Here is a 142,953-nt window from a genome sequence, read left to right on the forward strand (position 1 = left end):
TCCTGTTCTCTGGTGGGAAATACAGAACCAAGAGAGGGCTGATTCTGTTCAAGTCCAAGCGATGACCTCCATAGAGCCATCAGAAACATGTTCCTTCTTAGGGCATTCAGTTGATCCCATCACAGAACGCACAACACAGTGAATGTAGTTTGGAGTTTTCTCCCCAGTGCATGCATCACTTCAGGGAAAATAAATTCTCAGTAGGGCTGAAGGGTGTTCTGTGAGTGCCTTGGTGCCATCTCCTGGGTGGAAGGGGAAATTCTCTCTTTAGGGATGAATGTGTGTCCAGACACCCACTTGGTGCTGGCTGTGCAGGCTGTCTCCTGGTAATGGGGTGTGTGAGTGTGGCATTGGAGTATCAAACTGTGCCCCATCCACTTTGTTGCTCAATACTTTTCTTCCTTAAGGTGCACAGTGAGGATGTCTGCTCTGGGAAAAGCGTGTTCCATTCACTGTCATCACCACAGAGTAGCATTTCCCTCTTTTAATTTTGTCTTTTGTGTTTCCAAGCATGGAAGAACAAACTGAATTCTGAACTTACTCCACGCATCCTTTATGGGAGAACTCATTCAAAGTGATTGGGCATTAGTGCAGTAATGACTATAAGAAGTAAACTGAACACTGCAGAGCTACAACAGTATAATGTGTCATTTGTAAAAGAAAAGAGCCAGGTCCCTCCTCAGCTCAGCCACCAACCCTGCAGAAATTATAAGCAAAGCTAAAGAGCCCAACTTAGGAAACGATGTATTTCAGCAAAACTATTTTCATTTATTAGGGGATGTCAATCAGAGCTTTGGGAGTAGTATATCTTTAATGTAACTTTGCCAACGACAGGGTTCAGAAGAGACAGAGAGAAAGGACAAGAAGAGAGTAAAGTTTGTTACAAAGCAGCGGACGGCTTGGTAGATGGAAATAAAGCCACTCCTCCCAATTTTCATCATATGGCCTTTGGAAGACACAAGCACTGCCCTGCTCCCAGGGAAAAATGGTGCCATCCAGCCATGCTTTCCTCCTCAGGAGTCAGTTTTATATCAAACCAAGCCTATAAGCATCATTTCCTTCCTTTTATTTTTTAACAGTGTCTAATTGAAACACACTATCATATTTGCTGTGTCAGTTTTAATTCTTCCACATCCAGCTGGAAACAGACAGATGTTATGTGCTACTCAGTGGTAGAATAGGATGCCAAAACAATAGGAAAAAGAAATAGATTTTATTTCTCTACAGGCTATTCCAGCAGATGAGACAAGGCTCCTGGCCAAGTTGCTAATAATAAGCCAATTAATTTAGTATGTTTGCAGAGCAAATGGTCACATCAGAAAGTTTCTGATCTAATCAACACTGGAGAGTCTCCCAGCCTGGCTGTGCTAAATGTTAGCACTGTCAATCTCAGTTTGCAGTATGAGATTGCTCTGCATTTACCCAAGGAATGTGCAAGGATGTCTGGGTCCAGGGAGTGGTGGTGAATGGGGTTAAATCCAGCTGGTGGTGTTCCTCAGGGGTCAGTATTGGGGCCAGTCTTGTTTAATGTCTTTAGAAATTGTTTGGATGAGGGGATTGAGTGCACCCTCAGCAACTTTGCAGATGACACCAAACTGGGAGAAAGTGTTGATCTGCCTGAGGGGAGGTCCTACCAAGGGATCTGGACAGGCTGGGTCAAGGGGCTGAGGCCAACTGTGTGAAGTTCAACAAGAGCAAGTGCTGGGTCCTACAGACATAAAAATAAAAATAACAGTTGGTGAACTAAAGGAAAAACTGATGAACAGCAGCTGATGGGCCTGGGGAATATGATGATGTGGTATGTGGGGATGGGGCAGAGGTCCTGTGCAAAGAAACTTGGGCATCTTACAAAAATCAAGACCATGAGGTTGGCAGGAGGACCTCAGCAGGGAAGGTCCTTGTGCTGTCCATGGAGCAGAGAGCACACTGCCAGCCAATGGCCGTGGCATTTCAAGGACATTAAGATGTGCAGGAAGGTGACTGAGAGCTCTGTAGGGTGGGATGTGTGCCTGAGCCAGATGCTGGCGATGAAACTCTTGGTTCTATCTATATTTGTGCCTGCTCAGTGCTGCCTTGAAACCCAGCCAGCAAGCATGTGAGAAATGGTAGGCATTTAGCACTTCTGTTTCTTGCATCAGTTTTCTGGTTGTTTAATAGGAAGCAAGTGGTTTGTATTCCAAATGGAGCTGTGCAGCCAGTGTGAGAAATACCAGCTATTAGCTCTGGTGCTTTGGCTTTAAATACAGTTCTTCCTCAAGCCAGCCACGGGCACGATGCTGTGTTTGCAGGAAAAAATGTCAGTGTGCCATTTCTGCTACAGTTTAGAGTAGTTTGGGAGTGGGCTTTGAACTGGAATCAGGTCATCTTCTTTCACTGACACACTTTTAGCTTTCTAGGTAGAGGTCAGGAAAGCAGAAGGACTTAAGAAAAGACAATATTTGATCTTTTGGAAAATTATTATCATAGAATCATAGAATCATAAAATAGCCTAGGTTGAAAACGACCACAATGATCATCCAGTTTCAACCCCCTGCTATGTGCAGGGTCACCAACCACCAGACCAGGCTGCCCAGAGCCACATCCAGCCTAGCCTTGAATGCCTGCAGGGATGGGGCATCCACAACGTCCTTAGGCAACCTGTTGCAGTGCATCACCACTCTCTGTGTGAAAAACTTCCTCCTAATGTGAAAAACTTCCTCCTAAAATTATGATATTATTCCATTTGTTTTTGACCTAATCTAACCTCTCATCTATTTCAGAGCAGAGTCAGCTGTCGCTACAGTCACTGTATTTCCAGCAATGCCAGAACAAGGTGACATCCATCTCCATTTTTAAATGGCTTTGTGGCCAGAAAAGAATTGGGTTTGTGGTTTTTTTTTTTTTTTTTTTGTGAACAAATATAGCTTTGAAGGAATCCCTCTTTCCCCCAGTTTCATCCCCAGAAAGGAGAGGAAAAGTGCCTGAATGTGAGCTCCAGCTTCCTGGGGAGAGGCAGAAACCAGAGGCTGGAGATGACAGTCACCCACTAAGCCACTTCAGTGCTGCAGAATAGACACCATCCTACATTTCAGAGATGGCTCTTCTGGGACAAGCAGTGCCTGAGTCACCGCCTCATAAAGCTGCTCCAGATTCACGTTTTCCATAATTACTTCACATCGTATAATAGAGGTTTTACTATTCAAATACTGTTGTGTTTTCTTTTTTTTTAATTCCCTTGGAGATGGGAGGGACCCATTCCTTTCTTCCTTTCTCAACAAAGATTTTCTTCAAAAACCTCAACGCTATGAATAATTAATAGCCAGATTAGAGGTTGATAGTGTGAAAAGACTTTTTTTTGTGTGTGTTACCATATTGAAACAAATCTTGGAGAAAAGGGAATCCTGAGGGCACATCTATGCTGCTACATCAAAGGGCCAGGCACTCAGCTGAATCACCAAAGCAGCACCTTAACTCCCCAAGACAAGCTGCTACAGAGGGCTAGCCCTGATTAGTGTGGATGAAAGCTAGTTTAGGATGCTCAGCTTTACGGCTAGGGTTTGGTCTTGATCATTTTCTGTCTAACATGAGTGTGTATTCATGTGTATGGATGAACATTTCTACGTGTGTGTGCTTCAACCCAATGATAGGCACAATACTGTATTTGTAGGAAAAATAGTATCCAGATGTCAAGCATTGCTAGAGATCTCACTGGGTGGGAAGAGGGGTGCTTTTGCTTATTTCAGGAATCCCAGGAGCATCTGAGCATCTTCAGAACAAGCAAGAACACTTTGTTTAAGTTTAAACCCTTCATGAATTCCAATTGAGAGCCATGGCTCAGCAGTGGAAATCTGTGCATCCCTGTGGTGTGGGGAGTAAGGGTCTCCAGGGAGTTGTCTAACTAAGGAATAGGATCCCAGTTCCTCTTTGGGGATGGTCTAAGCCCAGCTGTAATTCATATTGATGGTATCACCTTGGTTTGGGACTGACGCACAAAATAAAAACTCAAGTCAGAGCACTAAGGTTAAAACAGGCTGTTTTTCACACATCAAAGTTGGAAATGAAAAAATACAGATTGGCTTCAGTTCTGGATTTTTTATCCCACCTTTATCAGGGATGGTGATGAGGACAAACCACAGGAGGACAGTGAGAGTGGCTGTGTTTCCAACAACCCACAAATTATTACACCTGGATAACTGTGGCTTCTTTACACCTCCACTCAAAGTAAATCAGTGCATTTGGTAGTCTACACCTCTGGAAGCTCGTAGGCTCTCCTGGGTATCTCAGGAGCATTTTCTGGGTTAAAATGTTCTACTCATATGGCTTCTGGCATTAGCAATCTTCCTGCAAATGACTGTATGAAGATTCAGAAATGTTTCCCTTTCCCTGTTATCAAGCACAAAAGGCTGGGGTCCATTCCTGCTAACAGAAATGCTGTCTGCAACCTGCTATCCAGTTGGTATGGGATTTTTGTGCATTAAGGAGACTGAAGCTTTTTTTTTTTAACATCAGTCTCATCAACTATCTCTTCTGGATAACAAGTATTTAAATATCTTCTCCGTACCATCTGTTTAACCAGAGAGGTGGTGGATGCTCCATCCCTGGAGACACTCAAGGTGAGGCTGAACGGGGCTCTGAGCACCTGATGGAGCTGTAGGTATCCCTGCTCACTGCAGGGGGGTTGGACCAGATGGCTTTTAGGGTCCCTTCCAACTCAAACCATTCTACGAAGGTCTCTTCTAACTGAAGCCATTCTAAGATACGATACTGCCCAGAAGAGCCTTTATAAAACATGTTCTTAGCACATCTTTCTGTTTTGAATCACTTCAGATACTTTCTAGTTTTCCAGACCAATCTTTTAAAAATATCTGTTATCATTCAAATGGTTGGATGGAAGGATGCTGGTGCAGGTCAATTATTCAACACCCTCTTGCTTTAACAGCTGAGCTGTAGAATTGCATAGATTGGCCTTACAAATCCACAGAGGCACAGTGCCCACAAATGAAGTGCTGTCTGCTTTTAAAATGACAAACTTGCTATCGGAGGAACCTGGGGAATACGATCAATACATAAATCAACACCCTGGGGAAAAGAAATGGAATTGCAGGGTTTCTGCTCTGAAAGAACCAATTTTGTGAGTCATGCAGTTCACAAGTGAATGTTAGAGGAGTTCTTGGGCTTTAACTTTTTGCAGTGCAGAAGTTGCCAAACTCAACTGATTGCTCTGCCTATGAAAAAAGAAATAATTTCATATGCAAGGTTCCCCTCCTAATGCGTGTTTAATTAAAAACTTAATTGACTTGAGCTAAGTATTTTTGGACCCTGGTAAAGTAAATGAACATCTAAAACTCCCTTGAGGCCATTATAACAAGCACTACCCAGAAAAAAAGGCTTTACCATGACACAGAGCAAAACCAAGAGGTATGAAACAGCCAAGATGGTGGTGGGTGGATCTGAAGTGGGCAGTGGGGACCCCACACTAGGACAGGGTTTTGTTCTGTTGCTGGAAACTGTTCTGGTTTCTGCTCTCCAAGAGATTTTCTTGTCTGTATTTCTATTATGTATAATACATATATTTAATGGAGGAGAATTTTGCAAGTAGTCATCTCACTGGAAAAGAGCTTGAACTGTTCTAATTAGTGCAGCCTTTGAGGACATCTTGTGATCTCACTGAAAAGGGAACAGCAGACAGTACTCTCCATTAATGGTCCGTGTAACAGGAGCTTTAAGAAAGAAAAGGGAAAAAAACCCACAAGATCAACGATTAGAAATGCCATCTTGATATCTCTGGGCTGAAATAATCTGGTAAAATTACCAGGTAGGCTAACACCTGAAGATCCTTTGAGAGGACCCAATTCCCAGGATGCAGCTTTGGGAATTGCAGCTTTCTGTATCTGTGGGTTTGGTTTCCAGCTGAGTCTCAGCCAACCATCTCTGCTGGGGTGGCACGCAAGCCTTAGAGACCACCTAGCAAAGAGCAGAACACAGGGACATCCACAGAGACTCAGCCCCAGAGCCACATGCAGCTATTTCTATATTCAACCGTTACTTATCAAAATTAATTAAAACTGATTGAGCAAATCTGCTAATATTAAGAGTCTGGTTACAAATTCTTTGAATCCAACCTGCATTCACCCGGTATCAATTATATTTATCTAGCAGAAGTTAACAGCAGAATTTAGGCCTAAAATCCAAGCAGCCAAAGCACAGATTGGGCTGAGAACTTTGGGTAAGCACCTAGACTGATGCTGCTGGGAATTCATAAATAGTCCAGGTCTGTGGTTAATACCTTTAACGACCATAAGCAGCGTGTTTAGGATGCAGAGATGGGAGCAGCTGACACTTGGTTAACAGTCTAACACGAAAGATATCTACAGGAAGAATCATAGAACCACTGAGGTTGAAAAGATCACTAAAGATCACCAAGTCCAACCCCAACCCATCCCACCATTCCCACTAACCCATGTCCCTCAGTGCCACATCTCCATGGTTCTTGAACACCTCCCAGGACTCCACCACTTCCCTGGGCACCCTGTGCCAATCCATCACCAATCTTTCTGAGAACAGATCCTTCCTAACATTGAACCAGAAGCAATCAGGCTTATGGTGCTGCCTCACAGGACTGCTCAGGTTCCTCTTCATCTGAGCTGTGCTGTAGAAAGGCAAATTTCACAGGATCAGGAAGAAACAAGGCAAGAAGCAGCTTGTCTAATGGGATACCTAGGGAACTCAGTTTTTAATGAGGAAAGCCCTAGGGACTGGTATTTTAGTATGGCTATACAGATTATCTATACAGATAATCACTGGATAAAATACAGAACGTTTGCAAAAGGCTCAGAGCTGGACTCTCTTCACTTCCAGAAGCTGCTCTGGTCATGATGGAGAACTGTCTTTCCAAAGACGCCTCTGTCTGCATGATGAGAGCCATTCTCAGAGCTGGATGCCTTCTTTTTCAGCCTGAGAATTATGCATTTATGAGAATTTCAGCTTTTGCTCTCTGTGTTTTATCTGGTGAGAAGCTTTCTGCTGTGTGCAGAAAATGGGATTTGAGAGCAGTGCCACCACAGGTCTGACAGACTCTAAATCATACAGACTTCATTCCAGCACTCCGCTCTCCCACGGATGGGAGTAAAATTCAAGGAAGAAAGCAGAGGAGGAAGAATATTGCTCCATTTATTATAGAAACAGTAGCTTTGTAATGGTGAAGCCTGACTTCCTCTGAAAGCAGTCTTTTGATTGGAAAGCAGAATGTAGCCACCCTCTGTTATTATGTACAGAGACTTTTTTTTTAGTACATGCACACATACATTTATACATAGATATATAGTACATCTTCCCCTTCTTAGTGTTAGTCCTTCTTAGATGTGTGGCAGAATTCTTGTGTGACAGAAGCTCAAACAGCAAAAGCACATAGGATGGAAGTGGGAGCAAAGTGCATATTCTCTCACTGAGATGAGAAAGGCGTTCAGCAGAATTAAATGTTTCCAAATTTCATTAAGATCAGGTTGCCAGAGCCAGAGCTGGAGCCAGTCATGAAAAACAGTATAAGTAAAAAGAAGGTAATTTCATGTTTTCCTATTCCAGGTCAGGCAGTGGAAAGCAAGAAGATCACTACTGTGAAAGTAGGTCTTCTGGGATCCTTAGGACTCAGCCTGACCAGCAATACATTTCTGGGCTTTGTTCATGAGCTCTTGACTAGATAAAGCGATTCATGTTTTTCATTCATTTCTCCACTTGCTTTACGTTTGCTCCTGGAAAGGATAAGATTTTGATATGACGGATTTTTGTTCTGTTCCTAAAAAGACGTGTATTCCATCACACAGTAGTTCATCTTAGTGAACTACTAGGTGCCCAATCCATTTTAAGCCTCTTTCATGGTTAACAGATTGATTTTCCCTCTCTGCTGCTCCTTCTGAGCCCAGCAGCCATGCGTGGGGCACAGCTGGGCAGCACAGCAGGGGTGCCAGCATGCACACCCTTAGTATCTGACCAGCACGAGTTATGGTGCTGGCTGGCTCCCTCAGCAGCTCCATCTCTTGCATTCCTGTGCTGACCTTGCATTTACATCCCTGCCCTTCTCCTGTCATCCAGATTTTATGACCTAGTAAGATTCACACATTGAATAATAAAACAAACCCTTGGAGTCTAATGCCTGATTTCCGCCACGTGTTCCTTCCATCTCCCCAGAGCTTGCTTACTTCTGAAGCAAAGCACCACAGCCAGAGTTTGATTTCCCATCCAAGTGAAGCAGCGTGTTTCTCATTCTGCTAGTTTAAATTCATCCTCATTTCACCTGACACTTTTGTGAGCATTCAGATCAGGTGTGTATTCTCAGCAACATCTGTGGGCAATTATCCCACACAGATCCTGCATTGCTCCATTCAGTTTTCCACCCGTGGAGCTGCAAGACGTGGCATGGCATTAGTTAAGCTAAAGACAAGTGATGCTGATTTTGAGATCCTCAAACATATCCTAAAGTGTGGAATGCCACCAGACAACTTCTAGTTCTTCATCTATGAATCACATCGGTAAAAAGACCCTGGTCTATCCTGAATTTGGGAATGCCTTGGAAAAAAATATGATCAATTTGCTGTTGCTTCATTCTTCGCTATAGCGTAGTCTCTGTTACATTTGTGCTTGATGTCTAACCCGTTTGATGTGGGTGGGCAGCGATAAGATTTGAAAGGAGATAATTACAGCCAAAAATAAACCACAATTACATTTATTGATTGTTAAAAATATAATTCAGCTGTTTGCAAAGGAGAATGTGATATGTCATCGTAGCATGGGAAGGTCTGAGATTTAATGTTCCGGCCCCCAAAAATCATCCTGTTCAATTATTTTGCTTTCTGCAATGTTCCTGTCTATCTGAGTGCTTCTTAGCTCATGATTTCCTACCCTGAATCCTCCCTGAAGGTGAGGCACCTCCACTTGGTCATCACCAAGAGATGAAGTCTTTGTTAAGGAGCTCCAACCACACCAGAATCATAATGTGTGTGAATGGGGCTGGGTGCTGGGCTCTGCTGATCAGAATTAAGCAGCAAGAGGATGCATTTTCAATTAAGACTGTAGAACAGGAACAGTGATGTTCTTTGGAGCAGACTGGTGGCACAAGAGCTGTCAGCAAATTTGTGCCATTCAGGAAAAATTGTGCTTTGGAAATACTCTGCCCACCTTGCTATGGTAGGATGCACTTCTTCGAAGTCTTTTAGGGCTTTCCGAGGTACCTATGATTTTTGGGGTATAGCTTGCCTTTAGGAGACCACTGGATCTGTTGGCTCTGTCTTCAGTTCAGCCCAATGTGGCTTCCCGGGCTAGAGCTGCATGGCCCGATGAAGGCAGGAAAGTCTCAGAGAAGAGCTCAGCTTGTGTCTGTGATACAAGAGAAGCTTGTGGTCCTTTCCAACATGCTTCCCATGTCCAAGCAAGAAGTTCAATCTATGGCAGCAGAGGCTTGGTAGGAGCAGGTCTGGGTTTGGTCTCTGGGATGTGCAATGGTGTATGGAAGAAAACAAAACAAGGGAATGGTTGCATTCATGTCACTGTTGCTCCGAGGTGTTGCCAATACGGATGTCTCCTTTTCCACTTGGACAATGCTCTGTTTGTTCAAGTTTAATGGGTTGCAGAAACCATAACACCTTGCTACGGGAGTTGCCATTGAAGGCATTGGTTTGTCTTTCAGTGGTTTCCCTTCTGCAATATCTGTAGCACAGTGCCAGGTGTCCACTGGAAACCTTCCTCCCATCTCCTCCCAATTACTCAGCCTCATCCTTGTCAGCCTGCCATCAAGCCAAGCAGCCTTGTGAGGCATTAATGTGTTTCGTGGTTGTAGTTAGCTTGCCAGCATCAGTGACATTTGGAAAGACAGTGATGAGTCATACAAGAGAAATGGTTACTGCCTTCTGCTTTTTTATGTATGTATATAATTAGATCTTTGCAGCACAAGAGAAAGCAGCCCTTGTCCAGCTTGTCAGGACAATAATAGAAAGGGAAAAGAAAATCTTCTTTGGCAACTTACTTCAGCCTGAGAAGTGGTTTTCATGATAAGTGTCAGACATGATATTTTTTTTTTCCCTCAGAGATTTATGATACAATTTCATTGCTGTTGCCAGAAATACAGTAGAGTCATGAAACACAACTGTTGGAAGTAAGTAAAAATTCTGCAGCTATTTAAATAGGCACCGGACTGTGGCACTCTGTGGGATAAATTGCCTTTTTCCTCTAGTGGTTTTGTGCTCTCCTCCCACTCAGAACACCACGTATCACTCTGGCACTGCTGCTCTTTCCTTCCGAGGTAAGCATTTGCAACACCCCTCCCTCACATTAGACACTAAACATTATCACACAGAACCCAGACCTTGATGCTGATTCATTGAGCAGTTTTTGGCAAGTAATGGAAGCTGACAGAAACGTCCACCCATTTCTGATGACACAGCTTGAGAGTTGTGGTACCTCTTGGGCTTGAATTTCTCGAAGGGCTTTGAGAGCCCAAATTGCCCACTGAGTTACACAATGCTGCTGCAAACCCAGCCTTGGTATCCCAGTCTGGGCACTTATGGGGAATGTTAGCCTTACTCACTGAGTCTTGGTTTATGGCTCATTAACACATAGGGGAAATACCGAGGCTCCTTCTGGACAATAAGCTTTTGTTTGCAAAACAGGGTGATCCATAGGAGAAAGTGCAGTGGTGTAAGCAGGGAAAGCAGGGTTCCCATGTTACAAACCTGACCATCTGATAATCAGGACGTGCCCTTTCACAGGCAGAAACATTTTGCTGAGAAGTACTACCAAATTTCTGTTGGATTATCAGTCAGTGTGCAAGGATTGTGATCTGACAGCATTAGAACTTTTTCCAGGGGATAAATTGCCCAAGGTCCCCTCAAGGTGTCAGATGAAGATTCAGATGGTGCTGCTTGCTGCCATAGAGAGAAATGACAGTCCCACAGTCTGTGTTCCAGAGATTCCCATAAAATCACCCTTGTCTTTTTCCTGCTCTCTGTTGTGGGTGCCCCGTCCTGCTCTTTGTTTGCATTCCCAACACCAGTGAAGACTGGAGTGGATCAGCACTGGAATGGAAGGTTTTTATTCTGTTTTCAGGTTTGGTCTTGGAAGTTTTGAAGGACATGTCCTTTCTCCTCTCCAAGTGGAATCCATTCGGTGAGCCCAAATTTGAAGAGAGTGTATAAACAGGAGGGGGAACGGCTGTTTATGAGGGTGGATAGAGATAGGACAAGGAGGAATGATTTTAAACTGAGACAGGGGAGGTTTAGGTCAGATATTAGGAGGAAGTTTTTCAACCAGAGGGTGGTGAAGCACTGTAACAGGTTGCCCAAGGAGGCTGTGGATGCCCCATCCCTGGAGGCATTCAAGGCCAGGCTGGATGTGGCTCTGGGCAGCCTGGTCTGCTGGTTGGCGACCCTGCACATAGCAGGGGGTTGGAACTGGATGATCATTGTGGTCCTTTTCAACCCAGGCCATTCTATGATTCTATGAAAATTGCCCATAGGATGAAAAATGTTGGGCACTTCATAAAAGCACCCCAGTACTTACAAACGCTTGCTGCTATTTTCTTTTACTCCATCTGTAATCCCACAACTGTATAAATCTTCTCTTTGCCTTCAAATAATGATTGCTGTGATAATAAATGCCTGATGAACTCTGTTCTAGGCTCCAGCAATTCCCATCGATTTCACAGGGTATATTTTGGGAGGATCCTGATTTTTCAGCAGAACAATATAGGGCTACATGTCATTCCATGCTCTTTACTTCAACTATGTAAATTAGACAACTGGGACTGGCAAAATGAGGAGCATGTATCCCCTCCACAGCCTTTGGAGAAGGGAGCAGAGCAGCAATGCAGAGCAGCTGAGCTGCTGAGATGACGGCAGAGCTTCACACCTGGCTGAATCAAGATTGACAGGAAGGCAAATGCTCACTTCTTCCTTCTACTCTCCATGCAGTTGCCCTGCATAAACAACGCTGAACAAGGGGCCTTCACACGAGGCTCCTCCTGAAAAGAAAAAGAGAAAATAAAACACATCTGACATTACTCAGGGCCTATTTATCCAGTCCCATGTAGATAGAATCTATAATCATAGAATCACAGAATCATGGACTGGCCTAGGTTGGAAGGAACATCAAGCATCATGAAGCTCCAACCCCCTGCCACATGCAGGGCCACCAACCTCCACATTTAATACCAGACCAGGCTGCCCAGGGCCCCATCCAACCTGGCCTTGAACACCTCCAGGAATGGGGCATCCACAGCCTTTCTGGGCAGCTGTTCCAGCACCTCACCACTCTCTGTGTAAAAAACTTCCCCCTGACATCCAACCTAAATCTCCCCTCCCTCAACTTAAAACCATTTCCCCTTGTCCTGCAGTTATCAATCCTTTCAAAGAGTCGGCTCCCCTCCTATTTATAGGCTCCCATTAGGTACTGAAAGGCCGCAATGAGGTCACCCCACAGTCTTCTTTCCTCCAGGCTGAACAAACCTCCCTCAGCCTGACTTCATCTGTCTTCTGCAGCCCTCTGATCATCTTTGTGGCCCTCTTCTGGACCCTCTCCAACAGCTCCCTAAAGAGGAGGTAGGTAGGTAGATAGATGGATGGATGGATGGATAGTTGTGATATCAATTTTTTTTCCCTTTCTTTTTCCTGTTTAATTTCACTGCTGGAGTTGAAAAGCACCACTTAAAGTAGATTGTATTACTTTCAAAAGGTGATCTGCTATTTCTGAAGAAACAAACCCGACGTAAAACACTCCAGACTCGCTCATCCAAAAAACAAAAAAACCAAAAAACAACAACAAAAAAACCCCACTCGTTTTGCAGACGAGGGACCCGAAGGGAGGTGGCTCCGGGAGGCGGGGCGGGGCGGGGCGGCAGCACCGCGGTCTCCCGGGGGATTGGGGCCGGGGTACCGCCTGCTGCCGGTAAGTGCAGCCCGGCTGGGGGCACCGGGAGACGCCCGGCACTGAGCCGGGAGTGCTGGCTGTGCCTCCCCGAGCTCTCTTTGCAGGGGGTTTTCTACGCGGGTTGGGGCTTTGCGTGCTCGGGGGTGGGGGTTTTGTACCCCCAGGGATGCGCAGTTCGCCCGTGGGGATTCCGCACCCCTCAGGATATGGGGTTTTGAATCCCGGGTGATGGCGTTTTGAACTCCCGCGTCACGGGGTTTTGCATCCCGGGGGGTGCGGGTTTGCATCTCGGATGCTGGTAGCCGCAGGGTTGGGGATCTGCAGCCCCCACGGTTGGGGTTTTGCACCCCCACCACATGGGGTTTTGCATCCTGGGGGCTGCGGGTTTGCATCTTGGGTGCTGGTTGTCCCGGGGCAGCAGTTGCCCCAGCAGTTGCGGTTTTGCAGCCCTCGGGTTGTGAGCTTGCATCCTGCAGATTGAGGTTCACACCTTGGCTTTTGAGGTTTTGCAACCCCGACACCTGTGGGCCCTCTGGCCCTCACACTGCAGGTTTAACTTTGCCCTGAGTTTTACTGCTTCCTGCCAGCTCCTTGGAGAAGAGCAGCAGACTCACTTCTTCAGGGTTTGATGCACGGCGGTGGAGCAGACGATGCTCACATGCAGCCCAACTCCAAGCAGTGAGTGGGAATGGACTGAGTGGGGTCCTGCATGCTGCACCCCACTGCTGCTCTATGATGCTGCTGTGATGCTTCACCTGGCTGTGGCCATGGTCAGGTCTGAAGGTAAGGATCGTGCTTGCTGCTGGTGTGTTTCCAGACCTGGTCTAGAATTATTCTGCTCTGATTTGGAGGTGGGAAGAAATCATGTTTTGTACTAAAAATGCTACTCTGCAGATGGAAAAGGCAGAGAGAGAAGTGCTGGGGAGTGCTTGCTGGTGCAGCCTCCTTTTAGGCATGCTTTACATGCCTGAAGAGCTTTGTGGGTCCCTTCCAACTCAGGATATTCTATGGTTCACTGCTTTGCAGGTGGGAGCACAGTGGGGAGGCATAGCTGTGTGTTGTCCTGTGCTTTTACTTCGTTAGCAGGGTCTGGCAGCAAAGTACATCCCTTGAAGGATGGCCCATCCTGTTTTGTCCCAGAAGTTTTAAGATTACTGCTTTTCTGTGTTAACAAGGCTCCAGGTGACTCAGGAGAAGCATTCCTTAGCAAGCAAGCAAGAAGTTGCTGGCTTATCTGTAGAACACAGTGTGCAGACGTACTTCCAGAGACTCGATGTGGGGATGCTTGAAATGCAGCCAGGAGCAGCAGGACCCTGTTGCTTGCACCCTGACCCAGACCTGAAGTTTCAAGCATCCACCAACCCTTCTTTTTGCTGAGTATTTCTTGCTGGAGAAATGCATAGATGGCCAGATGAGGAGCGCCTGATTTCCAGCTGCTCAGTGTGCCTTTGTGTCATAACCAAACAACAATACGAGTGTTTCTTTGATGCTTTGTGAGCGTGCACACGTTTGTCACCTCTGCTTGAGCACTGTTGTGTCCTTCTCCTAGACGTATCCTGCATTATAAGCAGCTTGCTGTTAGATTCTCACTAGGAAAGACCTTCTAAGCCAGCCTGTACCAGTAACTAAGGTGGTACTCGAGCATCATAGAGAGACTGCAAAGACACTCTGAGAGCTGAGTTCTCCTTGAAGTTTTAGAGCAGCGTGTGCTCACGGATCATCACCAGAGCAGCTGTGTGTAAGTAATGATCTGCTTTGTTTGCACAGATGCTTACACATATCAAAGAATCACGTGGGCACGTGTGATGGGCAGATGTGACTGCTAAGCTCGTGTTTCAGTGTCGCATCTAAAAACCTCAGGCAGCAAACACTGAGCTCCCATCTATAATTATTCAGGTGCAGAGGAAAAACAGGAGAAAAACTTGAAATTGAGTGAAATCTGAGTTTTCTATGTCTTGGGAGCCCATCTTAATGCTGTGAGGCCTGACCCGAAAAATTGCAGAAAAGCTTTTATGAGGCTCAGTGATGGAGCATTAAATGGAAGGAGAAATTTAGCTATGAAGTGGCGGACTTCAGTGATGATGCAAGGGGAGGAACCTGATTGCTTCCTACCTTTGTGTGTGCAGCAGTGGGCTCAGAGCTGAGCACTGCTGTTCAGGAAGGAGATCTTTAGATCATGAAAAGGTCATCTTAGTGCTAAGTGCCAATCAAAAGCAGCAAACAGCATTAGGAATTGCAGCAAGAAGGAATCAGAGACAGAACAGGGAACATCATTATGTCATTATATAAATCCACAGTGCTTTTACTTCTTGGAAATTGTTTGCAGGTTTGGTTTATCACAGTGTTAGAGGAGCTGCAGGGGTGTCCAGGAGCCTGAAATTGCTTCTGTATGAGGAATAAGCAAGTTGTTGAGGGCTCTTCGTGCTGACCAAGTGGTTATGAGGATGCTGGGGAGTGTGACAGACATTAAAGGGCCCATCACTGGTATGGGAACATTTATCCTGACCCACTGAGGAGCTGGGAGCATCCCTGCTGTCCCTCAGAAGGGAACACAAGTCTGCTGCACCCAAGACCCTAAATTACTTGCTTGCCATAAGGTCCCTATGGGATTACTGGCAGCTCTGGTTGCAATTCAGAGCATGGGATGGAGCTGCCCACTGTCCTCCACCTGCAGGAGAAAAATCATACATTCAGAGCCTAAAAAACAAACAGGACCATCCAGGCTATATATAAACTATGGATTATAAAAGCACCCAGCCTAGGTTAGCAGTCTGTGGATAGCATGAGTTGATCTCAAGAATGTATTTTGTGGCTATGGCTTGCTGCTATGTGGGACTTAGCAGAGCTGCTTTAATTTGGCTTACAGTTGCTTGCTTGAGCTCCCTCCGTTCTCAGCACTCTTCACTTGTCCTTCACAGGAGAGCTTTTAATTGCCAGGGAGAACTTCAGCCAGCGTGGCACATTGTATCAGACACTTCTGAGCTGATGACCATGGGATGGTGATGGCAGAGGCACAACAGGGTGTGTGGATTTTTTCTTGAAGCCAACAGAACATAAATGTTTTCCGTACTTCCTTTCACCATGCATTGAAGTGTTAATATTTTCCCCTTTTTCTCTCTTGCAGCTCTTAACGGTGGGAAGATGCTGATGGACAAAAATGAGTCGTGGCCCTCTAATTTCTCTTCTACATCATCCTTTGTGGAAGGAGCTGGCAAATGGGCAAGGATTGGCCTCCAGGAGGTGGCCATCGGGCTCGTACTCACCCTCATTGACTTGGTCACACTCCTGGGAAATACAGTAGTCTTTATTTGCCCAGTGGTGGAAAAGAGGCTACGGACTGTCACCTACATGTTTATCATGTCTTTGGCCATGGCAGACTTCCTTGTCGCTTGCCTCGTCATGCCATTCAGGTAAGAAGTGCTCTCCCAAGATCTGAATACTGGGTCAGTGATTACAGATGTTTTTGTGCCTCAGTTTCCCGACCCAAACCTGTTGGTGAGGTTTCCTTTGTCATGATTGGAGTTTTCTCTTGCTAGGTATGGAGGGGCTGAATGGAGCCAGTCTGAATGTTGCTGAATGTTTTGGCAGCATTTGGAGGATGGGAGGTGGGGACAGCCCCTGGTGTGTCATCATTAATTGCAATGACTGCGTGGGTGCTGCTAATGTTTCAAAGGTAGAGCAAATCACGGAGGGTATTTTCCCCTCATCTCTCCCAGTCTATTGAAATCAGCAGAGTGAAATTACGTGCAGTTGGTTTTATACTGCTTTAACCTTCTCTTTTATCTTCTGGTAGTGGGAGGGAGAAGTAAAAATAATCCTTACATCTTTACTTGTGTAAGAGAACTAATGATTTCAGATTAATGGACTTGATAGGCTATTGCAATGGTGTTATTCTTCATATTCATGGCAGAACACTGAATTTTTATTGTTCCTTCTGGCTCAGCCAATGCAACAGTGGGGTTTGTTGGGAAGATTGGTGACCTTTCAAGACAGATCATTTGCTTACATCAACAGACAAGAAACACTGCAGCGTTCAGCAGGAAATCAAATGTGATTCACTGCGTCTGGGGAATTGTTTTACATATATTACCATTGCAAATTGGTAACTGTCACTGTTATCAAAACAAAGGCCATCTCCTCCTCACTCTGTACAAAAGTAAGGATTTTGCTTTAGTAGAAGTAGGGTAATTTATGTTCACCCTATATTTAATGTAGGAAGTGGTAGAGTCCCATCCCTGGAAGTATTAAAGATGTGTGGATGTGGCTTGAGGGACCTGATTTGGTGCTGGGACTTGATAATCTCAAAGATCTTTTCCAACCTGGAAGATCCTATGGTTCTATGAAACCAAAGCAGCTTGCTTGTGGGCTCTGCTGTCTCATGCTGCCAAGTGGCCATAAGTCTGCGTACGGCAGGTGGCTGCGCTGCATTCAGTGCTCTTGGAGCTGTATAAAGCAGCTGAAGTCTGTTACCCCAGGGACTTGGTTACAGCTCAGCTGTAGGATGGCTTAACCTGCTCGTACCCCATTGAAGTCACTGGGAATGAGGCAGAGACCTCACCAGGAGATTCATTTTGCTGATGGTTCTCAGCTGCACATCCACGTAGCTCTTCCAAATTGCAGTTTGCTCCTCAGCGGGCATGGCAGCACATGTCAAAGGGAAGGAAAAGAGCTGGAGCCCTTCAACAGCACTGTACTCTGCTAATGCACTCAGAGCAGTTATCGTGCTTTAAAACAACCTTTCCCAGTAGTTTTAATGAACTGCTGCTAATTAAATGCAGAGCAGGCGTTGATTCCTAGCTCCTGACATCATGTTGGCTGTTTCTGCCAACCTAAAAGCCCACCTAAGGGCACTGCAGTGCTGTTGCTCTGCTTCCACTGTACTTGACCGTAAAGCTGTGAAGTTAGAGGATAATTAAAGCTCTGCAGGAACAGATTGTTACTCAGCTCTCCACATCAAATCCACACAATGGTTGTTTCAGCAGCGCTCCAGGAGCTACAGAGAGGGGAAGCAAACTGCATCTAGCTGAATGCTATAGGAACAGGCATCAGCTTTCCTACAGCTGCCATATGTTCCTTCCATCGCTGCTCACTTCTTATAGGCCCCTCTGACTTTGCTGGGAATAATTTTGGCATAAGGCCTGCTTTTTGCTGGTGTGTTTCCTTGGTTGAGGCGTTTCTGAGCTATTTAAGGTACAAACTGCATAGGCTTCCTACTAACCTCTATTCTTTTAACCCGAGAGTTGAAAAGTGGGCACCTTCCACACCTTAGGAACTGAGGAGGATTGATAAAGGTCAGGGCTTCAAAGGGCACTGGAAAAAGCTGTGATAAACAAAGCTGTGCAGATGTAAACGCGAGGGACTCTGGGAACAGAGCACTTCTTACAACACAAGCAGGAAGGATGGGTTTGATCTTCTTCAGCCTCGTACTACGCACGGGTTAATGGCTTGGATTGCACTTGGAGGGCTAATCTCTGGTGTCCAACTGATCTTAGCTTTGCTGTGCTCCTCTTGAGCACCTCCATGTGAAAAATATTATTTCAGTGCAATCCTGATATATGTTAAATCAGCCTTTCTAGCTTTGGTTTCTACCCATTTCTCTTGCAGCATCATTTACGAGGTGACGGGGATGTGGTTGTTTGGGAAGCTGTTCTGCAAGGTCTGGATTTCCTTTGATGTCATGTTCTGCACCGCTTCCATTGTCACTCTGTGCTTTATCAGCTTGGACAGATACTGCTCTGTGGTGACCCCATCTCACTATTCCAGAAGGATGTCCCGTGGCAGGTGAGTGCAGTTGCTCCTCATTCCAGCTCCCTCCAAATTTTCACTTGGCCACAGCCCGTAACAAGTACGGACCAAATAAGCTGTTGGCATTTTCTGCCCCAAATCAGAACTATGTGACAAAAGAAACTTTGCTCCATTTAAAGTTTTGTAGAATGTTCCTCCTGTCAAGGTTTCATGTGAAGCACTGAAGTGAGGACTGCAGGGTGGAAAAGGTTGACTGAGGGTAATGGCTGGATGCTAATACTGAAACCAATCAGAGAAATCTACCTGCTCTAACTTTAAATATTAATAATAAATCCTTTGTCAAACCTTTCTTCCTGATTTTTTTTTTTTTAATTTTATTTTTATTTTTCCACCTGGCTCAGAGCACCTCTTACACTGACCCCAATTCTGCAAGCCACAGATCCTAGTACTCAATTATCAGAGTTGTTCATGTATGGACTTATTGTACTCCAGCTTTTTCTATGCTCGGTGGCTTCTCAAAGCCCTCTGGGACTACTGAACAGTGATATCCCACAAAGGTTACCATGGGGATTGAATTGTACTGGATGTTCTCAACTCAAAGTAACTCAGACCCTCTGTCCCCTCCCCGTCTCTTTCCTTTGGCAGATGCGTTGTGATGACCTGCACAGTCTGGGTATATTCCTCCCTTATCTCCTTTCTTCCCGTCATGAAGGGCTGGAATGAGATCCCCGGGGTGGATTTCGATGCAGGCAGAGAATGCATCTTCGTCACCAACTGGATTTTTGCCATCGTAGCATCTGCTCTTGCGTTTTTCGTCCCCTTCATGGTCATGTGCAGTATGTACTTCTTCATCTATCGAGCTTCCCGGCTCAAGGCCACTCGTATCATGTCTCAGACCCTGGAGATCCACTACCACCCTAACAGCAAGCGGCAGAACCACCTGCAGCTGGAGAACAAGGCCACACGGACCATCAGCATCATCATTTCTGTCTTTGTGCTGTGTTGGCTGCCGTACTTTGTCCTGAACGTGTGGCTTGCTGCCAGGGGCAGCAACTCCGCAAGCACAGTCCTGGTTGAAACCTTCAAGATCATCACTTGGCTAGGGTACTGCAATTCCACTATCAACCCCGTGCTCTACGCTTTCCTCAACAGGGACTTCCAGCGGGCCCTGAGGAAGCTGCTCATCTGCAGGCACAGGTCTCAGGTGGACACTGGAGAAGACATGGTTTCCATAGCCACCTTCACCAAAACTGCTCCAGACTTGGACTACAGCATTACAGTGCCAGTGCCCAGTGATGCTCAGAAGGGCAAGCCCAAGCAATAGGGTCCGGAACCAGTTGCTGGAGGAGGTGGTACAGAACATGCAAGAGCGTGTCCTAATGGGAAAATAAATGTCTTGAAAATAGGGGAAGAAGGGACTGGAATGTGACAGCTGGGGGCATATGGTTAAAATGCAATTATACCGCAGTTCTATGAACAAGAACCACGTTGTTACAGCAAATGGAGCAAATTCCCTCCTGGGTAATTATTTTTTAAAATGAGTGCTTCCTAAGACAAATTCAATCTTCATGCTGGAGAAATATTTCAGTATGATAACATCAACTTGACTTACTCTGTATACATTGTGGTCACTTCCTACAGCTTAAGTTGGAACAATCTTTCTGATCCAGCAACTATAGCTCTTATCTTGCACTTCACATTATAAATTTAACCAGTTTTAGCAGTGCACCTGTGTCATTCTGTGAACGGGAGATGAGGGGAAGGATGTGGCCAAAGAGCAAAGCTGGTGTTCAATGAAGGCAGCACGGGGCTCAGCTGCAGGCTCTCTGCAGTCTGAGCTGCAGGTTACAGGGACCCAACACCAGCAAAGTTACTTGCCTGTAATGCACTGTGATGTCTGTGCAGCTATGCCACGAGCTGAGCTATGCAGTACTGATGGACCCCACGCCTGTAAAAATGTTGAAGTACCTCATGCCTTGCTTCCTGCTTTGTCTGTATCTCCTTTCCTTGCAGCACTGGGCAAGTACAGGTCAGGAAAGTAAACCAGTTACAGATACAGACTAGCTGCCAGACTAGATGCCAGTTCTAGCTGCATGAGGCTGCCACCTGCAGCACACAGATGCAGGTTTTGAACAGAAGCGACTACTACTGTTTTAAATAAAAAAAAGTTTATTAAATCATTTAGACTTTAAATAAGTCACAATAATTAATGCACTCAGCAATTATAGCGAGTGCATTCTGTACACCACCAACCCAAATGGATTGATTCTGTATTTTATAAATAAAAACATATTTACAATGAGAAATAAAAGCACGGCATTAGGCAGTTAAATTAGCAGATTACACAAATGCCTACCAGTTGATTTTTCTTTTTGAAGTACAAATCTACAAGATTACATACGACACGTATGACTTCATTAGGTTTAAATTGTCAGAATCACAACATTTTTGTACATAATTTTTATTATGGCTCTTCCAACCATTGCCTATAAGCCCTCTTTTAATGGCAAAAAGCTTCTTTCCCTTCCCTACAGGTTTATCTGTATAAAATGCATTCCCTAAGATCTACTACAGTGTAGAAATATGAAAAAATTTCCTTTAAAGATTGGCTATGAAGAGTGACAGTATGTACAGCTGTGGTAATTTTTTTGCTTTAAAAATAGTGCAGATTCCCAGTTTACCTACCAGAGACAAAAAATGGAGTCATCAATTTGTGGTTTTTCTTCTGTTTTTCTTTTCCAAAATCATCTTCATTTCACCGAAGAGCAAGTGATTCAGATATACACTCACTAGGCTTAGAGACTGTAATTTGCTCTATAAAAATACAGTATTTTAATTCTATTTACACGTTACAGATCTCTCACTTACCCAGCAAGCAGACATATACAAGCTTCAGGAAAAAAAAAAAAAAAGTATTAAAAAAAATCTTCCAGAAATCCCAAGCCCCCAAAAAGAGATAATGGAGCACACCATTGGTAAGCACAGTAGCTGAACCCACCTGCCAAGGAGAGTTAAGATAAAAAAAATGGAATGTGGAAAGCGTGGCTTTTGTTGGCTGTCAAAGTAAACAAAAATCCGTCCAACATCTTAAACATTAGCTATGGCAAAAGAAAGTTTAAGTAAACATTCCCAAGATAGACATTCTGCATCACAGGATCCTTCTGATGAACAATCCCTTGAAAACCTGCTGAGTGGAAGAAGTGATCCTGAGGATAATTATTTGCTTGGTTGTCTTGAATGCTTATTTCCTGATAAACTCATTGTCCGTGACCTCTGCCTAAGCACTGGTTTGGCTGGGAGTTCCAGGTCCTCAAATACAGGATTTTCTATGATTGCAGCCGCCTCTGGTCTTTCAGTGGGACTTGGAGAGAGCATGTCCTTCACCATGATGTACTGAAAGAAAACATGAGACGTGCTACACAAACCAATTCATAAATTCATTCTTATTATTTAATGCTCTGACTTCGTGTCAGTATAAACAATTGCCTCCTTAGTAATTTGGGAATTACTACTTTGGCACACAAGTCAGGAGTGATTTAAATGTTGGAAAATACATCACTGTAATTTATTCCTGAAATTGTTTTTACTATCAAGGACAACAATCAATTTGGCAAACCAAAACTGGCCCAAGATTCAATGGAGTTATAAAACATTTATAAGATTTGAAATCATAAGAATTTTAAAATATAGTAAGTGTAATTCATGAGTAATTTTTAGCTTCACATTTAACCACCATGTAGTAATTTCTGATGGTGATGGCTTTCCTGTAAGTATGAGAATAGTCTGAAGGTTTATCTCAGTTACTTAACAGAACATCTTTATTAGTGAAAAACAACGTCCTGTTCCAACTGAGCACAGCACATCCCATTGGCCCTGTCACCTGGCAGCTGTGAAACCAGAAAGGAAGCTCTCATTTAGCTACTGGTCTGAATCTACCATGAAAACCCAAAAGGGTCTCAGCTTTTTACAGGAGGGCTTTTGTACATCACCTCCTCCTTATCTGAATGTGTATAGCTCTAAGGCTGACTAATTCAGTATATGGTTTTCTACTTGAGAGATGCAATTCTTGGAGCTAGATCCCATGCAGCCACAATCCTACACCATGCTACCACATTGTCTCCACTTCTACCTGTCTACAACTCTGCATGTTCTCTTTGTGACTATGGATTTGCTGCAAGAACTCATGGCAAGATGTATGCAACATAAATGACATCAAGTGGCAAAGGGAAGCTGAGTTAACACTGTATAGTTACTGGAGATAAACCCTGTGACAGGAATATCAATGTCCACAATATTATAACTTTGAGATACAGTAATGTATATCATGGACAGAGAAATGTGTCTTAATAGCAAACTTGGTGTGTTTGTTACTTTGTTAGTTTTTGTTTGTTTTCTTTTTTACTTGCAAAGCAATTGGAAAGCAAAGAAAAATGCTACAGTTATTAGCAGGAGATACACTTACCTCTTGTGCATATTTCTGAGTGAATAATGTTGGAAAGTTCAGATTTCTAACATCGCTCAGGGTCTGCAGAAACGTTAAGAAAAAGATGAAAAAGTGTTTTCCAAAACACCACTTAACCCTATTATTCTTATTTTTCAACCTATGCAAACAAATCAGCCTAATGAAGAAAAGCTTTAAGTTCTGTTTTAGAGGTTAAGATCACAACATACTTTAATGATTAAGTTGCTTTTTTTCCCTAGGCACGCAGCTCAGTCTGTCACTGTTCCCTCTATAAAGAGCAATTGGCTCCACCTAGTGACAGCTTTTTCCCCCCACACAAAACTACAGTACTGCAAAACTTTGAGCACAAAGTGCATGAATTCTGAAGTTAAAACGAATGCAACATTACTCCACTGAAAGTACAAACTAACCAGTTAATAGCGATGGGCAACAGTCAAACCCCAGTTCATGAGAACTGAAGTTTATTACAGTAAACTGCATCAAACAGTGCTTTTCTCTACCAAGTCAGGCTGCATTTAGTGATCCGTTTTCAAACATCTAATTTGGAAATGAAGGGTACTGTCACAGAGTAACTGCCAACAGCCTGTGACAGTGGCAGGTCTCATATTCCCCTTATGGGTATTCTTCAGTCCTTGGTCTCAGACTCCTAGAATTTACTGGGCTCATAGATCAGACAGAGCATTCTTTGCTTCAGCACACAGCAGTAAAGACTGGCCAATGAAAACATCAGTGTAACAAGCTGGAAGCAAGTATTACAGAAGCTAAGCTCCAGAATAGACAATAAGTGGCTGGAAGTTCTTTTTGATTTTATCAAAAAGAGTTAAAAAAAAAATCAGGGAAAGTTAGGGCAACCTTCTTACCCTCTTTCTAAGAATCAAAATTCCAGAGGTATTGAGTTAGATAGAATTTAGGATTCACTCTGATTATCTGCTTTGCCTCTGTACTCAGAATAGAAACAGGAAGGGCAAAGCTTGTAATCAGTCCTGCAGGAGATCTAAAAACCAAGGAGAGTTATTAGGTATAGGTATGTTATTAGGTAAGTGTCAGTAAAACTAATTTCATTTAGGGAATCTCAAATTGGTTTTAGTGCAAGCAGTTCAGATTAAGCACTGTAATTCCTCCTCTAGACTGTGCCCTTATTCATTAAAAAAAAAACAAAAACACACAACAGAAAATAGAAAATGTTAAGGCAGATGAAGCAAGACCAGAATAACCAAAGTATCTGGCCAGCCTGCACTCACAGCATGATTTTAACTTCTCTGCTAAGCAATCCAGCTTCACATGAGCATTTCAAAGCACTAAACATACTGATTTGATGAACACAGGTTATGATAACTCTCATTCCTGTGTAGGTCATTGGTCATCATGTATAAGAGAAAAACCTTTCTGGCTGTAGCTCTTGCTCTTCTCTACGAACTTTTTCCTGATTTCATGCATTTAACGATAAGGAAGGTACATCAAAACTTCATTGGATTCAATGAAAGTCACCTATTACAGGGAACATGGTGCTTTACACTGAGCGGGACTTACTGCTAAGATATTATTATTAGAAAATTAACAACAATTTTTCACTTTTTTCATTAAAGAAATGCACTGGAAATGCAAAAAGAAGAAATAGTGAAAATGGAGCATGGCTCCAATTCCTGAATGAAGAACGAGTTGGTAGGCTTGTAGTTGCAACACTTATTTTTTGCTTAAGATCTTGGATATCTCAGTTCAGTATTTCCTCTTACTTGGCACCACAAAAGAGAAGCTTTGTAAAGAAACTGCAGCCTCAATTCAACTGCACACATAAGGAAGGCCGCAATTCATTTCCAGTGATTCAGGGAATCTGGACAAGGCTGATAAAGATTCCATATTCCTAATTCCAACACTTTTTTAAAGCTGAGAAGAACCTCTTGCAAGTGTCTTATGAAGCAAACAATTCTTTTGAAGAAGTGATCAAACAGAGGCTAACCCTCGGTGCTGCACCATACCTACCTTGACTCTCTCCATCTGTGTGCTGAAAGGGTAAAGCAGCTCGAAGAGAATCAGTCCCAAAGAAAATATATCCACTTTGTGAGAATAGGTGTTCCCACAGATCTGAAAATTCAGAATTCAGGTTAGGTCAGCCAGTCTAGTCACTGGAATTACATACAGTGTAATCAAACAACTTCCCACGTGGAAGTGATTAGCTCTGTGCAGAGCAGAAAAGCACAGAACAGGTGCTAACTGTAACACCCTTCTGACACATCAAACTTCAGCAAGTTGTTATGAGTAAACAGGCTGCTATCATCAGCTCCCCTTTGCAGACCTAACCACGTTTCAACTTAAACCTCCTGTACAATACCACGTTCTTTATTGACTTGAATATTACACAGCCTGATACATTAAGAGCAAGATAAATCAATGCACCAAAAGTACAGGTCACCAGCCCTTTTTTGTGTTTGTTTTTGCTATTTTATGTTTAAAATATTTATTTTGGAATTCAGTTTAGCTCAAAACTCTACTTTGATGAGAAAGAATGTAAACTTGATTGTAACAGTTTACTAGAAAGACTATTTGATCCTTGAACTCCCAGGAATTCAAGTGTCTTCAAGGTGGTGCTGGAAATAGTTTTAGAGAACACAAACCTGTTCTGGGCTCATGTAGAGTTTGGTCCCTACTTGTCCTGTGTGTCTGGCATAAGCTGGCATTGGGGTAAGTACCAGTTCCTCCTCCTCATCTTGGTCCATAGCAGTTACCAGTCCAAAATCCCCAACCTTTACTACATCATCCATTGTGAAAAATATATTGGAAGGCTGAGAAAACAAACAGGTGGAAAGAAAAAAACATGTTATAAACAAGTCTGTGTTTTGGCAGATACAATACATTGTGGGGAATGGCATAGGTAAGTTATCTTAACTCTCCAAACATATGGCACACTCACATCATGTGTTACACATCCAACTGAAGTTTTCTCATTGTTTTTTAATTCCAATCTCTAAGTATTACACTCATTCACAGTATTATTAACCAGTATGTGGCACAACACCTTATCTTATCAATAAAAGTAGACCTTGTTCCTAGATTTCCAGTCTGCAGTTGGCATTGCATAGTTTAACTGTGGAAATAACCATTTCTGTAACAGTGCTTAAGAACTTCACAATTCCCAAGGATTCCTATTTTAAAGTCCATCCAATTTCCTCAGTTAAAAGCAAACCCACTCTGTGCCAGAAAAGACAGAAGAAAAGGAGACTAGTTTTCATAAGCATGTAAAAACACAACTATTTGCTACTGCTGAGCTATTGAGGTATCTAACTTGTTAGTTTCACATTACCCATAGCCTGCCTGTAAAACCAGGTCTTATCACCCACTGTACTTTTCAGGACTGAATGTCCTTTGGAGTCACAGCTCATTTAGTGCACAAAAGTTACTATCCTGTTAAGCCTGTTTAGGGAAAGCCTTCTCAAGTTGTTCAACTAAGTAAATAAAATATAACCTCACGTTCAAACAGTTGCTAACTCTGACCTTAAGATGTTCCAACAAAACTCCATGCAAATGGTAAGAGTGAATCAGCTTCAAGACTATCTATCTAAGCTTTACTGAACAGCAACCTAAGAGTCTGCAGAGGGTTACAACAGAAAGTACTGTTAAGAAATGTTATTAATTAACACATCTAGCAACATATTGACATAATGATTAAATTACTTCTCCGGTCATTTCCTTGAGCACTAAAGATTTTTCAGATAATGGCTCAAAGTAATATCTTAGTGCTGGACCTTTTCTAACTTTGGTTATCTTTTTGTGTGTTATTGAACTTGAATCCCCTTTAACTGCCACGTCCAAGATGGTATTTTCATGTTCTGCTTCTACTGCTACCATATGATCACCATCTGAGGAGCTACAAGAATGGTTGTAAGCATTTCAGTGCTTACTGCACTGAGGTAGGCAACAATGGCTCCTCAAGTAACAGGTACTGCATCTCCATTTGACAAAAGCAAAGGAGTCAATTCCTCACAGTTTAGAAGACTAAGACTAACTTCAGTTGGGCCCTTTAACTAAATTCTGGTACTGTGTAACCAATACAAACACCCCCAGAGCTAAGACTTCCATCAAGATGAGGCACAAACTAGCATAGGTTCAAAAGCAAAATGAAAGGAAGACACAAAAGTTATGCTTGTCTTCAGTTATCTTCAAAAATAACCACAGCCTTTCCCATGCTGTACAGCACTCACTTCCAGTCTTAACAGCCTGGATGTTATCAGACATTAAAACGTCATGAATCCCTCAGAAATTTGCTTTTGGAGAGTCAGCACTGACTCAAAATTCAACTCCAGAACAGTTTAAATTTCAATCCTAGAGCAGTAATATATAACTTACTTTCTCCCAAACCAGGAGTAACACTGCTGCTGTCCACCAGTACTTCTATGGAAAGCAGAAGATATATACTAGAATTATCTGCTTCACTTGAAAGGACAGAACAGGTTTCAAAATAGCTTTCTTTGCCATACAGCTCAGCAATAAACAAACCTGTATAAAGTTCCTGAACCAAAAATGCCATAAAATAAAAGCAGCTGATCTGTACGGGGTACAAAAAGTCTTGCTGTAAAAAAAACAAACCTGCAGTAATGAATAATTAATTTTTACTTCCTGGAGCACTACATCTCCAAATTGTTATACAGACATGAATTCAGCTTTTTTAACATCTATCCTGAGGTCAGTGATAGGTAGTCATCTATCTTAGTGAGACTCTCCTACTGGGGCTGCTCAGCCTACAGCAGAGGAGGCTCAGAAGGATCTCATCAGCGTCCACAAATCCCTGTAGGAAAGTGCAAGAGGACAGAGACAGGCTTTGTTCAGTTGTGTTTAGGCATAACCCAGAGCCCTGGAGCTCTCCCAGCTCATCAGGCAGCACTGCGGTGCTAGGCTGGAGCATTGGCACAGGGACCAGAGAGTGTGAGTTTAGCCCAAATCTGGGTTTTTCTTCAAAATTTGCCTGGATGTGGGCCTGGGCACCCTGCTCTGAGTGTTCCTGCTAGGGCATGGCTGGGCCAGAAGGACTCAGAGGTCCCTGCAAGCCTCATCCGTTCTGTGGTTTCTCTCCCATGCTGTACTACTTTCACATAAAAAACACCCCAAACCAAACCAAAACAACAACAATTAAAAAAAACCCCACCACCCTACCTGTAGCAGGGCATGATCTGTCAATTTAAAGCAGAACTTGACACAGCTGAAGACTCTGGCACTGCTGTTAGGAGCAGTCAAATGTGTAACTGCTAACACTCAAGCTAGCAAGATTATTTCAGTCAGTCCATGTGTTTCAGGAATTTTACAATAGCAGAGCATAGGCAGTTCAAGTTACAACAACTCCAAAGAAAATCTCATGATAGTAAATGAGAAAAATGTTTCCCATACTGCCAGTATGGGAAATAAAGTAATGTAAGCCACAATTTGGAAACTTCAGACATTTGGTCATGACCATGCCAACAGATAAAAACATTTCCAATAGTATCCTAGGAATACAAACCTTAAGATCCCTGTGCATTAATCCTTTACTATGCAGAAAATCAACTGCTTCAGCTATCTGCAGAAATATCTGCAGACACTCTGTCCTTTCCCTCTCCTCTATTATGCATCGTCTGCTCATCCAGTCTTTTAGGTTCTCTTTCCTGCAGAGCTGCATTTGGATGTAAAGATACACCTTTGGAGAGGTGGGCTTGACTTTTTCTGTAGTATTTTTAGAAAGGTCAAGGCTTAAACTTGTTGGCCTTGGTGGAGAAACAGATAGGGGACTTCCTGAAGATTTCTTGTTACCAGGTTCCTTTGTACTCGTTGGCTTGTCCTCAGAAAGACTTTCATCACATGAAGCATCAATTTTATCTTCCTTACTAGAAGCATTTCCACAACCAGAATCCTCGAACACAATAGAGGAGGAGGTCCCTTCCCTCAGCTGTACCACAGGAACAGCTGGAAGATGGACTTCCAGGGAGTGATCCAATTCGGAGTGACCCAACTCATTACTGTTGATAGTACTGTCTTCTACATCACAGCCTGTAAGAACGCTGTCCTGAAGGTTCAGCAGTGGATCTTCTGACTGGTGCAAGTCCCTGTTGTCTGAAGCAAAAAATTCCAGAGGAGAGAACTCACTTTCAGATGAATCAGACTGACCATGTGGTATTCCCACAGAGAAAGACCTTCCCTTCTCTGATGAAGCAGCAATAACTTCAATGTGGTCCTTCGTAGAAAACGGCTCTGTTCTGATCTTAAATGATGGGACGTCCATTGGACTGGGAGAACTGAGTGGCCAATCGGTGCTAGGAAAGCAAAATGAAGAGGTCAGTACTACAGAATTTCATCCCACTAGAATGCATTTTCAGAAGACTTTTTCTGAAAACAAAGTACCACGGCAAAACAGGAAATAACTACGCATGTCTGGGAACCATTAATAAGCAGGATTTGTCACCTATTTTTCTTAGCAAGTATAATATCTCCTAATTGAGACAAGAATGTTTGGATAGCATCTCCCAAATAGAAAAGAAAAACAGCAAGCTCTACTGCCAAGTTCCCAATGTGCAATCAGGCTCAACTTCAGCTCAAACAAACCTCATTCCTTTAGAGCAAGCATTGACAAAACTATTTAAAGTGCCTTAGAAGAATTACAGCTGTGAAATGTTGGTTTAGTGCCTAAAATACAAAATCCGCTGTATTCTAAGAATTAGAATAGGCATGTTAAGATGTTATTATGAGACTACTAAATAGTGGATCAGAAGAATATTAGGTCTCGTTCTCCCTTGCCACTTTTAAATGTTGTTAACATACACCCACCTTTTCTGTACACCTAACGCCTACCTCCCTTATCTAATTTTTCATTTTTAACCTAACTCTACCAAGCTTTATAACACATCAGATTGATAATTCCTCACACATTTATGCTGAAATAAATTAACTGAAGTACTGAATCAGAGCTATCAAAACTAAGATAGACATTAAAAAAAGGACAGTTGTGGAAAGGAACAGAGAGAACAGAGCTGTCGAAAGTTAAAACCAAATCACAGTAGTAAACAGTGCTCTGATCTTCCTCAAGATTCCCAGTTAGGAAAGTGATATTAAGAATTTCAAGATGTTTCTGAAGCTTAAAGAAGGGCCTTAAAGAGGACCCAGAAATTAAGAAATGCCATGCATGAATGTGACACATTTGTATCTTGTTGAACTGACAATTTGATGGTCAATAACTATTTATTTCCTACTCTTTCCTAGTTCATCTTCCACTTGCCCAGTTCTGTTGGCATACAACCTCAAATTCAACTGATTAAAGACACACAAGTTACCTTTCATCTTTTAACCATTGTTCATCCATCTTTTCCTGCCATCCCTCAGGTGGAGCTTCCAGCCATGCGTTGAAGTACCGAACAATACCTGGATGCTCAAGTTTAGCTAATGCCTTGACCTCCCGCATCACTTTCTCACGTGCCAGTTCCCTAGGATTTGGGGTGAGAAGAAAAACAGTGACATGGTTACCAAAAGCAATAGCATAGCACAGAAAATTCTGCAAAAGAATTTAACCAATGTTAGCCATGTGTAAGCCAGGCTTGCAGTATCACTCTTCACCCAACAGCCAGACCTTTTTCAAATTCCCCAGTAATTCCTTTATGTTAGAAGCATGGAGGAACAGTGTGCTCCTAACAGCTAAGCATTTATTCACCTCTTTTCAAATAATTACAGGCAGAAAACTGAAAAGAAAGGTTCATCTTGTTCTCAACTGCTTACAAGGAGAGAAAACAGAAACCCACTAGACAGCAATATTCTACAGGGATGTAGAAGACACTGGCACAACAGACAGATAGAAATACCTTCGTGTTTCTTTTTTAACTGGCACAACATAAAGACTATCTTCATTCTACGGACCTCTTGTTAAGACCATAAGACTCCATCAAATGAAGTTTAATGGTTTTATTCAAATGATTTGGATATGCTTGGAAAAGGCTACCTTAAATTTCTGAACAAAATCTTTTATCTTAAGTAATCACGTTTATTTAACACATTCAAAAAATAGTAATTCTAGATTTCACAGCTTTACCCCCCTCCCACTACTGGCCTGCCTGTTGCTGTTCTAACTTGAGATTTCCAGAAGCAGTGTCTCCCATCTCCCACTAAAAGGAAGTTCTGTGTAGGATAATTCAGCATCAAGGCTTGACCACCTATGACTGAAAGAAAAGGTAGGGGTTGTGGGACCGGAGAATGAAACACATGGATAAATGGAGTCAAAAAAGCAGGAGAGGAAAGGGGATGAGAAAGAAAGGGTGGAATAGGAAAGGTAAGGAAAGAAAGGAGAGAAGCAAATTAACAGTGCTACAAATAACTAGTGCTGTTACTAAAGGCTCAATTCATCAAGGAAATCAATGGAGTTCCCATGTAGCTGCAACATCCTCATAAGGGTCCTGCTATGTTAGCAGCTTAGCCAAACAGGTCACCCTTCTGCTGTGAATACATATGCCAAATTCTTGATGCCAAAATTAAGTCAGCCCGCCCATTAAAAAGTATGTCATCCATCCTAATGCAGAATGTGGGAAATCAGTTCAGGAACTGTGTAAGATCCTGCCAGTCACTAATTTTTCTAGTTCTCAGTAAACTTAGTCAGTACCTGTTAGGCAAACGGATCCTTTTGATAGCATAGTTGCAGTCATCCACTTTATTTTTGGCTTCAAAAACGACTCCAAAACCTCCACGGCCCAGACACTGAATTGGTTCAAAATCTGTTAGATATCTGGAGGAGAGGGATGTGAATAAGGGACAGAAGAATGGATGGAGAAAAATGCGTTAGCAAGGATAGACATAAATGAATGCTGTGTTGTTTTTTTTCTTTTTCTCTTTTTTTTTTTGTGAGGAAAAGGGGTTTAAGTGTTAAATAATTCTGTACAGGCAAAACGTGCTGAATGACTTAAAGCATTTCTCCTCTTCCTCCTCTGCTCACCCACCCACTGAGGTAATCAGATGGTTACCTACTTAGGAAACCGACAGGTGCTGATTATGCATTTATTCAGTGTCTATCACATCCTCAGCAAGACTCCTTACACGTGCATCTGAGTGCATCTGACAAACTGAAGAAGCCTTGCAGAGTGCCAGGTTTTATGACTACAGGATCACGGACCATAGATATTTCAGTTAAACTCCCATGCCCAATTTAGGTGGTGATAGATGAGTATTTTCCAAATTACAATGTGCTTTTAACCCCACCACAAATAAGTATTTTTGCTACTAGTCCTGAGCACATCTTCTGAAATATCACTTCTTAAACTTCACTATCTTTCTTCTTCATTTTAAATAGTCCATTTCCTACTTTTGGCAAATTAGGAATGGTCACATTTTCTCCTATTACTGACATGCCCCTATAGACCCATTTTAAACTACTCTTTCCAAATAAGCAACAAAGGTTTCTTCCATATATACTCTGCTTGTTCTGTAGCATACATAAAACGTGTTTCCATCTGCAATTCCCATGTTCTAATCCAGAAGCACAGGAACAGACAGAACAAGAACATTAAGAATCAATCCTTCATTTCACCTATCAGCAGGAAGTATTTGAGCAACATTCCCAAGCAGAGGTCCTGTGCTGGCTCTGAGGGACTGCTTAGACCAATCATAACAGCAATCTCCCATTGATAATGGGGCAAAAGGGTTCTTTTTCATTGTTCTGTGGAGTAGGGGGACTACAGGTAGTAAGAACTAATGACCACCAACTCTTTTTTCCAGACAGCATTAGTTTTCACACTGACTAAAAACTTTGTATGAGCTGTATTGAACTGAATTCACCTTGATACGTATCCAGAGTTCTTGACATCACTCCAGCTGGTGTCCTTAACATCTCCACATGCAGGCTCATATTTGCTATCAGTCTGACACTGCGTTTCAGATTCCTTCCGCAGCTAATATGGTGACCAAAACAAGAACAAAAACAAAAATTCAAGTCCTAACTACTTGAGATCAGTTTGTACCTGTAGATAAGGCATTCCATTATTTCAGTGTAAGCCTCTCCAAAGTAATCAGACATGGTTGAAGCAATGTAATCTGCTTGCTGAAGCAGATAAGCAAATTGTGCGTGGCAGCTGACAGCCTTCACAGATAGATTAAGTAATAAATTTAGGCTACGTTATCTCATAAATTATTAACACCACACAGAGCAGAATCAAACCCAAAAGAAAAAGGCCAGAATAACACTTCCTGTATTTGGGATTGAGGAAAAAAAAATAAAATACTTACTCTGCTGTAGGGATGGGGATGGAAAAGTTTGCGTACAATAAAGGTTGTGGCCACGATGCAAAATATAATGGTGCCAACGATTTCTTTCCACCAGTGAAGCAGAAGAACAGGATCTTTTTTGCGAATGTTTTTGTAATTCATATCATCAAAAAATCTAACAGTGATCTGGGTGCTACGTTTATTTCTCTCTCTTTTATAGTAGGGTAAATAATAACCATTATCTGCATAGAAAAGACATATAAAGGGCACAGATTTGTTTGTACACAACTACAAAGCAAATGTTTCTCATAAATAAGCTTTCTCAATAGACACTGGGTGTGTGTGAGCACACTTTGTTTTTGTTGTGTAACACTTCAAAATTCAGAAGGTCCACCTACCATATGGATACTGTAGGACTGAAAGTGCTCCATTGCTGTATTCCTCATGAGAATACTTGTCATTGCTGAGACACTTATCAAATTCATCCGACCCCACCAACACTGGAGTCCTGGAAGGAGAATCTAAGCAAAGAAGAGACAACTTTCTGAGATGGATGATTATTAACAAGATTCTGCCCTTGGATGACTTTCATGAGAACTCCAATTGCATTATCTTAGAAAACATGAGGTTGCCAGATCAGGCCGTAAGGACCAAAATTAATGCAAGGAAACACAAAGGAGGTAAAAATCAAGAGAGGTAACCACCACTGAATACTACTTTCCAACCTAAATACACTTTTCAGTCTAAATACTATTTTGGACAAATCAACTAACTCATATTCACATCATGCAAAAAAATTCTTCTTCTGGTAAAACAATTGTTTTAGAAGACCAACATTCCATCGCTTTAGAAGACTCCATCAAATCCATAGAGTTACTTACAATTCAAATACCTCATTAAAAAAAAAAGAATTAATAGAGCACAGATGTTCCCAACCGTAAACTCATTCAGGAACTAGTAGACTAGCTTGAAAATTATCAGAAAGATGCTTTTAGGTCTAAGACAATAAATGACACTGTGAGTTGTTACTTACGGATTAAGGGCTTCCATTTAATTTTGGGGAGGGGAATAATTGCATTATCATTCCTGGATTCCAGAGCCTTTGGGTTGGTTGGGAATTTTTCAGAAATTCTGACTGATGATTGAAGATACAGCTGGCCCCTGTACATACCTGAGAAACAAAACAGAGAGCATATTATTAAGACTATCCTTCATTCCTATGAAGGTATCCTTCATTCTCAGACTCAAATTATCCAGTTAAGATGTACGGTTTAGAATACTTTTGAAAGCATTTCTCTATATTCTGAGAATCTGAGATACTGACTGATTGAATTCAAGTAGAACATACTGCCTTTGCTCTAGAAAAGCATGAGTTCAGAACATCTTCAAAAAATTGCCACCAGTTCTGAAGAGTTACCAAGCATCTTGGGCTTAGCCTAAGTAAGACTTCCTTCAAACTTCCTACCCTTGTTAATGCTGGTGAACACAACTCTTCAACAGCTGTTAAAAGGAAGGCTGAAAATATCTGTGTGACCACTAATAAGAAAGGCTTCAAGATAGAGGCTAAGACAAAAAAAAGAGTCCTTGAAAACCAAAGCACATCTTCCATGCAGAGACAGATAGACAGCTGAGAAGAAGGGCCTGGAGCCATTATTTCAAACTGTCACAAATCACATCAAATTAATTCTAATAGCTGGATAAAAACTCAATCAGATATGAGCTTAACTGAAATATCTTCATGGGAAGTTACTGCAGTCAGTGCAGAGGAAAAAAAATAATGTGGAAAATTAGAGGGCTAGAGGGAGATATTTCTTACAGCTCTCTGAGCAATAAGACTGCATTGTTAACTATAAACCTATCTCTAAAAGTTTCAAGATTTGCAATCATGTGCAAAGCACTGCACTTATAAAGCAGTAAATGGAATAGAATACGTTGTTTTAATACCTACTTTTTCTTTGTTAAAACACAACATCATCTATGTACCACTTTAGGCCAAATAGTCATAGAAATTAATTCTACCAGTATGGAAAGATCTGCTTTACTAAAAGCTCACAGAAAACGATGATGTTTACAACAGCTGGTGACTCACCCAAATAGACACTGGATTCTGTGGCCCCTCTGGCAGCTTCCACAAGATCCTCCTCATCTTCTAACACTTCATTGTTTGTGGTGTAACTTGTGTCATCAAACAGACTGATTGGAATTACCTTGCCATCCTTAACCAGCCATGCAGAAGCAATTGGAGTGCAAAACTGAAGAAGATAGAGATAACAAGGAAATGAATGTCATATTAATTAGATGTTATGTAAGACATAAATGCCTCAGTTTGGTTTGTGTAGCAGATGTAGCAGCTCAAAAACACAACATCAGTAAAATAAGCTCCAAAAAGATGTGTGCTTCTTTTTTTTCTTTCTTTTTTTTTTTTTTTTAAACACAGAGACAGCATCTAAAACTCAGGATGAAAGACATCAACTATGAAGCTGCATAGCTTCTACAACTGTAACATTTATCATTGTTTCTTCCCACACCTGGTATTCCCATTCGAGATGTCCTCCTCGTCTGTTAAAAGCCATAACCTTCCAGTCAGCCACTGAGACTTTGATCACTGTATCTTTCATCATTGCCTCCTGCTCATCCACATCTGAAATTATTTTTGTTTCTTCTTTGTTCACATGTAATTTAAAATTGCTCTCAATGTATCCTGCTCTATTTTCTATGTCTGGGACATAGTGCAGCTCAAAGTGACCAACACTGAAATTCCACCTAAAAGAAAAAGAGGAAAAAAAGAATTTGTAAAAGTTAGTTATATATTCTAAGCAAGTACCATACCCTCAATTCAAAGATTCTTAAACTGAATTACTTATATTTGACCCAGTCAGTCAAATTAACACAGCTGTACCAGGAGAGGGAGTGCTAATCCTATAACTGTATCCAGAGTACAAACCAAACAAGAAAGAAATCTTGTTGTCTAGCATGATATCCAAGGTTAGAAGCTGATGAAGTAGTGCCAATGACATTAAAGGGATAGCATATGGAGAGGGCAATTAAAAATCATCAAATAATAATAAAGCTAGGTCTGTTTAGGAAAAAAGATGTTACATAGTTGATAAAAGCATAAAGCATTTAGGAAGCAGCATTCTGCAGAAGACATAATTCACTAACAAAGGATATTTTATTTTAAATGTAAAGCTTTCAGGCAAGAGAAGGGATGGTGCTTTCTTTTTTGTTTGTTTCTTTTAAGCCCACACAGAAAACATAACACAGGATCTCTTTGATGGGCAATTCAATGAAGCCAGGACAGCTCATGTTACAGGTTAACATACTCTGAGACAAATATGGCTATATAAGGAACACAGAGCTGTCTTGCACAGCCTAAAACTCTTCAACTTTTGTAAACCAATAAACTGGGACAAAATCAAAATTATTCTCAGAAAAATAAAGAGTTCTTATTTCCACCACATAGAGCTGTAATTATGTTGTAGACAAATACAGAGGGGAAAGAATGGCAAGTTTGTGTCTGAAAGAGCAAAAAGAGGGAAAACACTCCTTTAACAACATGTTTGGGTACCCAGAGCATCTCTATTTCTGGCTACAACAACTGAAGAATTCATGTACCAAAGGTACCATGCTATTTTTCTGAAAGACATGTGCAAACGACAAACACGCTTTCATGACTTACCTCTCTCCGGCAGTATCAGTCTCTAAGAATCAAGATTTCTCTTAAGACTTCTCATTTGCTAATCTATTCAAGTTTTAATTAGCTTCTTTCTGACAGACTGCAGACACACTACCTGTCAAATCCTGCTGCAAACAGAAGAGGGAGCAGGTGAACAGAGAATGACTAGCTCCCCATTGAACTGGTGGGCAGTTACTGTACCTTTGTATAGCAATCAGCCTTGTAAACTTGTATTTAAGGAAGATGTTTTGGTTTTTTTTTCAGTTGTCGTTGGGTTGGGTTTTATTGTTTGTTTTGGGTGTGTGCTATTTTTTTATTTTTTATTTTTAGAAATCTCAGTGTACTGAAAACTTCAAAGTGAGAGCATGAGGGAAGTCACAGACCAAAGCAATTTTTACAGCTTGTGAAGAAAAGAACACCTATATCATGAAACAAAAAGAGAAGTAAGAGTGAGGCTTTTTGAAATGTCTTCAGTCTTAATGTGTTCATTTTTTGTCAACTTAAAATGAAAGCTAAAACATCAAGTATTAAAAAAGGGACAATTACCATTAGTAGGCCAGATTGGATGGGGCCCTGGGCAGCCTGGTCTAGTATTAAATGTGAAGGTTGGTGGCCCTGCATGTGGCAGGGGGTTGAAGATTCATGATCCTTGAGGTCCCTTCCAACCCTGGCCATTCTGTGATTCTGTGATTCTGTAAAGAACTTAAGAAGAGAATCAAAAAATCACAGAAGGCTTTCAGGCTATCTCCTGCTATACAAAATGATCAGTTGAAACAAACTATAGAGACATTTATCTTGTGCAGTAGAGAAATGACAGACTTTTGAGATATACAGGGACAAGAAAAGTCACTGTCATTTGACTTAAGGGAAATAAGTATGGACTAGTATTTTTTCTAATGGTCTAAAACTGAAAATAGAGATATTTTTTTTCCAGAAACATTGAAGACCAGAAGAGATAGGTGCTAAATAACAAGTCTGTGACATTCCTTTGGTACAAACTCCCTCATTCCTTTTCTACCGAGAGTAAAAAGGTCATATTCTTAAAGTGTTACGAATTAAAAGCTCAAATCTAAAAGCTGTAATTATAATACTCACTTCTCATTACCACTGCGTGGTCCAACAGCACGGACTGTTTTCTGAGTTCGTCGTAACAGCAGTGTGTCCTCCTGCTCTGCCTCATCGTCATCCCACCGGCGACAGCCCACAGCTGAGCAGATGTACTTCACCTAAGGGACAAGACAAGAGACTCACAGCTTGGAAATGTGAACAGTTTCAAGAGCAAAAAAAAAGTGCATCCAACACGAATGTTCAAAACTAACAATTGTTACAGTGCATTTTTGGCTCACGGGGGATACAGAGCTCCTTCCAGTACTTGAAGGGAGCATATAAACAGGAGAGGGTACGTCTGTTTACAAGGGTGGATAGTGATAGGGCAAGGGGGAATGGTTTTAAACTGAGACAGGGAGGTTTAAGTCAGATATTAGGAGGAAGTTTTTCACACAGAGGGTGGTGACACACTGGAACAGGTTGCCCAAGGAGGCTGTGGATGCCCCATCCCTGGAGGTATTCAAGGCCAGGCTGGATGTGGCTCTGGGCAGCCTGGTCTGCTGGTTGGTGACCCTGCACATAGCAGGGGGTTGGAATTGGATGATCATTGTGGTCCTTTTCAACCCAGGTCGTTTTGTGATTCTATCATTCTATGATTTTAGATGTTCAACTAGATGGATGTTGAAAAGCATGGTTTAAGAGAATTGCTTTTGCAAAATGTTCTAGGAATTCTACAGCATGGAACATCCTTGACTTACTGACTCTTTGCAAAGATTTCTATTCTAACAGAAAGAAATCATAGTTCCTCTTTTTCCTATGATACCTATTGACAGAAAGATAATTTCTAGTAGGTTCATAGTATAATTCTGTTTTTGTGCCGTATCTGCCTCAGCATAACTCTATTAACTTCAAATTAAGTACTACTGATCTATATAAAATACTGCAGAGCCATCCTACTTGGTCTTTTCAGCCATTAAAATGGGATGGGGACCTCAAATTAATGCTGTCACACAGACTTTGCAACAGTCCAATTCTCAAACTGTATTTGGAATATATACAGCCATTTGTGTTTTGAAAGTAAGTTGGACACACTTTCAGGAAGTGTGAATTGACATTTCAGTGCCAAAGACAACACACAGAATCACAGAATGGCCCGGGTTGGAAATGACCTCAAGGATCATGAATCTCCAACCCTCCCACCACAGGCAGGGCCACCAACCACCCCACTTAATATCAGCCCAGGACTCCATCCAACCTGGAAGGGATGGGGCACCAACAATCTCTCTGGGCAGCTGTTCCACACTGCCAGAACTCTTAACATGGAAGAGTAAAGCATTATTTCCTGTGTGCAGCACCTTTGTTACTGCAAGTCTGGGCCTGAATTAAAGCAGGAACTGAAATTACCACTTCCTCAACAGTTGGTACAAGTGCCCTTTGCCATCAACGAGAAAATCTACTAAACTAAAACTACTGCTTTGGACCTTTATCATGAGTGATCATTATAGAAACTGCAACAGCATTCTACATGAAAACACCTGGTTACAATGGAAAAAACTGTTATGGTTTTGTTTTGCTTTGAAAACCAAATATTATCATTTTTCTTTTTACCTGTTTTAAAATCAAACCAACATTTCTGATTTTAGCAAATATCTGCTATTCACTACACAAAATATCTGTGATCACTTAAATAATGCAGGACGTGGAAAGGGGAGGATAAGAAAGTCTAGAACTCAAAAGAATGCAATCAATTCCTGTGTTTTAATCCTTTTTTCCTTCTGTTTTTTAAAAACATACACCATTTAACCAGAAGATTTCAGAAAGAAAGAAAAAACAAAATGCTTTCTGAACCAGTCAGATAGAAAGTAGTTTTCAGCTTAACTTCTGCATGAGTTTAAAATTTAAGAACTCCTAAGGTAGAGTAAACTTATTGACAACAAGAACAAATCTCAGAAGTTCATGTACCTTGAATGCTTTTCTTGTTTTCAACCAGATACTCTTTGCTAGTTGAGAAAAAAATTAAAATCTTTAAGTGTGAAAAACGCATCATCTAAAACTTTATTTGATGTTCAGTAAGCTGAACTGTGAAGGCTGTTCCAGGCAGAGCACATAATAAAGCTGAACTCATCTTCCAATTCTGCAGAAAGGGGTCATTTCTTCCCCTTGATCTGAATTTGCTAACTCAGCACAAAAGTAATCCAATAGAAGCAAAGAGTTTTCTCCTAGGTTAGCAAATTGATTCTGCTTAGCAAATGGCAAGTGACAGAGGCAGCACTAGGGAGAGAGCAGAAGCTCACACACAAGAAGACACTGCAGTGATGCTCTCAGCAGTGTCATCTAACTGCACCAGCTGCTATGTCTTACTTCAGCCTGCTTCATTTGTTTCCCAAGAAATCTGTATTCTGCTCTTTGGTGCTGTGCAATCATACACCAGAACTGTAGTGCAGCTTAAATCTTAAGAGCAATCTACTTGCAAGATAATACTAGAAAAGAAGATACACAAATCTGAGACACATAAGACAACTTTTGAGGCTCTTACCTTCCCTGAGTAGGAGCTCAGCCCATAGCTTGTTAAAGACTTCCCCCCAACTAAGACAACATCCTCGCCCAGTTTGTAGGATGACTCAAGAAGAGATTCAACTGTGAAAGGAACTGCTTCCATGCTCTCTCGGTCCCGATCCCACTGGAAAAGGTCTCCATCCAAGGAAGGAATTATCATCTTATTTCCAAATACCTAAAACAAGCCAACAGAACATAAGCTACTACTTCTAGCAAAACATACCGAGATGCAAAATGAAGCATAGCGTGAGCAAGTATAGTGATTTATACTCCAGCACCTTATTTTATGGTTTTGTATCCCAGAATCTTATTTTTCAAAATTACAAAGAACACTTTCAGGCATCATGTTAAAAAACAGTTCAGTGTGTAACACTTCTTCCATTTTAAGCATAACATTTCAAAGCTCAATCAGTTGATTTCTATAATCCAGAGAAATAAGGGTAGAAGCAGTCTTGAAGAGATTGAACAGTGGCTGAAAACTAAGCACGTTACTGTGATTGTTTCAAGACAGTGGCATTCTAGGCAAAGCTCTAAATTTCTACACCTTCCTAGAGTGAATTTAGTAGTAAATACAGAACTGAACATTCCCTTCAGATCAGACAACTAAATTCTGTTCTAAAAGAAAAGCTGAGGCTGTACGTGTGCTCTTTTGCAATTGATGACTACACCAGAAAAGCCACCCTCCTTTAAAGCAGACAGAGCAATTACCACTGACAGACCTTACATTACATTTGTGGCTTTTCAAACAGTTAAATCCAACTCCTCCTCCCCAGATCGTCTTACGTTTATATACAGTTCCCTTCAAATTCTGATTTTTCTTAAAACACACAATAGGTCAAACATTCTTCACTGGGATCCAGTTTCATCCATTACACGGATATTCAAGGAGATCCTCATTCGGAAGCATGAGTCATTGTCAATGAGTACTAAGGGACTTATTAAGAAACTCATTATCAGCATGATAGACCATAACTAATACTGTGGAGCCACGGTGGCTGCGCCCATCAAGAAGAGAGAAACTGTAATCCCTCTAATCTTAGCTTTTGAGGATATGGATTAATGTGGAAGATTTTAATGCTTCTGCAGACCTTCTGTCCATTTGGGCAGTACCCTACAACATAATTACATTATATTCAGACCCCTTACACATTCTAAGGACTACTTCTGGTATGTATATATTAGTTACTTCAAAGGAAACATGCACACATGATCCAGGAGTTTTCTGCTTGGAATCAATGTAAGTTCTGATGTTACATCTTCTGCATGATTGAAATGCTCTCTAATGTGAAACTTCTTATTTTAACTGGGTTGCACAAGAGCAAATAGCATGAGCAAAATTGAGATTCACATAAAGAGGAAGGGAAAGAAAGATCTTGTCAATGTGCACGTGTCATGACTGACCTCTCTTCTTGCAGTGCTTGGATATACCTCATTCAGAGAAGAAGTTTAGGGGAATTACCTGATAATGCTGGTGACTGCACCTAAGATCCCTAAGGGATCAAAGACCAATGTTTCCCGGCTTTGAAACGCTGCATGATGACTGACAATTAAAAATTCTTCTCAGGAATACAACATGTAATTGAAGAGATGATAAAAATAACCCCATGAACAGCAGTGATCTTTTTTTTTTTTTTTAACAAAGCAAAATGAAGTATGTATTTTCCTCCTGAATATTTACATTATGACTAAAAAAGGCCAAAATATACCAGAGGAGACACTGTAAGAGCTGTGATCCACAAAACATGCTGCAGTATGGCTTTCCAAGGAGGGGAGGACACATACACATATATATGACTGCATAGAAATAAAACTATAAAAAGCAAACATTTGTTCAGGGGGTCATTTGCAGAAATCACATGATTAGTGGAAAAATAAAGCAAACAAAAGGTTTATATAAACATTCATACGCAAGAGAAGCCTTGTGATCTTTAGAAACAAAGACATGCAGACTGTGGAAAACACTTTTTAACAACAAAAGAAGCCTGTGTCAAACTTATAGCCTTAACCAAGCTTGAGTATTTTGTTACAATATTCAGCACAGAAAAGTAGTATCAAAAAATGTTTTTGTAATGCAGTCCTTCAGAAGCACATAATAACGATCAAAACTTTTAGCCTGTGCAGCACTGCATTAATAAATTATCCATAAGGCTTCCTCCCACACCCGGTTCAGTTACCTGCATGTAATTTGGAGAGCTGTGCTTTATCTCCAGCAATACAGATATTCCATATGAAAGAAAAAAGAACAAACAACAGACATTGGTCTTTTCACAGGCAACTTTCCAAGCAACCAAAAGCTAAAGCAGCTCCTGTAGCACTGTTTCAGCACACAGAGCCCCAGTCAGGCAAACCCTGTTATGCCATCGAGGTGTCACAGCTCTGTCTGTGAGCCACATACATGTGAGCAGTCCCATTCTGTCTTCTGGACCAGCAGCACTGTGCTACTACACTGTGCTACTCCTGCAGAACAGCTACACACACCCTCACCTCTCAAGATATGCCAAACACCAGCAAGGACCTGAGGCTGACTTCAAGCTGGAGCCAGAAAAAATTCAGCCAGGCCACCAGCCAGCTAAATTCATATAGCCTGGCCAAGCTACACGCATGCTGCTGGCAGCCAGACAGCTATTTGTGGGTTCAGATTTCCAGATATGCTCCCTGGAAGTCACAGCAGCGGGGGCTGTGTGGTTGGTATACTCAGAGCACCTTGCCATCACTTTGCAAAGTGAGGAATCTTTTCTGAGCAAGGGAGGCTCTCAATTAACTCTGTGAGCTCTGGGCACAACATGACACATGGCACTCTGGGCATTTCTCTCATCTTGAAGCTCTCTCTCCAAGGCCTCAGCAGTAATTTTGGGAAATTTTTCCTCAAATTGGCAAAAAATGTTGGCCATTTCTGGGAACAACACACCCAAATTCCCAGTACAGAATAAGCTCGCTTAGCAGCACCTGTCTGTACACTCCCAAGATATGAGTCAAATCAGGTCATGCCTTGTATGCCTTCAGAAATTTTCCAATGGTAGCTGCTTATCTGTTACAGCCTTGGTCCTCAGCAGCCACAGAACAAGAGATGAGACTGCTCTGGTTAGCTCTGCTGATCACCTGCCCATGCTCCCAACCTTGGGAATGTGCCCACGGGAGCAGCGTGTCCTGTGTGACATTGGAAATAAAGGCTGAGAAAAGCCACAGCTGCTGCTGGTGAACACATCAGAGCAGCAAGTACAGGCAGCAGAAAGTCACAGCACTGAAGGACAAAGAGAGGAGGAACGGATGGGGTTAAACTGACCATGGATAAGTGTAAATAGATATTTTGGTTAACATCCATCACAAACAAGGTATTTCATAGAAAGCTCCAACTGGATTAACAGAAGCAAAAAACAACTTCACCTTCTAAGATGAATCTTTCTATTAATGGGAACGTGTGACAAGGCAGGAGTGGGGGATTGTACCTGATTACACAAAGCTCCTTAATCACTAAAACAGCTTTATTTGAGTAAAGGAACTGGTATGTGAACGTGTATACTTGCAGGTGCAGATATATAACAGAAGGGCATATATCATATAACACTTGTGGGCACACAAATGTGGTTTTACATGCAGGGGCTTTAGGAGCACAGAAACAATATCAATTCCTCAGAGTTGTACAGCTCTAGTAAATCAGAATCAGCAAAGGGACTTTCCTTGAAAGTATAGCAACTAGCATCGGCATGCAGCTCAGGTAAAGGAATGACATCACCCTGTATCTCAAAAGCATTACCTCATCTCCTAATCCAAAGAGTGAGTCACCCAGGCAGTCAGCTGCAAATCTCTTGGCACAGAAAATGTAGGTTACCACGATGCACTTACACATTCCTCTGATCTGTCAATGTAAATAGCTATTTGTTCAGCTTCACTGGTCAGCAATATGGCACATAATTGTTAAGTAGCTTGTCTTTCACAAGTAACACTTTAAAACACAACAAAACAAAACAAAAAACCCTACATTAACTATAGAGCCCTAAACCAGACGCTGCTCTTTTTGCTCATTAAGAGTTTGAAGCTGAAGTTGTCCATTGGCTCGGCGCAGGGTGCTGCAGGCCTATCAGCAACGCGGGCTGCTCAATCTCCAGGCCGACGGGTGAGGTAATGCAGTTTCTAAAAAGCCTTCACAAAAAGCAAAAAGGCATAACGATCCGAAATGGCATACGCTACCAGGGAATTTGCTGTCTAGACTTTTTACTGGAAAGGAGGGCGCTGCATGAGAGCTCCCATGCCAGGTTGAACCGGCGCAGGGAGAAAGCTGCTGATTTATTGTAAGGAGGAAAAAAAAAAAAAAAAAAGTCATGTAAACAGAGATCAAAAAGCTTCCGTGAGCTGTTTAACAGCAAGCGTAACATTCATTTCCATACCTAACCATCCTTACCATATAAAATGCAGACATCTGAAATAACATGATGCTAAAACAGTCAATACTGCTATCAGATGTGCTAGACTTCCCAGCAGCTCCGAGGGAATAACTCATCAGAGGTAAAATACCTTCCTTAGAATAAAAAGCAGACTGCACTTGTTTTTCTAACACTTCAGCTTGTGGATTTCAAACCTTACTCTAATCATAAACTATCATTGCTGTAAGAGCTTCAGTACAGTTACTAATTAACTAAGCTAAATGATCTTAAATAAAGATACCAATTCTTTGTCTCTGTGATTGCATCTACAGTAAGATTACTGTAACAAACAAGATCAAAGCCAACATCAGGTGTGCTCTTAGAGCTACTTCAGTGAGAACTGTGTCTTTTAAACTCCTTTAAAATTCATCTAGGGAACATATTTAGAGAGAATATTAGCATTTTCATTATAAAGGCTGGAAAGAAGCAGCTACACAAATCAGGGAAAGAAAAAGCAATAGCCTCACATTCCACATATAAAAAGAAATTGCAGGCACCTACAGTAGGGTTACCTCTATACTAAGCTTCTACAGATTTTTAGGTCACACACAGGGCATGGCCTTACAACGCACCTAGCTCAGGTTTGTCTGGAACTGATTTATTGTCTGTCTTTTCAATAGGCATGCTGGGAGGTATCTGCACAGATACACTGGTTTACTTCTTTCTTCTAATAGGAAAGCTCAGTTCTGCTCCTCAGCTTGGATTTCAGGATGGCTGATGCACATCTTCCCTTCAGAATCTCTGCTACACAAAGACAACAGCATTACTAACAGGCAAACTCTATTCAAACAGAAATACACTGTTGTGAAGGGACCAGCCAGAATCAGGACACACTTTTCTTTAAACTTTCTTATAAAAATTACCTATTTCTGCATAGCAGCTGTTTGCAAAGCATGTACCTGCTCCTAACAGCCATCCTATTTCTGCTAAATAGCATACACACTGAAAACATCTTTAAGACCAGTGCACTGAGAAAGGTTGCACCTGAATTCTGATACATCAGTATTTGTTGCTGCAGTCTGGGGAGGCATTATTTTTTTGCTCTAAAGAAGGCAGCCTATGCCCAAGTAGCACATCAGAGTAGTTGAGGAAGTAGGTTTCATCTCAGTCAGATTGTGATACAGTGAAAAGGCACACCAGCTTTGCATAGGGTTAATGAGCATATGTGATTTTAAAACTTCAGGATGACTTTTGTAATTGTGGCTCACCCAGAAACAGGAGTTCACAGGATTCACGAAGTGTCCAAATCTGCTCCTCTGCTCCTGCCCATATTAAGTTCTATCTGAAAGTAGTTTTAATACATTTTTTTCTTCTTTCTCCACCATGTCTTATACTCCACTACCTGATACTGTCTGTTTCATCTTCCATTGGTTAGAAAAGATTGGACCAAGACATGGACTTAACTTTCAAGGTCCTGTGTTTCATGTATGATTAGTGCAGAATCCAGCCAGAGAGCAGAAGCAATGCTATAATCCCGTGCCTGGATGAACAGTAGGGAAGCTGTCTGGAAACTCCTTTTTGGAAACTCCTTGCTCCCCTCTTTCCTCAAAGCAGCATCTACAACACACTTCCAACAGCTTTATTAAGCGACTGTACTTGGTATCTCCAGCATAATTCTACACTTCAGATCTTAAAGCCTGATTGAGTGTCAGGACCCTCGCAGCTTACAAAACTGCTTTTTACACTGGAGCAGTGCTAACAGTAATATATGACAGCAGCAGAGCAGCTTGAGAATTAAAACACTCCTTGCCAGCACCAGGGGCATAGTATTGTGTTTGGCTCAAGTTGGCCATTAAAAGAATTAGTGCTACTCTGTCCTCTGGCCTCCCTTGAGCAGCCATGCAGTGAAACAGGAACTGCAGCATGTTAACTAGACTGCCTTGGCTTCAAAAGAGATCAGTTCTCCAACACTGTGTTGTGCAATCAGATCCCTCTTCTGAAGAGCAGCAAACTAAAATACCACTGTTACTTTAGTCACAGTCAAACAAGGCTTGGGATTTTGACTGCAGAGATGCCAGCCTGCTTTGCTGCCATGGTAACAGACTTTTAAAAACTGTTCTCCTTAATAATAATAAAAAAAAAACGCACAGTACTTTAAGAAAGATTTTATTTTGACATTATTCCATCCCCCTCTTTAACACTAAGTTTTATTATAAAAAAAAAAAAAAGAAGACTTCAATAGTGTTCTGGAAGTTCAGAGTGGTCCTTTCTAAAGCACTCTGGAGCGGTTGCTACTGAGTCCACATCTGAGGTCACTGAAACCAACAGCATGTAAAGGAAAAGATCAGCAAGGAAAATGAAGATTATGCCAAACCTTTCACCTACAGAAGCAGGCACTGTACAGAAGGTCATTAGTCATTATGTCAAAATTGGTATTGTTCCAATACTAGGATGTCTGAAGATGTTTTAACTCCCCTTCAGCATGCAGGACTATCATAGAATGACCTGGGTTGAAAAGGACCACAATGATCATCCAGTTTCAACCCCTTGCTATGTGGAGGGTCGCCAACCAGCAGACCAGGCTGCCCAGAGCCACATCCAGCCTGGCCTTGAATGCCTCCAGGGATGGGGCATCCACAGCCTCCTTGGGCAATCTGTTCCAGTATCACTATCCCCTGTGTGCAAAACTTTCCCCTAATATCTAACCTAAACCTCCCCTGTCTCAGTTTAAAACCATTCTCCCTTGTCCTATCACTATATGGGCTCCTACAGCATCAGCAGGAAGCTAAGCAAGATACTTCACTTAAGAGATGGGACACATGAGCAGTAACACCAACCCACATCACTTCAGCAGTCCAGGATTTAAGCTGATCTCTGCCAGGCTGGCTGTGCTTCTTCCCTGGCCCTGCCTGGGCAGGGTGGTCTTTTAGATAAGGACACAAAGTCCCAGGAGTAGGGGAAGACTGATTCACAGAGCGATTCCTATGAGAAGAGATCCCAGTAAAGGAGAACAACAGAAAATTGCAAATGCATCCTCGTTCTTCAAGAACACACAGGTTGTAGCAAAGTTAGAGGACAGAAAGCATGAAACATGCAGCAAACTTGAGAGAAAGATTAACAAAGTTACCTGTGCACGGAGGGTAAAGTCCAGATTAAATTTTGGAAATGGGATAGCAGCAGCTGTGTTAAAGGAATGATTTGCTGAACTGTCTGGAGTGTTTAACGCTTGAAACAAACACTTCCTTTTACAGATAAAGTTACAGGCCAGAAGTTCAAAAGTGGTGTAGGGCAGAATAAACCACTTTGTTGCATTTTGGGCAGCTAGGTTCCAAGTACCCAAGTCATTCATGCTGTTCTGAAATGAGTATTTGCCTAGGCATCACTAGAGCCAACCCATTTCAGAACAGAAAACACTGGAGCTGCTTAACAACCAATACAAAACATGCAGTGTACCATATGTAATTAAATTACAGGCTACTATAAAGATAACTAAACAGAGACAGCAAGATGATGATAAATGACCTTTCCAAGATTTGCTGCAATACATTTTGACCACGTCTGTCAGCATAACAGATGAAAGCTGGCCATAACCATTAACCCTGAGTGACTGCCAGGGAAAACTTTGCTTGCAGTGCTCAAGGAAGAGCATCACTTGTGAGAATTAGGGCTGAGTGCTCTGATATCACACCAGCCATAATATCTCGTTATTTCAGCTCCCCACATGCCCTGGAACAGAAACTGTTGCACCCCCCCCCCTTCAGACATTGCTACAGCACAAGTTAGAGACACATGTCAGCACTTTATCAGAGCTTCATCAGTGCTAACTACTTTAAGTGTCAGCAAGAAAGCCACCAAGCTGCTGCTATAGGAAGCCTTTTTTTTTTTTTTTTAATTGCACAAATCATTAAACTTAGATTATTGTCTTTGAGGATGTATTTATCAAAACAGCACAAGGCCACTCTTCTAAGCAAGAGAACTACTTGTCACCCAACCAAAACACATGCTGCTGCAGCACATTAATCCCTAGTTTTGCTAAGTGTCAATTAGCAATTCCACTTAACAAGTTCCTACAACAGCACAACTTCTAGCCCTGCAGATACTTAAAAACAATTTGTCTTTCTCTGATGATATTTTGTCCACTAAACATTAGAAAAATGACTGCCAGGAGAATTATAATTTTAGTTTCACCCAGAAAGCAGCAAAGACCTACACTCAGCAACAGGCAGCAAGGCTGCAAAGCATTCACTGCTTTATTGCCAAATGCACCTTGCACGTTGCCAGCAAAATAAAAAGAACTGTCTGGGTCATCAGTAATCATAATACATTCGTGTAGTTAAAGAGCAGTCACATCTATTCTCTTCTTGTAAAATACAGGCTCCACTCCCCTTGATAGCCCTAATAAGCCTTTTCTGTCTCAATTGCAATTAGAATTTATCTTCCTTTGAAGTACAATTCTGGACACTCACTTCTCATTCATTATGAGCTTTTCCAGGACCATTTAAGACTCTAATATCTCTCTGTGCCCTCAAGCAGCGCAGGATCACATTTCCTTCCCCTGCAGAGGAATAGAGATGGCAGCTGATAACCTGACACAGGACCTCTTACCACACAATATTCAGTTATAAACCAACCACTTCTAAACCTCAACAACATTGTCGTTATCAATCCCCACATCTTGTGTTTCATTCAGGATAGTTTAATTCCATTTCTATTACAGACAAGATGTATAATGGAGAACTGGTTTATGCCTTCCTCCAGAGGAACGATATCTCCAGCAACAGAAGCATTTGGTGCTCCTGCATCTACCCCAGCAGTATACAAAAATAAGGAAGAACTACAGGACGTGAGGAACTCTATTAATATGCATTTCCAGACAATTAAAAGTATATCACTTTACCTGTCAGGAAATAGGATTCCTCCAAGTTACCTGCTTCAATAACAAGTCAACCGTTTTATGCACTCTGTCTACTCAAACTGAGTGGCAATTTGGGGCTTTGCACCTGGTGACAACATAGAACAGCTGGAAAATAATTTTGCATCACCATTGGAAATGTTAAACATTTTTATTCTTCCCTTTCAGGAGTAAAGTTCTGCTTTTGAGAGTTTTGTACAAACTCTGAAGCATAAGACGACCAATTTCTTCTCTGCGGATGGCAGACAGACCTCAGTGCACAGCATTTGCTCCTGCAAGCAGCCTGAATCGTGCACAAAGCCAAGTGCTAAGCAGCACAGATTGCTTCTGTTGCTGACGTGTCCTGTGCCAGATGTTTTAAGATGCACAAACACATTAAAAGTTAAGATTAACCCTAGTGAGCCAGGCAGAACAACTTGCTTGTAAGCAAAAAGCGAGAGCCCAGACAGCCATTTTCTCAGTGCTCCTGTAGATTGAAACATATCTCCTTTTATTTTACCCAGTGACTCCTAGGAGCAACAGGAAAAATTTGTACAGGTTTGATAGAAATTCAGAATATTCAACATTGTAGTCAAAAGCTGCTATAATAACCCTTTAAGTGAAAGCACTCAAACAAGCATGACTGCATGACTGACAGTGAAGTATTCCCCACCCATACCCGAAAAACACATCTCAGCTTTTCATTGGATGATATTTACAGACAGTGACTTAATTGAAAACTAACTAAACTAGAAAACGACGGGCCAAACAAAAAACCTCATTTTAAATCAGGTTAATAAAATGCTGCTGCAGGGGTGCTGTAAGCAACGGGTGTGATTTTCCTGCAGCTGATGTCACAAGATTTCTCTTTCAAAGAGACAGTTACATTATTCACCCCCCCACCCTCCCCCCAACCTCTGTGAGGGCACACAGAAGAGAATCCACAAATCAAAAGCCAGGAGCCCAGAGGGTATGCTGACCTCTCATCTTGCCCTGACCTGCTGCACTGTGGGTTTGGTAATTCCTTCTGTAAGAGGCCAAAGGATGAGTGAGGCTGAATCTTTTCCCGTGTTCCCAAAACAACCCAGGATAACTCACATCCCTTCTCTGTCCAGGACTGGGTGCAGCAGATGCTTTATCCAATGTGCAGCAAAGTCCAGGCAGTTAGCACCTGAAAGCAACTGGCTTTGCAGCAGAAATTCTCATTCCTTTTCTTTTAGAGAACCAAAGCATTGAAAATTCTACATGTTTATGACACAGTTAAAGCAAAAAAACAAATAAAAAAAAAAACAAAAAAAACCCAAAACATTTATACTGCATATTAAATGCTGTTTCTAGCAGAGATTTGGAGACCTTGAAATCGTTTCACAACTGCCTGCTCTAAGCAGCAGCCTTGTCCTCTTCCAAAGGAGAAAGAAGGAACAAACTGCTGAAGGTGTCTATAGATCCACTTTGAATACAACACAAAGAGCTTCGTGCTGACTTCAGAGTAAAACTTTTTTGCATCTTTGCATTTCTCTGAAGGAAATCCCAGGCTGTCCTGCAAAAAAAAAAAAAACCAACAAAAAAACAACCCACCAAAAAAACCCCACATCCTGGCACTTTTGCCCCAGAAAATCTCACAATTCCTTGAATTTGTAGCAAATCTTATTTTGTGTGGTTACACTATGAACTTTTAGAGTGATAAGGGTGTAGGTGAATTTTGCTATAATATATAAAACCATTACTGCATTTTTCCAGTGTATGGTGGCATGTTTATTAAGCTCCTACAATGTCATATCCATGGACTAAAATGCTTTTTGTTCCATAATCTCAAATCTCTCCAATAAAAAAAATGCAGTTCTTACTTGGGGATTAGTCTGTAACAACAGAATTATGACCAGGACAGTTACTTTTATTGAGTACATTCCCATATACCCTCTACCTGGACCAGTGAAAACACAATTGGTGCCACTCTGTCGAGCTGAACTCCCTGCAGTATTCCTGATAGCAAAGAAAAAAATAGTCAGTCATGAATCTTTAAGCTGTTACTCTCACATCATCACAATGGAGTATGCTACTTGCTTTTTCTCTTTCTTACCACACCAGGAGAAAAGCTACCAGTTTTTCCAAAGCAGTATCTTTACAGATGATCCACCTTTTAGCCTGCCTCCTATCACCCCTTCTCCAGCCTCCCCTTGTCACGCTCACCTCTCCTGGCTGGTCATTTGAATACGCTGCCAAGCTTTCACTAATTCTCCTTGTGTAATAGAGAATACATGAAAGAAAGACAGTATGCCATTAAGCAATTCAGTATGAAGCTATGCAAATAAGAGAACACATTGCCCTTGTTAGTACATGACAACAGTCTCATAACAATGTGTTATAAACCACTTCCACTGCTTGAGAGGCAGCTCTAATTTTAACAGGTCGACTCTCCAAAATGTGTTCTAACTACAGATGGTGCATTCACTAAAAAGTTTAAATTTAAAGAGTAAATGTTTTTCATTCAAAGTAAGTTCATTTGTGGAAAAGGTAAGCTTCAATGACTTCACCTTGGACTTCAGCAGGCAATCTTCACGTGCAGGTAATGATAAATCTTGATGGTGCAGCTTGGAGAGAATGGCTTTTCATTTTAACACTGGCTGAAGTTTTGATGCACAAGGCTGAAATGCAATCTCATACATTTTCAGCATTGGCACACTGACCATGGTTGTGTACATTGGAGCTCCGAGACAAAGAATTTTACTATTTTAGTTACCCAGACAAACAATCAGTAGTTCAGCAGACTTTCCTTTCTAATTGATCTGTTCACACGACAAATGATGAACAACTCTTTTTGTCGGCGTCTTAAGAAGCAGTTTCAAGATCTGAAGTGTTTGACAGAGCTGCTGGAACATTTGAAATCTTACTCTCTTGCTTTCCTAATTAACACACAAGCTCCAAATAGACAAGTTAACACTTTGCAAGCAAGCAAAGGCAGTAACTACAGCTTTATTAAACAATTAAAGTTTGAATTCCTCATGTCTCTTAAAGCACATTTAGAAATGGATTTGATACTTTGGCACCAGGGCTTGGAATTGATTGTGCTCTCATCCAAAATAGATGAAAGTTTTACAAGAGTAAGAAAGAACTCAGACACAGCAGCCCAACTCTCCTCATTCTGAAGGAACACAGTAACACTCCAAATGTAATGCAAAAGGAATTTGCCACCTGCCATTCCTAGCAAGATGTAGATAAACAATGTACATAATTATGCTATTTTATGGGAAAGATAATACTGTGGTTGTAAGCAGAGAGAACTTGCTACCTCAAAAATGTTGGAAGAGGAAGAAAAAGTAGTTACTTTGAGTAAAACACGCCGCGTGCCCAAACAGAACTGAAACACTAAAGTGGAGAGAAGACAAACAGTGAGACCCTGGGGAATTAAATATATTGACTCAAAATAGAGATGGCCCAACAACACTAATGAAGCCAACTTCCCTAAATTCCCATAGTCCCTAAATTCACTATGACATCTTTCAGCTGAATACCGACATTTAAATACTGAAACATTTCAGAGTAGCTAATGTGGAACGTTCATTACTTAAGTTTTTGGTAAGCTTTGTCTCAACAAAGGCTGTTCTAAAAGGCCTATATTCATGATTCTTAACAGCTTCTAAAAGGTCAAAATGAACTGTTACTTTTACTTTTATCAGTTATCTCTTCATGTTAAATGCCAAAAGCCATCGGTGTCTTTGGCCACAGATGTAGAAATGAAACAGTTTGAAAGCCTATCAGAACATTTCCCATATACATAACATTCAAACTGTAATTTAAGGATTCCCACAACTTGCTAACTTGTAGTCAGAGAAATGAGCTAAACAGTGCATGAACAAAGTACAGTTTCTGCTGTTCAGGCATCAACCTTCAGTTTCTAAAGTCATACCACACCGTAAGAAGATCAAAACTCCAACCAGTTTAGACGCAAAAATAGAGATTTGTAAGAAAACTCATACAGTAATACATGCCAGAACTCTTGGTATCTGAATATCTTGAACTTGGGCTCATGTCTTAGTTTGTAACGAAAAATTATTTTCTTCGTATAGATTACAAATGTTTGTTTTCAACGTGGTGGTTCTATTTCTGCTCCTAATCTCAAACTGTTCACAGCAACTGGTATCAGGCCAATATTTCAAGTTCCTAGTACAAAAGATATCTGTGAAGGATGACACCTTCTTTACCAAGCTCATTACAGCCTTCATATTCTTTTCAGTTCTGCTGTAGAACACATCTTTGATAAAGTTCTTCTTTCCCACAGTGTTTCTTTTACAAAAGAATATAAATACAAAAATATATCTGAAACAAGCGTCAAAAGATTGCATCTGGAAATACAAGTCCCTCAGAAACAAGGAACACGGGTCAACATTCACTTCAGCTTTGCAGTCAGTCTGAGATGCTTTTTATCAGCTCTCACCCTTTCACTACCAGCTCTCACCCACAGCATCAAACCAAATCTTTCAGCAGAGCTCTCGTAGATGTCAAGGGGAGCCACAAAAAACCACACTCATGTAGTCTGAATAACCATCATTCAACTTTCATTCTTTGCTGTTCATCGTGCAAAAGTACGGCATAGGACTGGTTATCAACTTCAGCCATTTGTGACAGTGAAGGACCAAGCATTTTGTCAGCACCACAAACCACTTCATAGTTCATGTTTTTACTCCTCCTAATTCTAGGAGAGCTCGGTATCAACTCATAGATCATTTCCTCAATGTAGGAAGAAAAAAAAAGCAAGAAAACCTCTCCTAATTTCTAGTTTAAATGAATTCAAAACCAGTGGAAATGCAACCACTGATGGAGGAAATGGCACCAAACAAGAAATTTAACTCCCTAAATTTCCTTGTTACAGCTTATCTGCAAGAAATGATGCAACCGTCCCCCACTAAGTCCTTCAGCGTGACCTTCAGTGCTCCATTTCATCACTAATACATTCTATTTCATTGCTAATACATTCTATTTCATAGGCAGCCTGCTTATCTAGTATAAGAAACAATCTTTTGTTCATTTGCTAAGTCACAAGGACTTTTGCTTTTGTTGAGAGGAAAAAAAAAGTGACAGTACTTGCCAAAACATACTCTAGTAATACAAAGCAGATGATCTTTCTGTTCCATTCAAATTTCAAGTAACTTGTTTCCAGTCAGCAACAGCACACAATTCCCAAACCCAGTTACATCATCTAGTTTGATAGTTACCAACCCTGCCAATAGTAGGACCCACTCAAGTTTGAAACAGCAACATGATGTAAGCCTCACAAAAATAAGTTTGAGACCAGCTGTCAAACTTTGTCCATACTAGTTTTGCTGCATTATTTAATAGATATTAGATACAGAAGAAATGGCATTCAATTCATTACTGACAACTCTGTTTCAGAAGACAGTCAGGAGAAAGAGCAAGCCTTACCTCTGGTTTACTGAGGCTGGATGACACCAGAGAACCTGATCCCACATCCAGGTCCCACTGTTTTCTTCCACTATTCTCAGGATCCAGCGCAGCAATTCGCCCATCCAAAGTGCTGATAATTACTAAAGATCTGCAAGTGGAAACATCCAGAGTCAAAACCTCAGCAACAGGTAGCTGATCAGTTAGATGTTTTCTAAAGTTGGAACCCCACTGCATTAAGTATAAATCTATGCTGACATGTGCCACAAAACAGCATTTTGTTTTACCCCGAGCAACAAGAAGAGAAAATATAAACCTGTTGCTGAATATCAAACTAATTTATATGCTATAAGATGCTCTCAGAGTTCATTTCTAAGGGAGATGGCTGATTTCTTGGTCCTACATGCATGTGATACCACAACAATACTGGATGGCAACTAAACTAGTTATGAACTGAATTCATATTCAGTTGATTTCACAGAGAACTTTAACATGTCAAAGAATCATAGAATGGCCTGGGTTGAAAAGAACCACAATGACCATCCAGTTCCAACCTCCTGCTATGTGAAGGGTCGCCAACCAGCAGACCAGGCTGCCCAAAGCCACATCCAGCCTGGCCTTAACACTAAGTTTTATTATGAAAAAAAAAAAAAAAAGAAGACTTCACTAGTGTTCTGGAAGTTCAGAGTGGTCCTTTCTAAAGCACTCTGGAGCGGTTGCTACTGAGTCCACATCTGAGGTCACTGAAACCAACAGCATGTAAAGGAAAAGATCAGCAAGGAAAATGAAGATTATGCCAAACCTTTCACCTACAGAAGCAGGCACTGTACAGAAGGTCATTAGTCATTATGTCAAAATTGGTATTGTTCCAATACTAGGATGTCTGAAGATGTTTTAACTCCCCTTCAGCATGCAGGACTATCATAGAATGACCTGGGTTGAAAAGGACCACAGTGATCATCCAGTTTCTAGTTCCAGCCTCCTGCTATGTGCAGGGTCGCCAAACACCAGACCAGGCTGCCCAGAGCCACATCCAGCCTGGCCTTGAATGCCTCCAGGGATGGGGCATCCACAGCCTCCTTGGGCAACCTGTTCCAGTGCATCACCAGCCTCTGTGTGAAAAACTTCCTTCTAATATCTGACCTAAACCTCCCCTGCCTCAGTTTAAAACCATTTCCCCTTGTCCTATCACTACCCACTCTCATAAACAGCCATTTCCCCTCCTGTTTATAAGTTCCCTTCAAGTACTGAAGGCCACAAAGAGTCCTCCCTGGAGCCTTCTCTTCTCCAAGCTTAACAATCCCAGTTCCCTCAACCTTTCTTCATCCTTACAAATCAAACAAAATCAGTAATAATAAATCAAGTAAATCAGTATGTCCAAAAAAAAAAAAAAAAAAAAAAAAAAAGAAGAGTTAAGCCACAACTAAGTTTTCAGTGCTTCTGGGTGAAACAAGGAAATCCTGGGGGAGATTTATGCATCCTAAAACAAAGAAGTCTCACTCAAGACAAACACGTGATGCGAGAAACCTCCAGCCACTACAGGCAACAAAGCAAGCAAATTGACTTATGCCACTTAAAGCTTTAAGTAGCCTATCTGGAAATGCATGGCAACAGCAAGCGAGCTGCTGGTTTCTACAGTGCCTGAAGCTTATCGATTCTCCTACGTTGTAGTGCCATTAGAACAAGCAATCCTGATCAGGCCAGAATTCAAGCATCAATTAAAAACAAACCAAATACATACACCAACAGAACTCACAGGTAGTGAATGCCCAGAGATAAAACACTGCTGAAGCAATTTTGAACTGTCTTTTTATTTCCTTGGAACTTGTTGTGCTCTGACCAGAAAAAGCCAGGGATGTGTAGACAGTTTTGGCTTGCTGCAAGCTCACCGACTTTCAAAGGCAGGGAGTTGAGGTCTGATCTCTTTACAGACAGCGTGTACTGAGGGCAGCAGGATTTAGTGACCCAGAAGGACTTCTTTATAGACGTTGGTTTCAATGAGAATGAGGAACTGTGCAAATAAGCCTGATAGGCAGATAGGAACATGGGTGGGAGGGGGCAAGAGGGGGTAGAAATGCTCATACAGGTGAGCATAGGAGCAATTAAATACATCTTCAACCTGTAGCAAAAATAATTGCAGCCCTTATTTCCAAAGGCAGCCAAGCAACACATTCTTCCATAAGCTTCTTAAAGAAAAATGTCAGATGTGCAAATATTTGAACAGTGGAATACGTGTTTGTATAAACCAAGCACACGTAATTATTACAACCATGCAGAAATCAGGATTGGGTTAATAATAAACCGGACTGCAGGAGACTGTTCTCATGCACTGTAAACAGGTGCCTTAAAGGCCTTGGACACACACTGATCAGAATCTGATTGTTTTACTGTAAAATAATTCATCTGAAGCTCTCTGGCACTGCATAAAAATATTATTCCAAGTGGTTCTATTTCAATTTTATGTTGGTCAGCTGAGAAGTTGGTTATGAAAGAAAAGCTGGAGAGGAGATAACCTCAGCAGGTAGAAGAGACAGATTCTAACATCACAGAATGATCTGCCTCCTTCCCAGCTAATTTTTCTTTATCTAATTCTTCCCACTTTCATTAACCCTAAGTAAGGAATATTTTATGCCTGTGTCTTTTCATATGATCTTTTCTCACCTGATGTAAATATCAGCCTTCCACCAAGAGCCCTCATTATTGAAGCCTTGCCACTCAGCGTGGCAGTGCTTGAATTTGTACCCACACCATAAATCTCAGATAAATCACAATGTAACTGCACCTAAGTTTTAAGTTTAGCCCATTAAAAATGTAAGTTTAAAGAAAAAACAACAAAACAACAAACAACCAAGCCTTCAGAGGGAGCTTCTGCACCAACAGCACACCCTCTTCAATTAAACTACTTCAATCAATGGTTACTGCATATCCCATATACCCTAAAAGCCCCCAACACTTTCTGGATGCTGCAGCACTCTTTATTTGCTCCATCAGTTCACAGTTGGAAAGTGGACTTTATTTCCCAAACTCCACCTGCTGAACAAACACTGTGATGAGACAGAACCAGGACCAATCCATCTCTATCTCTGGTCCCATCTTCACCTTGATTTTCAACAGCATTCCTGCACGTCACAAAAAGCACACTAATAATTCCTAGCTCTTGTAATAAAATCCTTTGTTATTGCATTTTTCTATATGTTAAAATCTAAATGCCTATTCTCTCCATCTCTGAGCAACTCCAGTGAGTTAAAATCCTGTCACTTGAACTCTAATTGGTTTAGTGTTTCTAATTCATCTACATGTGCCCTGTCTACACTGATGCTTGTGTTACATACTTTCTCACTGTCCGATTTTCCAGGTTTATCACCTTCCTCTGTGATATTCCATTGCCTGTTGCTTTGAGTACCAAAAGCAAGAAGTGGTGAAAAGAAAAAAAAAAAAAAAAAGATTTTCCCCCAACTTCCAGGTGTTCTGATCAAGCAGTAGATTAACAGTCTGACAACATCAATTTAGGTGGCTACTTCAAGAGATTGCTTCAGTCAGAGCTTAGAAACAGGCAAGCCACTTCCTTTCTGTCAGCTCACTGTGCTGCCTTAAGCTTACTGTAGCATATAATGCCAAATACAGCAGTAGCACATGGTTAAGAAAATGAAATTTTATTCTAGGTTAAAATGACTGAGTTTTATTCATCTTTCTGCAAGCTGCTGCTGATTGCGGTTAGAGTATTCAGTCATTGGCATGAAGTTGAAATAGGATTAGAAAGTCATTAAGGTTGGAACAGACCTCTAAGATCATCTAATGCAACCCCAGCCCATCCCCATGCCCACAACCATGTTCCTCAGTGCCACAAACCCACAGTTCTTGAACATCTCCAGCAATGACGACCCCATCACCTCCCTGGGCAGCCTATGCCAATGCATTACCACTCTTTCTGAGAAGAATTTTTTCCTAATATTCAATCTGAAACAACAGTATTCTCGATTCCAGCGCACATCAACCAGCCTCCTGATTAACAAACACTGCTGTACTTCCACCTTGTCTCTGGCTACAGCTCCACAGCACCTTATGAACCAGGTAACAGAGGAGGAGAAAATCCCTGCTGGGTCCTTAGAGGTGGCCAGCAGAAGGACTAAGACAAAAACCAGTACAACTGTGCATGCAGATATATATCCAACTGCAGCAGCCAATAGACTGCACTAACAATATACTGTCAGATTTCACTTTCCAACATGAAAAAGCATCTAAAAATACTTCCCCCTCAAACACACCACATCCAGAATTAGTCTCTACAATTAACTGAAAAATCTGAAAAATCTATTTCCTTACCATTTCCTCTCCTCTTTCACTAATTGGTTATTAAAGCATAGTTACAATGTTCCCTCTCAAAACTATGCAAGAGACTCTTAAAGACTTTGTCACACATTTATAAAAGGCCTCTCCTGAGGCTGATAACCACAGCTACATCCCATGAAGAACACAGTAGTTTTTGAGTTCTGGTGGCCTGAACTCAGCTCAGCTCTACTTCACATTAGTGGAGTATATTTACCTAGAAACAGAAGAAAGGGGCCAAGACATAAAGGAAGATGTCAACAGGACAGAGGAACACTGATTTGGTCTGTCCACACACTTTCGCTGTACTAAAGAATTGCATCTACTCAAATGAGTTCTTTTTGTTAGTAAAAGAGCAGAACATATCATTGCTTAGGTACAATATTTACTGCTATTCCTGCTTCAGTTGGAAAAAACAGAATCCTAATTTTGGACTCCAAAGCCATTTGGGGCAGCTATTTGTCTAACTCTGAACGTCTGCTCCAACTTCAAATCTACCTATCTGTAAGCAAAAAGCAAGGTAAGCCACCAACCACCATAGAATGGCCTGGGTTGAAAAGGACCACAATGATCATCCAGTTTCAACCCCCTGCTATGTGGAGGGTGCCAACCAGCAGACCAGGCTGCCCAGAGCCACATCCAGCCTGGCCTTGAATGCCTCCAGGGATGGGGCATCCACAGCCTCCTTGGGCAACCTGTTCCAGTGTGTCACCATCCCCTGTGTGCAAAGCTTCCTCCTAATATCTAACCTAAACCTCCCCTGTCTCAGTTTAAAACCATTCCCTCTTGTCCATCATATTTACTTTCTTCTAGGAATGAGAAATTCCTCAAAACCACAGTTATATTTATTCATCTACAGGGAAAATAGTTTAGAGTGAGTTTTTTTTCATCCTGTACTGAGACCTCATTGCATTACACAGATATTTTGTAGCTGAAGAACAATCAACTGAGGGGAGCATACTTCTCACAAACACAGATGAAAGAAAGAAAGAAATGCATGCAAATACTACAGCCCCATCATTCGACGGCAGCAAATCTACTCCAATGGGCTGATCAATGAGAGAATCCCTACATTTAACCTTAGGCTGAAATGATCAGATTGAGCATCTTTGGTGCACCTCCATTTAACTCTATAGATATAAAGATAGATATAGATATAAAAAAATATTTTTCAGTACTTTTTGGTGCTAAGTACATTAAGGTCACATTAAAAATAGAGTACAGCAGAGCTGTAATAAACCAGCCAGGATTTGGATAGCTTGACATACAAATAGATGCTCCTGTTGCTAACAGGAAAATCGATTTGCTTTACACGTAACAGGACGCAAAGTTAGCAGCCAGTTCTGTGCTCAACTAACAGAAAGCTCCTGGCTTTTCATTTTTAGAACGGGCTCTCAAATAAAGGAAGCATTAAGTCATGCTTTGACTCTGTGGTTTATCACCTCATCTGCTCTCAGCCAATTCCCAAACAGACAGCGAACAGCCCAGTAACGCTGCCACATTTGACTCATTCATTAAAACCATCCCTCCGCCGCAGCTTTAGGTCGCCCGCGGTTACGAAGGGTCGCATTTCCCCGTGCTGCACTCTCAAAGTTGACCATCGGGCAACCCGTCCCACCCGCCTTTCCTCCCTCCCAGCCACAACGAAACGAAGGGTTGGGCACAAAGCACGCAGCACATCCCCAGGGCAGGACGGCCCGAGCCCAACCCCGGCCCCCGTCACACGGCTCCAGTCCCACCTGCTGCCGCTCCGGGCCTCCCCGCTGCCCTCCGCCTCCTGCTCGCCGAGTGGCGCGGCGGCCACGTCGTCCTCCACCGTCACATCGGCGGAGCCGGCCGGCAGAGCGGCGGCTGCCGCCCCCAGCCCGAAAGCGGCCTCCTCCACCACCGCCGCATCGCCCCGCGGAGCTTCCTCAGCGCCCGCCGCCGTTCCCAACAAGAAGAGAACAGTTAAGGCGGCCAGAGCGCTGCGGCACCGCGGGCCCCGCATGGAGGGGCCCCGCCTCGAGGCAGCCGTTAGGGCATGAACGCTGCCGACGCCGCAAACGCCGCTGCGGAATGGGCGCCCGGCGCCCCGCCCGCCCGCCACGTACCGGCACTGCCGCCGCCGCCGCCCGGCCCCTCACGGCGAGGAGCGAGCCCGTTGGTCAGCCGGCACGTCACTCCGCTCGCCGCTTCTCTTCTATTGGCGCAGCCGAGGGAGAGGGAGGGAGGAAGAGGTGTTTGTCAACAGAGCCGCCGGGCCAATCGGATTCACGCCGCTCTCTCCCCTCCCTGCCAACGCGCGGCCAATCGAAAGCGCATGATTCACCGAGCTGCTCGCGGATTGGTAGAGAAGGCGCGCCACATGTGTTGCTGACTGGAGAGAAGGGCTGCGCGGCCCCGCCTCTTCCCGGCCGGCCCTCCGCCGGGTTGGAGACGTGGCTCTTTTACCGTGTCGGCTGGGCGGGGACAGCGGCGCGCGCACGTCGGCGCGCGGGGCGGGGAGGGGCGACTGGTCGGGCGGGAAGGGGGGGCGCCGTGCACGCGCTCTGTGTGAGGGGAGACTGGCTGCGTGAGGTGCCCGTTACAGCCGGCGTTTAATAGATGCCGAACTGATGTTGTGTTACAGTTCTTCCTTAACGTATCGTGCTGTTCTAAGCAAAAAAAAATAAATATATATATATATATATATATTTGAAAAGTGTCATTCGTTGCTTTATAACTGAGTCACATGCACCATTTCTTGGTGCCAGGCCAGCAGGAGTTCTTACCTCCACACTGGCTGTATATCACAACTGCCCTTCATGAAGGCACGTGCCGTCCTGGCACTCCTGTTGCTTTCTAGAATCTCCCCTGGTCTTTCTAGGATTCCTGAGGAGGAACGCGAAGGCTCTTTCCTACCTTCTGGGCTGCAGTCATGCCTAGAAGGGGAGCTTCATTGGTTACCAATGGACTGAAATTCACCACTATTAAGTAATTCACCACATATCCTCCCTCACAAACATAGACCATAAATGCATCACTACTGATGTTTTAATCATGTTCATCTAGTAATGGGCCTGGAGGAGAACTTTCTGGGGTTTCTGCTGTGCTCAGCCTTGCCAGTTATGGATTTCTATTGATGTGCTTCGCTTCCAATAACTGCTGTGCTTCCCATCATTTCTCATTTACAGCAACACTTCTCATTTCTTCCATTTTGGCTATTTATCTTCAGCCTGCTAAGAAAACGGGAACAGCCAAAGCGCTTTTGCAGGATATCTCCATACTTCGTTAAGCCAGCACTTCTACCTTTGTGCTGATTCTTGAGGGTTTATTATGCTTAAGGCAGTAACAGCCTTGTGTAAATGTCCCTACCACACCCAGGTGTATTACACACAATCACACAGACTGGCCCAGGTTGGAAGGGACCTCAAGGATCATGAAGCTCCAACCCCCTGCCACATGCAGGGCCACCAACCTCCCCGTTTAATACCAGACCAGGTTGCCCGGAGTCCCATCCAACCTGGCCTTGAACACCTCCAGGGATGGGGCATCTACAACTTCTCCGGGCAGCCTGTTCCAGCACCTTACCAGTCCTCACCTTATGAACTCATTGTCCTGTATTTCTTCCCCCCCCCTATTCCAGATCAGCAGTTTCTCCATTGCTGTCTTTTGTTTTTGGGGCTCCAACAGTTTACAAGTGAGTTTTTTCTCCTACATTCCCCTTTACTATTGCAGCATAAGGAATAACAATCATAATCTAAAAGCTATTACTTTCCTGGCTTGGAAATGTACTTCCCTAATACACTGATAATCTTATTCAGAAATCCTTAAAGCCAAACCTGCAATACAGCTGCATAATTGTCTCTGTGTTAAAAACTTGTGTCAACAAACCCAAACTTCCTGCTTTTTGCAAAGCATGACTCACACGCTGCTTTGTCTGAGTGACATAAGAGATCTATTTCAATCATATGACAGTAACCTAAAATCCAACCAGCCGTTTATCTGGAAATCAAAGCCTGCACTTGCAGTGCGGATGGTTGCTAATAGGAATGACGTTTTACCTAACTCCACTTCAGAATTGCCTGCTTTTCTTGATTGACTTGCTCTCAGAGCATCGAGGCACAGCAATGAAAGCTCAGCATGCCACCTCGTGGCTGCCCTGCACCAAAGGCCATTAGTAGGCTGCAGCGTGATCACTTATAGCCTGTCATTTCTCCCAGAAAACCTCAGAGCCTCAAAAAGACGCATATAATGTAATTAGTGCATCACCACTTCTGCTGATATTTTTTCATAAGCAGAATAGAATCAAGCACCAGGTCAAACCAAAGATGAGAAGTAGGTGTTACACAGAAGAAATGCCACCGTACTGGAGTTCGCAGGATAAAAAATTAGGTATGAAGAATGCAACTGTTGGAATGTAACTGGAGGAACAGGCTTGGAGAGCTACTGCCAACCAGAATAGGAGTTTGTCTGGAAAGATGAGCTAGATGTGCTTTAAAATGCTCAATCTACCACATGGTTTCTCTTCTGTGTTGGCGAAGTTTCACCTTCATAGGTCTTGCTGTCTTTTTTGACTGTTTCATGCCGTTTATCAAATGCACAAGACACACAGCTAACCTGACACTCAGAGGCTCTGCACCTTCACTAGGGTTTCACTCAAGTTAGTTGAGTGTTTTGCAGTAGCTTTAAGCAAGGCTTTTCCTGACACAGCTTCCCACTGCCAACTGGCTGCTCTCGCTACCTTCCTCATACAGGCACAAGGTCAGGAAAGCTAACTTTTAGTTGTTTTATTGCACTGAAAAAGCAGCTTCCTGCCAGAGTGTGGAAAGAACAGGAAAACCTGGCAAGGATTAGACTGAAGGGTGGGAACACTTCTTTTTGGGGACACTGCTGAGCCAGAGCAGCTTAAGCTAGTTATAACATTCCCATTCAGAGTTGTTATGTGTTAAGTTTGGCTGAGCCAGCTCAACCTCATCTACCTGGCAAGAAACTGCTCTTGTTGCTTTTGTGGCAAGGTGAATCAGTTCAGCACAGGGTCAGGGGCATGCCAGAGCCAGTGCAATCTGTATATCCAGGACCAGAGTGCATGGCGGGTGAAGGGAGTAAAGAGCAGAATCTCCTCTTTTTGTCAACAGCAAGCTGTTATCTCAGCTACTGTGTAATTTCCTAACATGTAATTTCAGCCTCACAGGCAGGATTTAGCACTTGGAATCATACAGCCATTCTCCCAGCCTGGTAGTCCATGCTTCTCTGCTCTTCACTGTGGCATTTTGCTAGGGTTGACATCCTGTCGGACAAGGAAAACGTCTGTTCAAATAAAGCAGGTTCAAGCATCTTCCTCTGTGTTGAAGCAGAGATGAGTTTGGCTCCTAGAGAGGCTTTGACAAGGGACGAACACGGGCTTGTACAAAATGATTTTGAGCCATTTGCAGATAGAGCTGGTTGTCAGTCAGCTTAAGGGAAATCTATTTCTCAAAGGTCTTGTGCTCTCTTTTTTTTGTGCATAAGCAATACTTAGCACACCATACATTAAATATTCTGGGAAAGATTGCCTCGTGCTCACTGGATCTGTAACTCACTGGGATAAAATGACCAGGAAAGTTCGTTGCCAGCTAACAAATCTCCAAACCACCCTGCAGCAGTCACATGCCCTTAATAGCAAGTCACCTGCTCTGTACAGAAAGGTAAGGCAACTCACCCAGATAAGCCTGGGTAATGATAATAGAGTCTTTGTTGAAAGAACACCCCATTGTTCAAAGACTGGTGTGCTTGCCCAGGGAAAACAAAAGGAAATGTTTCTAGCCTTTAAAAATCACAGCAGAATTGGAGAGGTTGGCAACAAAACAAGTCAGTCAGGCATAGAATTTTTTTTTTAAAGTCAACAGCAGCTTTTCTGTTGTGCAAATAAAAAAGAGATCGTTCTCTACTCGTTGTGCTGACCTTGTACCTGCAACTCCCATGATTGCGGCATAGAAGGTTTTTTTTTTACTGAGATGCCTGTGCGTGGTCTTAACTCGGCTGCTGGATTTGAAAACACTGCTCTAGGTGCATCTGAAGGTTGATCTGCATCCCTGGTATTTTCTCAGGAACTGTTTCAGCAGATGCCATCTTAAAAGCAGAAAAAAATTGTGTTTATGTGCTCACTGAAAGAAGACTTCCATCAGGTTTTATACTGTCTTGTGAGTTCTGCTTGGTAACTGAGTAAGTTTTTCTATGATCACAGAATCACAGAATCACAGAATTGTAGGGGTTGGAAGGGACCTCTAGAGATCATCGAGACCAACCCCCCTGCCAAAGCAGGTTCCCTACACCAGGTCGCACAGGTAGGCGTCCAGGCGAGACTTGAATATCTCCAGAGAAGGAGACTCCACAACCTCCCTGGGCAGCCTGTTCCAGTGCTCCGTCACCCTCACCGTGAAGAAGTTCTTACGCACATTCGTGCAAAACTTCCTATGCTGCAGCTTATGTCCGTTTCCCCTCGTCCTGTCTCCACGTACCACTGAAAAGAGACTGGCCTCACCGCTATGGCCGCCACACCTCAGATATTTATAAACCTGGATCAGGTCCCCTCTCAGTCTTCTTTTCTCAAGGCTAAACAGACCCAGTTTACTTAGCCTTTCTTCATAGGGGAGATGCTCCAGGCCCTTCACCATCTTTGTGGCCCTCCGCTGGACTCTTTCCAAGAGATCCCTGTCTTTTTTGTACTGGGGAGCCCAGAACTGGACACAGTATTCCAGATGAGGCCTTACCAGGGCAGACTAGAGGGGGAGGATCACCTCCCTCGACCTGCTGGACACGCTCTTCTTAATGCACCCCAGAATGCCATTGGCCTTTTTGGCCACGAGGGCACACTGCTGGCTCATGGCCAACCTGTCGTCCACCAGGACGCCCAGGTCCCATAAGGGATAATAAGGGATGATAAGGGTGGTGAGGCACTGGCACAGGTTGCCCAGAGACGTGGTGGGTGCAGATCCCCGGAGACACTCAAGGTCAGGCTGGACGGGGCTCTGAGCACCTGATGGAGCTGTAGGTGTCCCTGCTCATTGCAGGGGGGTTGGACTCGATGGTCTTTCAGGTCCCTTCCAGCATCTCTCCCCATCTCTTCTGTAGAGAGTACCCTTTAGGCACTGGAAGGCTGCTCTGAACTCTCACCAGCTTCTCTCCTTCGGGCTGAACACCCCCAGCCTGTCTCCATAGCAGAAGCACTCTATCCTCTGCACCTTTTCATGCCCTCCTCTGGATCCTCTCCGGGTCCTTGTGGCGCTGGGGGCCCAGGAGGAAACACTTCCACCCACCCCACAGGAGAGCCCCGGCCCTCCGTCCTCAGTGACAAACCGCCGTACACACGCGTTGCCGCGCCGCGCTCTGTCATGCATTGTGGGAGCTGTAGTTCGCGGCTCGCCGCACTACAAGTCCCAGCCTCCTGAAAGAGGAGGAGGAGAACGGCGAGGAGGAGGTGGAGGAGGAGTGGAAGTGAGCCGGCTCGGCCCAGGCCTGCAGCCCGTACGGGAGAGCCCCCCGGGGGCGGGCCGCGGCGGCATGCGGCTCCCCGTCCGGCTCGGCCCGCTCCGCAGCACGCCCCTGGCTGCCCGGCCGCCGGGGAGGGGCAGGGCCAGGGCCAGGGCCGGCGGGCGGAGAGCCTTCAGCCGCGGGCGGCCCGGCGGCACCATGGCTGAGGAGGCCAAGAGGCTGGCAGCCTGCGCGGCGGTGGACAAGCACGTTCAGGTGAGGCACCCGGGGCTTCTCATCCCCTGCCTTCCCTGCTTCGCACGAGTTAGGAGCCAGGTCTCGCGCCTCATAACTTTCCCTTTGCCCACCGCTGCGAGATGGGCTGGGGAAAGAGCTCGGGCTAAAGCGCCTGTCCCAAAGCTTGGAGTGCTCTGAGCTCTGATCAGGAGTGCTCCCAGTCCTCTGCCGGGCTGTAATCGTTCCCTCCGTGCTCAGGTAGGGCTGGAGCTGCACAGGCTGATGGTGAGCGCTTGGAGGATCAATGGTTAAAGCTGAGCGGTGGTTTATTGCAGTGTTTGCCGTGCAAGCTGTGTTGCAACAGAAGTGATGAAAGAGCATCAAGGAGCCCGATGTGAGCATTTAGGGGAAAAAACCCTTTTCCTTCCCGCTGCCCCCAGACCCAGTTGCCATTAGGCTCTGTGCTGTCCCATAAATATTTCACTTATTTTACAACCTTTCCTTCCTCCTCCAAAGCTGTCTGGGCGACAGGAGCCTGGTGTGCATCAGCTCCTGGCTGAAAGCGAACCTTGGAGTTGTACACTTTGGGTTTTGCAGCAAAACACAACTCCTAAATCTGGGCTTTTGCATTATTCTATGGTTAAGCAAACTTATGGTGATGTTTCTGTCTGCATCCCAACTGATTAAAGTTGAGGGTCTGGTTAACAATTCAGTAAAATAGGCAGCAGTGGAATTAGCGTTGCAATATTTGCTGTGTGAGTTGGTATGAAGCAATGGTGGAGAGGCAAGTTTGGAGTCCCCACTGAACAGCTGGATACTCAGCTATTGCAGAAAATCTACCTCTTCTTCAACTTCTATCGGGAGGGTGCAGCTGCTTTTTGCAACAGCTTTGTGTGCAGCCATTGCTATCATTGTTAGCAGAAGGAGCCGTGTAATCTTCAAAAATGCTGACTTCAGAAACACAGCTGCAGACTCCTTTTGGAAGATGCTGCTGTGTTCAGACTTGGTTGTGCAGGACAAGTCTCTCATTCTCCACTCTGATGTTGGGGCTGTTATCCTTGCTTGCACCCATCCTGAAGAGCAGCTCCTTGGGCAGCCCATGGCAGAACTTGTGAGGAACTGGGAGGATTAGCAGAGGAGAGCTTTTTGTCTCCCTTTTTTAAATTTAATTAAAGGTAGGTATGACTTCCACAGTGGACTGAAGATACCTAAGAGGAAAATGAGGCTCTCACTGTCCCTTTAAGGCACTCAAGAAGCTGTCCCAGACCTTAGGAGTTGAGGGCAAGGAGTCCAAACTGCCTCATACATGGCCAAAAATGAGCCTTGCTCCTCTCCCATTGCAGCTGCTGTGCTTGGCTCTTGCAGCTGAAGCCCAGAAACACTGGGTGCTATAGGGTTTCTCCCATAGAAGTGCTGCTGGCAGTGTTGCAAGCATATGGCTGTGACTTGTTCCTTTCCCCTTTTGCAGAGTCACGCTGGTTAGGAAGGGCTGGACCTGTTCTATGCTGGGTTTCTGAGAACTGTTTTATTTTTTTCTAAGCTTTCAGCGCGCAGAAGAGAGGGAAATCATTAATCCTGGGGGACTGCAATGCCCTGAGCTCCACTTTTCCAGGCAGGCTCATGTCTCAGTAACATTTCAGTTGATTGAAATGCTGTAGCTTTGGCACTGTCCACAACTTGTTGCACACAGAGGATAGTTCTAAGCTGCTTAACGTCCAAGAAGTGACACTCAGCAGCTGTGTGCCTGCAACTCCAGCTGGGTTGAAATTGAGCATCTGAAGTCTGTGTAGCGATATTGTGCCTCCTTAAGTCAATTTCAGCTTTGGATCCCATCCAGAGAAGGGGCAATTATACTGAAAATGAGTGTACAAGAGGCAGCAGGTAGCTCTGGCTGGATAGGAGGTTGAGAGGATAATAACCGCAGACTTATATAGAGCATCCTCTTGGGAGGTAATAAATCCATGCACCCTCAGCCTGTGGCATGCTTTAGAAGTGTGTGTTGTGGATGAGGCCACAGTGATCTGTAAGCCAGACCAGAAGCAGAGAAAGCCCAGGGCTGAGCTGTGATCCTCTCCAGCACACACTGCCAGGTTCACCCATCTTTCAAGTATCACTGGACTCTCTTGCAGCCAGTTACACACTTCTAGAGGATGGTGTTCATTATCCTCTAGGAACCACTACTCTCTGTACTGTTTACTAACCATACTGTTGGCAACAGCCCTGCACTATTACTATGTGGCTTCTTTGGGAGATGTTATCTTGAGGTTGTTTCAGCTTTTTCCTCTGTGGGCTGTGTGGAGTTCCTGGCTTTCCAGCAGGAGCACTCCGGATGGAGCGCTGTGTTGCCTGCCGTTGTGCCGCAGAGCTGATGGTTTCCTATCGCCTGCTTTCAAAAGGAAAAGGCTTGTCTTCTGCCAGGGCTGGGGCTTGTTTCAAAGTTGCTGCTGGCTAGCAGCACTCAGAGACTGAGCTGCCAGTTCCTGTGTAAGTGTGGTGATGTGGAAGTTGTGGAAATGGTTTTCAGTCTTCTTCCTCTGCACTGGGTTTTTGTGGGGGAGGAAAAGCCCTGCTTTCTTTTTACTGACCTCATCACAGTCCCTCAAGGATTAGTTGGAATTCAAACTCTGATGTACTGGTGCTGAGGCTGCCAGTAACCAGCAGTGAGCATGCACTGAACGCCTCAAGAGCCAGAACACAATAATGTTTAGTGACCGCATATCCTTTAAGGAGTGGGTGACTTGCTTAAAATCTCATAGCCACCCTCTCCTAGAGGAAGCAGCAGCCCTGCCATGCTGGAGAGAGTTCCTTTCTGTGTCTGAAGCATGCTAACACACGGTGTCCCCTTGCATGTATCCAAATTACAGAAAAAGCAGAAGAAGCCCTGTTAACAGCTCTCCTCTGTCTCTTTGATTTGCAGAACAACCAAGTTCTTGGCATCGGGAGTGGTTCTACAATTGTCCACGCAGTGCATCGATTAGGTAGGATGCTCCCCTGCTGCAGGAAGTCCTCTTGCCCAGCTGCCCTCGGCTAATTGAAAACCAACCCTAAATGATCAGGACTGGGAGCTCATGCTTTAGGGGTATTCACCCACTGCTTTGTCCTTGAAGCTGAAGGTTCGTGCTCCAAACTGATTGCATATGGAGACCTGAGCAGGGATTGGTTTCCTTGACTTTGCTTGGCAGGGCTGAGCATTGCCACCTGCTCTCCCTGGAGGCCCAGCAAATGAACTTTTCTGGCATCCACCGCAAACTGGAGCTAAAAATCTCCCTTTTCGTTCCAGCTCTGCTATGTCTTGACTTGCTTTGTGGCTTTGGGCCATGCAGCTGCTCTGCTTCTGTTAACCCATTTGTATGCAGCTCATGCTGCTTGCTTACATCCACGGTATTCACTGAGGGTCCTGCTGAGGCGTAAGCAGAACAAGGGTTGAAATCTTGCTGCTTCTTTTTTATACCCTACAGCTAGGTTGATCTGCTGGCCCTGAGGGGCTAGTTAGCTCAAGGTGTCTTTCAGAACATTTCAGCCTCTTCACAAAATAATCAAGAGAGGGAAATGCAATTTTGCAAAAGCGAATGTGAAGATAATTATCATCAAGCCTCATTACAGAGCATATTGAAATCTAAAGTTTCTTTTCAGCCTTGGGGCTCCTGTTTAGAAGCAGAGCTCAGAGTGTCCTACCTGCATGACCCCAGCTCCTTGGGCAGAGCTGGCCCAGAGCAGGGCTTAGAGCAGAGCTAAGGAAACATGGGATCAGGGTGGGACCTGCTTGCTTGCACCCACTTCACCCCACGCACAGATTTGTCTGGGAGGTGGCTTGAGAGCTGCCATTCAGCAGTCTGGGTTTGGCTCAGTGTTACAGCCATTCCCCACTTCAACACTCTAAACAAGTCTCTAAACAAATGCAACTTTTTGAGTCTACTGAGATTAGAGTTCTAACAGCACACAGCTCTGTGTATTACATTTTAACCATGGCAGTGGGGTTGCCTTGAAGTTTACAGCCCACCTCTTTGCTCTGTTGCTGACTCTCAGACTTTTGGCTCAACCCTAAGTATTATATTTGCTAAAATAACATTTTGTCCATAATTATATCTTAGTAATAGATTTTAGTCATTTGAGGTTAACCCGAGGGAGGAAATATTTCCTCCCATTTAGTGCAATATTTTATTAGTCATTTGCCTGCTATATATTTAAACATTTCTTAAGAAGTGGACATGATGTCCCCAAGGCAACAAGCCAGAAAACTTCTCAGACAGCTGCTGCAGCTCTGTTTACAAGGAGCACAGCAAAACCTGTCTAATGGAGCGCGAGTGGAAGTGGGGCTGAGTTCCCAGGTGATGTTTTGCTGATGAAGCACAACCCTTGCTCTTTGCTGGAGACACAAAGGTTAATGGCTGTGTGTCAGAGGCTGGATTTAGATGGGTGTTCAAACATTTCTGTGAAAAGGGAGCCTTAGCTTTGCAGGGTGGCACCTGTTTGTGCTTTGAGCGTGACTGAGTTATTTGCAAGCCAAGCAAGTAATTGCAGTGATTCAGAGGGGCCGTTCTGAACTGAGATTTCTTAAAGAGAAAGCTGCTGTGATTTTTATTCTGCAGTGAACAAACCGAGTCTTCTGCTTTCTTCCTACAGCTGAGCGGGTTAAACAAGAGAACCTGACAATTGTCTGCATCCCTACATCTTTCCAGGTAAGTTCCTTCCTCCTTGGTTTTATTCCAGTCCAGGTGCTCACATACATGGTTATTCCTTTGACAGTGAACCAAGCACATAATGCAAAAATCTCCTTTGATTCCATATCAGGCCCTGAAAGCTGTACAAATCTGGTGCAAGCTTTGGTGTTTTCAAGAGGAGCTTGACTGAGTACATCAACTGGGTTTTGCAAAACATTGCAGAAGAGACGTCAGTTTAATTTTTCCTTCACAGTGCAACTTTTGCAGAGATCAGTTCTTATGAACCTAGTTGTTGAGAAAGATGGTGGGGAGAGGGAAAATGTGGCTCAGTGGTAAAACATAGAGCTGCTCAGAAAGCTTTTGAGCTGCTTCCATGTCTTCAGGCAAATGGCTTTGCTCTCTCTGCCACATTTCCCTGAGGTGGAAATGTGCTGCTGATAAGCAGCTGTGCACCTTGTTCCCTTAGGGCAGGGAAAGGTGACATCACCAGCTGGCAGGACAGAGACCACCTGCAGGGTTTTCAAGGCTAGATGACAGTGCCCCAGTCAGTGAATTGGGCATTTATCCTTTTCTTGGTCCTGGTGTGGATTCTAGGGTTGTACCTTTGTCCCCTGGAGGGCTTATCATTACTTCTGTTTCATAATACACTACAGTGGCAATCTCTCTTCAATCTGTCTAAAGTGATCCTCACCTGGGGATGTCACCTGTCATTTGAACCTAGGAAAGCTCCCTTGAGTTCAGTTGTTAGGTCTTACAGAAAGTATTGATACAGATCACATAGTGAGTGTGGGCTGGAGTCTGCTTTGCCTTGAAGTGTTCATTTAACATCAGAATTTCTTAGTGGACAACATGGTTGATGGTAAAGGGTGAGCACAAATTCCCCCAGCGTGGGGCTGATTCATATCTTGTGCAGCTTCTTAGATCTCACAGAATCTTTAAGGTTGTAAAAGGCCACTGAGATCATGTAGTCCAACCTCTACCAATTAGGAGCAAAGCATTCCCAAGTCAGCAAAACAGCATCTTATTTTTGCTGTGTACAGGTGTAAATGGCTGCCTGAGGTCACTGGCAAGGAAGAATTGCTTTCAGTGGGCTTTTATTCTTCTCCCTTCCCTGTTGTAAGGTTGGGTTATTCCATCACCATCACTAAAGCTAGTGTCAGGGTAAGTATCCATCCCTTGGCTTTTGCGTTGTTTCTTCTTTTCACCTGGATGCCTGCTGAGAGCATGGAGCGAAGTCAATCTTGGCAACGACCTGTCACTCATCTAATCCCAAAAGGACCCACCCTTCCAGCCAGCTAATGTGCCTTGGACTGCATTGGATTCCCAGTGCTGGGCAGTGAGGTTAACCTGGTCCTTGTGGGTAGGCCAGCGCTGTGCAGTTTCTGCTGCTTTGTCCCCTACTGTGGGAGCTCTGCTTTTGATTCCTGCTAGTTTGCTCTCATCACCTTGCAAGCAGAGAGCCTGAAGAGAGCCACCTCGTTTCCACACTATTGACTCTGAGCCTGTTAAGGGTCCAACCTGCATGTACAGCACAGCATTTTTCAGTGCTTTCAGTTCCCAAATCCTTGAAATCTTTGTATTTGAACACCATATTGTGAATGTAAACCCACTGATGGCAGTCTTTTCTATTTTGTGAGCTCTTATAGGGCAAGCCTAGTGCATAGTATGATCTAGAGCCCACAGCCCACAGGTTTTAAACTGCATGCTAAGAAGTGCTACTGTAATGTAAAATATTGGGGCTGTATCTCATTGCTGGGACTACTCCTGGCTAATTCTTGTAATTGTTTCCAGGATGCCAATACGTATAGCTGGTACACTTTGTTAGCAGGTAGAGCTTGGGATGAATTCTAGGCTGTGACACACGTTTCTCTGAATAGCCAAAGTTCAGTCTTGAGAAGAGTTTCGTGCAAGATCTAACTCAGGCAATGATTTGTGAGGTGTAAAATTTAACTCATTTCAGGTTCTGTAAGCTTGAACTTCCATTTAAGAAGCCAATGAAATGGACCAAGGGGAGCATAACTGCAGGTGCTTTGTGTTCTATTGCCACTAGAGGGAAACTCACAACTGCTTTGAAAAAAAATAGATCACAGCCACCGAAGAGCTATTTCAGGAGGTGTTCCACACTTTTTCTATGAGTTATGCTTTTCTTTTTTGCTTTTCTGTTGTTTGTTTCTTTTCAATATGAAAAACATTTTCATTGTTAGTCCCATATGATGTAAATATTTCATTTTCCTGCTCCGATTTTTCAGCCAAAGGAAATCAGAGGGAACTCGAGAATCCCATACCTGCCTTCATGCTTAAATACAGGTGTCTCCCACCAGGCTGATAGCCCCATGCTGTTCAGTATGGAGAGACCTGGATACAGCCCCATCCTTTTGCACCATCTAAGCTTTTCAGTTCAAATCAGCATTATTTTGATGAAAAAATTCTGGTCTGGAAGCATCATTTCCTCCATGCCATACATTTCTGCTGCTGATTGCAGCCTCTCAGCGAGCTCAGGATGCAGCACTGCAGCCCCCATCCATGTGGCAGCGAGGAGAACAACACGACAAGTCTGATTTCCTTTCCTGCTGCTGGTAAATAGTGTTTGCTGTGTTCTTGGTGCACAGGCCCGTCAGCTGATCCTGCAGAATGGCTTAACACTAAGTGACCTGGACCGACATCCAGAGGTAAGTGGGACTGCAGGATTGAGACCTTGCTGACCTCCCTCTAACCTAGTCCTTCATACAGCTCCAGGCTCATCTGTCCTTGCTGAGGATAAAAACTGCAGAATGTGAGAGAACTGGCTTTTTTTTTTTTTTTTTTTTTTTTTTTCCCCCCCCTGAATGTAGTTTCCTTAAAGCTGTGGTCTGGCTGAAAGACTGGTTTATGGTGACTGGTAGGACCCAGGCCAGTGCAGAGCAGGGCCAGGAGACTGTCCCTGTCTACTGAACCAGGCTCCTCCATTTTCCACAAGACGAAAATCACTGAATTGTAGAATTATAAAGTATTCTGAGTTGGAAGGGACATGCAAGAACCATAGAGTCCAACCCTTGGCTCCACACAGCACCGCTCAAAATCCAAACCCTATGACTGAGAGCATTGTCCAGATTCTGCTTTAGCTCTGGCAACTTGAGGCCGTGCCCAGTGTCCTGGGGAACCTGTTCCATGCCCACCACCATATGAACCTTGTCCTAAGACACAGCCTCTCCTGATGCAGCTCCATGCCTTTTCCCAGGCTGTGTCACTGTCACCAGAGAGCAGAGTTCAGCGCTGCCCCTCTGCTCCCTTTGAGGAGCTGTAGGTTGTCCTGAGGCCTCCCCTCAGCCTTCCCCTCTTCCTTAGGCTGAACAAACCACGGGACCTCTGCTACTCCTCGTGTCTCTTGCCCTGCAGAGCCTTCATCACCTTCATAGCCTTCTTTTGGAGGCTCTCTAATATTCATGTCCTTCTTATATTGTGGTGCCCCAAACTGCACACAGTGCTTGAGGTGAGGCTGCAGATGCTCTAAAATCCCAACTGCTGATCCCGTGAGGTGACCAAGAAGGGCATTGCTCATCTCTGGATGGTCACTTAAAATGACAAGTAGGGTGCTAAGCTAGCGGCCTCCTCTTCCAGCCTGGGGCTTGCTGGCAGGGGATGTTGCACTGCTGAAGTGTTGTCACAAACATTTTTGCCCCAGCTATCATGCACATCCTTAGCAGAGAAAACTGGAGGCTGAAGAGACTTGCCTTGCAGGCCAACAGTTGGTTTTGTTTTGTTTCTTTTCTCGATTTTTGCATGCTTGTGGTTGAGCTGGGGCTGGTTTCTTTGGGTGGCTGACCAGACACTCATCTCTGGTTGGGCTGGCATAAACTCCAGTGAACTGGGTGAGGTTTTCATACTGAGTTTCTTGTCTTCCTACAGCTTGATGTTGCCATTGATGGAGCGGATGAGGTGGATTCTGATCTTAACCTGATCAAAGGAGGCGGGTGAGCCTTGCTGTCTATATGTCTGTATGTGGCACAGGTGCTGGGTGTCCTCTGAGCTGCACTGAGGAGCAGGCTAATGTTTAATTGTTTTTTTTTTTTTTCTTCTTCTCTTGCAGTGGTTGCTTGACACAGGAGAAGATAGTTGCAGGATATGCAAAATGCTTCATTGTTATTGCTGATTACAGGTAAAATATTACGTTGTGTGGAAATATTTGGATGGCCCTGTGTTAGGCTGCTACGATCCTTCTAGTGTGTCAGGGGAGCAAGAATTGGTGGAAATGAGCTTAACTCCCAGTGCTTCAGCAATTGAATTTGTTTTTTTTCCCTTAATTGTCATCTCAGCAGGCCTGCTTAGAAGTCAGCAGAGCTTGGGGGGAAAAGGCTGCTCTGCTTTTTCTGAGCATAGTGATTGTCAGCACGGAATAAATTTACCCTTCTGTGCATGCAGCCGCAGGGCTGTTGAAAACTTCCATCCTGCTTGTCCAAAATGTGTTAAAACAGGGCTTATGAGCAGAGCTTTGTGCACTAAGCTGATTCTTCCTACATGAGTGCACATGCAAACTGATTGCCATGCCCTCCAGAGCCTTACACCTGAGGGATTTGTGAGAAAGAATGTGATAAGTGCATTGTTAATGGTGGTGATAATGTAATGTCTGACACTGATCCCTCCTCAAACCTCAGGAAAAAATCAGAGAGCCTTGGGGAGCAGTGGAAGAAGGGAATCCCTATTGAAGTCATCCCCATGGCTTACGTCCCTGTCACCAGAGCCCTGACCAAAAACTTTGGAGGTGCTGCAGAGCTGCGGATGGCTGTTAGCAAAGCAGTGAGTGTCCCTGATCCCTCTATGCCCAACAGAGCCACCTGAGTGTGGCCAAGAAGATCTTTCATTTGATCAAATCCAGTTCTTTTAATTGTACTTAATGAACTGTGTGTTTAGATGTTGGGGTTGCTTGTGTAACTCTTATGTCTCCCAGAGCAAGCAGCCCTGAACAGTGAGAATAAGGTGGCTGTTCCATGTCTGAGGGCTGCTCTGTGTCTCTCCTTGGCCACAAACAACCTGCCATCCAGAGCACAGGTTGCTGCTTTTGTGGAAACACTCTGTCCTGCTGGGTCCTCCATCTCACTCACAAATACTCAAGTTGTTGATCTGCAGGAATGTTTAGAGGCTGGAGGGCAGTCTGTGCTGCCAAAGTGTCTTAAGTTAAGTGGGCAGTTCCTGGAGACTTCAAGCTGCTCTGTGCCACACAGAGCAAGAGTGGACTAAAAACTGAGCCTGCTTTGTCTCCACTGTCCTATCCTGGCTTGAACAGTGGGGCTTGACCAATGCATGTGGCAAAGGAAGAGAGGACTGTCTCCAGTTACAGCTGGAACTAACACCTGAAGGCTGAGTACTTTTAATAAGTTTAATCCCCTGGCCCAAGAGGTTGAGGAGCTATATTTAGGAGCCTGAGAAGAGAAAGCCACTTGTCTTCCATGAGCTCAAGACCAGCCTTGCTTGGGGAATGCAGATCCCAATGCTCCAGCATGAGCTGTGTCCTTGGAGGATTCTGTCTCATGCTGTGGCCTTACCCCCTGGTCCTTCCCAGCATGTGTGGTTACAAACCCTACTCAGAGTTGCTGAATCACCTTATTCTCAGCCCAGCCGTCTCATCCTTTCAACAGGGATGCTTGAGAGAGTGTTGGGCACATCTGAGACACCAAAGGCCATCAGTCCTTCATCTCCAAAATCTCCCTATGGCATGCAGCAGCCCACCCTTATCACGTGCAGAAGTCTTGTTTGGGCTTCAGTTGCTTATAGTTGCCTCTTAAGGACGTTCCTCTAGCTCTGCTCTTTTGAAAAGGATCCTCCATCCCAGTGATGAAATCATATCAATTTTTCCATCTTTTGTGTGATTATCCGTGAACCGTAGGCAGAAGAACAAGGAAGGCACAGCTGCCTTGGGCAACGGGTTACAGGGTTGTTGTTTGTATGGAGCAGTGGACTGTGCCCTTATTTACTGAAATGATGACCTTCTCTATAATACTGCAGCAGGGACGGCTCCGGGTGTAAGGCTGTGCTTGCTACAAGAGGAGCTTGTGGTGCTGACATAGGTTTGCTTCCCAGGGTCCTGTGGTGACAGACAATGGAAACTTCATCCTGGACTGGAAATTTGACAAGGTTCACGAGTGGAGTGAAGTGAACACTGCCATAAAAATGATACCAGGTAATGTCTGTGATGTTAAAGACCAAAAACTGGCTAAGGCTTGATCTGTACTAGAAATCCTTGGGAGCTAGGAGCATGAGACCTGCTGTCCAGACCAGAGCTGTTTCTGGATCATTAAGGTCTGCCCAAAGGTGATGACACTTCAGCAAAGCAACATACAAAGGCTTGTTCAGCCCCATCTGTATATCTTGGCTGGATATTTTGGTGAAAGTCTGCTCTTGAGTGCATCTTAAATATTTTGAGTTTAACCCAACTAGCTGTCTGCCCCCTACTGTGCACAGCAGAGCTACCATTAGCTTCACTGCTTTTTGTGTCTTACCAGAGCAGGAACAGGGTGGGATCCTGTTGCACAAACATCCATGTCTGCACAAAGTAGCACCACGATTAGAATACAACTTTGGGCAGAAGCCATGGGTTTAGGCTGAGTGAAGTGTCTGTCCCTGATTACTTCAAGCTGCTTCCATTTATTAGTTTTGCTTCCCTCAATGCTTTTTAGAAGGCTGATTTGCTGAAAACATACCCATTTCCTTTTGTCTGAATGTGGGAGCAAACTGCTAGTGTATTACCTCTGCCTTGGCTTGTCCTGATGTCTTTGCAGTCTGAATAATTACCTGGCACTTGCTCACAGCCAACAGTAGATGGCAGGTTAAGACCTTTGGCAAGAGTTGATCTAAACAAACCAGTGTCTGATGTAAATAGACTGATGGGCACTGCTAGTCTGGGCTGTCGTGGTGCAGTGCTTTGTACCCTAATACAGTTTCAGTCCATGGCTGTACAAATGTGTTTTATTAGAGTTCTTTCTGTGCACAAGAGAAATGGTGGCTGGTCCTGCAGAAACAAAACACAGAGTCTTTTCATGGGCTCCTTCTTGCATCTCTCAGTCAAGAGGGATGGAATGGAAAGAGACAGATTGGAAGTGGTTTCAGCATGCCGTGGTTTAACCATGAGCTTATAAGTGAGCCTGCTAAGGGGAAGAGAGCATCTTGCCTACCCAGAAGTGGATGAGCAGAATTGTTAAAGTCTGGATATACTGGTGTAGCAGGGCTCTGTGCACTTTGCATGTGGTAGCCTTGTCCTACATTTTTTTTTTTTTTTTTTTTCCCAGCCTTCTTGGAGTGTGTTCATCTGGTAGGAATTGGATTTGAGGCTTGGCTGTGCAAGCAACCAATATGAGTGCTTACATACAGGTTCTGGATTGCAGGAGTTGTTGGTGAAATGAGGGCTTGCCCAGCATACTTGGTGCTGGCTCTGAGTGTTGGTGGCCTCTGCCTCTGGGGGCCTTGGCAAGTTGAGTGCCACGAGTGTCAGCAAGCTGCCACCTGAAAGGACTCTGAGGGCTGCAGAGCTGTGCATCACTGTGAATTGCAAACATTAGAGTTTGAGGATTTCATGTGCCTCAAAATAGAGGTAATGACATCCCCAGGCCATTTTTTCCTTTGCGTAAGGAAAGACCAACTGCATGAGCAACACTTTGATACTCTTCTTTTTTTCCCTTTTTCTTTAGTCTTCGGCTTCAAACCCATCTTGCCCTTAACTCCTCTTAATGTGATTAACTTCTCATGGGCTTTTCTGCGGTCCTGATATCTATGGTATCAAAGCCTTAATCAATATGAGAAGCAGGATATTCTCACCTTTCTCAGAGGAAGTTTCAGTGTGATTCACAGAATCATTAATGTTGGAAAAGACCTCTAAGATCATCTAATCCAACCACCAACCCATCCCCACCATGCCCACTAACCGTGTCCTTCAGTGCTACATCTCCATAGCTCTTGAACACCTCCAGGGACAGTGACTCCACCACTTCCCTGGGCAGGCTACTCCAATGCATCACCACTCTTTCAGAAAAGAATTTTTTCCAGATCTTTCCTAAGGAGTCTGCTGCTGGATGGGAGCAAAGCCTGGAGGTTTTATACAAGCCCGTGCAGCTGGCTCTTGTCTTCCATCTGCTTGCCTGGGTGGTTACAGGGTCTGACTGTGGCTCAGTGACCACTGTGAGGTTAAGAGCACCTCATAATTATGTAATTAAACTCAACTAAAAGTACATCTGCTAATGGGCCACAAATTGCAGAGGTAGTATCAGATCTGCTTTGTCTTAACATTGTTCCTTATTTTGTGGAGAGAATTTCCCCTGGGGTCAGCTGCAAGGAAAAGACTTCTCAGATGTTCCCTGTGTGGTTGATGAAAGCTCACCCATATCGGACACCTCTCAGAAGATTCCAGCACTGGGGTGGCTCTGGCACTAATTCATAGAATCATAGAATCACAGATTGGCCTGGGTTGAAAAGGACCACAATGCTCATCCAGTTCCAACCCCCTGCTATGTGCAGGATCGCCAACCACAGACTAGGCTGCCCAGAGCCACATCCAGCCTGGCCTTGAATGCCTCCAGGGATGGGGCATCCACAGCCTCCTTGGGCAACCTGTTGCAGTGCTTCACCACCCTCTGTGTGAAAAACTTCCTCCTGATAGCTAACCTAAGCCTACCCTGTCTTAGTTTAAAACTATTCCCCCTTGTCCTGTCACTGTCCACCCTCATAAACAACTGTTCTCCCTCCTGTTTATAAGCTCCCTTCAAGTACTGGAAGGCCACAACGAGCCTTCTCTTTTCCAAGCTTAACAATCCCAGTTCCCTTAGCCTTTCCTCATAGAAGAGGTGCTCCAGCCCTCTGATCATCTCAGTGCCCTCCTCTGGCCCCGCTCCAAAAGCTCCACATCCTTCCTGTGCTGGAGGCCCCAGGCCTGGATGCAGTGCTGCAGATGGGGCCTCACAAGAGCTGAGTAGAGGGGGACAATCACCTCCCTCTCCCTGCTGACCACCCCTTTTTTAATGCAGCCCAGAACACAGTTGGCATTCTGGGCTGAAGGTGCACACTGCTGGCTCATGTCCTGCTTCTCATCTACCAGGACTCCCAAGTCCTTCTCCACAGGGCTGCTCTCAAGGAGATCTGTATAAATACCTGGCATTGCCCAGACTCAACTGCAACACCCCGCACTTGGCCTTATTGAACCTCATTAGGTTCTCACAGGCCCACTTCTCCAGCCTGTCCAGTTCCCTCTGGATGGCTTAATTGGCTGATTGACTAATTGGCTCATGAATTCTTGTTCCCAGGTGTGGTGGAGACGGGGCTGTTCATCGACATGGCGGAGGTGGTGTACTTCGGCATGGAGGACGGCTCGGTCAGCGTGCGGGAGAAGCAGCCTCGCTGATGGTGGCAGTTCTGCCTGCTCTGCTTTGCCTTCGGCCAGTTTGATTCAGCTGTCGTAACGGTGCCAACCTGACGTTATGCCTTAACGAGCAGCGGTTATCGCAGGAGGTGGATGGGGAATTGATCGGAATCCGCTGATATGATACTGAATGTCTTTTTAAAAAACAAAACAAAACAACAAAAAAAAAGATGCTCTATTTCCAGATATATATATATATATATTTTTACTTTACAAGAATGTTGTCCTTTTTTTAAAGAATCAGTTAAACGAATTGCTTTAACGTTTTTATTTTATTTTCTAAGAAATATTTACCAAAAAAAAAAAAGAATACTTTTTGAATTCTTTTGTTGTTTTCTGTTTTTCCTTTTTTTGAACTGAACTTGAACCTTCCTGGTCGCTCTTAGTGCTCAGTGATTGATGTTGCTATCCTAATAAATCATCCTTAACCACTCTGGCTGGGAGGATGATGTACACAATGGGAGCACATCCAGTTGGGACCTACTGATGCCTTATTTGGAACCTTTTTGGTTCGGTATTTTATGCCTTTTATTTTTCTATACCACTGTTTTTTAATAGCTCAGGATGTCTAGTTAATCCTCTGTGCATATGACAAATCTCTGAGCCTAAAGACATTGCATCCCTGTGTCTGGGACATTAATAGGAGCCTTTTTGGGGCCTCTATATGGAAGAGATGTTCATCCTTTGAGCCAAATTCTGTTCTACAACTGCATTGATCTAGTACCTCTGATTAAAGTCTGTTCCAGTAGCTGGAGATGTTCAGGATTTCATCCTTGTATAATGAGAGCAGAACTGGGCACTCGATGAAGTTTACAAAAGCACATTTGAGCATTTTAGGGCAGTGTTCAGTGGCAAATTATTTGGTTTAGAATGAAGGTTAATTATCACCTCTCACAGCTGGTTGATTTGTAGAAGGATAGAGTGGAATGCAAGGGAAAACGGAGTCTTCCTGCCTAAGTTTACCATATGTAGCAGGAGAGAGACACTCGTTCAGTATATTGTTCTCTGTGTATAGGTGCTTTGCATGATTCTGGTGTCAAAATGCAAGCCCTCTTTTTGTGTAATAGACACTGAAATAAAGAGCTGTTATAACAGATGTTCATCTTAAGGTGACTGTTTTGGGAACAAGACAGAATACTTGTTGAGACTAATTTGTGCTCTGATTCCACTAAAAACTTCTGTTCGCATTTTCCCCTTACACGGGCACTGCATCCAGACCCTGTTGCATTTGATTTCTTTTTGCTTAAGGTAATACACTACTTAATTTTAAATTAGCCAGATTCTCTAACCATCACTTGTTAGTTGCAGCACTTGCCATTCACCTTTCTTAAATCTGATGTCTGAAACCTGTGTGTGTAAAATATTCTTATCTTTCTTTAAATTTTGCCTTTTCTGCACATCCCTTCTGTTAATTCTGAAGCATTTTGCAGTGACCAAACTGGCTACCATCCAGCCAACAACTTGCTGGAAGTGCTGAAGTTTCTCTTCTCGCAAACCTGATGCTGCTGAAGCTGTTCACAAAATCACAACTCCGTCTGGATTGCCATGGGCTGTTTTCAGATAGTCTTGGACTCCTAATGTAATTCTAGATAAACAGAGAGCAATCAAGCAAAACTTTGTGAGGAAGCTTCTTCTCACACAGCACGCTTCTGAAAATGAGATTAGCAGGAGGAGTGTTGCTGTTGACTCTCTGAAGTCAGACAACCCCTTCTCAAAAAGCCAATGAAACCATTACTGCACCATTTCTTTCTGGCCTCGGACCAAATATGATCTCATCCAGCTCTGTGCTTAGCAGGGGCTCATTAAATCTAAGCCTGAACACGGCAGGTTTAATTCTTCAGCTTCTCTGGGTGCTTAAGATGCTTGCGGCACAGCCTGCTACTTCTGTGACAGCTTTCTCTGTTGGAGGAACTTTGAGCAGAGAGGCCATGGGCTGCATGTGCATTTCAATGTACCACAGGGTTAGAATTAAAACATCTGCAGTGCTGGAGAAAGACTGGTGTCTGAACTGGTTCTGGAGGTTCTGTGCAGATTTTGGCGCAGATCCCCTTCTCATCAACACAAGGCACTGGAACAGGGATCTCAGCTGCTCTTCATACACATTACCTTCTAGGACCTTCACCATCTCCACAACTCTCCTTTGGATGCTCTCTAGTTGTTTTATATCCTTATATTGTGTCCCCAAACCTGTTCACAGTACTTGAGGTGAGGCCTCACAAAAGTAACATAGCACAATCCCTTCCCTTGCTTTCCTTTCAGTTGTATTTGCTGCATTTGATTTTAACATCCTTGGTTTTGATTTGACTTCCAACTTTTTAAGCTATTTTCCAAAACAGCCTCAAGAAGCCTGTAGTAACAAGGCTGCCATGTCTGCTCAGGAAGAAGAGCAGTGATATATTTTTCGAAGATGACATTGCAAAACAAATCCAAAACAAATGGCAAGAGATGTCCTTTCAGTGCCCAAGGCACTGACTATTTAGGGTGCAATATCACAGCATTCCCTGTTACCTTTCCCAATGCTTTTCATGGTGAGAGGTTGCGATTCATCCCTGCACGCAAACCCTGGCATTGCTTTCTGCACTGTGGGTAATGCACAGCTGATTGGCCATTTGCACTGAATTATGGATTATCTTGGCCTTGGAGAAAACAAACATTTCTAGGAAGATCAACAGCAGCAGTAAAATTAATGAGGAAGAGAGGAAATAAAGCAGTAGTATCATTCAAAAAGAAAAAAAACAGCAATACAGATATAATAGTCGAGTGCTTCAGGTATGACTGAATTAACCTTTGGTTAGCAGGTTATCTAATGAAGCTGAATTAACTAAGGAGAAATAAATTAAGAGTTTAGTTAAAGTGGTTCACCTTGTTCCATGTTATCAAACAAGTTTTACCACCGGTCAGGTTTTTATTATTGTCTCTGTAGGTCTCGTTTTATGATCGGATATAATGATTGTACTGTGGAACCTGACATAGAAGGAAATGGAAATAATTAAGCAGGCAGCACAGAATATGTCTGCTCCATGTATTAAAACAAATGATTCTAACCCAAGTGGTAAAGAGAACATGAGCACATTATAACCAGTGAGAAAAATGAGCTGTAATGAGTATTAGTCAGGTATAATGAGAATTAATAGCCTTTAAACATAGAGTCAGAACCATCTTGCAAACAAGGAAAGCCTTCTCTTTGCTTATCTAGATGTAATCAGTAAGTCTGGAGGAGCTGGTAATATCCAGTTCAACTTGGGATGTTGAATTAGGAATATTCTTTAATCATTCTAAATTCAAAGTTAATCTAGTGCTATATCAGTAAAAATGTGCACATAAATTTGGTCGTGCATAAAAATATCACAGAAACCAAAGTATCTGCAACTGGGATCATCCCTTCTTTGTCCACCAACACCAACCTCCTCATTCCCTCATGCTACTCTTCCAGTGCAAGGCTGATTAAAAAAAAAAAAAAAGCAAAACTAACATCAAACATCAAAATTGGTAATTAAGCATAAATTCCCCTAAAACATTTTCAAAGCCTTAATTTCAGTAGCTTGTAAGTTATGCTACAGTGCATAGTCTTCTGCTAATCAGGTTCTAATAAACCATCCAGTTTAATTCCAACATAACGTATTTGGAAATGACAAATTAAATTGAAAACCACCACTGTAAATCCAGACAGTACACTGTGATACTTGTCTTACTGCCTTAATTCCTTGCCTTCCTCTTATCCTTAATGGAGTGTAGCTTTTCAGAGAGGATCTTTCCATTTTCTTCTTGAGTTTGTGTATGGTTTAGTGAGGATTGGACCAGTCCAGCAAGGAATCCAAATCTGTCAGCTCCTTACCAAAATCTTGTACACCCAAATTCTTGTATTGAAGAGCAAGTCATTATTTAACATTTTTCTCTGCTGAGATGGCAAGAGATACAATGCACCTACATTTCAAACCCACTCTGTGACTTGGGTCACTCTGCCCCAAGCCTGTAGCATTGCATGGGGTTGTTGTGACCAAAGTGCAGGACCCAGCACTTGGTCTTGTTGAACCTCATACAGCCGGCCTCAGCCTATCCAGATCCCTCTGTAGGGCTTCCCTACCTGCAGACAGATTTCCTCCCAGCTTGGTGTCATCTGCAAACTTACTGAGGGTGATCTCAATCCCCTCATCCACATCATCAAGAAATATATTAAACAGGACCAGCCTCAATACTGAACCCTCAGGTACACCACTCATGACTTGTCACCAGGGTATGGAAGAAAGGGCAGAGCATGTATTTTGGCCCAAAGTCTTCCATAACTTTGGTAGAGCTGTGATGTGTTCTTCAGTTCTGTAATAGAAGCCCTTCCTTACTAAGTGTGCAGTGTTCCTACTTGCTGCTTTAAACCCTCCAGATTTGGGATATTTTAGTTATAAAGGGACAAATAAGCCTCTTTCAGCCAGTGGCTGCTTAGAAGACTTCAATGTTTCTGGATTAAATAAATTCTGGACCACATATTCATTAAAAAGAGGGAAAAGAAATCTGATTCCCTTTCTGGTTTCCATTTGGCTACTGCAAGAGAAATAAATAAGATGTGGTCAGTGTGAGAGAGCCCATCCTACAGGTGCTCTGTGGAGGATAGCGATGCCTTTCCTAAGTGAAATGCATTCAGTGGAGACATTCATGCCCCAAGGCCTACATTTACTGATTGAAGAATACAGACAATTTTAGGGATTTCATTATTTACAGGATCAATATCGCTATTTAGCCAGACAGCTGCGAGGCGTGGGCAAATACCATCTGCTCTAATACATTTCTCTGTCTATCGATCTCTCTCTGCGTGCGTTTTGCTGATCAAATAGAGAAAGCAGGAACAGGAGCAACTTATTCCTACTTTTACTGCATCAGTAATAACATTTGTCCATACAACTTGCCAATCAAAAGCTACGTGTGCAGCTTGAGCAAGCATGGAGCCCTATGGAAAGAGCCACGTCAGCTCATCCCATCTATTATAGACAGGACCTGACCCCTCCTGGCACACCTGCCCCAGTCCCAGAGCCCAATTCTTATCATAGTGCTTTTCAGCATACAGGAAATCTTTAGAATTCATGCTGCTGTAGTAGGTAGTAGGAATGCTTGAGTTTCCTCTGGTAGTGCTCTCATCCACTGAAAGTCAGCTCAGGAGAAATCTCTTAGGGTGGTTAATTCTCAGCCATCTCGACAGCTAGAAACACGAAACTGAACTGGAGTCAGTGGCACAGCTATTTGTTTTGGAAAAACATCTCTAGGATAAAGCAAGATTAAAAAAATCAACAAACACAAACTCCTCAACTTATGCTGTATGATAGAATCAGAGAATCATAGAATGACCTGGGTTAAAAAGGATCTCAAAGATCATCTAGTTTCAACCCCCCTGCCATGGGCAGGGTTGCCAACCATCAGACCAGGCTGCCCAGAGCCACATGTATAAAGTCTTATACCAAACTAGTAAAGTCTCAGTTTTTCATTTGAATTTGGACTTTCTCAGCTCTAGAGCTCCTATGAGAACTTGTCCCACCAGCACCTGCAGGATGTATGCTTACAACTAAAAAAAAAATAGAATGAAATAAAATAATTAGTTTGGAATTTGTCATTTATGCCTCTGTAAATGAGTCTCTTTAGACCTGATGACTGGATTTGAAGACCCAAAAGAACAACACAACACAGTGGATGCAGCACATTGGGGAATACAGATGGCTTCTGAACTGTTTTTAATCTAAATTCTAACTCTTCTCAGTGGGAAATTGGCAGCTCAATGAGCCGCCAGTGCACCCTGGGCAACCTGGTCTGGTGGTTGGTAACTCTACCCACAGCAGTGGGGTTGGAACTCAATGGTTTTTAAGGACCCCTCCAACCCATGCCTTTCTATGATTCTGTGGGTCTCACACAGCCTTAAAGACCCTGCGGGTCAGAGTTAACTGCCATCCTTTATTGGGTGCACATCAGGGCCAGCAACGCTTTCTGGATAAAAATACTGTCCTGAAAATATAAAGGATTACATTTAAAATACATTTCATTTTTAAAGAAAAAAAAAATAAATAGATTTTTAAAATTCAATAATGAGAAACTTTCCAGAAAATATTTTGAAACGTTATTGGCCTCTTTTTTATCCCTCTCATAGGGAATATATTTTGTTTCTGATATTTCTTATACGTGTACTGGTTCATTTCACTAGTTAGTGCTGCTGCCAATCCCTGCAGCATCAACAGAAGAGATGTTCAAAGACAGGAAAAACTCATTTTTGTCCTTCCCCAGGAAAGCAACTCTCTGTAGCACTGAGGCTGATACGAGAAGACCTGCGCAGGTTGTTTGCCTTTTAATGGCATAGAGAGCTTTTTTCTTACACTCCCATTGATTTTACCTAATGCTGTCGGGGCTCTCTCACAGCAGTGATGCTGCAAATCGGTGCTCAGGTTAAAACTGTGGTGCTGTTTCACTCAGCAGCAGAACTCCTAATGATCTTGAAGCAGATAGATTTTCCCCAGCAATTACCCTATCCACAGCAGCATCTGGTCATAAAAAGGACAGTAAGTCCATGCAGCTGCAGTACACACACATAGTCCGTCCATGTGAGTACAGAGGTGAAGTGCAGGCGTTCATTTTTCCCACCCACCTCCATCTGCATTTTCCAAACATTAAGGCCAGAGTCTTTTCACTTGCAGCTCTGCAAGCCTGTTGGTTTTTAGGAGAATTATTTTACAATTATTTTACCATAAGGATAGTAATGGCACTGGCACAGATTGCCCAGAGAAGTGGTGGATGCTCCGTCCTTGGACACACTCAAGGTCAGGCTGGATGGAGCTCTGAGCACCTGATGGAGCTGTAGGTGTCCCTGTTCGTTGCAGGGGAGTTGGACCAGATGGTCTTTAAAGGTCCTTTCCAGCTCAAACCATTCTGTGACTGTGTGATTTTGGGGTGTTGATGCTGCTGCAGTGTCACGTAGCTGCTTGGAGCCAGAATGAGCTCAGTGGGGCTTCCTGGCAGGGAACAGGGATAACAAGGACACATCAAGGAGTAATTAGAGAAATGGATAAATTAACAAATCACTGCCCATTGCTAAAACTTCAGAAAACAGCACTGGATTCAACCCTTCCCAAAACCATCAATAAAATAAAATCTTTATGCATGTAATTCAAGTGTATTTAATATCTTTAGAATAGCTCTGTATTTTTATCATAGCACAAATTGCAACCAAATGCGATACTTTCCACATATACTAAGGCAACATCCAAATCTTTGATGAATACAAGTGCCTACTTGCTCAAGATACCAAAATTCTTTAAGGCAGCTTAAATAAAACACCTTAAAATAATGATTACACTGAGAATATGACTGAAGTCCAGCAAATAATTGATAAAGTGGAAGAAAATATTTAACTTTCTCATGGCCTTCCTCTTGTAAGTACATATTTATAATTGACTTGTCATCACTGACTAATTATACTTATGAATATGACAGCTATCTGAGATAAGATTACAGCCCATGCTCTCCTTCACACAGTATTGTTAATTTACTTGTTTCTCTGCAGGCTATTAAGATGATGCATATATCTGTGCATCAGCTATTTATTTTAGCTATTGCTTAGCTATGCACCAGCTATTTATTTTAACTATTGCTTAGCTATGCATCAGCTGTTATCTTAATTAGCTATTTTAAATCTTAGTTAATGGACATCTAATTTTTTCCCTCATCTTGGGTACTTAGCATTGAAAGCCACATCCAAAAGACCATGACATCAACCTAGTTAGTCTAACCAAGCAGGAACAATAAATTATATACAAAAGAATAAAAAGAGCAATTTGGGGCACTGCCATCTGTTCCAGTTTGCCACATGGCACTCATGGGCACAGTGCATGGTCCTATGGCAAAAAAGGAGGAACAGCGTTGGGAGAATCACTGCAGAAGGCACAAATTTCCTATTGCTGCATGAGAATATTCAACCCACGTCATATTTTGTCATCTGGGTCTGTCCAGTTGGGAATGTAGGATGAGCAGTGTGGCACCCTTCAATATTTGGGCGTGGGTGACTGCAAACCTGTAAATAATCTCATTGATTCTGAACAGAATTAGTATTGATATTGAAGAATTAACATAGTGGAACACAAAGTTCCTGAACTTCTCCATTTCATTTTAGGGATGGAATTAAACTGGGTTTTCTTTTGATTAATGCTTGCCTTGGAAGCAGTGTAGCAGAGTCTGCAAGACCATCTTGGTGTGTGCAGAGTTTCTATGCTGATGGATGGAGTGAGAAATAATGAGAGTTCAGAGCAACCCCAGGGTTGTGTGGCTCTGCAGATGTGAGCTGTGTACATCTGGTTTGCAGACAATTCATCAGCAATGGACTGCAAAGGAGATGCCTGCACGTTATCACAGTGGACAGGTGGGAGCTTTCCTGCCCTAAAAAGAAACAGAATTTAACATTAAAATGTTAAATGTGAACATTTTGTGGGATTGGGAATGGAGAAGGCATGCAAGATTTAGTGGACATGGTACTGATGGGTTGGGGTTGGACTAGATAATCTTAGAGGTCTTTTCCAATCTTAATGGTTGTATGATTCTATTTAGGTCAGCATTTGAACAAAGATACAATGCTGTGAACATGATGGAAAGCTGAAGCTGTGAAAAGCTATGGATGCTGTGAAAGGCTATTTTGTGGGTAGGGGTTTGATGTTGCTCTGGGCTGAGATATGGGGATTAAGCACATCATAACTCATTAGTATGAGTTGTTCCCACCAAGTCTGGGCAGCCTGATCTAGCGGTTGGGACTGGGCTGGAACTGCATGGGCTTTAAGGTCCCTTCCAACCTCAGCCATTTTATGATATGATTAATGAGAGAGCCCATTAGAGGGCTAGAGAGCACAGGCATAGCAGCTTCCTTCCAGGACTCAATTCCCACTGCTGTCAGTAGCCAGTACAAAGTGCAGTGGGGAAAATGAGCTCATTCGTTTCTTTTCAAGGAAAGAAAAAAAAAAAAAAAAGAGCAACAAAAAAATTCAAATCCTTTGGAAGTTTCCAAGTGAAAAATTCCTGGCTTTGATTAAAGTCACCTCATGATGTGCTCTCAGATCTGGAGGAGAGGAGGGAGGCAGCCTTTATACTTTGTCTATTCAGAGCTGGATTTACACTGACATTTAAATGTGTGCTTTTTAGTCAACTTGTAGATATTCCTTTAAATGGTGTTTGAATGGAGTTCACACACCTGCTCTGTTGAAAGACACCCAGCACTTTTCCACAGTGCACCTTCCAACCACTGACTGGTGGTGAGGCATCCCTGGAGACTTTCAAGGTGATGCTGGATAAGGTCTTGGGCAACCTGGTGTTCCTGTTCATTGCAGGGGAGTTGGACTAGATGGCCTTAAGAGGTACCTTCCAATTCCAAGGATTCTACATTTCTCCCTCTCTCTCTGTAAGCATTCCTTAGAGAATTTGCTGAGCTAAAGAGCCACAGTGCAGAAGGAAGGAAGCCACAGCAGGAGGAAAGTTTCCCATCACCTTTACCTTGAACATTGCTGGCTGCGAGACCAAAATCCATGCCAGAGACTGTGTGGTTTGTTAGGATGGAGTTGGAGAAGAGAAATTGCTGTTAGTTTGTTGTTTCCTCCGTCAGTTTCTTCCAGGTGTAAATAGGGAACCTTACTGCAGTTGCTGGTTATGATGCCAATCCTCTGACTATTGATTTCCATGGGAAGATAAGGCTGATTCCCATTAAGACCATGAAGTAGGAGTTGTGTGATGACACCATGTTGTCCCTACTTGCAGAAGACATCCTCCATCTGACCCATAGACTCATCTGGCAGCTCTGACAAAAACTAGCAGTGAGAGCATGGTGTGTGCTGAATCATAGAACCATTAGATTTGGAAGGGCCTTTAAAGATAACTGGTCCAACTCCCCTGCAAGGAACCTACATCTACAGCTCCAGGTGTAGATGGTAGGCAGGTGCTCAGCCCCATCCAGTCCAACCTTGAGTGTTCCAGGGATGGAAGAGTGTTGATTTTTGTTTCAAAGCTAAAATTCAGAGGCTGCTTTTGTAGCAAATCATATCCTGCCAGATGCTGCTTTGATCCAGGAGACAGGGATGCTGTTTGCAGAGGTGCCAGGTGGGGTGTCCATGGGTGATGGGCCTTCCAACAGCCTAGTAGCAGCTTCCTACAGAACAGGAGATTTGCAGCCAAGGTCTCTGGGACAAGGTTAAAGTGATGACATATGGCCATAGAAGCTCATCCTGGAAGTTGTCTTTAGATATTTTCTGAACCACATCTGAGCTCTCTTAAATTTTTTTCACTGTTATTATTCTTTCTTCTTTGTTTTTATTTTTGCTTTCCCTTAAGGGAAAGCTTTCATAGCAATTTCACAGGAATTCGGTTTTAGTTTTGTTTGTAACATAAGTGTTGCCAGTGGAGTGAAAACAGAATCCACAGGCGCAATTATTGGTCACAACAGAGTGAATAAATGAATTAATTCTCTCTAGCATTGTTATGACTTTCACGTGCACAGCGATGGCACAGGCTGCTGCTCTAACTGCGGTGTCTTCAGGAGAAGGAAAATTCTCTGAAGGTTTGTGGGAGACAATTAGTTTGAACAAACCTCCAGAAAAAGATTTATCCTCCTGTGGGAACCTCAGAGCTAAATGGGGAAAATGAACAGGTTCCTATGGGTGACATGAGAGGAGACAGACATCGGGCTGCTCTGAGGAGGAAGGAAGAATACTCTTCCCCTGCCATTCACTTGGCTTCTTTGTGATGCAGTTATTTGCCTTTCTGCCATGAATAGGGTAGGGATGCAGCCAATCTCTGTAGCAGTGTGGCACTAAAATTAGCTCCCTTTGACAGAAAATGCCCTGAGTTTGGCTTCATTATGTTTGCTTGATGTTTTTGTTATTTCTTAACTATTTCAGCAGGAGGAAGCAGGTCTTCATGAGCTCCAACTGGCAAGCATCAACAGCACCAAGGTAAATGCCATTAGTTAATCCCAGAAAAAGTGTAGAAAAGTAACTTTTTTCCAACAGTGAAATTATCAACATAGAGAAGGTCATATCCTCGTGGTCACTTTGATTTCCTGCCTTCAGCAAAGCTTTTTGTGTCCTTGCAATGTCCCCTTCTCCTCCCTGACTCTCTGCTTCCTGCATGTTCCCTTCAAGCCCGACCAGTCTGAGGATTTCAGCTGGGCATGAGGTCATTACTCAAGAAAAGCCAGTCCTAAAGCATCTTCCAACAGTGGCCTGAGGACAAGAGCCTGGTTCTGCTTTGCTGCACAGTCCTTGCTTTCGCTCTTCAGCCAAACTTGTAACAGTCCTGGGAGGAGAGTTAAACAATGAAGCAGCTGTGACATCTAGTGGCACTTGTGGCTATTTCAACTCAAACAAAAATATCCACTCTGAATATGACCATACGTATATTTGACAATCAAACCTTCATGCCCAGCCTGCAATTTCCTCTATGATGGAGGTATGGGAAAAGTAAAAATAATCATTTTGGTCAGTGGAGCTGTAGGGTTGTTCAGCCATCCACTGCTTTTCTGTCACAGCTGGTGATGAAAGGTTTCCCAGAATACAAAAGTAGAAGAAAATGTTTTAAAGGAAGGATTTGAATGTTGTTCTGTGGGTTTCTACAAGTGCCAAAACAACTGTAGGAATGAATAGGAAAAAAAATGATGGGGATGGGCTGATGGTTGGCAGGAACTGCTGTTCTGTCTCTGCTGATGGCACCAACAAGGTCTCCCAGGACACAAGAGCTGGGACAGCACATGTGTACTCACCTGGCACATAGAACCTGAATTTCCTCCCTAGCTGCATGCCATCTGGATAGCAAAGGCTCATGTCCAGTGCCTAAATATAGGTGCTGAGTGCTGTCTGGTATGCCCTATGGTACTTCAGGCACCTGCAGAAGGCTGGCTGGTTGAGTATAGGATGTAAGGGAAAACCAGGCCTTCCTGGAGGGGCAGGGAGAAGCTGAAGGGGTGCTGAGAGGTGGCTCGAGCTGCACTAGATGCCAGTCTACAAGCAGCTTAAATGCCCCCTGTGTTGCCTGCAACAATCTCATAAAACAAGTCAGCAGGAAATCCAGAAGAGGAGATATGTGGATTCATTCATGGAAACGTGCATATGGGAAATAGGACGCTGTGTGCGCTAGGAGTGAGTTACCTGTGGGAATGGGAGAAGGTGAGCTTGGCAGGCACTTTCTGTACCCATCTCAGGTTCATGGGAAAGAGAGAGACTGGCATTTGATGCAGGTAACAATTCTATCCTGGCGCTTCTGAGTGCCAGTTCTTGGAGCACAGTCTGTGTATATGCTATGGAAGTAATCATAGAATGGTTTGGATTGGAAGAGACCTTTAAGAGCATCTAGTGCCAACCCCCTGCTATAGGCAGGGACACCTCCTTCTAGACTAGGTTGCTCACAGCTCCATCCAGCCTGGCCTTGAGTGCTTCCAGGGAGGGGACATTCACAACCTCACTGGGCAACCAGTTCCAGTGTCTCACCATCCTCACAACAAGAAAATCCTTCCTAATATCTAGTCTAAATCTACCCTCTTCCAGTTTAAAATACCAGATGTTGGCTCTGGAGTGTAGACAGGACACCCTGGAAAACGTAGGTGTGGCTTTTCTACCCTTAGTGCTAGGAAGTCCAGATGTTTAAGGGTGATTTATTTACACTGCACATTTTGTGAGATTATGGAAACAAACAAAGCATTAGCATTGCCTTTTCTTATACAGAAGAAGCAGTGGCTGGGAGGAATTGGCTGATTTCTATGATGGTCCCAAGGAAGTGCACAGACCTCAAGCTCCAAAGTCCCACAACTGTCCAATCAGAATGTAAACAAAGGAAAGAAAAACATTTTACCATTAGTTTTAAGGGAGTATCAAAAGAAGTTTAATTTTGTGCTTGCAGCGAATTCTTTTCATCTAAAGATCTAGGAAAGGCAAAATGTGAGCAGGCAGTGTGATTTTATCTTATGCTCCTGCTGGAGTTCCCAGGTAAGTAAACATTAACATGATACTCTACTCCTTTGGGTTGTTGTTGGTTTTTTTCCTATCTGAAGGTCGAGCCCTCTGTAGACATACCGGACAGAAAGTCCTGTGTTTAACCTCCTGAAGATCTGCTTTCAAACAAGATCAAAGCCCTGCACTAAGTAAAAGAGCAAAAAGATGTTTTCAATGGGATTCAGCTGTTTCTGGGCATGTGATTTCCATAAGGTTCAGCTCCAAAATCCGCGTCGCTCTTAAAACGAGGTTGTGCACTTTAAAATGATATAGGAAGACTCACTCCTTTTGCAGTGGCTGAAAAACATTGTTCAGAGATTAAATCCCACGTTTTTTTTCCAACCCTTTGGCTGCCCCATGCTGAGCCAGAACTCAGTCTGTCCCAAGCGGTGCAGGGGAACTCCTGTGCCACCTGATTGCTGCTCACTGCTGTATTGTTTCTCCCTGGGTTGAATGGATTCATTCTACTTAGCTGATTGAATCAGTTAAATTAGTGTTGGCAGAACAGAGCATTCTCTGCTAGGAACAAAGTCACTGCATTAAACCAACCCAAAACAGGCTTATTTCTTCGTATGTCCAAGTGAGTACAGCTGGATTCTGTCCATGACACTTGTATTAGGGGGTAATGACTTGTGTCAGCATGAGGGAACTGGGATTGTTCAGTTTGGAGAAGAGTGGGCTCAGGGGAGACCCTCTGGCTGTGCACAGTTCCCTGAGAGGAGATTATAGTGAGCTGGGGATCCCAGGTAACAGTGACAGGACGAGAGGCAATGGCCTTAAGTTGTGCTGGAGGAGGTTTAGGTTGGATATTATGAAAAATATCAAAAAGAGTGGTAGTGCATTGGCACAGGCTGCCCAGAGGAGGGGAATCAACTCTTTAAAAGGATTGATAACTGCAGGACAAGGGGAAATGGTTTTAAGTTGAAGGAGGGGAGATTTAGGTTGGATGTCAGGGGGAAGTTCTTTACTATGAGAGTGGTGAGGTGCTGGAACAGCTGCCCAGAGAGGCTGTGGATGCCCCGTCTCTGGAGGTGTTCAAGGCCAGGTTGGATAGGGCCCTGGGCAGCCTGGTCTAGTATTGAATGTGGAGGTTGGCGGCCCTGCATGTGGCAGGGGATTGGAGATTCATGATCCTTGAGGTCCCTTCCAACCCTGGCCATTCTGTGGTTCTGTGATTCAGAGTGGTCTTGGGCTCGCTGTCCCTGGAGGTGGTTCAGGAACTGTGTAGATGTGGGACTGAAGGACACGGTTAGTGGGCGCGGTGGGGATGGGCTGGATTTGGATTTGGCGATCTCAGAGGAGCTCTCAGCGCACACCCCCAGCAGCGGGAGTGCAGACACGGCTCAGCGCTCACACAGGCGAGGCGCTGCGGACTACAGCCCCCACAATCCCCCTCGGGGCCTTCCCGCCCCTCATCTCCCTTCTGATTGGCTGACACCGCGCGGAGGACCTTCCCCTAGAGCCAATCGCAACGCGGGGCTGCCCGGCGGCGCGCCGGTGTGGGCAGTGCTCAAGCGCCGCGTAGGGCCGCCGTGGCGGTGTCATTGCGAGGGGACGATGTCTCACTGCAGCGCCGCGGCCGCCCGCCTCCTGGGCCGCTTCCTCCGCCGTGAGTACCGGCCCACGTCCCTCAACGGCGCTCTGGGGCCCTTCCCCGCTGCTTGGCAACCGGCTCCCCCCGCGGCCGCCGCTCCGGGGTAGGCCGCGGGGCTTGCGCTGAGGGGGAGCCCGGCCGCCTCCTGCTCTTCCTCTTCCTCTTCCCGCCGCCTCGCAAGGTCACCCGGGGAGGGGAGAGCGGGGCTGAGCGCTCTGAGGAGAACCCGCGCCTCGGGGAGCTGAGGTTCCTCAGGATGGAGAAGCCGCTGCGCTCTGGGGTGGCTTCTTCTGTGGTGTGGTGGAGAGGAGCCACGTCGGGCTTTCTGGGGACAGCGAGGAGAGCTGGAGTCTTAGTGCTACGTTATCCCTTTTGGAAAGGGCCAACACGAGGATAAGGCTGAGGGAGCTGGGCTTGTTCAGCCTGGAGAAAAGAAGGCTGCGGGGTGACCTCATTGCAGCCTTTCAGTACCTAAAGGGAGCCTACAGACAGGAGGGGAATCAACTCTTTCAAAGATATAACTGCAGGACAAGGGGAAATGGTTTTAAGTTGAGGGAGGGAAGATTTAGGTTGGATGTTAGGGGGAAATTCTTCACAGAGAGTGGTGAGGTGCTGGAACAGCTGCCCTGAGAGGTTGTGGATGCCCCATCCCTGGAGGTGTTCAAGGCCAGACTGGAGGGCCCTGGGCAGCCTGGTCTGGTATTAAATGTGAAGGTTGGTGGCCCTGCATGCAGCAGAGGGGTTGGAGCTTCATGATCCTTGAGGTCCCTACCAACCCTGGCTGTTCTGTGATTCTGTGAACACCGATTGTGGAGTCCAGCTGCTGGTTCCACACAGGGCCACCCAAAACTCAAACCCTTACGTATTCCCTGGGAGACTACAAGCAATCTGAGGCTAAATTTTCAGCTTGTAAGCCTTTATATGCATTGCTTTGAAGATCATGGTAAATAAATAATTAAGAAAAAAACAACTTTATTTTTCTTTCTTTGTGCTTATTTTGGGCAGTTAATGCTGCATCCTCTACTGGAATCAGTATGGATATGTCAAAGCACAAGAGTTGTTTCTTGGAATCTTAAGCTGAGGCTGTGAGGTGTTAACCTTGCATCTTGCAGCTGGCAACAAATGGGCAAAATTAAGCTTAATTGTTTTCAGTGAAACTCCTTGCAAGCAAAGCTTTATGCTTCAAATGTCCCCATCCCTGGAGGCATTCAAGGCCAGGCTGGATGTGACTCTGGGCAGCCTGGTCTGGTGGTTGGTGACCCTGCACATAGCAGGGGGTAGAAACTAGATGATCATTGTGGTCCTTCTCAGCTCAGGTAATTCTATGATTAACTTGTAGGTCAGGGACTCCTAATGTGATTCTGCAATGCTTTGGGCCATGGTGCTGTGGCACGCCCACCCTCCCCCAGGTGTCCTTTCTTGCTTCATGTCTCCCATAAGCACCAGTGGAGAGCTGTGTTGCCTCAGCACAGTGTCACCGTCTGTCAGTTGAACTCTTTGAACTCACTCCTGTGTGTCCAAGAGAATTTGTTCTGTTGGTTGATGGGCGTGTAGCATCTCTGGTGTTGGTTAATTTGTACTCCAGCAGAGCTAATTTTTTACAGATTTTTACGTCTTTAAAATCCCACTTCATTCTCTTTACAAACAGCAGTAAAACAGATTGAAGGAAGAGTGCTTACGGTTCTTTTTGGGTAGTAAGGGGAGAGGTGGACTGAGTGATGTAAGAGGTGTTCTGCTTGCAACAGTTTATAAACTCTTTTAAAGGAACTTCTGAAACATTTTTCTGGTTTATTGCTCTTAGTTAAATGTTAAAAGTCTTCTGGAACCTTAAATTCGGGATGTTATGTTCTGGGTGCGATTGAAGGCTTTGGAAAGCTGTTAGATTAAATAATGGAAGTAGATTATGGGCATAGCTCTGGCAAAGATTGCTGTAGAAGAAATGATTTGGGTGTTTCAGTGTGAACTGCACTGGCAGAGGGGCTCCCAGCCCTTCAGCTGCATGCATTCTTAGTGAAGTATATATGGAAAAAAGTTTGTTGTCTTGGAAGAACAGTGCCTATTTTCTCCTTAAACTCCTTAGATTTGGAAGGAAGCTTCTTTCTTTGTGACTCCATGGCCCAGTGCAGCCAGTGTTGTTCTTTGCAATGAGTGGGGATTTTTGGTTAGGGAACAAAGAAGTGTTGAAAGAAATAGAAATTCTTCTAAATGTTGCTTTCCCATTAGTCCTATTTCTCTGTAATGTGGTGGGTGTAGCATAGTCATCACATCTGTCCTTTTATAGACTGATGAACTTATTTCTTAAACTCTTATGCTGTGTTCATAGATATGGATTTCCATAATTAACAGGAATTTGGCAAGAGAAGAGTGAGGGAAGAGAAGCTGAGGAGCAGTAACTAGAAATCCTGTCCTGAGCACATAATACTCTTTCAGACAAGGAGAAAGATCTTCTGAGCAATCCCTTGATTACGTGGGATCTCCTTGTCAGTAAGGATCATCTTGTACAAGTGCAATCGATACCTTGAAGGCTGAATTCTGCAGACTGGTTTGAGAGAAGATGGATAATTGTTCCAGATATGCGTGTGTGAATATGGCCTAATAATGATGGTCTAAACGTAAGGAAGGACTGGGAGGAGAAATTGTGCCAAATCTCAGACTTCCAGTCAGTGAGCTTGGAAATTTCACTGCAGCACTTGGGTCTTCATTCAGCTTGTCTTTTTTTCCCATGTATATTCTGTGTTGTAAGAAGCTATCCAGAACTGCTGCTGTTCTGTCCTCTTTCAGCAGAAAAAACTTGTGGTGTTTCCACTGGTGCTCTTTGGACTTGACTCCTTTCCCTGACTTTGCCCTGAAGTCCATTCTTCCCATTTGTACTGGAGCCCATATATTTTCTAAGGCTTTCTTCTTTTCTTACATAGGAAAGGAAAAGGAAAAGGAATATCTTCCTTCATCTCTAAGCTCCCAGGGCGTTTCAAGAAGTGATAGAGGGAGAATTTCATTTACTGCTTGTCAGTCTCCTGGCAATGGAACTACCTGCTCAGGTCCTTCTGGAAAGGAATCTTTGTTTCTTTCCCTTGCTTTCATGTTGTGCTATTCCGTGAGCACCTTCAGATCCTTTCTTGCCTTCCAAACTTCTTTTTTTTTTTTGGTCCAGGATAAATGTGGGCAAGAGAGAAACACTCTGATTTGGATTCCTATCTATAGCTGTAGGGAATCTTGTGAGAAGTCCTGAAAGTAACAAGTTTCCAACTCCATGAAGTTTTGAGTTGGGAAGAGATTGAGCCCTGGTATCTGTACTGCTGGGGTCAGCTGTACAAAGGTAACTTGGGCTGTCTTGTTTTAAATCAGATCTATTTGTGTTCCTTAAATACAAATGCAAGCTATCAAAAATCAAAAATGATGTGGCAGAAATAAAAAGGATTGCCTGAGAAAGGTTACCTAGCACTGTGTTCTGCTTTTCTGAAGGTGCATTACAGGCCTTCGTTGAGCACAGTGATATTAGTGTTAGACCTCTGATTTGACAAAATACAGCATTTCCACTGTGCTTCTGATTGGATCTGGGTTTGCAAAGATTTGTTCTTGTGCTCTGTGGCTTGACACAAAGCCTGCAGTGTTGCAGCTTGGCCTCTAAGTTAGAGCTGTACATTAAAATAGGGTCAGCAATGAGGTTGGCTTTTAGTGGCTTGTTGCTGAAGCTTTGCAAGCAGAAGAGCAGGTAATTTCTTGTCCTCTCTTCCTGAGGGCACATGGATTACACTGTGGAACCCTAATTTGTTCTAACAGAAGCAATTGCTTGAACAGCAGTTGGAAGCTGTGAAACAAGATGAGCTGGTGAAGGAAAGTCCAGCTGGAAATTGAGACTTGGGTTCTATTTCTGACTCTTACCTGCTGTGAACTTGGGTGTGCCGTTTCCATTTCCACCTGTTTCCTTCTCATCTCGTGTCTGTTAAATCTCTAGCTGTTTGCACCCAGGACTTGCAGCCTGTGCCATGTGCAGCAAAACTTCATCTCCAGCCATACTTCTGCTGCTCTTACTGTGCTGGTGGCCAGGGAGAGAGTTTTCTACTTCAGATGAGGTCACTGTGAGAAATAGAGAGCTGTATCGTGCCAGCTATAAAGGATAATAAAAATCTCTCATCCTAATCCAGCCCAGAAGGCACAAAGTGGTTTTTTCTTCTTTTCTTTCAAAATTGCTCTGCAGACCCGTGTATTTGATGAGCTACCTCTACCAGAAGTCATAGAATCATAGAATGGCCTGGGTTGAAAAGGACCACAATGATCATCCAGTTCCAACCCCCTGCTATGTGCAGGTCGCCAACCAGCAGACCAGGCTGCCCAGAGCCACATCCAGCCTGGCCTTGAATGCCTCCAGGGATGGGGCATCCACAGCCTCCTTGGGCAACCTGTTCCAGTGCATCACCACCCTCTGTGTGAAAAACTTCCTTCTAATATCTGACCTAAATCTCCCCTGTCTCAGTTTAAAACCATTCCCCCTTGTCCTATCACTATCCAGACCTAGTCAGCAAACTGCTCACACCTCTAGCCAGTTTTTTTTAAGCCAGCTATATTTTCTCTAAACCAAGGTTACTTTGTCATGTATGAGGTATTTTCAAGTCTAAATCCATAAAAAGTTTTGGAATTTAAGCAGTTTTTCAGTTATCGGTGCAGAAGAATAAATCTTTCCCAAGCTATCAAAGTGTGAAAAAGAAAAGACTTGAAAGCTTCTTATCCTTGAAAAATATATCCATGTATATGTCTGAAAGCTGAGAATTGGTCAACTTAAGGTTTTGAAAACATTTTTGTGAAAGGTTGTAAATATCTGAAAATAGATATGGGATGGACAGCTGAACTGGGACTGTAGAAGTGCTTTTATGGTTTGGAGAAAGAAGGTCCTGCTAACAGTCACCTCGCTCCTGCATCAGCAGTTTATATTGAAAAATATTTTTTCTGTGTAATAGCTTTTGCTTGCTTTAAGGAAACCTGGGATTTTAGGTCTCCTTTATCACTTTGCAGAAATGTTTAGAGGACGGGGATGTATTCATTTGTGAATGAAAGCAGTAGATAAGATGTTGGCATCTATTGTTTGTTCTGACTGGGGTTCTGATGTTCAGTATGGTGTATGTGCATGATCTGACCCTCAGCAAACTGGGTCAATTACAGATATATAAGATCTTAGGAAAACAAGGCATTACCACTTAAGAACTTCCAGAACTGCTTTTAAAAACAATTGGATCAATTCATCTTAAAAAAGGGGTGGCCAGCAGGGAGAGGGAGGTGATTGTCCTCCTCTACTCAGCTCTTGTGAGGCCCCATCTGCAGCACTGCATCCAGGCCTGGGGCCTCCAGCACAGGAAGGATGTGGAGCTTTTGGAGCGGGGCCAGAGGAGGGCACTGAGATGATCAGAGGGCTGGAGCACCTCTTCTATGAGGAAAGGCTAAGGGAACTGGGATTGTTAAACTTGGAAAAGAGAAGGCTCCAGAGAGACCTCATTGTGGCCTTCCATACTTGAAGGGAGCGTATAAGCAGGAGGGGGAACGGCTGTCTACGAGGGTGGATAGTGATAGGGCAAGGAGAAATGGTTTTAAACTGAGACAGGGTAGGCTTAGGTTAGCTATCAGGAGAAGTTTTTCACCCGGAGAGTGGTGAGGCACTGGAACAGGTTGCCCAAGGAGGCTGTGGATGCCCCATCCCTGGAGGCATTCAAGGCCAGGCTGGATGTGGCTCTGGGCAGCCTGGTCTGCTGGTTGGCGACCCTGCAGATAGCAGGGGGTTGAAACTGGATGATCATTTGGTTCTTTTGAACCCAGACTATTCTATGATTCTATGAAAACATAAATGTGTATGTACTTATTTGATAGGACATTTTTTAACATGGAGCATAACAAGGCAGTGGATTAATGGTTTGTTTTCTCTTTTCTGCCTTTCTCTAGTGCACCAGAATGGAGTACGACACTGCTCTTACTCAGCATCGAGGAAAAATCTGTATATTAACAACAGCACAAAGGTTATCTGTCAGGGTTTTACAGGCAAGCAGGTACGTGTATGTGCAGTACTACTTCTGTCACCCTTCTGGTGCAGAAAGTTATTTGGCCATACAATATAGTAATGCATGAGAGAGATTATAGTTTCTTCTTTGTTGATAGGAAGCAAAACTTTGTGGTTGAGGAGATCCCTTTGGCTGTGTAGTTTTCTACTTTCCTGTCCAAACAGCTTTTTTCTTAATATCAATAAACTGTAGATTTTTGTTTTTCAGTGTGCAAACTGAAAACTTTGTTTTTGAGTCAACTGTGTTCTGATTCCTGACTTTTATTTTTCAATTTTTATTTTTATTTTTTTGTAGTTGGCTTTGCTCTTAAGCCTTAAGCTCTGTACAGCTGAAAGGGCTTCTTTGTAAAGGGAGACTTGCTCCCTTTACAAGCTTTGAAAGCTACTTTTGTAAAACCTTACAGTTTTGAAAGTGCATCTTTCACAAATGCCTTTGAACATTGATGCCTACGGAAAAAAATGGTTTTAATTTCAATCTCACATTCACTCTTTTACACATTTACAAGGGGAGAAGGCCGCTTTTTGCTAAATCTGTCATCTGGTCATGGATGAGAATGGTAATTTCTTCGAATTTATCATCTGCCATAATTGATGTGGAAAATAAAACATGGCTGCTATGTCTACAGGTGTATTGGCAACACAGGATAAACTGTTCTTTAGTGTGCCTCAATTTAAAAGAAAAAAAACAACTGATAGCATATTCTGAATTGATTTAAAACAAGTTGATGCACTCTTCAAAATAGCCGATTGTTTATTTGGAATGAAATCACCTCATTGTAAATTGAAGTGCAATAAATTGTCTTCAGAATTATAGATGTCATCACATTTTATTTGTTGTTATATGTATTGTAACTTTATTCTTTTTCTCTCATAGGGCACCTTTCACAGCCAACAGGCATTGGAGTACGGCACCAATCTAGTTGGAGGAGTTTCTCCAGGGAAAGGTGGAAAAACACATCTGGGTCTGCCCGTGTTTAATTCTGTGAAGGAGGTAATTTGTAGCAGTGACTGAAGGAGCAGACGGTTCAATCCAAGAACTGATGCTGCTGAATGCTTCCATTCCTCATAGTGAAGAGGCAAATTTGAACCTTGGATGTCACTATGCAAGCAAGGAAATAGAAGCCTTGTAAGAGAGGCTTTCCGTGTGGTCAAGCATGAGTCTGCCTTCCACTCTGAGCTTCACACTCAGCAATGCAAATATCTTTTCTTTGCAGCAGGCTTACATTTTATGCCTGTAGCTATTTTTTGATTGATTCTGGTTTGTATGATGAAATTGTGGCCAAGTATTATCTAACAGTGTTTTTAGGGGAGGTCTTTTTCAGATAGTGTTTAGGTTTCAGTTCCCTGGTTGTGCTCTGTATGTCCATCTTCAGTGAATTTAACACTTGCACGTTTATGGTAAACTGGAATATATCTATTTATTTCATTTCTGCCTGTAGTAGACATACTTTAAGTGACTAGTAATCAGATGCTCTCTTTGGGCTCATTAAATGCTTGATACCTTTTTTATTATTGTCCTTGTAGGCCAAAGAACAGACTGGTGCTTCTGCCACGGTTATATATGTACCTCCACCATTTGCTGCTGCTGCAATCAACGAAGCAATCGATGCAGAAATGCCCCTGGTTGTTTGCATTACTGAAGGGATTCCCCAGCAGGACATGGTTCGGGTTAAACACAGATTGCTTCGCCAGAATAAGACTCGACTTGTGGGCCCAAACTGCCCTGGTGTCATCAATGTAAGTGAATTCTGAATTTGCTCCAGGGCTGAACCATTCTTTGTGATAGTTTGAATGTTTGATTTGTCTTCTCATTCTTTCTTTAGCCTGGAGAGTGTAAAATTGGTATCATGCCTGGTCACATTCACAAAAAAGGAAGAATTGGTGAGTTTTTGAATATTTATGCATCATCTAAAAGTAACGTTTGGTACTCTAGCATTCTTATCCACAAGGCTAATCTCATCCTACCCAGAAGACACTTAATATGCTGTATAACACTTTGTCTGTCCTTCAGTTTGTAAGTTAGCTTACTCGTAAATCCTGAAGGCCAAAGACTTAATGTGATAGAGTTTGTTTCCTTAACACTATTATTTGAGCGTACTTCCAAAGAGAAGAGTTTACAAAGAACTTTCTAACCTGAGAATTCAGGCAGTAGTACCATGGTGAGTGGAATCGACAAGCACACCCACTTCTCAGACAGGGGAGCTGAGATCAGAGAGGCAGTGAATTGTTCATAATCACAGCTTAGTTACAAACCCTTTAGCATGCAAGTGTTGTATGCTGATTTCCATTGGTTCTTTGTCTTAAACTATAGAAATAAGAATTGTAACTCCTGCATTGCATTATTTAAAAGGTGCTCCAAAACATACGTTGCTATCTTAATAAATAGAGCTTCAGAAACATTGCAAGCAGCATACACTGCCATTATCTGTCAGGGAGGTATTTTGTTTAACTTGAACGTAGCACCCTTAATGTTTGTAATTTTTCTGGTGAAAAATGTGTTTGCTGTGGGGAAAGCTGTTCATTGTACTGGAATTAACTGTACTCAGGGCAGTTTTTCTAACACAGAATCATAGAATGGCCTGGGTTGAAAAGGACCACAGTGATCATCTAGTTTCAACCCCCCTGCTCAATGTGTCAAACTGGAAATAGAAAAATAAGACTACTGCAGTTATTTCCCTTTTAGGTAACATCAAGCCATTGCTCTATGACTGTAACAGTGACAATTGATATTGTCATTCAGGCTTTCTTCAGAATCAAAGTTCTATTACGATCTTGAGTGTCTGCTGGAGTCACAGGACCATGGAATCTGAATGAATGAATCTTCTGCACATCAAGTGCAAAAGCATGTTTTAAATCCTGATGTCCTACAACTGCTAGAAACATTTTTGATGGTGATCCACGAGTCAGGGAATAAAGATGTGAACTTTGCCACCTTCCCAACTTCATTTGACACTCACATTTGGTGGAATGCTCCTCAGCCTTCTCTTGCTCTGAGGCATCCAAGAATCATTTGATAATCTTGGGATTTGAGCTTTAAAAACAGCCTCAATTTTTGGTCTGTAGTATTCTTTCAGGCAGTCTGAAACACAGGAAGTTCTTTGTGGGCTGTAGTAAGAAATAAACCCACTTCTTTGCTGGTAGACATCTGCACTCTTCTATGGTATAAACAGTAGACAAGGCTAAATGTTAGTCTAATGGTGCATTTTGCCTTCTGTTTCTGGAATATACTAATTACACTGCTTGTTAAATGGCTTGAAATAGATGGAAGATAATGTCTGTTTTTCTTGAAAAACTTCCTTCTTGTAGTATTAACAAAAATCTTAACTTTAAAAAATGGACAAAAGGCATGCAAGTATTTGTCCCCAACCTACGATTCAGTGCTTAACTTTGGCTGAAGAAAATGTAGTTAGGTCTGGCTGGGGTTGTGGTCTCTTACTGTAATACTGTAATATAAATGTTAAAAGTGTATTGTAGAACAACTCAGTTGCAGCAGCAAGTATCTTAGTAATGGTAACTCTTTTATGTCATAGAATGGCTTGGGCTGGAAGGGACCTCAAGGATCATGAAGCTCCAACCCCCTGCCACATGCAGGGCCACCAATCTCTCCATTTAATACCAGACCAGGCTGCCCAGGGCCCCATCCAATCTGGCCTTGAACACCTCCAGGGACGGGGCATCCACAACATCTCTGGGCAGCCTGTTCCAGCACCTTACCACTCTCTCTGTGAAGAAATTCCCCCTGAAACCCCACCTAAATCTTCCCTCCTTCAATTTAAAACCATTTCCCCTTGTCTTGCTATCATCTACCCTTTCAATGTAGCATCTTTGGGTTCTGGAAGAACCTAATTGAGTTGCAACCCTGTTTTGAGTTCAAGGTGTAAGCTACTTTTATACAGGACAAGGTATATATTCTGTTTTGTTTCCAACTTTCTTTCCTGATAAAGTGGTAGTGTGAAGAATGCCATCTCAGCCAACATAACTGCTTTGCTGGGCAGCTTTAATCTCTTTACAATTAAGTATCAAAACCAAATGCCAACCAAGAAATAGTACAAATGTAATCCTATATAGAGTTTTCATGTTTTGGCAACAATAGCTGGAAAACCTGACATCTTGTGTTCAGTTCAATAAGGTGATTTTGTTGAATTTAAGAACAGCTACATGTAGTCATGCACTCAGTGTCAAGTTTATCTCCTTTTGTTCCCAAAGGTATCGTGTCAAGATCTGGAACCTTGACCTATGAAGCCGTTCATCAGACAACGCAAGTTGGATTGGGGCAGTCCTTCTGTGTTGGTAGGTTTCCTCAGAAGCAGCCTGTAAGAACACATCCAAAATAATTTCTTTCTGCAAGCCTAGAAATTGTTGAGTGCTTATCATTATGCTGAGAAATGAGATCTCAATCTGTTGTGAAGATATAACCCTTTTCTGTTACCGTTTCCACATCGGATTAATAAAAGCCTAGAAAATGTATTTAAGCAGAGAGCAGCCAACAAACATGGCATCAGTTTAGAAACAAATTGTTCTGAGAAGTTTAATATTAATGTAAATGGGTAGAGCATTCTTAGGCATTTAGTTGGGTATTCTGAGCAAGTTGGCTCATTCACTTTTTTTTTTTTTTTTAATACAGTAAAATTCTGTTGCTGGAGTCTTAACTCAGCTGTATCTTGTGTGGAGTCTGTATAGGATGTGATGTTTGGCTTATGGTTTGGAAGGTGATTATTCACAGGTGTTTAACTTCTGATAGCAAGCTCTCTATGAAATAGTGGAGGAGAGATTTGGAGCAGATTCTTTGGCACTCCGAGAGCTGTCTGTCTTATGAGTCTTTGGGAATAATCTTCATGTTGAAATTTACTTTGAAAACTGTTAATGTAAATGCAGTGTCATTATCTTGAGTTTTTTTTTTTTAATGCAATTTTACATTCTTTTTCCAGGGATTGGAGGCGATCCTTTCAATGGAACTAATTTTATTGACTGTCTTGATGTCTTCCTGAAAGATCCTCATACTGAGGGGATCATATTGATTGGGGAAATTGGAGGAAATGCTGAAGAAGATGCAGCAGCTTTCTTGAAGGAAAATAATTCTGTAAGTTTTGAAGAGCTTACTTCCAAATGTGTTGCTGGTTAGCCCTTTTCTGCCATGTCAAGAAAGCTTATTTCAGTTTCTAACTACTGACAAAAGAGCAAAAGATGCATGCTATTATACTTTGATATAAGAGAAATTTAACATGATTAAAGCTCCAAACTTCAGTTTAACTGCAGAGCATCAGCTTTAGATTTTTAATTCTGTTATGATATTTGTAGGGAACATTTTACTTTTTTTTTTTATAAAGTATTTTATTAAGTATTGCTTTTTATCAGGAGGTGAAGTATTCCATACTCCTAGCTAATGGTTCCATGTAGTCTGAGATTTCCAGCACTTTGATGTATCAGCTAGCCAGACAAAGATGCATTATTTGAAATCTGTTACCTAGAATTGCTTTTCATTCACCCTTCACCATGTAACTCAGTGTCTTTTCTTTATTGACAGGGTCCAAATGCCAAGCCAGTAGTGTCATTCATTGCTGGTCTCACTGCTCCTCCAGGCAGACGGATGGGTCATGCTGGAGCAATCATTGCTGGTGGGAAGGGTGGAGCTAAAGAGAAGATAGCTGCTCTTCAGAGCGCTGGTGTCGTCGTCAGCATGTCCCCTGCTCAGTTAGGCAGCACCATCTACAAGGTTTGTTATTGGAAACTGGTATATGTGTGCACTCCAAGTCTGCTTTTGAGGGAATAAGAGTTGGCAGTGCATATCATACCCAAATACTCTGTTGCTCGAGGTTTAGTTAATGTAGTTATGACTTAGATGATATGCAGAAGTAGTTATATGTAATATTACCTTGATAGGAAAGTGAGCAGCAAAAATACAGAAGTGGTTACGTTTTGCTGTGGAGTACAACTACTTGTTGAATTGTGTTTTCTGGGTTCTATCAGAGGAAGCAAAGAACCCAAATTAATTTAAAACAATAAAAACAATAAAACAGTCTTTAAAAGTGCAGTCAGTATGGCATATAGAAATGTCTGTTAAGTACTAATTCAGAATTAGAGCTGCATGCATACAACTGAAAAACTTTTGTATGCTCTTACAGAGAATTAGTGTTTTTCAAGCCAGTTTGTGCTGTGTCTGGTAACAAGTGGTTCCTTGGTATCACTGCAATCTAGCTCATTTGCTTTTCATAGCCAGTGAGTTAATGTGAGGTGAGAGAATGTTTGCAAGTATTTTTTTAATTTAGTTTTTAATTCCAATTTTTAATTCCTAAAATTAGATTTAAGATAAATACAAAGTAATTTAAAATATAATAGTAATAAAAGCCTTTTTTTTTTTTTTTTCTTCCATCTTAAATGTCTGTTTGCTGTTTGCAGGAGTTTGAGAAAAGGAAATTGCTGTAAGAGAAGATACTTTGGAATACTGTCTCCAAAACATCAGTGCAGCACCTGACCTCTGCTTATCTTCTGTTTGCTAATCTTCAGTTGCCCAAATGACTGACACTGGTCATGGAATTTGACTTGGAAGCCATAAACCTTTTGGCTAAACCTGTTTTGATGTCTCCTCGTTTCAGACGTGATCACTGCACTGTAAATCACAGCAAATTAATAAATCTACTACTAAACCTGATTCATCTTCTTGAATTCCTGAAGCAGAACCGTTTCTTCAGCCATCGTAAAGAAACTAATCAGCCTTGAATCTTTTGTAACTTAAGCACTGCCCAGTTTAAGGTAAAGTCGCTTATAGAGATGCTTTTAAAGGTCAAGGCACTGACTTTTTATGCACATAAGATAGTTTGCTTTATTTTTAAAGATCTTACTGTTTGTTGCTGACAAGTATGTTTGAACAATAGGCCAAAGTTTCCGTCCGCTAAACCAAAGCTGCTGGATCTGAAGGGGTTGCTTGTTGATCCATGTAGCTGAGTATGACTCCAGTCCAGACTTTCTTTTCAAGGCTGAGCCGTGCACAGTGTAGTCCTCTACTGACACATAACTCTGTTGTATGGAGAGGTGGAATTTTTATTCAGAAAAATGAATCTAATTTCCCATGCAAATATGTGTATTCACACTTGTAACTATGAAAATGGTTTGTTCTTTGGCTTACATTACCTTGCTTTCCTCTTTAACCTGAACTAGGATTGCATTGTTTGCAAATGTGTTCTGAAATCCCAATAAAGCTGGGACATAATGGACAAGATTGAATAATTTCTGAAAAAGAATGTAGTAAGTTATCTTACTTGTTAACCACTCCAAGCACTGTAATGGAAAGCCCTTTTTTACTTTGGAAATAGCCCAAACACAGTGCCTATAAATTAGTGTTGTAAGCTTTATCAGGATGGGCTAAACCCAAGATTGCTTTCTTTATATAAAAATCCCTGTAACCTGGCACTTGTCTAAAGCTAACCTTGTGTTCCATAAAGGTGCTGTTACAAAAGCTTGTCTTGTTATTTGTTTAAAACTGTGAGCTTTCTTTCTCAAACGCCTGTGCAATTTTGCTTCCTAATGCAAGCACTGACCATATATCTCAAAGCTGACATTTACAGTTCTGAGAGCTAAGCCCTGTGGAAATGTGTAAAAGGACAGATCGTATATCTGCTGTTCCGGATGTGTGTTAGTGCACTTCACATGTGGTCAGAATTGGTCAGATGATGGGGTCCGCAGGATGCAGAAGTTAGATGCTGTAAAACATTGGCATGATTTGCTAAAATGGACCTGACATCAAGTCACTAAAAAGCTGGGAGCAACACTGAGCAGTAAATCATTTAATAAAATCTATGAAAGCAGGTAGGAATTGAATGCTAGATCTGCTCTTGTTTTCAAGTAGTGCCTGATTCAGTCTGAAGCAAAAAAGACAAATCAGTGCCCTTTAGCTCAAGAAATATCAGTACTAAAATGTCTCCATCTGTGAAAGAGTGCAGTTCTTCACCAGTGAATGTCAGGATGTTGCAGCCTGTCTTCTTGTGATCCTGCATCAAAGTTGACTCATTGTAATGGTGGGCTTCTCCACAACAGCTTTAGGGATGGGTAATGCTTCTTGATAAAACCACCTGAATTTTGTAGAATTGCAGAATGGTTTGGGTTCAGAGGGACCTCAAGGATGATGAATTTCCAACCCCCCTGCTGCAGGCAGGGCTGCCAACCTCCATATCTAATACTAGGCCAGGTTGCCCAGGGCCCCATCCAACCTTGCCTCGAACATCTAGGAATGGAGCATAGCCTGTCTGGGCAGCCTGTTCCTGCACCTCGCTTTCATCACTGCCCCAGTGTTACAGTAAATGACCTCCCAGGGCAACTGAAGTGTAGTAGTTTCCTGCTAAGGATTGCTCAATGGAAGCTATTTTAGAGGCACCAGTAATTTTATAAGTTAGCCATAAACTCCAGTGATTATTTTACTCTGAGGAGGTGTTCCTCGTATTTTGGTATTCGAGAGAGGGTTTGTAAGTGTGACCCTGGTTCTACTGATTACAGCAGATGTTCAGAGCTGCACCTCAGCAGCTGCCTGATTCTGTACAAGCCTGGGGAAGCAGTCTGTGCCAGCGTGAAGCAGAGGATCATCTGAAGATGGAGAAGAAGTCTGACTCTGATAGAAGGGCTTAATCTTTTCAGTTTTCTCTTGCTGCCTAAAAATGCACACTTGTAAAAGGTTGATGATGTTTGTCATTGATAATGACAGTGAAAAATAGATTCACATCCGTTTCGTACCATATGTGCTTGTGAATAAATATTTCAAGTAATCTGAACTGGAAAATTGTTCTGGTTTCTTTTTTTTTTTTTTTTTTAAAGGAAAAAGTTATGTTAGTTTTGGGCCTTAACCTCTGGCTACTTTATAGCTCAATAAATAGGTTTTATGTGCAAGAGAAGCATGTCTGAGGTTGCTGTTCAAATTCTCATTAGATTTCAAGAAATAATCCTCCCTTCTCCACCCCTTATTCTCCTTGATCTAGGCTGTCCATAAATATATATATACTATAGTTTGAAATTAATTAAGAGATCTGCCACTGATCTTTCTTCTGTGGTTTTGTTGTTGTCCAGAATTAATATTATATGTAATGTTTTTGGACAAAAGAGTGTTACTCTTTTTATACATAAAAAGATGCTTGCTAGATTCTAGCAAATGGATGTTTATAACTCAATTTATTGAAACTCACTAACAAAAGAAAACATTTATGCCTATTCCTTTGGTTAAATAAGATCTTTGTGCTTGGGAGCCAGAGAAGGGAGGAGAGGCTCCTGAAAGATGGACGCTGAAGTGTCAAGATGTTCTTAAAACCGTAGGGGATTATTGAGAAAATGATGGTGATTTTCTCAACAGCTGTTGTAGTTTCTGAGGCTTGCCCCAATTCTTTGCCCCTTTGTTATATATGTTTTATCCTCTCGGATTCCTGTTTCCTCTGGCGCTGGTACAGCGCTCATTAGAATTGGATGGATGCTGCATTGAGATGGTGTAAGTGATTTTAGTTGAACTGAAGATGAAACTTAATTCTTTGTGGATCGAATGGCAGATTTAAACTCTTAAGGTGAGGAGAGAGCACTCGCTAATGGGCCTCACCAGTGACGAGTGGGTTAGAGGTTGCACTCTGGCAGAAGGCCACTAATTAGGTGGTCTGAAAGTAGTTAAAAAATGTCCTTTGGCCTGGAGCAGTGACTGACCCTGACACTCGTCCCTGCAGGGCTGGTGGCTGGGTGCCCTGATAGGCATATCAAAATAAGCTGGGAAATGTTGGAATCTGAGCACTGAGGCACAACTCTGTGGCTTCAAGAACGACCACAGGAGCTGGTTTCTGATTCCCAACTAATAAGCTCTTTAACTGTGCTGAAACTGTGGAATGAAGTATTGCCTGCCACTTCTTGCTTGTCAAGATTAAAGCTTTTCTTAAGAGGGACTGTCTGGAAGTCTGATCACACGGGCAGGAACCTTCTGGCTTCTTCTTGAGGTGGTGATGGGGAACCCTGTGCTGTTGTGGCCACTTGGCAGCAGGCTGTGCCTCCTGGGGCAGGGCTGAGGGCTGCGGGTGCTGAGCACCACGGCTGTATGGTGATGGGGAGGGTTTTAGAATCATGGAATCATTGAATCATTAAGGTTGGAAAAGACCTTTTAGATCACCAAGTCCAACCTCAACCCATCCCCACCATTACTACTAACCCATGTCCTTCAGTGCCGCATCTCCATGGTTCTTGAACACCTCCAGAGATGGTGACTCCACCACCTCCCTGCCAGTGCATTACTGCTTTTTCAGGAATTATTCCTAACATCCAATCTGATCCCCCCAGCACAACTTTAGGCCATTTTCTCCCATCCCACCAACCGGGAGAAGAGGAAGACTTCCATCTCTCTTCAGCCTCCCTTCAATCCACTGCTGCTCATAGCATCCCAAACAGATCATTAAAAACCCACTGCTTTCTGCAGTAGTGATGTGATCTCAGAAAGAATTACATGAATCAGCCTGTTTATACAAACTACAAATTCAGGGAACTGGAGGGAAAAAAAGCTTTCCTGTCCCATAATCACTAAACTGCATGCGGCAGTGTTTGTGCTGAGAGTAGACGCGATAGCCTGTAATGATGTCTGTGCTGTGCAGATACATAATTAAAGGTCTCTTAAAATCTGTTTCGTTGCTGTAAAAGACAGCGCAGTGAATTTATAGTTTCTAACGCATCTGTAATGCTATGAGATGGCTGCTTAAAAAAAAAAAAAATACAAACAACAAAAACCAAAAGACCCACAACAACCCTCCAACCTGTTTCCATTCGTTTTGCTCTCTAGGTGGCAGGTTCTGACACCGAAACAGTTCTGAGTTCCCTCTCTTAACTCGAGGTGTGAAACTGTGCTGGAGAAATAGAAGATGAAAACAAAAACAGCACTACTTTATTCTTTCTGGATGTTGTATTGATTTATGATCATATCCCTTTATCTGAGTTGGGGAGAGGTGGTAGAGAGCCCAGCTGGTTTTCCTTCCTGTGCTCTCAGCCTGCCAACAATGCTGCTATTTCTTGTTGTTTTTCAGTCTGGTATGAGTAATGTTGTCTGAACTGAGTGGCTTTGGCAGTCAGATGGGACCTGCCTTAGAGAAATACTGATCTTCATTCTGATGTGGACAAGAAATGTCTTAGGCTGTTTCTTCAAGAGCTTACCTGTTCTATTTGTTGTTGTTGTTGCTTTTATTCTGTTGCCCAAGGCTGGAGGGCTGACGAGGAGGAGCACAGGTAGGGAGGAGAAAAATGAATTGTCACGTATGAAAGATTTTGTATGTATATTTTTCGTTCACAACAACAAAAGCAGAAGCAGAAACTCAGTGCATAATAAACTAAGCTATGAAATAGTCACCCTCTGCTGACTCTCTAGAGGACAGCAGAAGGAGATGAGGCTCCTTGGAAGAAAAGCATCTTCTGTAGAGTCTCATACAGCAGGCTGTGCACACTGAAGGCAGCCAGCAGTGAGCAGTGCCATTGGGAACTGGAATAGTCCTGCTTTTCTGAGATGTGTGGGACAAGATCGATTTGGCTCAGGATCTTTAGCCTCAGCCATTGTGTGGAGGAGGTTGACTGTGCAGAAAGGCAGGAAGGGGTCTTGTAGCTCAGGAGCAATGGCAATAGACATTGTGAATCTAATGACTGATGTACGCGTGCCTCTGCACTTAGAAATGCTTCTGAGGAATCGCAACCTAAAGGGCTGTGTCTTGCCCAAGGTCATCCTCTCCTTTCTTGCTCTGCCTTTAGGCCGCAAGTCTTGCTGCTAACTACCAATAGCTGCCAGGAGAAAAATCAATAGGCGGGGAAAGCTTCTCTGCAGTCATTTAACTAGATAGACCTTATTTATCTTTTGGTAGTAGGTGAGTTCAAGTCAGACACTGAACTTTGTCTCCTGCAGTATGGATGATTTGGGAATCAATCATAGAATCTTTAGAGTTGGAAGGGACTTTTAAGCCTATTTAGTCTGACTCCCCTGCAACGAACAGGGACATGCACAGTTAGATCGGGTTGCCCAGGGCCTGATCCAGCCTGGCCTTGAAAGTCTCCAGGGATGGGGCATCCACCACATCGCTGGGTAAGCTGTTCCAGTGCCTCACCACTGCCACTGTAAAAGACCTTTTCCTTATATCCAACTGAAATCTGCCTTGTTTAAGCCTGAAACCATTTCCCCTTGTCCTGTCACAACAGGCCCTGCTTAAGAGTCTGTCCCCTTGTTTCCTGTAGCTCCCCTTTAGATACTGAAAGGCCGCTATCAGGTCATCTCAGAGCCTTCTCCAGACTGAGCAATCCCAGATCTCTCAGTCTGTCCTCAAAATGTCCCTTGGATCATTTTTGTGGCCCTCCTCTGAATGCTCTCCTACAGGTCTGTGTCTCTCCTGCACTGAGGACTCCACATCTGCACACAGTACTCCAGATGAGTCGCCAACCGGAGCTTCATGGATGCCAATCTAGACTCTGGTTCCAACCTCGTTCTAAAACACAGAAGGATTTTGGGTCAAGATCCAAATCCATCTCCCAAAGTCTTCAGACATAGTAGAATTGGGTGTTTGGAGTTAAGCATGCAAGAAATGAAGCAAGGCAGCAAAACCCCTGATGTGTTCAAGTAGACACATTCAATCACTGATCTACATTGCCTAGATTTCTGGCCAAACTCTCATAAGAGAAACTCATACACCCAAAGCATGCACGATTGCACTTACCTGGAGACAACTAGGCTGGCTCTCTCTGGAGCTGCACTCCTGTACCCCTTGGCCAGGACTTACTCAAAGTCATGTTTAAGGTTTCTGCCAGGCCACACACCAAGCCAGCTCTCCCAAAGCCCAGACTCACATTTCAGAAGTCACTTGAGCTTCCCTCCTGATTTCATGTCATACAGTTTATATTCAGTATGCATGGTTACTGTGTTATCCTCATTTCTGATGCATTGGAACATAGCAGCAAATCTGTATTTTTCAATTTGTCCTGTTTATGGTGCAGTCTATTTCTGTTGCAAAAACACTGTTTGTTTATTTAATGTGTCTTTTATAAATCATTTGAGAATGCCTCTATCTGATTCTTGTACAGGGAACAAAACCATACAGCATTAATCCATTCTTTCTTGCAATGATTGTAGCAATGATGAGAAACAATATAATTAGAAGCCATTCTTTCAGCATGGAAATTGTAATTGGATTGTGCATTTTATAGCAGCAGCTTTCAAAAAATAAACAAGAATTAGTCAACTAAAGAAAATATGCCTGGCTTGTTTTCCAGCCAGGGCTCTGTTCAGTGGTTAACTTAAGTTTCTGTTGTTGTTTTTGTTATTCCAGTAAATAAGACATCCATAGATGCTTCTAGGCTGCTGAAAGGATTTTTCCTTAGGGAAATAGGTGTCAACACTCTACCTGAAGTCACTCCGCCTGAAGTCCACTATGGTCATGCCCTCTTTGCTTTCCACCCTGGGGTTCACTTAGAGCACCTTAGGATGTATTGGTGCTCCTGTGGAGCAGATATGCTTTGAGATTTGGTTGAGAAGCCAATGTACCCTAAAGGTGAGCAGTATAGCAGTGTGCAAAGAAATGAAGAAAGCACAAAATAACCAATTCTCTTGTAACTGGATTCAGAGAGCCCTAGTGATGGAAGAGAAAAGGCAGCATGGGAAAGGTGGAAGGGATGGGTGCTGTTGTATTTATTGCCTAGCTGTATCACAGTCATGACTGAAACACAGAACTTGGGTATTCTTCCTAGTGAGGCAGCCAAATCACACCACTGGCTTACCCCAGTCCTTTCAGCCCTGGTCCCATACCAAGGCCCTCTTCAGCAGACACTCCCAGGAGACATTTTGAACAGCCTTTCCCATAAGATCCAACCTCGTGAAACACTGTGTTTTATTCAAGGCTTTGCTCCAAGCAAAAATGCTGAAAAATTTTTTACCTAGACTTGCAAAGTATTTCAGTATGGAAGAGATTGCTTTCTCAGTGACTTCAGTATTTGTTTCAAGTGAAGAAGCAAAAAAGTGCAGGTGAACTGAGATTCTGCCTTCCTTTTCCCTTCATAACTTTGGCCTCTGGCTCCCAATGGGGATGCTGCTTCCAGAGCTGTCAGAAAATACTGACTCCAGACAACTGATGACTGCATTGTCAACTTACACAGCAAGGCCCATTTGAATTTTTGTCAGACAATGAAAAGTGAGGGTGGATAAACACCGTGTATGGAGACTGTGTTACCTTTGGTTTATGGTTAAAATAAAACCAGTAACAACACAGCCTCATGAAAATCCTCATGTCCATAAATTTGAGATCCTCCCCTCTTCCCTCAGTCCCTCCTTGCTCCATCAGTGTCCTATCACCAGCCTGGAGACCCTCCCCTGACAGCTTTATGGCTGATTGCTGAAGAACAAACTGTTATTCCTTGCAAATTATTTTCTAGATTGCCTCAAAGGTATACATCATTGTGTCACGGACTGGCAACTATATTAAATCTGGTTAGATAGTTAGGGTGGGTTGCTGTCATAAATCAGCCTTCGCCTGCCTTGTTGTGGGGGAAACGCAATCAATAGTTGCTGCGATGGTTTAGACAGTTAGAAACATTTCCTTTTGCAAAAGCATTTTTAATACTTCTCCAATTCATTAACATCCTGTCTGTTTACCGCTTTGAAAAAAGTCAAACATGCCATCCTCTTGGATATCCGCATCACAACTTCCATAATGCATCAGTACGAGCTTTTGGAAGTGGTTAAAAAGGGGAATTATTTCATCATGATAAAAAAAGAAGAATGAGAGCAGCTCAGCTGAAAAGATTGCTTTGTCAGTTCTGATTTAATGTGCAAATAATGCTAGTGGGGTGGGGAGAACGCCTTCTCCTGGATAGATTGTTTTTATGTTGGTAGAGCCTACATGCCAAGATTTACAGCATGAAACTTTTTTTTTTTTTTTTGGTGGATTGTTGTAATGATCTGAGTTTTGTTTCATTTCCCTTTAGAATGTGAAGATCAGCTGAATGTCAGTCATGCAGTAACTTGAAGGTGGTTGGGATCAGAGGCATTCAGCTTGACTTTAGGCCGAAGGCAGCACTGACGTCTCTCGGTGACTGCATCTGTATCAGGAGTGGCAGTTTGCTATTTCTTGCCCCAGGGCTGAGGAGAAAAGCTTGAAAATCTGCCTTGCCTGCAACCTAAGACCCCAGACATTGAAAGGGAATTACGCTGTGTGCTCCGGAGATGAGTGTAGACATAAAATCCTTTTGAATTTGGCAAAGGCATAGGAATCATTATGGTTGGAAAAGACCTCTAAGATCATCTAGTCCAAACCCAACCCATCCCCACCATGCCCACTAACCACATCCCTCAGTGTCACATCTGCATCTTGAACACCTCCAGGGACAGTGACCCCACCACCTCCCTGGGCAGTCTGCTCCAATGCATCACCGCTCTTTCTGAGAAGAAATTTTTCCTAACATCAAACCTGATCTTCCCCTGGTAGGAGAAAGGAAACCTTTCTTATAGGGTCAAAGAGTTGGAAGTTGAGAGATTGAAAAATAGGGTAGAGGCTGCTCTTGGCAGTGAGCACAAGTGAAAAGCAGAGCCAAGCTTCTGGCTCTGGTCAGGCCTACAAAACACTCTGTTCCCATGAGGCAGGAATACAGAGCACTGTGTACCCTGTCAGCTCAGTTTGGGGGAAATTTTGCAAAGAGAATGCAGCTGGGGCTCCCATCAATAAGAACATTGTTTGACTTCACTAAATGCACCAGGTGAACAAAGAGAAGGTGCAATTAGCAGCCAGCTGGTGTTTGATTTGTGACTATTTTTATCCTTATTTGTTTTTATGCATCTTTTGGTCTCATTACAGAAGTGAATTCCAGCCTTGGGATTTGAAAACGATCGTCTCCACATGTGGCTCTAAAGAACAGCTCATAAATGCCAATTATCCCAGGCAGCAGAAGGGCCCTCGAGGGCAGGAGGCCACAAAGTCTGACAGATCATTTGAGCCAGGGACGACCTCCAGTTTGCCTCCAGCTTGCAGCTGAGCATTAAATCATCCCTGCTCTCTGCCTTATGGCCAGGTGAAACCCTGTCATGCAAAATAGCAGTGAAGCAGACCAAGATTTGAACCACATCTTCTGCAGGTGCAGCACCTACGGAAGACCCATGGGCTGCTGGAGAGCAGAGGGAGGCCAAGGAACAGCTTGGGACATCCAAGTTGGCATAAGCTGGTTACTAAATTGACCACTAGGTCTCCATTGATGGTATGTCAGCCTGGTCAGCATGCTCAAACCTCTACCTGGATGCCAAAATGTAGGTAACTCCAGAACAGAATGGCATTTTTAACATGATTGGATTAAAAATGAAAGGTGCATATGTGAACTTTGACACAGAGAAGGGCGAGTTTTATCATCTTTAGTCCCCCAAATATTGAAGAAGTTATCTGAGTCTGGGACTATCTTACAGCCCTTTTGAGTTTGATGTGAGCCCAGACCTAACCACAGGTTGAGAGTCCTGTGGAGAGAGCAGGGGCAACTGGAGGAGGAAATGCTTTTCTCTGAGATCTTAAATCTCAGTCGAGGCTTCCTTTTTTTCCTTTAATAGTTAAGTGAGCAGCACCAGGTCTGCAAGAGGATTTCAGTGCCTCTTTCCTATGCTAACATCCTCAAAAGTATTTCAGCCCTCAAGGTATCTCAGCTTCTAAAGATGCCTCTCATGCTACTGCATTTATGAGCAAAATAATCTTTGCAGAGAAGTGTTTGCTGCAGATCACTGGCTAAACTAAAACACTTCAGCCCATGTATTCGGGAGTCAGATTAGATGATGGGTCTTTCTGACATCCAACACCCACATACCTATTAAATCACTGCTGAATTCAGCACATCAGCTCAGCGTTCACTCCTAATGTGCTTTTTATTTCTTCTTCTGAGCCTGCAGACCATGCTTAATAGTGCCCTGGATTTGTAATACAAATAACAGTTCTCAAAGAGCTTGAATCAATGTCTGCTATGCTACTCGTGCTGGCAAGAGGTGAGGGGCTGAGATGAGAGAGGATCACAGGATAACATGGGTTGGGAAGAGACCTTTGGAGGCCCAATGTCAACTCTGGGGTCACTGCAGTAAACTCAGGTTGGTAGCAGCTTTTGTTTCACAAAGCTGCACATGAAAGCATAGCTGCAGTTCTCTGCTCTCTATGTCCAATATGGTCCTGCACTTCAGTTTTCTACTTGCAGATTGCTTCTGAGCACCCCTGGTAGATTTAGCTAATGTAAGCTCTTTGCCTGCGTGAACACCTGAATTGTCTCTTTTTGCTCTTTAGTACACATTGCCTGGTCCAGAAATGGAGCAACTCATCTTCAAACTGTCAAAAGAAGAGGAAAAAAAACGTATAGCTTTTGCCCATCCCAATTAATATCAAAGTTGTGCTTCTGCTTCAGAACTGTATGGTATTCAGATCCGTTCTCTCTGAAGAGAATGCTTATAAAAATCTGTCCAGTGAGTTATTGGCTTTTCTTTCACTTGGACTCCATTACTCAAGCACCTGTAAATAAGATACTAAATGGCTTGTCTCTTTCCCTATATGTTTTACACACTGCAAAGCTTCATGAAACAAAGATGTCCATACAGGTACCAAAGAGGAACAAATAACTGATGTTACACAAAACATTTCCTGTTGACTTGAGTGGTCTGGGAGATGATGTCCAAGGCTAGACTAGACCAGATCCTCTGTTTGCCTCTTCAATGATTGCAGCAAACTCAGCAGATCCATCAGCCAACCGCACTTTGTTGAGGCCCAGCTCATGTTAGCGCTTCACGTTCTGCTCATTCCTGATGAGCTCTGCACATGATCTGGACTCATAGTGAAATCACATGAGTGACAAGAAAAGCAATTTATCCTCATTAGCTAGTGAAGACTGGGATCATTCTTTGCATGTTTATTTACCCAAAGTGATCCATCCCTTCAGTTCACTGGCTCAGAGAGTGGTGAGGCACTGGCACAAGTTGCCCAGAGAAGCTGCGAGTCCCTGGAAGTGCTCAAGACCAGGTTGTATGGGGGCCTGGGCAGCTTCATCTGGTGGGGGAGACAACCAGCCCATGGCAGGGGGTTGGGACTGAATGGGCTTTAAGATCCTTTCCAACCTAAGCCATTCTATGATACTATGAATACTGGAAAGCTGACTGTGCCAAGCTCCCCAGAAAAGTTCAGTTCAGGAATTCCTCTATGTTTGACTCATTTCCTGTGTGCAGGAGACTGGTAGGACCTCACAGATTTCTCTGTCTGCTGAAGCACCTCGAAACAATGCAAGGGCCCTTGTTACCTTCCAAGCACCCAATTAGTGAGGACACAACTACCTGCACACCTACAAGACTTACATGACAAGAAGCAAGCAGGACATAGAAACAGACAAGATGATTAGTTGTGCCCTCCCTTTCTTCCTCTCCAACTCACGCCAGCTTTGGACTAGCTTGTTTCATCAGTCCTATACTGCCATCTCTGTCATCTTTTAAGAAGGTGCTCATTCCTATGAAAAGAGCAGCATAGGCATTGAGAAGATTTAGGCAGGCCAAAATCTGTCTGTACTGTCAGCTTTCAGTGACTGGTCAGGTAGATGACCATGCCATAGAATAGAATCATAGGGTTGGAAATCATTAAGGTTGAAAAAGATCTCTAAGATCATCTAGTCCAACTGTCAATCCATCACCACTATCCCTCCAACCACATCCCTGGGAGTGAAGTATATGAGTTGTAACAGGTCATATTTATGTATAATCAATGAATATACAGATGTTATAACTAAGAAATATGCAAGAAAGTTAAGCTAAACAGGTTATCACGCTAAAGAAGAAAGGATAAAAAGCTCCTTGTCCTAGGCTCACTGAGAAGACTCCAAGAGGAGCAATTTCCAAAAGAGATCCTTCCTTAGTAGTAGTCAGCTCTTAAATGGGGTCTAGGAGAGGTGGAGCCAGGCTCCACCCCTTTCATTAGGGCAGGTAAATTGCCTTCACCTGTGCTCCAGAGCTGACTCATTGCTCGCCTCAGGTGGTCAATCAGAGGTTCAGGCTGTGATTTAGCAGCCCCATACATACTTACGAGGAGCCACAAAGCTTTTCCCTTTCTCCCTTTACCCTGGTCCTTCTGTACCTTGTTTTATTTGCTGCTAGATCTGTTGTTCTTGAAAAGTTTGCCTGTGCATCTCAATAGGAAACATGCAATGTTTTCCATATGCCAGTATAAAAGATATTTGTACAGCAAGTGGATTCTGATACCTGTTGTTCAACAGCTATGTTGTGAAGACAAGTCTTCACTGAGTGAAAAGAGATGTTCTTCTGTTAGAGACAGTCCTTTGCATCTCCTAAAATCAGTACCATTTGTTGATTTACTCAAAAGTAATTTGTGTATTAGAGAGACATTGCTGCCTCCTTTGGTATTAGATAAGGGGGGCTGAAAAGCAGAAGTAGGGTAAGGTTTATTCAGCAGTTATCCACATGAAGAAGGACCAACCTTCTCAAAACCCAAGTATAAAATGAGATATGGGAGGAGGAAGAAGCCTGGGCTGATGGCAGTATCTGGCCAAGCCATCAGTACAAGGGAACTGTAAAGAAGACACTAATGTTAGCAAGCTCTATTTCCAGGAGAGGAACATAAATATCCTTATAAATGTTATGTGAGTTCCCTATTATGACTCAGGTATAAAACTCATGCTCAGAAGATAACGTTAAACTGGAAGCCCTGTAGAGAACAACAGCTAGGATGGCCACAGGAATGGAGAATGTACTGCCTGCAAGGTGGCCAAAATAATTTGCTTTGGAATGGCAAATATTTGAGGGAGGATATGATGCTGAAGTGCTGTCACCTAGGAAAAAGCTGTCCGAATGCTGGTCGATAAGACCATGACCTGCTAATATCACAAAACATGCAGAATCATTGATGGAGTAACATCCACGGTGTTTTCCACTCCAGGTGTAAGGATGGAGGTTAGTGGTGGTTTGTGAGAAAAACTGTGACCTTCACTATTCCAAACCTGGGCATTCTGTCTCTGAAATTAGCTCAGTGGGCAAGGAGGTACAAAATGATTCTCTTATTCTGAAGCTCTGGATCACCTGAGGAACTTCCTAAGAACAATTCTCTATGTAACTCCATCTGATGTTCTTTCCACTTGTATGTTTTGTTCTATCTTAAGATTTCTTTGCATTTCCAGTCCCTTAATCTCATTTTGTCTTTCTCTCAATGCTCTACCATGTGCATTCATCTTGCTGACATGGTAAGTTTTTCATTTTCTACTGAGAAATGACTCACTTATTGCAATAAGCTTTCCAGCTCTTCATCGGCTGCTTACAGATGCCCTTTGAATTGAGCTTTGAAATGGGCTTCATGAATAATAACAACAAAAAAAAATAACCTAGTGATGCGATTTGACTTTAGCTCTTGGAAACCTATATATCATCTTGAGCATCATCACTTAAAAAAAGGTCCTCTGAGTGTAAGAGCATGCCAAGTCAGAAATAGGCTCTGTGCAACTTATTTATAAGAATTCTAAATCCAGACAAATGGAGAAGTCAGGTCACTTTAGCCACATGTAGCCTTGGATAGGGGCATCCATTGCTTTCATCACTTGGAGACGCCCACATCAAGGCTGAGAAGATGCTGTGGTCCAGATGGCTTTTGCCCAGGGAATGGCACAGCTCAGAGGCAAAAGGTGCTGATGGATACCTGGCAGTCCTGGCATCAGGCCTTACATGTCTTCTGTCCTAGTGTGGAACACAGTCAGTGTGGTCCCACATGTGAGGCAAATGCCTAGAGCACATTGCTGATCTCTTTCAGGCCTCTTTGATGGTGGGTGCAGGTGGATGGAGGATGATGGTAGTGGTTGACCAGCGGGGTTTGGGATGTGGGGTTATCCCCATGAATATGGGAAGATGAAGGGAATAAATGTGATTTATGGGATGTGCTCTGTGCCTTTACATGCAGCTTATTTGTAAGCAAAACTTTAATCTCGCTGGGCACAACCTCATGAATGCTTTAGGAATCCAGGTATGGACTTACAGGTGTGGGATTGATACCACCAGAGTCTCCTTCCTAAAGGAATCCTGGTCAAACTGTGACAAAATTTGGCTGAATCTCTCAGTGGATCATATTGATCAAGAATTGGTTAGAGGGTCGTAGCCAGAGGGTTGCTGTCAATGACTCTATGTCCAAGTGGAGGACAGTCACAAGTAGTCTTCCCCAGGGCGTCTGTCTCAGGGCTGGTGCTCTTCAACATCTTTATCAACGACATAAACAGTAGGATTGAGTGTACCTTTGGCAAGTTTGGAGATCACATCAAGCTGAGTGGTGCAGTTGATGCATTATAAGGGAGGGACACCATCCAGAGGGACATGGACTCATTCAAAAAGCAGGGATATGAGAATCTAAAGAGGTTTAATTAGGCCAAGGTGTTGTACTTGGCTAGAGGCAATCCCAGATATGTGTACAGACTGGGAGAAGAACTCATTGAGAGTAGCTCTGTAGAGAAGGACTTCCCGATGGATGAAAAGCTGGACATGAGCCAGCTGTTTGCTCTTGCAGTTCAGAAGATCAACAACGTCCTGGGCTGCATCAAAAGAGTGGGACAGGGAGGGGATTGTTTAAGGAGCTAGTTTTTGCCCATCTTCTATCTTATTATGATTGCCAAAAAGCAAACCAGTTTTTTTCTTTTTTTCTTTCTGTTCCTCCCCCCCCCCCCTTTGATTTCTCTTTCTGTTTCTCTCTCTTTTCTCTCAGCCATTCAATTACTCTAGGCAATTATGTAGTTTCTAAGCAGCTCCTGAGTGAATCCACTTTTCATTTGGAAGTGTTTACAAAGAATTAAATCAGTTTGTGATAAATACCAAACCCAGTAACGACTCAATAAATTTTACATGTGAGTAAGGGAATTAATACGATCTGGGAAGAATTTAATATTAAGGAGAAGGGGAACTCCTTCTTTTCAAGAAATACTCCTTTATGATAACAGCCAATACTACAAGCAGAAAAACACACCAGACTGCTTTTAATTCTACTTGGTCTGAAATGCAAATGAAGTCAATGGCAACGGTGAATAGAGCTCAGAGAGGTGGATGGGTAGGGGTGTTTCATGGGGAGTGGGGATGGGCACACCTGCAGCCTAAGTAGGACATGAGTCTCAGTGGGCAATTTTAGCCCTATGTGCCTCACCTGTGTCAGCCTTCCAGCTGCACCTAATGCTGATCCTGAAAGAGATCTGATTTGCTGGTGAGCTGATTTAAGAGTCTGAAGCCTCTGTAACCTGGTTACATCAGCCATCTCTTTCCTTTGGTCTCCAGTATCTTCTCTTGAATTACTGTGTCAGCTCTGTAGAGAGAAGGGAAAGGAGGAGTGTTCTGTAACAGCCAAAGGTAAGCTTTTTCCCTTTATATTTTTGGGTTTAGAAGTTGCTTGTTCCACCAGTGAAGAGCGTTGCGAGAGCAGGTTCTCATCTGTTAGGAACCTTGCTCTCTCTGGAGTTGGTTGCTATTGCTCAAGTTGTAGTTTTGGGAGCTGAATGCCTGTACAGCTGGTCTGGCACTTGTTACTGCAAAGTTAAGTCTTTTTGGCTGTGAAGAATACATTCTTGGAGTCTTACTGGGTGTGCGTGTGAAGCAAGACACTGAAATTTGCTGGTTTGAACCATCACGGCTGTAGATTCAAGGATTGCTTATAGGCCTTTCCTTCATGGCCCAGTGAACGTAGCAGTGCTCAACAGCCACTAGATAAATTATGATGAATGCAGCTGTATGATAATGGACTCATTGCAACTCTGCCAATGTCATAGATCAAACTCGGTTCAGCGTTTCAATGTTTTGTCTAAATTGATATCCTGAAATATTGTGTCTGCTAATTGTGACTTAAATGCTTGAACACAGTAGAAACTTGGCAGCTGGCTGTGATTAATTGCCATATTTTGGTACCACTGATGCTATGGACCATAAAGTTTGTTTCAACAAAATGCCAGCTAAAGGGAAAGTTAAAAAGTGTTAAAAGGCAGGAATGGTAAAATTGTCTGGGCAGAACACCAAGCTCAGAAGTGGCACTTTTTCCTCTGCTTTGCTGCTGAGTAACTATAATAAATTTTGAGTCTTTTTTTTGCCTCATCCATACTGTGCTCAGGAAAGGGACTGTCTCTTCAGACCCATCTGTATGGTGCCTTGTGAAATGGGGCTGTAAATACTGCAGTGTATCTACTCCTGTTGTAAAAGTAATAATAGCTCGGTCTTCCCACAAACGTATCTAAAATACAGTTATGTCTCAGAGCACATGCCAACTGAGGTGCAAGGAGAGTCAGCTGAGGAAGGTCACGGATGAGGCTGGAAGAGGTTAACATTAATGGTTTCAAACCACCTTCTGCAGGTGTTTGCTCCCACAGGGTGGTTGGGTCAGGCTAATGATGACCCAGTTTCTATGGTGTCTTTAGGGGCAACAAGAGAGAAAATTTTCACTTTTGTGAGAAAACGTCTGGGGAGAAAACCCATGCTTTTACTGAATTTTAGGACTATGGACTCCTGATGTGCTTCAAAGTACTTCTCAGCATCGTGTTGTAAAGGTGACTGTTTCCATCTGACAACACATCCCCTGTTTGTGCTGTGATAAAAGCAACAGTGGCAAAAATGGGATTGGTTTGATCATGGTAATGCTCTGTGTTGTTATTTACTTGTGCTGAGCACGGTGATTAAAGATGCTGTAGTTACCCATCCAGTGAGAGTGAAATATGTAGGAAGTATGTAATTAGTTATCAGGTTTAGTGATTACGTGGCATAACACTGAAGAATGAGGAGCTCCTGTAGGTTCTTTGTGGTTTGTGCCTACTCCAAGTGTCTGTCTGATACCACAGCTTTGGTTCTATTGCAACTAAGTTTTCTCTTCCGCTGTATTTTTAAGAGGCTTTTAAGGCAATTAAGATGAACTCTTTTGAAAGACTAATTTCCTAATATGGCTGTGATCTCATCACTTCCATGCATACTAGAATGCCACTGGTATGTCAGAGATGTATTTTAGCTGTAGGAAATCCTTAGCAGTGTAACTGTTTAAGCAGTTTCTAAATGCCCCATGTATTTATTTTTATTGCACCTTTCTCCTGGCTGTTCATCACAGATTTGAAAGAGAAAACTGTTATTTAATTATGGTAAGAATGTTTATTATTAGCTGTAATAAGATAGAACACAGCTTACCATTCACATAAAATGCCACCAAATCGAGATGAATGAAATTGAAGTTTTTGCTATGAGAGTGGTGAGGTGCTGGAACAGGCTGCTCAGAGAGGCTGTGGATGCCCCATTCCTAGAGGTGTTCAAGGCCAGGTTGGATGGGGCTCTGGGCAACCTGGTCTGGTATTAAATGTGGAGGTTGGCGGCCCTGCATGTGGCAGGGAGGTTGGAGCTTCATGATCCTTGAGATCCCTTCCAACCCTGGCCATTCTGTGATTCTGTGGTACAGAAATTACATGGATGTTAAAGTCAAAGGTAATTTCTTTTAGTGGTGTGTTATCGTATCTTCTGGTGTAATCCACAAAAGTAGATGCTCAGAGTACAGCTATAAATATTCATCTGTGCAATAAGCTTTCAGTCTCACCTCCTGCTGTTGGCTTCCCATTGCCAGCAATGGCATTACATTATTTCCTGCAAAGCTGAGCATGCAAAGGCATTGGGTGCACAATATCAAAGTTAGAGATTAAAACTTGCTGAAATTAAATTCACTCCTGTTGAATCCTGATAAACTACTCTTATCTCCAGAGCTGCTCTTGTGAAGAAATGTTTTTATAATCTATTTGGCCATTAAAAGGAATAAGAGGGCTCTTGGACCTGTTTCATTGAGGAATAAACGATGTGGACATGTGTGATGCCCTGTATGCGGGCCCTGACATGCTGGTGGTTGGTTCCTAGTTCCTGAGTTAATGCAAACAATATTATGTTCCCTAAAGGAGTTTTATAGTTAGAAAGAGTTATATGGTAATAAGAGTTATATAGGTGCAATGCACCTGAGGTGTATAAAATGCTCAAATTGCAACCCTTTCAAAGAAGTTATCATCCTTGGAAGTGCCTATAAATATATGTGAAAAGGAACAACTGAGGACTGAAGGAGGAAAAAGTCAGCTGAAGTTTTCTACGTTTCCCCTGCCCTCCTGTGAAATTCAAAGCTATATCAAAACCTATTGAAGTAATCCAGAGCCCCTATAAGATGGAGCAATGCCATCTTATGAGAAGCCATAATCTCAGTAAGAAGCCATAACCATACAAAATAAATGACTAACAAAAATCTATGAATGCAGCTTTACACATGCAACTATATTTCATTTTTCTTTTTAAGAAAAATGTCAGGAGTCCTTCTGATGTTGTTTTAATTCATCTTATTATGTAGCTATTTATTTTCTACCCCTCAAAGGAAAATACTGAAGTAAAACAACATGCACTTGTAATTCTAATTTAAAGAAAAAAGGCGTGTTTTCATTCCATTTCTGTTTTTTTCTTTGCAATCAATTCTTTGAAAGCCCAAGGAGGTTCAAATATTTGATTTATTTGGGGGAAAGGAAAAGATTTTAAAGGTTACTATAAAAAATATATAAATTTCTTCATGGAATATAAATTACTTCTGTCGAAAACCTGCTTTCCAGAACTGGTGTATGAGTCAGTTGCCCTCCAAGCATCACAATGAACTTGCATTTGATATCAGGTTGATTTCAGAGTTGTTTTCCCAGCCATTATAGAAAAAGTAACATAAGACCTTCACAAGAACAAAAAGTTTATGGGATCTTCACAGAAACTCTCAGGCAAGCACAAAACCATTTCTTTCTTAAAGGCATGTAGAAATCTCACTACTATACATAGAATCATAGAATTGCTTAGGTTGGAAAAGACCTTAAAGATCATTGAGTCCAACCACAACCTAACCACACTACCCTAACAACCCTCTGCTAAATCATGTCCCTGAGCACCACATGCAAATGGTTTATAAACACATCCAGGGATGGTGACTCAACCACCTCCCTGGGGAGCCTATTCCAGTATTTAACAACCCTTTCTGTAAAGAGGTTTTTCCTGATATCCAACCTAAACTTACCCTGGCCCAACTTGAGGCCATTTCCCCTCGTCCTGTCGTGTAACTGGAAGGGAGCTGGAAAATCTTCTTTCCAAAACACCTATGAGCATAGCTATGAGAAGGTGGATTTTTCTGTCACTTGAGTAATCCACTTTGAATTGTTTTTCTCTTCTACTTCTGTTGTAGAAGGGAAAAGTAAACAACTCTCAATGATATCCCTTTACAATTTGCATTACATCATGTTTTTAAGTACGTTTCACAGCACGTTAATGTTGTCATCAGTAGCATTAGAGAGTTAATGTGGTATCTGACCTCCTCCCTCTTGTTTTCTTAGCAACATGCACAGGGGATGGTTTTCATAGACACAAACCTATGGGAGTCCTATTTCTCAAGAAGGCAGCTGTAGCTATAGGCATACTGCTTGCAAACATGATTGCATGTGTATGCTAATTATATACTATGAAGCTTTTTCATTTTTTAGCTTTTTACTAATGTTTATACAAAAGATATTTTTCTTTCTGAGAAGGTTTATGTTTTGGCTATGAAATTACAAACACTTGCTAGACTGTTCTTGAGAGGTTCATCCCTTTAAACTGAAACTCATGGAGCTACTGGGAGGGTTTTGCTTGCACAGCAATAAACCAGGCGACATTCAAGCTACTTATTTTTATTGCTAAAATCAAAATGCCTCTTTCAAAATACTCAGAAGCTTGGCAGGGTGGATAGAAGATGAATGACAGCAGTTGCAATACAGCCTTGGGGAACGACTCCAGAGCTGTTCTTAACAACTCTTTTACCTCTAAAGCAGGTAATGCAATATCCATGAATTAACTATTTATGCTGTCTAGGACTCTGTGGTAAATTTGGCCTACCTCTGATTTAGCATAACTACAGTCCTGTTTATGACACAAAACCTTAGATTATAATGTCACGCTTAACCTTGTGCATTGATTTCTAACAATATGAAATCAAAACAAGTCGTCTTGTGAACCAGCTAAGCTGTAAATGTCAAATAATTTTCTGGATAAAAATCTTCTTCCAGAATTAACCAATAAATACGTTTCAAGGCTTTTTTCCTTGTTGCCTAATTAATAAAACCCAAATAACATCCGTGAAAGGTAAGTGATTCATATATTGTTGCTCATTAGCCAAGTGTGCTTCTCACATAACTTCTAATAAAGCCCCTTAAAGCAAAGCCTGTCCAATCAGGCAATGCACTAATCTAAAATAAATCAGAGACGAAATAAATCCATCTCTCTTGGCTTTTGGAAGATGGTGGAAGGCACAGAGCAGGAGAAATGTTTGTAGTGCTATCCCCTAAATCTGACTGGTGCATTCCAGGTATAACACCAGCCAGCTGGGTTGTATGTAATGGTTGTGGATGGTGAAATGCTGCTCATGTTATAAAGCTATTGGTGATGAGATGTCAGTGTGTGCACTTCAGTTGGGTTTATCTTAAGCAAAGCAAGCCTACGATCCAAGACCAAGGTGGGAATTGTCCCTGGTGTTCCCAGGTTTTTCCCAACTGTAATTACTTTGTGAGCCTGAACTCTTAGACTTGAAGTCCTTTGGGGTTCTGCTGGGAAATTGAGGGGGGAATTTTTTTGTGGCTAAGGAGGAGCAACTTCTTGCTTTCTTGTTGCCTGTTGTAGTCAGTTTGTCGATTTGTAGCAGCAGCAGTACTGCTGATAGTTGGTTTGAGATGGTTGCATCACCTGCTAAAACTGGTACTTGGGCTTTTGGGATTTGTAACCTGGCACCTTGCTATCCTATAACTGAGTGTGTCAGTCAAAATCATTGTTAGGGAATCACTAGGAACACTGTGTTGTAGCAGTGTTTAAGGATATAATCTGGTGGCAAGATCCCCTTTGCTGTGCCCAAGGCTCAGACATCTAGAGCTGGCCGTATTAAGACCTGTGATGCAAAGGCACAGAGCACTGGGACAAGAAACAGAAGAGTTGCCCTTGGTCACAGTTTGTAGGCTATTAAGAGGAGCCATCTCTCTGGCTTCCCTGGCTTGCATTTCTCCTACAGGGCATAATCACTGTAGTGAGTAGATCAGGTTCAGCTGCAGTGCCAGCCCTGGGGCTTTCCTCCAAATCTGTCAGTGGAGGAGCTCCTCTGCCTGTGGTTAAGCTGGGAGGAAGGTTTACCTTTCAACGAATTCAGCGTGCTGAGAAAGCAGAAGGGCTTTGGACTCCTATTTCTCTAATGTAGAGCAAAACTAAAAGAGATGCCATGGAAGTGTGATAGAAATGTTCCTATTCTGTCTATGCAAGCTTCTTGTTCTAAATTTCACCTGATATATTTCCATTAGACCACACAATGTAAAGGCTAAATTTGATTACAGTCATGATTTCTGACCCACCAAGCATTACTGAAAACTATCTCTTGAGGCAGGGTAACTACTTAATATTATATATCCTTTGTGTTATGCTACAAAAGCTACTTTACAGGGTCTAGCATTTCTAAGCTGAGCAGTTACCTATTGCTAATTGCACTCTGCAGACAGACAAGGGGAACAGATATATATAGTGAGATAGCTCTATTTTTTTTCTTTCCAGTTCATTTGCATGCCTCTACCAGGCAAGGGCTGTTATCTGGCTATACCTCATATCCAGTATTAACCTGTATACGAAGCAGTGTGTATGACTTGATGCTTGTGCTTTTGGCTTAAATATACCTTCTCGTTTGAGTCTTGCCTTCCATTGCCTTGTAAGTAGGGCTTAAATGCAGTTTTTTGCACCTAGAGGAATCTCAGTGAGTAAATATTATCCTGCTGACTTCAACAAAACTCAGTATGTTGGAAATGCAGTGCAGGTATCCTTTAAGCAAGTTAATAATACTGGACAACTTAGACTCATGGTTATAGAAAGAAAAGCTGGAAAAATGCTTGAGAGAGTCATTCATCTTCACTGTGTCAAAGCTGGGCTAACAGAACCTCAACCTTTGTTATTTTGGGGAATTTGGATGTGTTAAGAACTGGGATAAGGGATGATGGGCTTCATCTCACAGGAATGCAGTGTCTGCAGTGAGGAAGTTTATGTCCCTCAGGTGAGCCAAAACACTTGCTGGAGATGCTTGATTTCTGCTAGGGCTTTAGGAATTATCTCTAGTGACCAGAAGGTTCGGTGGGATTCAGGTAGGCATTTCTCAATGTCTGTCATACAGCAAGCATTTCTTTGAGGGATGGACGTTCTCCAGGTAATGTGTGTGTTATCCACTAATGTGTGGTCCATAGGCATGATGGAAACACGATATCTTCATGTCTAATCCCAGCCACTTTTATTAGTTTGAACTCGGGCTGCATGATTTGTGTTGTCACCACCATGAAGAGAGATAGCAAAAGCTGTTGGATGTAAGTGTTAAGCTTCAAGTCTGTGATGTTCACATGTGGATGACACCAAGGACTTTGGCTATGAGAAGATATGCAAATTCACTGCCAATTAACAATGGTTAGGTATTTCTCAGTCTCTCTAGTGACTTTATTTTGAGGTCTGGGTACTTCTAAGTACTTTTGTAGCCTAAATTAATGCATAAAAAATCTGTAGCTAATATGACTCTAGGAAGTCAATGCTTAAAGCCTTATATCCATAGAGTGCTTTGTAGCTGTGACAACTTTGTAGCTGCAATTTGAGCCATCATCAACTCTGTTCCCTGTGAGCAAGATTATGGCAGTCCCTTGAGATTGAAGTTGTCTTCTGAAGTCACTGGAGCAGTGCAATGAAGGAGGAAAGAACAAAGAGAAGTTGATTGGTGTGGGTAAAATCCAAAGTGGGAGAAAGAGAGCTGCTCTTATAAAGGAGCAGTGAGGATGTGGTTGTCTATCATCATGCTGCCGGGCTGCAATTTGCTGGTGTGTGTTTAGGATGAGAAGTACTGGCCTCAAATTGTACTGTGGAGGTTCAGGTTGGATATTAGGAAAAAATTATTCTCAGAAAGAGTGGTGATGTGTTGGAACAGACTGCCCAGGGAGGTGGTGGGGTCACAATCCCTGGAGGTGTTAAGGCTTGTGTGTTCTTCAGAATACCTATTACAGTTAGAATTCTCTGGGGGAACATGCAATATGACAAATTGCTAAGGATGGTGACTGAGCTGCAAAAAGACAGCTGGAAAAACAATTTCCAGTTGTTTCTTGGCATGATGACAGAATGGGTGGCTTAGATGCAAACTGGAAATGTGAGGCTCCAATAAGTGAGCTGTGCATTTTCAAGCAGATGATCCAAAATGTAATTGCTTTTTTTTTTTTTCTGCCCACCTCATCCCTTTGGCAAAGGAACAAAGGGCTGTGGCAAGAGACCTCCTGAAACCACAGCAGGTGGTTACCTGGAGCATCTGAGTCAGTGCCTCTCATGCACAGTCACCCCTTGCCCTGCAAAAAGGCTCAGGGACAGCTTGTTCCCCCAGGCCATCAGGCAGCTGGGATGCATGAAGTCTCCTCCGTCTGACTCTATGTGACCTTGGCAGTGCTGGTCTCTTTGATGCTCCTTTCCTATTTGTTTACCTTCCAAAAGATGAAGTGGTTTTTGCTCCTGGGCAGTTCTGACAGCTGCCCTGACTCTGCCATCAGCATTTCTCTCCCTGCCTGGCCAAGCTTCAGTCTGGCCATGTGCTGTTTTAAACCAAAGGAAGAAACAAGAGGAAGCAGCTAATGATGAGGCCCCTAAATTCTGATATCCAGGAGAGTTCAAAAACAATGTGGGAGGACACAGGGAGAGCAGTTAGATGCGTCTCTGGTTGAATCCCTCCAATTCAATTCCAGTTGGCAGTTGGAAGAAACAATGAATCCTGGGAGCTCGAGTGCATATGACTGATTTGCCTTTCAGTCCCTCTAAGGTGTATGCTGCTCTAGAGAGCTTTGCTGGGGGTGGATTTAGCACCAAAAAGGCATCCACAGCCCTTCCTCTCAAATCTGTTCCGATGGCTGAATTGGTGGTGACTTGCAGCCTGCCCATATAGAAAAGCAGTGGCACCTGAATTACAGGAAGATAAAGAGACTTTGGTAATCAGTCTGTGGTTTCGTGGAGTGTGTGAAGGATGGGAGGAGCTGCTGCCTTCCCAGGGCGCTCACTGGGGAGAATGGTTGAAATGATGCGAGTTCTCCTTTGAACAGGAGGTCGTTAGGGAAACAACCATGGCAACAATTGGATTATTCACTGGCCCTTTGCAGAGCAGTCTGCTGAGAGCTTGCACCTTGTTTTTCCCTTTGCAGATGGATTTTCTTTTCGTGTAGGAGCCTGTGGCTTTGGCTGTGGTTGGCAGAGCTGGGGCGTCAAATCTGAATTTCTTCTGAGGCAGTGCAGCTACAAGATGTGATCAATACGGCAGCACCCTTGAATATGCACTGCCTGATTTATGTTGTGGCTTGTCCTCAGGTTAGGTGGGCTGATGGCTTTCTTTATGGTAGCATCTCAGCTCTCTGCACATCTCAGGTTGTTGTGATCTGGCAGAGCTGACCTGATCCACCCCCTGTCTCTGCCTTTAAAGCAAGTGCTTTTATGTTGCCTGTACCTCCTTCCAAATCCTCCCTGCAGCACATCATTCTCCTCCCTGGCAGCCTTGCACATTTAAAAGTTAAGGACTGAAGGAAAGAAAAAACACCTATCTAGCAAAGACAAATAAATGAACAACACACATGAAAACGGCTTGCCTTGAAACTTAAATTGCTTGTTAACTTTCTTCTGGCTTTGGCAGGGAAACAGATTATTTCCAGTGCCCCAGCCTTAGGAGCTTGGCTGCTTTTCAATGTCTGACTAGGGCTTCAGTGCTGGGAATTTTATTGTCTTCAACACCTGCAAAGGCAAAGCTAATAAGTAACTGAAGTTTCAAGGTAGTTTGACGCTGTTGGGTTTGTTAATTGAATTTTTAGCTTGGTTTCCTAAGGAAACAAATTTTGCTGGCTACCTAGTTCTGTGCATGTGCCTTGTCATTAAATTTTAAACCAAGAATTGACAAGAAATGATAATCAGAGGTAGAAGTGTCCAATTAGAGATCACAACTTATTTACAATCCCTCCCAAAAGGAAGAAAAGCAGAAGTGTGGGGGCATAGCTGAATGTTTCTAGGAGAATTCACATGAAAGCATACTGCCCAAGTGCTCCAGCCCACCAGGGAGCCTCCATCCTGACCCTGCTCCATGTCCCACTGCTGTTGGAGCAGCTTATAGGCTGCATCCTGCAGTTCCTTGGGATGATGAACATCCTTGGTCTCCCCTGTGAGGGCTGGGCATGGATCTTCTTCCTTCAGTTCATGTTGACAGCACCCAAGTCCTGGTCTCCACTATGTCTGGAGATATAAATATTTGGGAGCACATAAGGGAGATCTGAACTGGTCTAGGTTCTCCCTGGAGGATGGTCTAGATAAGATTACAGACTGGTTTGGGTTGGAATGGATCGTAGAGTCCACCCAGCTGCAACCCTTCTGTGGGCTGCTTGACCCACCAGCCTGGGTCCCATCCAACCCAGCCTTGAGCACCTAAGGGATGGGGCTCCCACAGCTCTGTGGGCAAGATGACCCAGACAAGTTCTTCCCAGTGCTTTTCTGTAAGGTTCTTGAGTTGCCATTTCCTCTCCATGGTTCTGTTCCTCAGAGGAGTTTGGGTGCTTTCAATGAAGACTGAGAGTGAAGATCTAATTGTTCTCATCCTGCTTTTATAGCACACCATTTGTTTGATGTTTTACACTTACTGGGGAATTAAGTGTATTTTTGCTTGATTTTGCATGTATTAAGAAACTACTTATATGAGGAAGATATAATTTTGTATAAGAATGACACTAACCCAATTAGATATTAACTTGCAATCTTTATATCTTGCAACAGAACAAAAAATCTAAAACCATCAAACAAGGTTTGTGTTTTTTCTTTTTCCCTCCCTCAATGATATATGATGGACATTCAGAGCAGACCAAGGACTTTGCTATTTCTATTCACGTTATCAGATCATGAAATGGTTTGCGTTGGAATGGATCTTCAAGATCATCCAGTTCCAACCTCCTGCTAGAGCAGGCTGCTCAGAATCCCATCCAGCCTGGCCTTGAAGGCCTCTGGAATGGGGAGGTTATATATAAGGTACTGGGCTGCTATGCAGAGATTAGAATGAAATGGTTGGATGAAATAAAAGCTGATGGCAGATAATTCAAGAAATTTAAAAGGAAATATCTCAAATTCCTCTGAGCAGAAAGAACAAAGAATAAAAGTAACAAAACATGATCTTGTATCAGCAGTTCTTATGCATATACCGGCTTTACAAACAGTAAATTTCCACTGCCTGTGCACTTAAAATACTTTTACTTCTGTGAGACTTTGCCCAGAGCACAAAGTTAATTACATGTCACTGAAGCTTTGCAAAAATAGGTCTAAATAAGGGTGGCTGCAATAGCCAGGAGGAATTGTTTGGGGAACTGATATCAGAATGCTGAGCTGAACTCCTCTTCCCTTTTAGTGCTGCTCCTTCTTTTCTGTGCTTCTGGGGGAGCCTATGAGCACTGTTGGAGGAGCAGAAATGTACGCCAGGCATTGGTTGGATGGGGTTCTGGGCAACCTTATCCAGTGGATGTCAACCAGCATGTAGCAGGGGGATGTAGCTGAATTATCTTTAAGGTCCTTCCCATTCTATGCTGTCATCTCTTGTCATGGTTCTACAGTCACAGAATCACAGAACGGCCAGGGTTGGAAGGGACCTCGAGGATCATGAATCTCCAATCCCCTGCAGGGCCACCAACCTCCACATTTAACACCAGACCAGGCTGCCCAGGGCCCTATCCAATCTGGCCTTGAACACCTCCAGGGATGGGGCATCCACAACCTAAAGTTGTGGATGTCAGTAGGAGTCATCCTTCTGCTCCCAGGAAAGAGAAGCCAGTAGAATACTTTGCTGGGATTTGATTCCTGGGAGAGAGTTACCCTTCATCTGTAAGGAAGAGCACTGAGCCCCTTTTTCTTTTCTTTGCCCTCACCCAGGTGCATGGGTTCTTCCACAAGGAAGGCACTTGGGATGAATGAGTGTGCGCCACTCCTTGGACAAATTAGATAGTAAGTAAATCTGTGAGAGTGTGATCCAGAACTGGCAGTGCTCTTTAACATCACTAACTGCTGGAATAAAGCTGCAATTTTTGCAGTGGATGTGCAGTACAGTGCTGCAGCAAGAACAGTGATATGACTGAGTAGCTGTATTAGGAATGCATTTTGCAGGTCTTGCTGCTTGTGGCTCCATTAGCCATAAGCAGTGTGTACAACACCAATAAAGCTCTGCTGCAGGAAATACTTGGCCTTAATTTCTGTGCAGAACAAATTCTATTTCAGAAATCTGCAAGTTCAGATAGGATCCGAGTATGCCTTTTAAGTAAATCTACTAGCAAAGTAGATAAGCCACGGTTTCTTTCAGATGGCACCAATTAATAGATATCACCCTACAAATTTAGTGCCAAGTTTAACACTAAATATCAAGAAGATATCCTTTGGGTGCTCAGAAGCACAGGCATGTTGTCACTGCATTGCAATAGGACATTTGAACAGCAGAGGGAAGTGTATCCCACAGAAAAAGCTTCCATCAGGATTGCACGGGCTATTTTTGTTCCTTGTGTTTGGAAAAACAGATTGATAGCGGGCATTTCTATGGAGAGAGAGCAGCCCCTCCCTGCTGCACTCAGCTCTGCTGTCAGCAAGCGTTAGCTGCTGCATTGCTTAGGGATGATTTAATAGTGGTGTTTGTTAGGGTATGGAAAAATGTTTCTGAGATGAAATGCTCAAAACTTTGCTGTGCTGAGGTGAGAGGTTGTGCCTAAAGTTTTGTTTCCAGGTAGCCAGGACAAGTGTGTGCTACTAGCCCAAGGATTTCCAGGTCCTGCCTCTTGTGCATCTCACCTGCATCTCCTTTGTACCAGGAAGAGAGCTGAGTATGCTCAACCCCCCTCCTCCTCTACTACTCCATCAGTCTCCTTGGAACAATGCGCAGTCTGCTTGAGGGTCCAGGCCCCAACTGATGGGGCTCATGCCAAATTGTGGCTTCTGCCCACTGCTCAGCATAGAATCGTAGAACTGTTTGTGTTGGATGGGAACTTTAAAGGCTATCTAGTCCAACTCCCCTGCCCTGAACAGGGATATTTGCAGCTTAGTCACTACTTCTCTTGAGCAGTGTGTACTAGTGCTTCTCTATCCTTATCACAAAAAACAAAAACAAAACCTTTTCCTTACATGCAGTCTAAATCTCACCTCTTCCAGTTTGAAACCATTTCCCCTTGTCCTGTCACCACAAACCCCTGCTAAGGAATCTGTCCCTATTCTTTCCTATTGCTCCTGTTCAGTTATCGAAAGGCTGCTATCAGGTCTCACTGGAGCCTTCTCTTCTTCAGGCTAAACAGACCCAGCTTCTCAACTTGTCACTGCAGGGAGGTGTTCCATCTCTTGGATCATTTTTGTGGCCATCCTGTGGATATGCTCCAGTAGGTCTGTGTCTTCCGTGTGCTGAGGAGATATAAATTGCTTTGAACAGGTCAGTTGTGGGAGGGCAGAAACCGCTGATAACTGGATCTCATCTGGGCTATCCATTCTCCTTTCTTTCCCTTTCTTCCATCTGCCAAGGTGACTTCCCCTGACACTGTGGAGGAAATTTGCCTGTTCCCAAGCTGCTCTTTCTTTTTCAGTAGTAGGTGAAGACTTAAAGAGGTATATATAATAGTGTCTCATCTGTGCTATGTCACGTATATACATTTCACAGCTCAGGATAAATAGTAATAATCACAGCAGAGAATGTTTCACCTTGTCATCTCAATGGTTCCGTGAAGGGGAGCTCAAAGCAGCTCATCCACAATTACCAAATTTCCCTCTTATAACTGGAGAGAATGAAAACTGCTTCAGAACAGCTGTGCTATTTGAGATAATACATGTATATTTGCACTTTAATATTTGTGGATAATCTTAAATGTGAGAATTCCTACTCCTGGCTTTTTTTTTTTTTTAAAGGAAGTCCACAGATGCTAAAGGGACTACAGTAATACATGCAGAAGCACAGAGGACTTCTTAAGGATACTGGGGGAATACCAGCCTGCTTTCTTCCCTTGGTTGCTGTCACACTAAATCTCACCCTGGGATGTGTCCTCAGACAAGATGGTCAGTCTTGTCTGCTTTTAGACGAATGAGGTCAATGAACTCTTCCCTCAGGCAATAACTTTCAGAGGGACTGTCTTAGTTGTCCCCTTCTGTCAAAACGCAACCTGCAGATGGTTCTTGGTAGAGCTCAGCACCATCCTTCATGGCCTAGACTACTTGGGAAAAACAAGATATGAGCATAACTTTCCGTAACTATCTTTGTCATCTCCTGGTTTAAAAAACAGGCAGGTAAACATGGAGCTGGGCACCAAGACAATCCATCCAGTTTACATGAGAAATGCCAGTGGGATGTGACAGTCACAGATGGCTGTTGAGCTTTCAGGTCACATTTGCTTTAAACTTATACAGGCCGTTTTGGACTGACGGCTTACCAAATGTATCTGCTAATGAAGGTGCCTGAAGTTAATTGCATCTCCATTTATCCAAACCATAAAACCCTCTAAAAAGCCAGCAAACTGTTTGCTGGTACCTAAAATGCGGTGCAGAAATAGGCAGAGGAGCAGCCACACTTCTGTGTTGAGTGCAATTTGGTGATTTTGATTGCAAGCAGCTAGGGGAGAGGATTGAGGCTTTCACATCACAAGTGGCTTTTACAGCACTTTGCTGGTGAGTGAAGGAGATTCTGGACACCTCTCAGACCAACGGAGTACCTTTTGCAAAGTTACCCAGTGATGGAAGAAATAGCAAGTGGGTGCATTTCCTGTGGAGCTGAATCAGTCAGCAGAGAAATCTCCTGAAATAGCTGGGAGAAGCAGATGAGGATCTGGGGCTGTGCTCTGTACCTATTCATTTGACATTGGTTGAGTGCCTTGACTTACCCCACTGCTATCAGCAGCCTCTCTATGCATATCCACATAGAGAGTTGGGATGCATGAACAAGTTCATTTTAGAGGGAAGGGGACCAAGATGCTTGTTTCAGCAGAAATGTTTTCTTTTGGTCTATTCTGGGATTTGTATCTTAATTTTCAATAATTTCCTTATATTCTTAATTTTTGGTAACTTAGAGAAACATAGGTTTCTGAAGAAAATACTTTTTTTAAATTGAAAAATTTGGATTTGTCTTCAACGGATGTATCTTGAGTTTGGGTGAACTGATGTTTTGCAACCTTCTTAAATAGAAAATCATAGAATTGTTGAAGTTGGAAGGGATACTTAAAGGCTATCTAATCCAACTGCCCTGCCATGAATAGGGACAACTACAGCTCCATCACGTGCTCAGAGCCCAGCCTTGAATATCTCCAGTGATGGGAAACACCAAAAAATCCTTTCAATTTCTACTCATTTCTTACATGAAGCTAAAAGAGAAATGAAAGTATGCAGGGGTATCTGCACAAATAGAATGGAGATGACTGAAATCACTTCTGGTCAACCAGGCTGTGCCTGAATGGATTACACTCAGCTAAAACCATGGCCGCCTCTGCTTCTGACTTCTGATGCATTCAGTTCCAAGAAGCCTTCCCTTCTTGAGTCAGTAAAGCACGTTTGTTGCTCCTGTTTCCTAATGAACTTCCTGAACACTTGCCAAGATGCTCATAACAAGAAATGTTATGAAAGCCATTTCCTAAATGGTTTGAGGCTTAATTTGATCCTTATGGCCCGAGGTAAGTTGAAGACTTTTGATCTGTTTAAACACAGTTCTTCATTTTATAGTTGGGGCCCTTTGGGCCCTGCAGCAGTCGTTCATTCACTTCTTGTGCTAAACTGTTACATTTTGTTCTTAATCATTGTCTTGGTGATAAAGGTGATTTATAACCTTGATTTTCCTGTTTGGAGTGAGATATGACAGCTACAGTCTCTTGGGTATAGTGCACCCTCCATCAAGCAAACCATTAATTCTAGCACCCAGTTTGGAGGTCCTGAGACACATGCATATCCCCTTAGATAAATGAAGTCAATTAAATCTCCCATTAAGATTTCCTAGCTTCCACAGATGTTTTTTTCTTTTTCTCATATGATAATCATTAAAATTGCATGTGGAGCCATTTGTACGTTTTAACATTAGCATTCACTGCTCTGAATCTGTTGGGGAGTGAGAGGATTGTCACAATTTTCATCAGCTTCCTTTTGCTGTCATCGTAATCCTTCCAAAGGGAGCTGCTGCAGCCGGATTTATCATTGGGTGAAATGTGTTTGCACTAGCAAGTGAACAAAAAAACCAGAATGCCTAATCCAGGACTTTCCTGGGAGTCCATTTGTAAAATGGAAACGTTTTCTGAGAAATTATTTCTGAAGAAATGAAGGGCACCAGGGAATACTGTGCCTGGCTGGCGGCTGGCTCTTCCTTATTCTGTTGAGCCAATACTTTCAGCAACTGAGAAAAGCAAATTTAAGTGAGAGTCCTTTGTGCTGGGATCTAGGACTGGTCAGTGCTGAGTGCCCTCAATTTCCACTTGTAATGATGAAGGCAATGACAGCATTGGAGAACACAGTAGTGTGAAGTTGAAAGGGGTCTTGTGGGTCAGCACACCAAGCTGCCTGTAATCAAAAGCAGCACCTCATATCCTCCTCTTCACAGTATGAAGCTCTGTCTTAGAGTCACTTTTTCTCTTCTTTCAATCTTGCCTGGGAGTTGATTTAATGGAACTTGTTTCTAATCGCCAGCTTAAATATATTAATGCCCGATTTCACACCAATTTTTCTTTGTCAGTGTTTTCCTTCAAATTCAGAGCACTTACTTCCCTTCTCCTTATACAAACCAAAAAGAATCAGATCCCCTCAGACCCTTCTTTGTCAGGGTGGGCAAACATCTTTTCAGGAGAATTATCCCTCCTAATCTTGCCCTTTGGAATACCACTTCACCCAGTGTAGTGTTGCCCTTTTTGCAGAAGAATGACTGCAATTACAGCCATCGTACAAATGAATGAATTATATCTTTATTTCTGCTTGGAAACACAGATGCCTACCAAAAGATATAAGTAAAGAATCCCATTCTTACCGAAGAGCCTACAACTAGATTTTGGTGTGGGGTACAGCTCACCTGACTTCAGATTTCTAATAGCTACGCTTTCAATCTCAGGCTTCTTTCTGTGCAGTAAAGATGGACAGGGAACAGGTATCTTCCCAAAACAATAGAAGATATATTCCAAAGATAACTACATTGCATGTTCTGGGCACGTGCGTGGCCATCCTTGAATTTAAGTAATCTGGGAAGAGGTAAAGAATTAAATTGTTTCACACCAAAAGTCTTTGTGATTTCAATAGGCTGGTGTGAAGGACCAGGAAGCCCTCCAGCAGTCTGTGGTGCAAGTGGTTCCTATAGAGATGAGCATGATAACAGTGGAATGCATAAGTGCATTTACCAGCAAGAGTACATCATATAGGCCTCCCAGACAACAAGGGGGACTTGCAGGTTGATAATGGCTCTCCAAAGGAGAGGTGCCTTGGATTTACAGCTCAAGGACAGCGTCTTCATCAAATCTTAATGAAAAATTAATTTTAATTCCCATTTATTTTACTTTACAACATTTGCTGACAATGAGCTCTACTGCTCTAATGAATTATGTCCTATTACAGACCTGTCAAGTCTGCTGAAAGAGGAACAGAGATTATTTTGCATTTTTCTGCATGAGCTTTTATTCTTCGAGAGTGTGAGATCCTGTACTTTGAGAATTTTGACTAACTAAACCAGAGGCTATTCCATTTAACTTGGCCCATTTGCAGCAAAAAGGACTATATGTCAAGTACAAATTAATATCAGCCTCAACTTCTTTCTGCTGGTGGAGAGAGCTTAATCCTCAGTAACTGTTGTTTGTGATACCCTAGTCTAAGTGTGGGACTAGAAGCAAGGAAACTCAATCTTATTAGGCACAAAACAAAGGTATATCTAAACAATGCTCCAGCTACTTCTGAAACAGAGTTCTCTCTTGAAGAAACATAAAGTAGGAATTAATTGCAATTTAATACCACACAATTTGACAAGACTGTGAAGTAGTTTGGGACAGAAGAAAGAGTGTTGCTCAGGAAACAAAATTTGGCACATAATTTCTGTGTTCAGTAAATTGAAAAATAATGTACTTGGGAATGATATTCATAGCCACTCAGCAGGCGGAGAGGGAGCAGGGAATGTCAGAGCCTGCATGTACCTCCTTAACTTGCTGTTGTCTTTGGATGATCTTTAAGGTCTTTTCCAACTGGAACGATTCTATGATTCTATCCTTCAGCTTTCTGTTCGAAGGTAGATTTGCTGAATAGAATCATACATTCCTTCTAGGCTCTTATTTTTTTCCTTTTTTTTCCTAGAAAACTGGCCATTTTTCTTTGAGAAGACAGTAGGTGACCACGATGTCTTCCTACTGCATAAAAGGCTAAGAGTCATTGGTCTAGAAGTGGTAAAATCAGTATGTGGTGACTTTTTCTGCAGCCTCAGAGGTTCCAAATTGCATTGCTTTGCTTTCCAAGCTCCCTGAAGCTGTATACTATTGCAAACAAGTTGACAGAGTCCTGTACATGGGCCACAAGGAGACAGGAAGGTCAAATGGCTTTCTGAGTTTTAGTCTCAGTGAATGCTGGGATAGCTGTAGCTTGCTCTATCTGCTCTATACATTGTTTTTGTGTGTGTTTTCTTTATTTATTTATTTGAGTCTCCTACTTACCATAGAATCACTGAGGTTGGAAAAGATCATCCATTCCAACCATCTACCTACCAGCAGTATTACCCACTAAACCAAGTCCCTGAGCACTAAATCTACCTTTTCCATAAATACCTTCAGGGACAGTGACTCCGCCAGCTCCCTGGGCAGCTAATTGCAATGCATCGCCACTCCTGAGGAGAAATTATAACTGTTATCCAAACTGAACCTCTCCTGGTGCAAATTAAAGCCATTCCCTCTTGTCCTATCACTGTTACCTAGGAGAAGAGGCTGACTCCCATCTCAGTCAGGAAATTGCAGGGAATTACAGAGAATATTAAGAGGAGTTTTGGCAGAGACTTTCTCTAGACTGAGCAATACTGGTTCCCTCAGCCACTCCCA

General features: G+C 43.0%; 4 protein-coding genes and 1 long non-coding RNA gene across 8 annotated transcripts; 3 read left to right on the forward strand and 2 right to left on the reverse strand.

Moving 5' to 3' along the window:
* Positions 1 to 12,839: 12,839 nt before the first annotated feature.
* On the forward strand, positions 12,840 to 23,006 carry LOC100538367 (histamine H2 receptor-like). 4 transcript variants are annotated; one of them, XM_010710586.4, is made up of 6 exons: positions 12,916 to 13,674; positions 14,441 to 14,629; positions 15,810 to 15,912; positions 16,016 to 16,301; positions 18,496 to 18,672; positions 19,282 to 23,006. In XM_010710586.4, exons 3-6 carry the CDS (start codon positions 15,888 to 15,890, stop codon positions 19,958 to 19,960), a joined length of 1,167 nt encoding a protein of 388 aa, XP_010708888.1. In that variant the 5' UTR covers positions 12,916 to 13,674; positions 14,441 to 14,629; positions 15,810 to 15,887; the 3' UTR covers positions 19,961 to 23,006. The 4 variants fall into 4 exon arrangements, with proteins under 4 accessions (XP_085079849.1, XP_010708888.1, XP_010708889.1 ...); XM_085223723.1 differs by lacking the exons at positions 14,441 to 14,629; positions 15,810 to 15,912 and adding an exon at positions 12,840 to 12,909 and having other exon boundaries at positions 13,479 to 13,674; XM_010710587.4 differs by lacking the exon at positions 15,810 to 15,912.
* EIF2AK3 (eukaryotic translation initiation factor 2 alpha kinase 3) lies at positions 20,788 to 61,685 on the reverse strand. The gene is made up of 17 exons (XM_085223722.1): positions 61,292 to 61,685; positions 55,248 to 55,377; positions 40,555 to 40,749; positions 38,067 to 38,197; positions 35,824 to 36,058; positions 35,385 to 35,547; positions 34,329 to 34,466; positions 33,694 to 33,816; positions 33,317 to 33,537; positions 32,870 to 32,982; positions 31,701 to 31,823; positions 30,388 to 30,537; positions 28,587 to 29,373; positions 25,711 to 25,878; positions 25,079 to 25,180; positions 23,099 to 23,161; positions 20,788 to 22,029 (listed from the first exon to the last, which is right to left on the reverse strand). The coding sequence occupies exons 1-17, from the start codon at positions 61,540 to 61,542 to the stop codon at positions 21,853 to 21,855; spliced, it is 3,270 nt and encodes a 1,089-aa protein (XP_085079848.1). The 5' UTR covers positions 61,543 to 61,685; the 3' UTR covers positions 20,788 to 21,852.
* LOC146544550 (uncharacterized) lies at positions 44,039 to 55,241 on the reverse strand. Its single transcript, XR_014883264.1, has 2 exons — positions 49,402 to 55,241; positions 44,039 to 47,250 (listed from the first exon to the last, which is right to left on the reverse strand). It is a non-coding gene; the product is annotated as an uncharacterized LOC146544550 (long non-coding RNA).
* A 5,251-nt stretch (positions 61,686 to 66,936) lies between the features above and the next one.
* Positions 66,937 to 82,338, forward strand: RPIA (ribose 5-phosphate isomerase A). The gene is made up of 9 exons (XM_085223725.1): positions 66,937 to 67,241; positions 70,120 to 70,180; positions 71,826 to 71,881; positions 74,473 to 74,532; positions 75,749 to 75,813; positions 75,930 to 75,998; positions 76,495 to 76,636; positions 77,918 to 78,017; positions 81,127 to 82,338. Exons 1-9 carry the CDS (start codon positions 67,056 to 67,058, stop codon positions 81,222 to 81,224), a joined length of 837 nt encoding a protein of 278 aa, XP_085079851.1. The 5' UTR covers positions 66,937 to 67,055; the 3' UTR covers positions 81,225 to 82,338.
* A 13,339-nt stretch (positions 82,339 to 95,677) lies between these two features.
* SUCLG1 (succinate-CoA ligase GDP/ADP-forming subunit alpha) lies at positions 95,678 to 110,621 on the forward strand. The gene is made up of 9 exons (XM_085223726.1): positions 95,678 to 95,834; positions 101,748 to 101,851; positions 102,737 to 102,853; positions 103,387 to 103,599; positions 103,686 to 103,743; positions 106,069 to 106,152; positions 106,791 to 106,942; positions 107,387 to 107,575; positions 108,259 to 110,621. The coding sequence occupies exons 1-9, from the start codon at positions 95,783 to 95,785 to the stop codon at positions 108,283 to 108,285; spliced, it is 996 nt and encodes a 331-aa protein (XP_085079852.1). The 5' UTR covers positions 95,678 to 95,782; the 3' UTR covers positions 108,286 to 110,621.
* The last annotated feature ends 32,332 nt before the right edge of the window (positions 110,622 to 142,953 follow it).

Source organism: Meleagris gallopavo, chromosome 4 (assembly GCF_905368555.1).
Source record: "Meleagris gallopavo chromosome 4, MGAL_WU_HG_1.1, whole genome shotgun sequence".
Lineage (NCBI taxonomy): Eukaryota > Metazoa > Chordata > Aves > Galliformes > Phasianidae > Meleagris > Meleagris gallopavo.

What these genes read in the sequence shown, in the direction of transcription:
- EIF2AK3 (XM_085223722.1), bottom strand. Translation starts at nt 61,542, where the DNA reads ATGCGGGGCCCGCGGTGCCGCAGCGCTCTGGCCGCCTTAACTGTTCTC. An exon ending in AGGATCCGTTTGCCTAACAG is followed by an intron (nt 30,538 to 31,700) that starts GTACTGACTAAG and finishes CCCAAATCCTAG; the next exon opens with GGAACTGGCACGTGAGAAAG. An exon ending in CAATGGTTAAAAGATGAAAG is followed by an intron (nt 29,374 to 30,387) that starts GTAACTTGTGTG and finishes TTGCTTTCCTAG; the next exon opens with CACCGATTGGCCACTCAGTT.
- RPIA (XM_085223725.1), top strand. Translation starts at nt 67,056, where the DNA reads ATGCGGCTCCCCGTCCGGCTCGGCCCGCTCCGCAGCACGCCCCTGGCT. An exon ending in CGGTGGACAAGCACGTTCAG is followed by an intron (nt 67,242 to 70,119) that starts GTGAGGCACCCG and finishes TTTGATTTGCAG; the next exon opens with AACAACCAAGTTCTTGGCAT. An exon ending in TGCCATAAAAATGATACCAG is followed by an intron (nt 78,018 to 81,126) that starts GTAATGTCTGTG and finishes TCTTGTTCCCAG; the next exon opens with GTGTGGTGGAGACGGGGCTG.
- SUCLG1 (XM_085223726.1), top strand. Translation starts at nt 95,783, where the DNA reads ATGTCTCACTGCAGCGCCGCGGCCGCCCGCCTCCTGGGCCGCTTCCTC. An exon ending in ACTGCCCTGGTGTCATCAAT is followed by an intron (nt 103,600 to 103,685) that starts GTAAGTGAATTC and finishes TTCTTTCTTTAG; the next exon opens with CCTGGAGAGTGTAAAATTGG. An exon ending in TAGGCAGCACCATCTACAAG is followed by an intron (nt 107,576 to 108,258) that starts GTTTGTTATTGG and finishes TGCTGTTTGCAG; the next exon opens with GAGTTTGAGAAAAGGAAATT.
- LOC100538367 (XM_085223723.1), top strand. Translation starts at nt 13,542, where the DNA reads ATGCTCACATGCAGCCCAACTCCAAGCAGTGAGTGGGAATGGACTGAG. An exon ending in GGCCATGGTCAGGTCTGAAG is followed by an intron (nt 13,675 to 16,015) that starts GTAAGGATCGTG and finishes TCTCTCTTGCAG; the next exon opens with CTCTTAACGGTGGGAAGATG. An exon ending in AGAAGGATGTCCCGTGGCAG is followed by an intron (nt 18,673 to 19,281) that starts GTGAGTGCAGTT and finishes TTCCTTTGGCAG; the next exon opens with ATGCGTTGTGATGACCTGCA.